The sequence below is a fragment of the Desmodus rotundus genome, chromosome 11 (genome assembly GCF_022682495.2).
Source record: "Desmodus rotundus isolate HL8 chromosome 11, HLdesRot8A.1, whole genome shotgun sequence".
In the NCBI taxonomy this organism is placed as follows: Eukaryota; Metazoa; Chordata; class Mammalia; order Chiroptera; family Phyllostomidae; genus Desmodus; species Desmodus rotundus.
In genome coordinates this window covers 62,685,312-62,818,157 of record NC_071397.1, presented here as the reverse complement: position 1 = coordinate 62,818,157, position 132,846 = coordinate 62,685,312, and the positions used below count along the sequence as shown (strand labels likewise).

Sequence of the window (132,846 nt, the reverse complement as noted above, 5' to 3'; positions counted from 1 at the left end):
GGGACTGGTCCTCAGTTGGGAGTGTGCAAGAGCAACCACACACTGATGTTTCTCTCCCTCTCTTTCTCCCTCCCTTCCCTTCTGTCTAAAAATAAATAAAATCTTTAAAAAAAACATTGTTATATGAAATGTTAACGGGACTTATTTAAGAAAAAGAAGGTCAAAACTAGGAACAATAAAATGGCAATAAATGCATATCTATCAACAATTGAATCTAAAAAACAAACAAAGCAAAGAAGAGCAGAGACAGAAATCATGGATACAGCGAATGTTTTGTGGGGGGATGGGTGAAGAGGTGAGGAGATTAAGAAGTACAATTAGGTAGGTACAGACTAGCCATGGGGATATAAAGTACAGTATAGGAAATGGAGTAGCCAAAGAACTTATACGCATGACCCATGGATGTGAACAATAGTGGGGGGATTGCCTGAGGGAGTGTGGATACTGGGTGGAGGGGGCAAAGGGGGGAAATTGGAACAACTGTAATAGCATAATCAATGAAATATAATTGTTTATTTTTTAATAAAAATAAAATTATATATATTATAGTCTTCCTTTGATTGAATAGAATCATTCAAACCAATTGATAATTGAACCAATTTTTCTTAACCCATTGAGAGCTTTTAGAGAAACAGGGGAAAAAACGATGGTGGGATCTGTGTCAGCTGGGAGCTGCAGTTCTGGGAAACCTGTTCCAGGACTCTCAAAACATGCCAGATATTTGAAGTGAATGTAACACTTCATTTTTTTTATCATAGCATAGCGATGTTTCTTGACTCCTCTCATCTTTCTTCTTGGGGCTGTGAGTGATGGAGACACATCAGAAACCTGTTTTCCCTGGGTATCATTCACTCAGGAAAAGCCGATTGAGATGTTTGAGTGGTCTCTTTCTTCTTGAAAAATCTCTGCAGTTTGCTGTGAGGCCTGGGGGCTTTATTATCCCAAGTGGCCTTGTGGCCTATAAATCACAGCCCTAAGCAGCCAAAGGAAATGAGTTAACCAGATCCCTGAAAAAATGTAACCAATGTTTCTTCAGTTATTAGCAGAACAACTGACTTCCATCTGCTCAGGGCACCTGCCGCCCTGGCCTGCAGCCACGGGTCCCCACAATTCCCCACCCAGAACCCATTTCCCTCGAATTGTAATTTTACCCTGGTGCATGTTCCATGGCAGCAGCCCATGCCAAAGATTTTCATGCATTCTAGTATTTAGACCCTAGTATTTAGACTTGGGTCTTCTGTACAGACCCAACTTGTCTGGCAATGGAACTCAGGAATTGTGGTGGACATGCCCTATGGTTTGTCTACTCTGCAGGCCCCCTTTCCTGGGAAATATGCTCTGGCCTGGAGATTTATTACCTGGTCAGTGTCTCCTTGCCCTGCCTCTCGGTCACATCTTATTGAATGATAGGAAACTATCGGTAAGGTTTTAGTTCACTTTCAAGTAACAGAAACACCCCCCAAATAGTTGCTTTAAAAAATGGGCATGGTCCTGGCTGGGTGGCTGAGTTGGTTGGAGCATCATCCCGTACACCAAAAAGTTTCAGGTTGGATCCCCAATCAAGGCACATAACTGGGTTGTGGGTTAGATCCCCAGTTGGGGTTGATGTTTCTCTCTCTCTCTCAGATCAATAAACATATCCTTGGGTGAGGTTTTTAAAAACAGGCATGTACCCTTCTCTCACACAAAAGATGTAGGCAGTTCAGGGCTGGTGGCAGGTCTTCACCAGTGACCCGGGCTGTTCCTGCTCACGTTCTGCCCTCTCAGAGATGTGGCTCTTGTGTGCATGGGTCCAAGATGGCAGTGGGAGCTCCAGCCATCACATCATCACATCCACCCCCAAGGAAACTTCCCAGAAGACACATATAGCACATTTGCTTATACCTCATTGCATAAGATTTAGTCTCAGGACTACACTGAGATTCAAGGGAAACTGGGAATGTAGTCTTTTGGCTTGTTGACAAGGCAGAGTTCAAGGTTTTAGCAGGCTCTGCTAAAAGTATCGAATTATAAATTGGGTTAAGTCAGTCAGAGTCTTAAGAGTTTGCACTAAGGGATTCTATTTATTTCCTAGTAATAGCAGGCTCTGGACACATGAAGACTTGGGCTGATGGTCCCGGTTGTTCAGGTTTATACAGAGGAAGTCAGGCAAGAAAGAGGAGGCAGAGCGAAGCAGAGAATCCTGGTCTGACCACCCCCTGAAGCTCTGATTTATTAGGTTTAAAATCCATATTTTTAAAAAGCTCCCCAGGTAATTCTGTTGCAAAAAATCAGGATCAGTGTGTCTCAATCCTGGATCTACATTAGAATTACCATGGTGAGGGTGAGGGGAGCTTTTTAAAAATATTGATGCTTGCTATCCCCATCCAAGAGATTCTAATTCTTTTGGTCTGGGGGTGGGTTTAAGTATCAAGTTTTTTTTTTGTTTTGCTCTGCAGGTGACTCCCATGCACTGTCGGGGCTGAAGACCTCCGGTCCAGACAGTCAAATAGGATTTTGTTGTAGGAAGTTAACCCATGTTTGAGCAAGTGCAATGGTGAGGCGAGCCATGGGGAACCAGACACATTGAAGGTGCTGTGGGTGGCCTGGGTGAACAGCAGGATGCAAGGGGCAGTGAGGGACGGGCTGCCCTGAGACAAGGCATCAAGCTCACCAGTAATCTTTCTCACCAGAAGGTTGCCTGACACAAGTCTGATGTTTTTATCTTTTATCTTGTTCCTCTCCTAGTGGGAGCCAAATCCCAGGCACAACATGCCTGGAAGCTGCAGAGACCATAAAGGCAGGGATGAGACACAGCTTCAAGCAGCTCCCTTACCAGAGGGCAGCCTTACACTCCTGCACGGTCCCAGCGGAGTGTTGTCAGTGAGGTGTGCGGACGTGGATGGGGGTATGGACATACTAGCTTTGCTCCTAAGAAAATTTTTTGTCCTTATTCCTTCTAGTTCTTTAGATAACTCAACTGCCTGAGAATCCAGGCCACGAATGTGTTCTTCCTGGTATATTCAAACTGTGAGATTTTATCAGTAGATAGATTTTTGCAGTTTTAGGGAAAACCAACCAGCAAGCCAAAAAGAGAGCATATTGAGTAAGACTTACTGGTTTTTTTCAAATTTAAGCCTGGGACAATCTGTTCCCAGCTTGATGTGGCATTGATAATTTACTCATTCAGTCATTCAACAATTTTTTTTTAATACCAGGCTTGGTATTTCAGGGGTGCCAGCCTCTGGGCATTAAGTGTTAAATCAGGCATGTCCTTGCCCACATGGAACTTATAATTTAATGCAAAGCAAATTACAGCCCTCAGGCCAAATTCGGCCCTCTGCCTTTTTTGTAAATAAAGTTTTATTAGAACTTTTGTCTACATGTTATCTCACTTCTCTCAGATTACCACGGCAGAGTTGAGGAGCTGTGAGACAGTGTGGCCCGAAAAGCTCAAAATATTCACTATCAGGCCCTTCACAGAAGCAGTTTGCAGACCCCTTGTCTAGTGAACAGTTGAAATGTTTCCCCATCACAAGGATCTGCTTTTCTTTTTTAAATCCTCACCTGAGGATGTGTTTATTGATTTTAGAGAGAGAGGATGGGGGAGACAGAGAGAGAGGGAGAGAGAAACATTGATTGATTGCCCCCAGTATGTCCCAACTGGGGATCAAACCAACAACCTAAGTATGTGCCTTGACTGTGGATCAGACACGCAGCCTTGTGGTGTACGGGATGATGCTGCAAGGAAATGACCCACCTGGCCGAGGCAGGGTCCCCTTGTTGTTCAGGTCGACCAGGGTTTTTGGTTGAAAGGAGAGAATCTACTTAAATGTGCTCAAGGGAAATGAAAATCACAATAAAGTATGTCACAATGGAATCCAGGGACAGGAAACTAAATACAGGTGTTGCTCTTACAGCATAAGTTTTTGCCATACGAATTGGCCGTAAGTCCATTCTATTAATTAAAGAACATAATCTGCATTGCTAAGGACACCATTGGTTACAATGCGATCTTGGCCAGGAACTCACAATATATTCAGCAGCCAGCTCCAGTAAAAGAAAAACTGTTGCCTGAGCAACACAAGAGCTTTGCTTGGGTAGTTATGACTTTGTTTGCCCTAACAATGGGTAAACAATGATAAAGGAGACAATGATATATAAAATGACTCCAGCTGGTGATAGAAAAAGAAAAAAGACAAGATGTAAATTAAAAGCCAGAAGTCACTAAATGCTGAATTTGTTCCATGGTATTTAGATTTTACTTATAGCTATAAAAAGTATCCTTATTATTGAAATTACTACAGGAAAAATAACTTTTGGGGGGAATCTGAAACTCTTCGTTTCCCACTGCCTTTCTTTTTCAAAATTACTTATTGATTTTACAGAGAAAGAAGGAAGGGGGAGAGCAAAAGGGGGAGGGGGAGAGAGAGAGAGAGAGAGAGAGAGAGAGAGAGAGAGAGAGAGAGAGAGATTTCTTGTTCCATTTATTTATGCATTTATGGGTTGCTCCTTTTATGTGCCCTGACTGGGGACTGAACCCACAACCTTGGCATATGAGGACAGTGCTCTAACCAACTGAGCTACCTGGCCAGGGCCCCCATTGCATTTCTTTCCTTGGTATAATAATTTTTATTAAAATTTTTAAAATTAATTTTTACAAAAACTTTTTTTAAAAGTGAGGACTCTGAGGAATATGGAATGATGGACTGTCTAGTCAGACCTCATGAGAAGTGGAACTGGGGGGGAAGGGAGGTGGGTTCACCTGGGGTGGGGTGGAGGGATGGGGAGAAAAGGCATACAACTGTAATTGAATAACAATAAAAAAAAAAAAAAAAGAAGTGGAACTGGAATCTATGCCATTGGCTCTCGGGCCTTTAAACTACCCCCCTGGCCTTATTTCTATTGTCTTACCTCAGGGGTATATCAGCTCCCTACCCCTGTGTTGTAATTTAGTTTGCAGGGGTTTGATCACCTTTCTCTTCCACAAGGTATCGCGCTCGTCCACTACATTGATGACACTATGATGATTGGACCTAGTGATCAAGAAGCAGGAAGTACTCGAGACTGATTAGTAAGACATTTATACATCAGAGGGTGGGATAAATCTGACAAAAATTCAGGGACTTCTATCTTAGTGAAACTTCTAGGGGTCCAGTAGTGTGGAATATCAAGATATTCCTTCTAGGTGAAGGGTGTGTTGCATCTGGCCCTCTTACAACGAAAAGGCACAATGTCCAGTGGACCTCCTTGGGTTTTGGAAGCAGTACATTCTTCATTTGGGTGTGTTACTCCAGCCCATTTGCTGAGTGACCTGAATGCTGCTAGTTTTGAGTGGGTTCTAGAACAAGAGAAGGTTCTACAACAGGTCCAGGCTGCTGTGCAGGCTGCTCTGCCACTCGGGCCGTATGACCCAGCAGATCCATTGGTACTTGAAGTGGCCGTGGCAGACAGGAAGGCTCTTTGGAGCCTTTGGCAGGCTCCTGTTGGTGAATCAGGGCCCTAGGCACAGGCCCTTAGGATTTTGGAGCAAAGCCCTGCTGTCATCTGCAGATAACTACTTTCCTTTTGAGAGGCAGCTGTTGGTTTGCTACTGGGCCTTAGCAGAGAATGACGACTTGACCATGGGCCACCAAGTCACCATGTGGCCTGAGCTGCTCAGCATGACCTGGGTGTTATCCGACCCACCGAGCAGTGATGTTGAGCGCACACAGCAGCATTCCATCATCTAACGGAAGTGGAACATGAGTGATTGGGTCCAAGCAGGTCCTGAAGGTACAAGTAAGTTACATGAAGAACGGCCTGAATGCTACACTGTCTTCTTGCTCCCAGCCCATACCTGTGGCCTCCTGGGGCATTCCCTGTGATTAGCAGACGAGAAGACCTAGCCCTGCTTTACAGATGGTTACGCACAAAATGCAGACACCAGCTGAAGGTGGACAGGCACGGCACCATAGCCCCTTCCTGGGACTTACCTGAAGGACAGTGGTGACGGGAAATCATGCCAGTGGGCAGAACTTGAAGCAATGCACCTACTCGGAAGGAGAAATGCCCAGATGTGTGACTACATACTGATTCATGGGCGGTGGCTAGTGGTTTGCCTGGATGGCCAGGAACTTGCAAGGAACGTGATTGGAAACTGGTGGCAAGGACCTCTGGGGAAGAGGCATGTGGGTAGAACTCTCTGAATGGGCACCCGGTGTGAAGACACTTGTGTGCCATGGGAATGCTTACCCAAGGATGAACTCAGCGGAGGAGGATTTTAATAATTGAGTTGGCAAGATGACCCAATCTGTGGATACAATCAGTCTCTTTCCTCAGCCACCCCGGTCATCGCCCAATGGGCTCATGAACAAAGTGGCTTTAGTGGCAGGGATGGAGGTTCTGCATGGGCTCAGCAACATGGGCTTCCACTCACCAAGGCCAGCCTGACTGTGGCCACTGTGGAAAGCCTGGTTTGCAGCAGCAGAGACCAACCCCGAGTCCCTGATGTGGCACCACTGCCTGTGGTGACCAGCCAGCCCTGGTGACAGGCTGCTTACCTTGGACCACTTCTATCATGAAAGGGGCACTTTTTGTTTTTCTTGGAATAGACACTCACTCCAGGTATGGATTTGCCTGCTCTGCACCCGGTACTTCTGCCCAAAATACCATCTCTGGGCTTACAGAATGCTTTATCCACCATCATGGTATTCCATGCAGCATTGCTCCTGATCAAGGAACTCACTTTACAGCCAAAGAAGTATGACAAGGGGCCCGTGCGCAGGGAACTCGCTGTTCTCACCACGTTGTTCACCATCCTGAAGGAGCTGGTGTGATAGAATGGTGGAATAGCCTTTTGAAAACTCAGTTATAGTGCCAGCTAGGTACCTTGCAGAGCCAGGGCAAGGTTCTCCAGAAGGCTGTCTGTGCTCTGGGCCAGTATCCAATGCATGGTGCTATCGCTCTGCCAGCCAGAACTCACGGGTCCAGGAAGCAAGGGGAAAAAATGGGAGTGGCACCACTCACTATTGCGCCTAGTGACCTACCAGCAAACTTTTGCACGCTGTTACCACAACCATATGCTTTGCTGGCCTAGAGGTCTTAGTTCCAGAAGGAGGAATGCTTCTGTGAAGAGACGCAATAATGGTTCCTTTGAACTGGAAGTAAAGACCATCACCAGCCACTTTGGGCTCCTCATGCCTCTGAATCAACAGGCAACGAAGGGAATTAGTGTGCTGGCTGGGATGATTGATTCTGGCTACCAAGGGGACATTGGACTACTGCTCCACAAGGAGGTAATGAAGAGTATATCTGGAATACAAGAGGTCCCTTAGGGTGTCTCCTAGTATTACCATCCTTCTGATTAAGGTCAATGGAAAACTACAATAACCCAAACTACAAAACTACTAATGGCCCAGACCCTTCCAGAATGGAGGTTTATGTCACCCCACCAGGTAAGAACCATGACCAGCTGCGGTGGTTGCTGAAGGTAAAGGGGACACAGCATAGGTAGTGCAAGAAGGTAGTTATTAATACCAGTTTTGACCTTGTGACCAGTTATAGAAGCAAGGACTGCATTCCCCCTTATTTTGTTATGAATGCATTGTATGTACAGATATACACATATGATATATATGTGTATATAGACTGTGCTTATGCTGCTATTTGCTGCACAGTAATTAATGTTTATTGTTATAATTTTGGGTCATTGAGAAAAAGTAAATTGCATTTAGCTTTTTTTAAAACAGAGACTAGGAAAATTGGAAAACACAAAAAAATGTTTCATAGAATAGTTACAATAAATGTATTTTACTTCCCGATTGGTCTTCAGTTTTATTGGAACTTCCCTCATTAGGAATACAACAGTAGGTTCTGTGAATTGCTCAACACATGTCTCTTTACAATGTGCCTTTCTGCCTGTGCTGCAGAATATTGAAAAGTAAAAACTATATTTCCTGGACTCTCTTACAGCTAGGGTTCCACATGTGGCTTAGGCTCCTTTGGACTGATGCATTTGCATGAAGCGTGGACTTGGAAGGAGTAAAGTGTGGAAAAAGGCAGGGCCAGAAACATCCACACCGCTGGAGTCCGTGGTGGCAACACCTTGGGGCTCCACATCTGTTGCATTTGAGAGGAGTGGCAGCTGCTTTCCCAACACTTGCTCAGTCAGCACCTACCTCTTCCTCTACTTTTCCATGATTTAGGCAGCCACGTAATACTTGGAAGTAAGTACCTTTCAGCTTACATTAACTTAAATGTAGCATCTGTTATCTGCAACTGAATGCTACATACCAACCATACCAGGTGCCGGAGAAGTGCTCACCATCATCTCCACCACCCAGTTCTCAGCGCCTGGTACCATGCAGCCTTGTAATCAGGGTTAGGGGAGCCTGTGAGTAGAATAGGCAGCACCCAAGTTGAGTGGCATCAGGGGATGCACTCTGTTCCCTGGGTTTACTGCCTTCAAATTTCATCTGAAATCCCTCTTAGGATTTCCTTTCTTTAACTCAAGGCCTCTTATTTTTCCTCCTCCAAACTGTTCCTATGTGCATCATACCTCTGTTGGGCCATCTCTTATTATATACAGATTTTTAAAATTTTATATATGTATATTTTTTAAATTTATCATTGTTCAGTTATAGTTGTCCCACCTTTTTCCCCCTTGCTCACCCCAACCCCGTCCTCCCCACTCCCACAGTCAATCCCCCCCATTTTCTATGCTCATGAGTCCTCTATTAGTGTCCCATTGCTTCTCCCTTCCCCTTCTTTCCCCTGTTGTCCCCCTCCCTGTTCCCCTCTGGTCACTGTCAGATTGTTTTTTATTTCCAAGTCTCTGGTTCTGTTTTGCTCATTTGTTTGTTTTGTTGATTAGGTTCCTCTTATAGGTCAGATTGTATGGTATTTGTCTTTCACCACCTGGCTTATCTCACTTAGTATAATGCTCTCCAGTTCCATCCATGCTGTCGTGAAGGATAGGAGTTCCTTCTTTCTCTCTGCTGTGTAGATTCCATTGTGTAAATGTACCATAGTTTTTTGATCCACTCATTTACTGAGGGTACTTAGGCTATTGGCAGCACTTGGCTATTGTAAATAATACTTCTATGAACATTGGGGTGCATAGGTTCTTTTGGATTGGTGTTTCAGGGTTCTTAGGGTATAATCCCAGCAGTGGAATTGCTGGGTCAAAAGGCAGTTCCATTTTTAGTGTTCTGAGGAGATTCCATACTGTTTTCCACAGTGGCTGCACCATCTGCATTCCCACCAACAATGCACTAGGGTTCCCTTTTCTCCACATACTCACCAGCACTTGTTTGTTGATTTATTAACGATGGCCATTCTGACAGGTGTGAGGTGATATCTCATTGTGGTTTTAATTTGCATCTCTGTAATGGCTAGTGATGTTGCACACTTTTTCATGTGTCTCTGGGCCCTCTGTGTGTCCTCCTTGGAGAAGTGTCTGTTCAAGTCCTTTGCCCATTTTTTAATTGGATAGCTTCTCTTCCTGGTGTTGAGTTGTGTGAGTTCTTTATATATTTTGGAGATCAAACCCTTGTCCAAGGTATCATTGGCAAATATGTTTTCCTATATGGTTGGTTCCCTTTCCGTTTTGTTGGTGTTTTCTTTAGACTTGCAGAAGCTTTTTAGTTTGATGTATATACAGGTTTTATTAAAAACCAGTAATGAAATTTCCCTTCTGCTTTGTTCACTGGTGGGTAAGTTGTGGGAAGAGAAGGGTGTATCGGAGTCCAAAAAGGACATGCATATGAAGTCAAAGTATTTAGGAAGGTGTATCTGCTTCAGCAGATACTAGTGACTTACGACTTCAGGTGACTGTGTGGCAGGTCTTAGCTGACAGTTGAATTTCATAATGTAGCATTGGAGATGGGCAGGGAGGTGGAGTAAAAGGTGGGAGTGTTTGGGAAACACACATATGTTGTGTCCCCGTTGGAGGTGGAAGTGCTTGTTGCTGAGGTTTGATGGGCAGACCACAGAGGTATTAAGTACAGTTTGGCTGAGGGTGGGCCATGCTTTACCCATTAAGGCTTAAGTGAAAGAACAGAACATTGTGATATGCACTGATTGTAAACAGTAGGCAGTGCATTTGCTAGTTCTTACATTTGTAAGGAGACAAAGGAAAATGTGTTTTGAGGGTAGGAAGGGAGGGGGTGATGGGAATACTTCCTCTCCTAGACAAGGCTGGGCTGCTGCAGTTTCTCTTCTGACTAATCCGGGAAGGGTTTGGATAGGCGGAGCAGTTCTCTTTTCCTTTTGTCACTCATGTATGAAATACTTTGGGGCTTCAAGTCAAATGATTTTAAAGAGCTATTCAGAGGCAAGGGAACTGACTGCTTGGTCGGCAGAATCCTGGGCTTTTAACGGGAGAAGGCTATGCGACGGGAGCATTCTCACCGTTCCAGTCTCAACGCACATGTTTATCCACAAAGCATTTCTGCAGGCTTTCCTAGGAGAATGTGAAACATTTTCACAACTGTCTAATTTTAGTCTTTCCAACGCCCTTGTAAGGTAGGTCAGAAGGAATGTTCTTACACTTTTTTTTTAACAGATCATAAAATTTCGTGACAAGTAGTTTCCAAAAAAACCACACGGGGCCAAAGTGGGCAGCCGGTCTTCTCAGAGCAGAGCTGTTGCTCCTAGTGCCGGAGCAATGTCTTCAATCGGAGCTTTTCCTTCTCCTCTGGTCTTACAGCCTTCCATGCAGTAATGTAGGGCTTAGCATTGCCCTATACTGAGTCAAAGAGCGTTAATTATGAAGGCTTTCCCACGGATCTGAGAGTAGACTGTGCATAGAATATGCTTTTTTGTGGGGGGTGGGTAAGTACTTAGGTTTCAGGGTTGCAGGAAATTTCTCTGATACACAAAGCTGTTGAACCTTAGGAACTGTCTTTTTTCAGAAACTCAAAAAACCTTTTCTGGATCATGAAATACTAATGAAAAGAATACTTTTTAAAAAGACATTGCTAATCATTATATTCCTCTCCTCTATTGTCTGAGCAGAGAAATAATTCTATTGACCTGCCCAGCCAGCTAAGCTTTACCCATTTCAGTAACAAAGACTTAATTCCTAACAATGGCAGATAAATAATAGATGAACAGCCAAATTATCCTGAGACGTTAAAGCCTGAAAAATAATGGAAATTGTCCCCTTTGCCTCACATGGGATTTGAAACAGGCTGCAGAGAAAGAGTCGCGTTTTATTGAAGCACCGTGGTCAACAAGGTGAAGACCTTGGTGTCAGAGAGGGTTTCTCCGTTTCAAAGAGATCTGATTAGGACAGATTGTGAATTTAGTTTTGATTTTTATTTCTTATCCATGAGACAATTATTTAACTTAATTGTTTTTTTTAAGGTTAGGGTTAAAGGACCCTTTGTGAAATTGACAGACAGAATGAAGAATTTCGTCCTATGTAGTGTGCCATGCTCGCCATTTTCCCCATGCTGCAATTGAATGCTGAACACTATTGTGTGCCTTGCAAACTATTTTCATTATTGTCTTCCAAACTCAGGAGGCCTCTAATCTAATATGCTATACAAAAGGAAGACTCCCTTAAAATTTCATTAAGGAGCTTTTAAAGGGTTCAAGACACTTCAGATGCCCCGAAGCAGCGCTGTGAGGCTATTCTCAGTGCCTCCTGTGAGGCTGCAGCAAAGTGAGAGAGAGGGTTTATCCTGAAACAATGATGTCACACCCTTATCTAATTTTGGGTGAAGAAAATACATAGAGGGGCGATGACCACTTTATTTCATTGGATCTCTGTGTTCAAACCTCATAAAATTGTGTCCATCTCTGGGAGAATGTTCGACAGTAAAGAAAGATAGCTATGTCCATCTTGAGTGGTGAGGAGGAGAGAAAGGCCGGGAAAAGAATCCTCTTTGCCATCAGAATTTTACATTCAGAAGCTGTAGAATCAAGCTTTTTCAATGTCAATAGAGCTGATGTTTTGTGTCTTACTGTTTGGTACTGTTTTTACTTTGAAGTATGTAAGGTAGGGGTTAGGGAGTGACATAATCTGCATTCTCCAGGTCTGTAAAGGTCTTGATCAGGCTCAACCTTGAACCCATACCAGTGTTTCCTGCTCAAAAAAACCATCAATGACTCCCCATTAGCCATTAAATAAAATCCAAACTGCTCAGCTTGCTCTTTTCAAACCTGCCCAGGATCTTCTCACCTCCAGGGCAGGGTGATATTGCTCCTTTGAGGAGGGAGGAATAGCACTAGCAAAGGTCCAGAGGCAGGAGAGTGCAGTGGTGTTTGGGGCATAGCCAGTGGAGAGGCTGGCTGGAATGTAGGGTGCCTGAAGGTTGGGTCTCTATATGCCAAGTCCAGTCTTGCAGGGTTCTTGAAATCCTCAGTTGCGCACATTTTCCCCGAGCTGCTCTCCCTGCCAGAAACTGGTTACCACATGGGAGCCAAAAATAAATGCTTCACCATCCATGTCCCTAAACCTGTATCTGCTGTGGGACTTAGGCTGGTAAACAACTGCTGCAGAGGCCGGTAAGTGCTGTGATACCTGATCGGCGGAAGTTCTGTCAATAATGGGGATTCGTTTCTTGATTTTTACATACAATTTCCCCACACTAAAGGCTGAATTAAAACCCCACAAAGACATTAAAATAAGGACCGCAGCTATTAAAAGCCTATCCCAGTGATCTCATTCTTTTCAGTCGAAGCACCTAATGACAGCCACACAATATTAGCCAGACGCCAAAACTCGGCCCCACTCTGCTGTCGTCTGGCCTAGAGCCGCTTTCCTCCCGGCCACCCTTTGTGACACGGAGCTATTTCTCCTGCTTCTCTCCTAGCAACAGCAACATTCCTTCAAGACAGCATTCGTCTCCCTCTCTGAGCAACCCCCTAAGCCATGGAGGAAGGGGGTGAGGAGGGAGAGCTCCTGGCCTCTATCCCCTCTGGGAGGAGTCTGCTCTCTGGAAATTCTCCTGCACAATGAACATTCCTGAAGGTGCTAGGGATGAGTGCTCTGTGTCTGCGTTTGTGACTAACATGGAGGGTGCAATTCACAGTCTAGTGATCAGGCTGTGGCTATTATTCTAAGGGCTGGGTTCAAAGGAGCCACAGGTGGCGGAGCCAGCACAGTGTGCAGAGCCTGCTTTAAAGACAAAGTGTAAAAGTGAGCAGAGCCTACAGGCTGACAAAGGTAACAGGGAAGAAATTGGTGTGGCTACATGGCACCCAAACCACAGAAATCAGAACTACAGGGAAGAAAAGGCATGGTTTAGAATACTGTCAATCAAAGGGACAAGGAAAAGACCCGGTGGCTAAGTGGGATCAGTGTGCTCCCCCAGAAAGAGCAGTGGAAACCGTGGTAAGATAGGCCCTGGCATGCAATGATTCTAAAGGACAGACTGTGGGCTTGGTAGCAACACCAAAGTGGAGACATGGTTTTCATTTCCCCGCTTAATGTCAGTTGAGTGAAGACCCACTAAGCCCAAGCCCCAAATGGATGATTCAGCCTGAAGGTAAGAGGAATAGAAACCAGGGCAAAACTAAAACGAATGTCTTTTCTCATGTGCACAGAAGCAATCACACTTTACTCGTGACAGCACTTACTGCTATGGGCCAGAAGAACGACACCAAGAACCACACTGAGTTCTTTGAATTCATTAAGTCTTTCACTGGCCACAAGAGCCCTGTGAGAAAGTTGTTATTACTGTCTCTATTTTATACATGAGGAAACTGAGGCACAGAGAGGCCAGGGAAGGCTACACTGCTAGTGTGCGCACGCAGAGAAGCCAAGCTGAGACTCACCTGACCTTCCGCCTTAGTTTCCTTAGTCTGCTTTCCTGAGTCGACGTCTCCTAAACTCTCAGGGGGCCCACAGTGAGTGGAAGGGTTATTGTCTCCCAGAGAGGATGTGCAGGGTCAGTGGAGGCAGTCTGGCTTCCTCACCCAGGTGTCTGGGTAACTAAGGGGAGCAGTGTTCCCATAGCCTTGGAGGGGCTTGATACCTAGTGTTCTCTTAGCCTTGAGACTGGGTCCGATAAACTGTTTCCATAACATGAAGTGGGCTCGCATGCGCGGAATTATGTTATGTCATGTAATGTTCTGGCAGTTTTCCGGCTTTGTTGTCCTCTAGTACTTAAACAGGTAGGGACTCCCTTCTGGGGCGATGATGATGGGAGACACACTCAAGGGGACACGTGCCATGATAGGTGCCATGCTGGGGGGCAAGGGCCACGACATGAGACATGCAGATTGACACACAGCTTGTAGTTTGCGGGGCTCGCCTACCCGTGAATAAAGGCATGCCAGACATCCCAATAGCTCTGTGAATATTTTTCCATCCGAACGAATTTCATGGACCTGCTCGGCCTTGAACAGTGGCGACACAGGATGTTGCAGATTTCAGGGTGCTGCTGTTGCCAAACAGCAAGTGGGGTCCCACTGCCCACCATCACCCTCTAGGCAAAATTCCAGAGGCAGAGGTTTGGTGATAAAGGAAAGGACTGTATTCAAAAGCTACACAGTTTTGGAATAACAGCTCTCCTCCTGCATTAGTCACTTAGGCCTATCAATTAAGGCTAAAACCTTTCACTCGTTAGTTATAGCTTTAATCACTTAAGCTCATCAATTGAGGCTAAACTGTTTCACTCCTGAGTTCCCCTATCACTCCTTTGTTAGTTTTTAATGGTCTTGTTTCTATAGGATTAGTTTACAAACTAAAACAACATAAAATACAAAAGCTACACAATTTTGGAAGAATGATAGGCTTCTGCCTCAGAGCCTGTTCCCTCTAAAACATCCAAAGAATAACCCTGCCACCCCCTGCCAGGCCAGCCCAATCCTAGTTCCTTCCACCATCCAATATAACATCCGCAGGCAGCTGCAGCAGGACCATCCAGGCGTCCTCAAGGAAGAGAGCGGAGAGCCACTCTCGGCCCTCCTTGTATTTCAGATCTTCTCACCCATAATTCCATGCACTCTGGAGGCATTCAGCTTCTCAGCCAATCCCGTCCTAGACTGTCATTTACTTGGGCAACCTCCTCCTGTGGCTCCTTCTTACTCCCCACCGTGATCTGATCAGATCTCTGTGTACCACTATGGCCTTACTTAGAGTAAGCATGGAATAGCTCTGGCTGCACAAAATACCTGTGGATGACCCCCGCTCCTTTCTACTTCACTCAAGAGCTCTGGGAAGTTCTGAGAGCAAATAGGGGAAGGGAGGAAGGAAGGAGGGAAGAGGGGGAGGGAGAAAGGAGTCTCTCTCTTTGTAGTCCCTTCCCCTTTCCATCAGGAGTCAGGAGGGAGAAGAGAATGGGTGTCAAGGGGGCTCCTGAACTTTTGAATATGAGCACCCCTTGTTCATGTCTAAAACTCTGTTAGGAACTATATGTAGAGGATCGAGAGAGAACATTTGCAGCCATGGATGGATACACAAACACCCTGTAATAACTGCTTCCTACATTCCTCGCCCCACAGCCATCACCATGGCTGGGGCACCTCTATGCCAAGGCTTCTACGAGTTGGAATTTATTCAGATAAAGATCTTGGGGACTCACCTCTGACTTAATCTCTGGAGGTGGGGCTTCTGAACCTACATTTACATAACTCCCCAGGTGGTTCTCACGCACACTTAAGCTTGAGAGCCCCTGGTTATGATCCGAAAATAATGTGGTTCTTATGCTTTCCCCAGGGCTAGAGCAGTGATGTGGTGAGAAAGTAAAATGGCTTTTGACCTCAGGATTTTTAATATATTCACAAGCTAAGCTGAAATGACAGCGCCTTGAGATTTCTGCCCTTGGGCATGCTGTGCTTCACTTTATCCTGTCAGTTTCCTGGTGATCTTTTCTGACCTTAAAAGGGTTTTTAAGCCCTTGACTTTGGGAAAATTTCAACCAGGAATGCCTTTGACTTCAAAGTGATCTGTAGCCGGGAGATTATTTCTGGCCTGTGTCATAATGATCAGATGAGCTGAGTGGGAGGGAGGGGAGCTCCCTAAGTGGTCCTATGGACGGGGCAGTGCTTTGCTTGTTCTTAACCTAAACTGCTTTATTGTCATAAAACCCAGGAATTTCCCATCGTTGGAGTTAATGTGAATAAACCTCTCTAACAATGCCTCAGAGGTGTTTTCAGAATCCAGGAAAGTCTGTGTGTGTGTGTGTGTGTGTGAGAGAGAGAGAGAGAGAGAGAGAGAGAGAGAGAGAGAGAGAGAGAGAGAGAAGGGGGGAGGGAGGAAGAGAGATGCATCTTCTATACACGTTCTGGAGCTACCAACTGCCACAGCTGCTCCCCTGACACCCACCCACCTCTTGCACCTTAGTTCTTTTCCCCAATGGCTTGCATGGAGCATTCCCCGACTCTTCACCAGTTCCCTGAGGGGAAAAATGGACCAGGTTGGAGATATTACTTATGAGCCATAACAGGTTTGAGTATGGTTCTTTGTTGGTTAGGACGGATGAGCAACTGGATTGCTGCAATAAAAGTGCTCTCTGGTGTCTGATCTCAGCAGGGTTGGGTGTGATATCTATTGCTTGTCCACAGCTCCAGAGATGTGAGAGAGGCCCATTTGTGTAAGGCATTGCAGGGGGTCCAGAGGTGAGTAAGACCCCATTCTTATGCTTGAAAAACAGTCTGTTTAAGGAAGGATAAAGCAAGTCCACAAATGCTAGTCACCGGATGAAGAACTCCGTGTTAGGGATTCAAAAGAGGCAGGAAAGGCTCAAGCTCTCTTTCCCAAGCAGGCCAGGGCATTAAGCCATTCCCCAGGCATTTTCCACAAGACTAGCCCAGAGGCAGCTTTATTAGGTTGTGGACTAGGCAGTGGTGTGATTTTAGGCAGGGCTCCCAGCCACAAATAGCGGGTCCAGTATCTGTCATTCTAATATAACTTTGTTCTAGGTCTTGAAAATTTTTATCTTGGTGAGTTCTTCCTTTAACATGGATATTTCTTATGGGGCCTGAAGTGATGTTGAACTAGTATCTTAGTATTTAGCTACATCCTCAGGGTGGGGAGGAGGAAACTAATTGACAGTCAAGTGAACACAAATCTCATGTGGGACACAGTTTGGGATGGGCATTTGAGGAGAGTTCAAGTGCAGTGATAGAAGGAGTAGAGGGAACTAAAAATAAACTGCTCGTTTATCAGTCTGTCAGAGGCTGGCTCAAGCTATCCTTTGAGGTTTCCCACTGATAATAAAGGAATATTTGATGGGCTTTAAATGAAAACAATACAGCCTTTGTTATGCATTAAAAAATTAATAATAGCACTTCACATCAAAAGACCTATAATTTTGCTTTAACTAAGTGATTCTACTCTTAAAATTTAACACAATGAAATAATGAATGCATGCAGATTTGATTCCATTTTTCACTCTTTAATGCAACAATTATTTATTGAGTTCAAACTGTATGCCAATACTATTCTAGGACCTGGAGTTACAGCAATAATCGACGCAGGGACTTACGTTCTAGTAGGGACAGATAATGAACAAGGCATCATGTTACCAAACCTCATGGACAATTTTCAGGCCACAATTTATGAGACCTCTCAATCCCTTCAAGAAATACTTTCTTCACTTGGTTTCTGGGACAGCAAAGGCAGTAGAGTAAGGGGAGCTACTCCTCAGCTTCCTGACTTTATATTGGGGGACCCAGAGCTAAGTCTTCAAATGTTTCTCCCCTTCCTCGCTCAATGTCAATATGCTGATGACCCGAATGCATATTTCCAGCCTTCCCCTGCTCTCCTGAATTCCAGTCTTTTCAATGCACCTGCCTATTTGACATCTCTGCTTGGATGTCTTCCCGACCTTAGATGGATTCCCAAACTTAACATGACCACCAAAATCGCTCTTAATTTTCCACCCTAAATCATTTTTAATTGAGTCCTTTCCTTCTCAGTTAATGACAACTTCATTCTTCCAATACTCTGGAAAAACCTTGGTGTCATCCTTGACTGCTTTCTTTCGCTCACAGTCCATATCTGATCTATCAGGTTGGCTAAAAGATGTCCATCCCAGCATTGTTTACAAAATGAAACTTGGAAATGATCTAACCGTTTAACAGTGGAAGATTGGTTAAATCATGGTAAATGTAATCATTAAAAATGTTATAGAAGGTACATGAAAAGGCATTAACATCATTAATTATTAAGGAAATGGACATCAAAACCATGATGGGATATCACCTCACACCTGTTAGAATGGCTGCCATAAAAAAAAAAAAGAAATAACAAGTGTTTGAAAGGATGCAGAGAAAAGGGAGCCCTCATTACTGTTGGTGGGAGTGTAAATTGGTACAGCCAGTATGGAAAACAGTATGGAGGTTTCTCAAAAAAATTAAGAACAGAACTAATAATATGATCTAGTAATTCCACTTCTGTGTATTTAGCTAAACACTAATTTGAAACGTTAGGCACAGCCCTATGTTCATTGCAGCATTGTTTACAATAGCCAAGACGTGGAAACAACCTAGGTGTTCCTTGACAGGTGAATGGATAAAGAAGATATGGAACATACTCGTATACACGATGGAATACTACTTAGCCAAAAAAGATGAAATCTTACCATTTGCAACAACATGGATGGATCTTTAGGGTATTATGCTAAGTGAAATAAGTCAGATGGAGAAAGACAAATATCCTAGGATTTCACTCATACGTGGAAAAAACCCCAAATGAAGAAGCAAAACAAAACAAAAATGAACTCATAGAGGCAGACAACAGGCTGGCAGTTACCATATGGGGAGGGGGTTGGAGGGAGGACAAATTGGGTAAAGAGGGTCAATTGCATAGTAATGGATGGAAACTCGACTTTTGGTGGTGAGCATGATATGGAATACACAGATGTCAAATTACAATGTTGTACACCTGAAACTTATATAATGTTGTAAACCAATGTTGCTTCAATAAAAAAATAATGTAGGTCAATAAGTTACTGTTTAATGACATTTTTATTGTGAAATATTTCAAACACAACAATAGAGAGCTGTGAACCCCATCACACAGCTATAACAATTATAAACTCAGCCTTTCTTGCTTCATTTATACCCCAAGTTGTCTCCTACCTCCCCACTGGATTTTTAAAAGCAAATTCTAGACATCATAATATTGAATATGACCTCATTTTTGTAAACAATATATGCATAGAAAAAAGTCTGAGAGGGTAGCTGTCTCTAAATCATGCTGTATGAACGACTGTTGATATCTTCTTTTACTTGTGTGTATTTTCCACAATGAATATGCATTACATGAAGAAAAGATGATGGGAATAGGTGGGATGAAGGCAGATATTAATGCCAGAAATTCTAGTTCTATTCCTTTCTAAATTTGATAACTTTAATTCAGGCTGAGTCCTTCACATTGTGAAACAGAAATAACTACTTAGTGGAGGTGAGGATCCTTGACTGTCAGCCTGTTTCCCCTCTGGACAGTCTGTAATTAAAAGTTGGCTCAGTGGGTTGAATGCAGTACTGCCAACCGAAAGGTCGCCAGTTTGATTCCTGGTCAGAGCAGATGCCTGGGTTGTGGGCCAGGTGCCCAGTGGGGGAGTCAAGAGGCAACTGATAGATGCTTCTCTTGAACATTAACATGGATGTTTCTTTTCTTCTCTTTCTCCCTCCCTTCCCCTCTCTTTAAAAAATAAATAAATAAAATCTTTAAAAAAAAAGTTGCCACATTGATACCTATGTTATGTGACATCAGTGTTTCTCAACTTCAGTTCTCTGGTCATTTGGGGCTGAATAATCCCTTGTGGAAAGCTATCCTCCACATTGGAGGATGTTTTTCAACCTCCCTGCTCTCTACTCATTAGATGCTAGTAGCATCCTCTCCTACCATCTCCTCTAGTAACAACCAGAAGTGTCTTCAGAAATTTGCCAGACAGCCCTGAGAGGCGAAGTTACCTCAGTGTGAGAAGCAGTGCACTCCGCATGTGTGCAGTGTGCGATGCCTGGTGTCTAGGAGATTAGCAGTAAAAACGTTCTGTTTTACTCATTTCGTTGGCTGAAACCTTGAGGAGGATGTAATTTATGATCTAATGAAGGCTGCTTTTGTGATTTACTGACCTGCAAGTTTAATTAACCAATGTACGGCTCAGTGGTTAATGATTATCTGCATTTTTGAAACATATCCAGAAACGACCAAGACAAGTTCAACTCTATGCGAAAAGAAAGGTCGTGAATGAAAGATTGCTTTTCAGCTACAACAGTGATTGGATTTTCCTCTCCAGCCTACTAACTGACCCATTTCACTATTCATTATCATCCATGACACAGGGAAATATTGTGTGGAAGTTAAAAATGGGAGATTTCTTCCTAGAAAGTAACGATGCTGTGTACATGTAAACAGTTCCTTTTTATTAGTAATAAACACATAGAGACTGTTGTGAAAGGGAAAAGGGCATTTAAATATTGCATTTTTATTTAGATTTTCCCCTCATAATGGAAACATTATTAGAGAACCAGAGACATGAGAGAAGGGAAAATATGAGGTCATTTTGCCCATTTTCTTCAAGAGCTACAGTGTTTTGTGTGTCTCCCTCTCCACTCCCCAGTCCAGAGTCTTATTAAACATCCCCATTTTAATAATATAGGATACTCCTCATTTTTCCCCTCTGGAGAGTAACTCAACAGATGAGCAGAGGGCACAAGTTGGTGGTATAATCTTCAAATGATTACTTCTTTAGTCAGTGACACTGTGTTGGTTGCATGAAAAAATAAAACGTCTACCGAAGTCTACATCAGGCAGCAGTGATCCAGGGTTATCAAGCAAATTCAAATCACGCCCCAAACACCATTACACTTAATACAGTGCACTTGTGGGATCTTGAGTCTTAAGGGTTTTTTCTTGCATCCTTGGGTCCTCCTAACTCCAGGGAAGACTGTATGAGACATTTACAAGTCTCCATATACTTTGTTAGATTTACCTCCCTTGGAACCAATGCTTAAATTTTGTCTTCCACGATACCCCACGATTTTCCTTAACAGTAAATTATAAAAATAATTGCTATTAGTTGCCATCTGTGGAGCAGGTATTACTTAGGTACTAAACATATAATACTTTATGCAATCTATGTAATCTTACCAGATGCATAGGTCTATTTATCCAGCTGAAAACTGAGAGGTTAAGTACTTTGTCCAAAATCTAACAGCTTCTGTAAGGCAGAATCTTCATTCAACACACATTTCGTAGCTGACATCGCCGCCCGTGTTGTTTAAATAGACGCAGGGTGTGAAGTTTTCTCTTAGAGCCTGTGTCAGGAGAAATGCACTTGCCTGGATTCTTTAAAACAGAGCCCATCTGCGGTAGCTGGAGGGCTGCATCTAAGGAAAAGCGAGTCAGTCTTCATGACACACTCGGGAGCCCGAGGACCTGGTGTACTCAGGGAGTGGACTGGGTTGGGTTGGGTCTTATTACACGGAGAGAGAGAGGCCAAGTGCTTTGTACAGTGACAAAGAATGAATTGGGTCTTTCTTAAGCCAGGGGGGTTTTAGAGAGGAGGGCTCCCTATGGAAAATTCCCCCAAATCAAATGGGGTGTCGCAGAGGGGGTTCCATAGTTCATCTCTGTTGTTCATTCTGTAGGCTCTTAAGTGGAGAAGGCAGGTCAGCAGGGATAGTCTACACAGATACACGAAAAATGCAATCTTAAAGCATGAAAAAAAATATGTGGCCATCGCTAAAGACGACAAACCCAAATCCAAACCTAAACCTAAAACCCAAACTGCAAAAGGGTTGTGGGAAAGAATTTTATGAACAATTGAAAATGGAACAGCCAACATTGGACTTCAGGCTGTGAGCGTTCAGCCTGATTAATTAAGGTCAAGGTGGTGATGAAAATACCAGCTGGGGAGCATTTTGCTGAAAGACAAATTTGTCCCTCTGTATCTCTGCAAGACAGCAGGGAGGTGTGTGTGCATGTGTGTGGAGCTAAATTAATTTGATTTACATCATGCCAGTATTTTCTGTTCAGTCTCCCTTCTGTCAGTTATCTTCGCAGGCTTTCTCTCTCTCTCCTCCGTCACCCCCGCACATTTCATAACACGGAGAGAAAGCACGGGTTGGCTTCAGGCAGAATTTAGAAATGGAATAACTCTAATTTGATTATCTGCACCGAGCGAGTGCTATTCTCTCCTCCCCCTTCTTTCTTGAGGGAGAGAAGTTGTAAACCTGGGCATAAGTGCAATGTATTTTTATATTGTGCTTAGTGGCACAAACTGCTCGACAATCAGAACTTGCTCCTTGTAGCAAAACCTGGCGGTTCACCTATCCTGTGTTTCTTCAACAATACTAATACTAGAAAATGAAGTTGCGGCCCAGGATCTCTCCCCTTAGGAGTGCGCTTTTTCTGGCAATGAGGCTTTCAGTTCCGCGGGCCCTGGAGGCCGGGGTGGAGGGAGGCTCCTTAGGGACCTTCGAGGTGATGCCAGGCTCAGGTTCTTGCCCAACGGACCCGCCCGCACCCCCGGGGTCCCGCTTGGCCCTCCGCGCTTCGCCTCTTCCAGCGTCCGGGAGCGCTTGGGCAGGATAAGGTTACGCCGAGGCTTCCTTGGACGGGAGGAGGGGAGGCGGGTCTGAGTCCGCGCCCCGGCTCCGGGGGTGTTCCCACAGTTGGCAGCCCAGGGCGGCGGGGCCGCATCCCTGCTGTCGGCCAGTGCCGGGCCGCTGAACGCAGCCCTGGGGTCTGCCCCGGCCATGGCCAGGGAGAAGTCGCCCGGGAGGGGCTGCAGCTCCCTGAGCCGGTGTCTGCTGGGCGCCGCGCTGCTAGTGGGCCTGCGGCTGTGCGCGGAGCTGCGGCGCGCCGGGCCCCGACCCCCAGCCCGCAGCACCCCGCAGAACCCGGCCCCTCGGCTGCCCGCGGCGCACCTGCAGCCCGCGCCCGGCCCGCGGCGCGGCGCCAGCAGGAGGCAGGTGACCTACGTGCGCAGCGGGCGCCGAGCGCCGCCGGGGGGCGGTGGGAGCCGTACGCCGGAGCCGGGCTGCTGCGCCCCGCGCGGGCTTCCCCGCTGGAAGGTCAGTTGCAAACCGTGCAGTCTTGGGCCCTAGATTCGAATCCCCTTCTCGACCGCCCTGCAGAGCCCTCCGCGCCCGGCTTCGCAGGCCGTCCCACTGGGACCTTCACAATAGTCTTAACCCTGCGCTCTCTTCGGCGGCTCCAGTGGTGGCGTCCTTCAATATAACGAAGTGGAACTGAGCGGAGTCCATTCAGTGTGCAACCACTGTTTGCTGAGCGTCCACTGCGTGCCAGCCCCGCAGCTCTGCGGGCATGCAGCGGCGAAGGACAAGGCTCTCACCGAGCTTACTTACATTTGAGTGAGGGGAGAGTATGGGTGATGGGAACTGAAAGAAAAGAAGTGATTTTGTTTATAATCTGTGTTCTCCCCAGTTCTGTCCTCGAGGCGTGGACAAAGCTGGGTGGGTATCTACTGCGAATTGCTTTAATACTACCTTCATCGCGGCGAGGAAGGTCCACTGTCCAGCCGACTCTCCCTTGAATTACACCGGGGACGGCATGGTGGCTGGCGCGGGGTGAGAAGTTGAGCCCCCAGCACCCACTTAATGGGGAGTTAATTGGCACCTGGAAGACAAATAGCAACCTGGGTTTGTCTTACAACAGTCCACAGTGTTGATCTTCCTACCTCATTAACCTCTTGGCTCACCCCTCACTAAATAGTCCAGTTTTAACCTCAGATGATTGAGCCTCTGGCCTCCCACCCTCCTTTTGGAGCTCAGAAATGTACTTGGTACTTGGGAATGAGAAGATTCAGAACTGCGGGTATGAGCTTGGAGAAAAACTCTTCCGTTGAGTCTGCTGCATTCTTTAGCTTCCTAGTTCTAACCTACTTTTCAATATCACATCCACCCCCCAGGGCCCCAGTTATTTCTTCTGCTGTCCTTTCCTCCACCTCCTCTTCAAGCCTTGCCCTCCTCCGTCTTTCCCCACCACCGGGGTCCCATCAGCGTTCTTTAGCTTCCTTTGTAAGCCCGAATGCTTTTTTCTATCTCCAAAACCTTACTTCCTATGTACAGTCCTCACTCGGTCTTGGAGAGGAATGCAGCCTCTTCCTTCTCCTTGCTCCGAATGCACCTCCCACGATCCCACGTCGTGCATCCAGTGCACTGTGGCCCAGGGTTTACCAGGCCCCAGGTGCTGCATCAGGTGCTGGGGACACACAACGAGTTCAAAGCCTAGTTGGGGAGGCACTCAGCTCAGGCCTCTGGTAATGTGACCAATGCTATAATTAAGGTCTTGAACTCTACCTGGAGGGTCAAGAAAGGCTAACAGAGAGGGAACATTTGACCTAGGACTTGATATTTCTTAACAGTTCAGATTATTTTGTCTCCCTGGATGTTCTCAGATGTCCCATCTTTGATACCCTCAACCCCACCCTGTACCCTCCCTTTCACATCCGCTCTTAGCCTCTGTTGTTTCTGTTACCACCTGTCCAAGAATCATTCTTAGTCTCCATTTCAGACACCAGTGTCTGTGACTGGAGCCAGTCCTACATGTGTAAAAGTTTGGCAACACCACGTGTAAAAGTCTGGAGTACACAGACTCAGAGGGCCGCTGGAGGGGAAGTTCATGCCACCACCTTTAGGAGGCTGCAGCGATCCAGGCTGGAGACGGTGGAGGTGGCGCAGAGAGGAGAGGCAGCAGAAGCGCAGCTGTGAGAGAGAAGTGGTCGCTGCTGGATGTATGCTGAAGGTCGATGAGGGAGGAGTAGTTTTCTGTTGTCGTTATTGTTTAGTTTTTTTGTTTTGGGGGGAATGGATGGAAATCAGGAGTTTGGTTTTAAACATGGTGAGTGTGAGATGTTCTTTAGACATCCAGGTGAAAACGTCCAACAGGCAGTTGGACATACAGATCTGGAGTTGGAGAAAGTGTGCAGGCTGAAGATAGAAATGTGGGTGTCATCAGTGCAGGGCCCCTAAAGCCACAAGACTGTAGGGATCAACTAGGGAGGGAGGGAGCCAACAAAGATGGGAGATCTGAGCCTGGGCCCTGGGGCTCAGTTTTGTTAAAATTAACTTAGAAAAAACAACAGGAAATATTTGTATGGAGTGTGGCATGTTGTAAGCACTCAATAATGGTAGCTTTAATTTTCACTAATCTGCTCCAAATCATTAGCCTCAGCCATTCCCCGTATATAATTTGTTGTTATAACCTATTTCCTTTCCATCCTTGAACATTCAGATCAAGGATATCGCCTGGAAACTTTCCCATATCGGTCCTTCTTGCATGCTGATCTTCCCCCAGTTTCAGATGGCGACAGAAATGCATTCCCAATTTGTGATTGCTTCGCATATGTTGTGACCTCCTAATTCATTTCAGATCGAATGTTTTGTCTCCAGAGTTGTTCTTGATGGAAAGGATGGTGTTTCCCTAAGTGACATCTAGTAAATGCTTACTCCTGCACACCCATGTGTGAAAGAGAGAAGAATCTATTGCAACTTGTTATCCATAACTCTAAATGTCTGCTTAAAAATATATAAGAAAGAAGTGAGTTTATCGCTATTTTTAATATATTAAATTTTTAGCCTCCTAGGGCAAAATTTTCCCTGGATTTCCTTCTCCCTAGCTCTATTTATTTATTTACTTATTTTCAGGGTATACATTCTAACTTTCCCAAATTCCTAGACAGTGAGACTCGAATTTGTTTCATTCTCCCCACCCCCCTCCCCCCTTTTTAAGCTGGATTAAAATGTTCCTCAAAACTGGAAAGACCTGTTATCTGATCTGTTCTCCCACTTCTGGGAACAGAGCTCAGTATCCCTGGGGCAGGAATCTTGTTCCTTCTTAGCCTCCCATCAAGATGTGCTGAAATGTAAGCTGAGTGCACCATTAAATAATTGGTATAGTTAAAGTTTGGAAGTTATGTGTTAAACTCCTTGGATCTTATTTTACTTAACTTTGGTCTGTTGAGAATAATGATACACAATGTTGTTTAGGTTCTTGGGTTCTCACCGTAGGCACCTACTGGACTGGTTGGTGAAGGAGAAAAAGTTCCATCTATTTTGAGCGTGGCTTTCTGGATGGATGAATACCTGCATGAAATAATTGGTTTGCTGTTTCTTGCCAATTTGCTTCCTTTGCAGGTGTTAGAAAAACAAAAATCCAGCCATTATATTGCCACATTGATCATAGCTTATGCTTTTCTGAAAGAAAATAATCACTATAAGAAAGAGAAGTGAAGTGTAGCCCTTGCCGGTAATTCTTTCCCCCTTTTCACCAAGCCATGCAAGAACTCGCTCTCCGTGTGAATCCCCTTCCACATCAGGGGTTCTAATCTCAGAGCATTGTGAATGAATGAGGTGAGGACTCAGGATGCATGATGGAGAAATACTGCCCTTTTCGACTCCATCAGAGCTCTTAGTCTCCTGGTTCTGCATACCACGCATGCATCAAAATATCTGTGATTCTTTTTCTTCCTTTTCCCTTTTCTCTGTTTTGTGTGTGTGTTTCTGATTTTTTTTCCCTTAAATAGACATTTACTATGATTACATGGGTAAAGTTCTTTTGGGGGGCATTTATAGAGGACCAAGATACGGTTCTCCATGATTTTTGCTGCATTATGTCGTCTTGGGTAGATGTTTCCCGTACAGGCTGGCAACTCACCTGAAGGGCAGCAGCAAAGTATGTGGCTCATTTGCACAGGGAAGGCACTCATACAGCAACCAAACTCCCTGAAGAAATTTCTCCTCTGTTATCGGAGATATTTTCCTTGACATTTAATATGTTGGATAGAAAAGTGACTTCTGAGTTACAGAGCCACAGAACCCAGCAATGCGCTGGCTTGGTTTGTTAGTCACAGATCCTTTGGCACAATGTGCCAGAAAGAAAAATAAAATGTTTCCTCTTCTCCTGAAAACCCATATGGCAAAAATTGGTTTTTCTTCATCACTTCTCATCTTCCTCCTAGTTTTCTAGTTCTGTGTTTATCATCAGAAAGGAAGAGGGAAGAAAATGGCACAGTATGCCCCTTGACTTATCCAATTGCCTTAAAAGTCCTTATTCTTTACCTAAAACGTGAAGTTAGATTTGAGTTGCTTGTAAAATTTGGCCCAGCTGTAGCTTCCAGTACTTCGGATTGTTCTGTGTACTTACACTTCTGCCCAACATTAATCAATCCTCTCACACTGTCCTCAGGAGGCAAAGCCTTTTCATTTTAAACAAAGTCGTTGAGGGTAATTGAATGCTCTCCAGCAATATGTGGGTGTGAAATAGCAGCTGCTTAGTTTCACAAAGAGAAAGGCAGGTTTTGATTAGAACTTTGATGGGCCTGAGATGGGGAATAGGCCTCTGCACTCCTTCCCAACCCTGCAGTTCCTCTGAGAGCGTTCTGTGGGCAGAAAGAACAGCCAATGTAGGCTCCCTTGTTTTTCAACAATTGGCAGTGGAGCTTTTAGGTTTTTGAGAGCAATTTGCCTTGTCCATTTTCCCCACGGAAAAGAAAGCCTTATCAGTTTTCTTGAACTGGGTTTCCTTTTTAGTCTGTGAAGAGAATCGGAGCCCTGTCGTTAAACTGGAGACTGTCAAGGGTGGTAGGCACTTGAGTTTTTCCATCTGTGCTGCAATACCTTTGGAGTCCTTGTGCTTATAAGTAGTTTGGCTCTTTATTCTGTGATTCGTAGAAAGCAACAAGAGCCTGCTTCATTTACCCCGAGACACACACTGAGGCTGGAATCTACCAGCCTACCCCTAAAAATAAAATCTGAAGTGAAAGGCAACAAGTGTTTGAGATCAAAGAATAGCTATTTGGGAAACACAGATTCAGGCAGAAACCCAAATAGTGTTCTGGTTACGGGGTGAAGGCAAGGGTTTTTTTGAGAAGAGGAAGGGAAATAATTACATGAATAGGAGAAAGGAATTTCTATTGGTGTCAACAAGCGAAGTTACTCTTTGGCTGTACACAGCCGGTCGCTGATGCCGAAGATGTTCATAAGCATCAGTCCTTGTGAGGGGAGGTCTGCTGGCCTGTTAGCTTTACAAACGGTTGTTTATAAAATGAAGGTGGCTTGACCCAGTCCAAAGCCCCTGTTGCCCAAGTCAAACATTCCAAAGTGTCAAGGAGTAAGACATGTGAAGCCTTTCCTCTGGGATGGTGGCTCTGACTCCATTTAAAAATAGTTCTATTTATACAAATTTTCTTTTCTACATGAAAAATGTTTATATTTAGTATTAGCCAGCTGGACTCAGTTTAGATGACCCCAATTTTGTTGGCAACATCCAAAACATCATAGTGAGGAGCCAGTCGAACCAATGCCTTCTTCTCTCCCTCAGGCCTGAGCAGGGCATTGACCTTGGCCACGTCAATGTCATAGAGCCTCTTCACAGCCTGTGTGAGCTGGTGCTTGTTGGTCTTGACATCCGCAATGAACACAACTGTATTGCTGTCTTCTGTTTTCTTCACGGCTGACTCTGGAGTCAAGGGAGCTCGGTGATGGCATGGTGGTCAAGCTCGAGAGAAGGGGGAGGACTGCTCTGGAAATCCCAGCTTTCTTTGACCTTCTCCCTGAAGTGCTACCATAACAAGCCTCATCTCCCTCGCTTGACTCCCAGCTGCATCTCTTAGATATTCACCCTAGTCCAGCCAGTTGGAGCCACAAGCCGTAAATAGCCCAAGAGCCACGTCCCTGTCCTTGAAGCCATTTTTAGGGAAAGAGGAAACCTCTAAGTTACCCCATGAAATCAAGTTCTTGACATTCCTTAACTATTCGGTATAATTATTGCACAGTTTTGCTCATAGGTTTTTGCTTTTCCCATATTAATTCTATTATTTTAACTAGTCCAGTTCAAGGATCTTGGATGGGAACACCTAGGAATAGAGTGTGGGGTTTTTGTTTTGTTTTTACTAACACCCAAGTCTAGCATCTATGCTTCGGTGTGTGTGAATTTCTTTGTTGGTTAACTATTTCTCTATCTAGATGTGTTCTTACAGATAACCTTATTTCCAAGTGGCATTTGGCACGACATTGGCACCTTGCATACACTTCTGATATTTTTATTCGGGTGGGATATGCACACGAGATCGACGCCACTGTGGTGGTTTGTTTGTCTGTCTAGGAGAAGTTATTTGTGAGGACTTATCTTTTTTTTAAGTTTCAGCCTCTTAAGGAGGTTTTATTTCAAAACAGTTGACAGGGGAAAAGCTACCCACTAAACCAATTTTTAAAAATACGTTTCACATAACTGATATTATCACTGCTCAGGGAGGTGTACCTCTGCTTACAGAAGCAGGTAAGGACTTTTAGCAGAGAACATATATAGTCAGTATGCAGCCCATGATCCCAATCAGGAATCTCAAACCAGAGTTGGGGTCTTGTGTTTTTTGTTTGATTTTTTTCCTGTAAAGTGCGGAAAGGTACTTCACACACACACACACACACACACACAGATCTAAAAAATTCTTCAGAGCATCTGAATATTTACAGCCCTGTTTGCAACTGGCTAGTTTGGGATTCTTTAAGTACGATTACCTCTGTATGGGGACTGTCTGGGTTGCAAGTGACAGAACCCAACGGAAACTAGTAAAACCAGGGATTCATCGGAAGGGTCCGGGGTAGAACTGAGGGAAGAGCTGCAGGAACCAGGACGGCTCTGGGTGCTTTGTTATGGGCTGACTCGAGCACTGAGACCTTAGTTACCCATAGTATCCATGCCCACAGACGAGGTGGGTGTTTATCGTTCTTTTTGACCACACCTTTGAATTTCTTTCCTGTGCTTGAGAAATTCTCTACCTGCCTAAGAAAAAGCCAGAAACATATTTTTCCAACTTTTCCTTGCACCCGTGCACTTTAGGCCTCACAATCCAGAAACAGGTATGTGAGAGTTTGCATTGTACCTTAGAAATTCAAGTGGCGCAAGGACCACAGCATGGCCCGGTGGCCGAGATTCTAGCAGAGGCACCCAGCGCCCGGGGGTGAGAGGAGCCGCTGTGTCTGTGCCCAGTGGTGGGCAGAGCGGTCTACACTGGCACATAGAGAGGTGTTTCTGTCCTTACAATTTTGTAGGTGAATAGATCATTAATCAATCTGTTTTCTACTTAACCAGCCAGAGTGGTTTCTGTTGTTTACAACTAAGAACTTGGACAGATCAATAAATTAGAACTGGCAGTTGGGAAGGTTACAACTGTAACTTTCCCTCTTCAATTTTGCTTGGCCTATTTAATTCAGATGTTGGACCTGATGATTGGGGTCCAAGTGAACTATGGGCTTAGGGGCCTTTCCCTGACAAGATAATAACATTTAGCATCAGATACTAAATTATACAAATCTGCTAACTTATCACGAGAGACACCAAGCCCTTTCTCCCGGCACCATTTGGGGTAAAGGGCAGGAGACGCTAGTTTATGCCGTGATCACAAGCAACCCTCGGATCTCAGGGCTCATCCCAACAAAGATTTATTTCTCGCTCATGCTCTGTATCCATTGCCAGTTGGCAGTGCAGCCACCATCTGGAACATCTCCTGTCACCTCCACAGAAGGGTGAGTGCCCTGGGGGTTTCTCATGGCTTTATTAAATGCCCTGGCTGGAAGCCACACACAGCACTCCTGCTGACAATCCAGGGCCAGAGCCGGTCGCTGGGCCCTACCCAGTGCGAGAGGACAGAAGTCAGAGAGCGGGAAGTATTTGGTGAGCAGTTCTTGCGGCCACCGTCATCTGTGCCTAAATGGACACCATCTAGGTCATATTTCAGGTTTGCCATCTTGATTGCCTCGCTGAATATGCACATTCGACAGTATTCAATAAAGCATGGGAAGCTCTTCCAGGGGCCTACAATTAAAACGAAGCAGACATGTGAATTTAGCAGAACAGTGAAATAAAACAAGACTCTATTTGCATCGTATAAACAGCGCAGTAACGCGTCGTGCAGTTTGTTAAATACAATGGTTCCTGTTGACATGATTTCTGTTAGAATCTGCACACAGAGTGGGGATGGGATGCTGGTCTGCAGGTTTCTCCCTGCCCCCCACCCCGGGGGGCAGGGAAGGAAATCCAAGTGTAAATGAGCTGAAGGCCTCTGGTGAGGTGGCTCACGCTCCGTGTTTAAGTCCGTCTGCACGGTGGCCACTTCCTTGTCTTTAGCGGGAGCAAGTGGACAGGCTTTCAAACATGGTGTCAGCGTCTGCCCACGAATCAGAGGCAGCGTCAGTGTGCAGAGTGTTTGCCGTGTGTGCACGCCACAGCACGCATTTTTAGTTTAATTTTTTCTAGCTGGGGTCGGTGGTGCCCTAGTTTTACACGTGAGGTCAGAGGTTAAAGTTCCGCCCCCCTGGGTCCTGGGTGGGGGCAAGTGGCATGCCCTGTCCGAGTGTCAGTCCCCTGCTCTGTGGAGAGCAGCAGTACCTAACTCACAGGGCCGTGGTGCGGGTCAGACGGGAGCGTGCAGGTGCCCTGGCCTGTGGGGGTGGGGCCGTGAGTGCAGGTTGTCTCTGTTCAGCCGTGGGTTGCTGGCTGGGATGCAGGCCCCTGGGCATCAGAAAGATACAGGTATGTGTGTCTGGGGCGTAAACGGCCATTGGAATTTTTAGTAGCTCTCTTTTTATTCTCTAAATTTAAAGCATACGTATATAATATGTTCAACAATCAGAGGAGCTGGAAGATACTTTTTTAAAATCTTAAATAAAAGCTGGCAGTAACTAATAAATTTTTGTTAACATTTTCACCATGAATTTATTCCATATAAAACTCATTTTTTATCAAATGGTTGAGGCTTACCTGTTCACATTGGTTTGTGATTTTTTTCCTCTCAAAACTAATTACAAATATCTTTTACGGCATGCTGTTAGATAATTTTTGTGTTAGGGTTGACTGTATAAATGTGTTTCTAAGCTTTCAAAATATAACTTTCACTCAAAAGAATGTTTACAAATCTCATTAACTGTGCCACTTACTATTATAACTGCTACTTCTTTAGTCCAAGGGAAGCCAGAAAAACAGTTTAATCTTGCTAAACTGTTTTTCTGGTCCTGTCTTCCACATTTTAGTCAATTAAGTGCATATAATTATACTTGGCACTTCATAAGCATTTTAAAAATAAACTTAATTTAACCAACACAATAAACAAAATCGAAGTATTGACTCTGCACATAGCACTATGGGGAATAAAAGGCCTTCAGGAAGAGTGCAAGAGAGGGGGCCACGGCGCTAGGGGGGGGCCGCATTTACGTGTTCTCTTAATGTGATTCTCACAACGAATCTGCCAGGGAGGAAGTGTTCTCATTTTGTAGATGAGGAAGTGGAGGCTCTGAGACATTGTGCATTTGGACAACACACAGCTGACAGGGATGGAATGAAAGTTTAACCTCAAAACCTGTGACTCTTTCAATTTGCCCATCAAGACAGGCAGCTAATGACCAGCTCTTACATAATACAGAATAATGTAGATTAGTTACCGGATATTTACAAGCTAAAATCTTCCTGTAAACAAAGACACCACAAAGTTAGAAGATTAGCCGTGGGCTGGGAGAGGATATTTGCCGTGGTATCACCAATAAAGGGTTATTAATATCTAAAGCTTTATAACTGCACCAACAAAGCAGTAAGAAAAAGTGGAAAAGAAAACAAACGGAAAATTAACCAGGAATTAACAGAAGAGGAAAACTGAAAGACTATCTATTTACCTACAAGTCTCTGCGGAAAGAGAGGGCGTGAGCATGCGGAGAGAAGATTCACCCTGCCGAGAAGCAGGGGGGCAGATAAACACGGCAGCGCTCTGTTCCATACCTCCCCCGTCATGCTGGACAAATACAGAATGTTTGCTAAAACAAGGATTGATAAGGACGTTGAGAAAAAGGAATTCTTACTGAATTACTTTATTCAGAGTAACTCCTTATCCCAGTCACTCTCCTAATACCTTCTCTTAAGGCTGTCCCATGCTGACAGTTAAAATTTTTAAAATTCTTGTTTGCTGTCTTGTCCCCTTTGGAGGAAGGAAGCTCACCTGTCCTGCTCACCACTATGTCCCTAGAGCCTGTGACCATATGATAGTATGTGCTCAGAAAATACTGGCTGAAAGAATGGTTATTTCAATCACTGGGTTCTAGACTGATGTGTTTGAGGAACATCTGAATCTTTCAAGAGCTATTCCCAAGTCCCCTCCAGGTCTCTGACTTCTGAAGGAGGGCATAATTACACGACAGACTCTCGGAACAGAGCACCCAGAGTTCACATTGCTTCACACAGTGGTAGCTATATCGCAGGGATTTGGAGCCATATCTAGCCTGTACCTATTTTTGTGTGGTCCATGAGCTAAGAATGGACTCTATAGCTGAACATTTGCAATTAATTTGATGTTAGGAAACACTCACTTTGAACCACAATGAAGCAAAATACTATCCAATTTTTTTTATTCTTCTCATTAGTAGATCTGTATCACAAAAAAATGTGTGCAGTTATTTTGAATTCATTATAAATGTGGAAACTTGTTTTCTCTCTGGTTATATAGATACCTACTTATTATCCTTGACTTTGCCTCTTGGCTCACCAAATCTAACAAATTTACTATCCGGCTCTTACAAAAAATATTTGCAAACCCCTGCTGTGGAAGTGGCCTCAGGGCCACCTACCTGTGACTGTCACAGGTGGGGGTGACTCCTGACCTGCTGTGGACCCAGTCAAATCCATGAGATTCTTGTGCTAGAGTTTTCCCGCCTGCAGCCTGAAAAGAATGGTCCTAGATTTCCAACAGGGACACTGGAAAAATGTTTTTGTACTCTAACTCTTCATGGGCAATGTCAACATGAAGTCTTCAAGTTTTTGTTACGAGGCCATTGCCCTGTAGGGAGCATTAAAGTGGTTTCAATCTTGGTGTCTGCTTACTTCTCCCTGTTGCCCACCTTTCCTAACACAAGTATGGGGCTGCTGAGTAGATTGGCCCCATCTTTTCCAGCTTCTTGAGTCACCCTTTCCCTTAACAGCTAAATTAAAATGGCTGGAGCTGGCTGATCTGAGGAGCAGAGCGAACAGCCAACAGTATTCTAGCATATACGAAGATCAGAGACCAAAGATAGAGGACACTGAAAGATCTGACGGTGAGACAACAAAACCTGGAGTGCTGAAAAGACTAGAGATAGACCCTGTTAAACACATAAACGTCAGCTCAAGACCAGTGAGCACAGGAGAGTAAGGAGACAGCACCACCGAATCCCTTTGGCATTCTACCATAGAAGTTCATATCATAAATCCAGGGAGTCAGAACAAAGCAATTTAAGACGCAGAGGCCAACAAGAAGAACCTCACAAACAATGGGAAGACAAAGAAACAATTCCCAAATGAAAGGAAAGGAGGAAGTCTCAGAAAGAATACTAACCGAAAAAGAGGCAAGTCAACTATCAGATACTGAGTTCAAAGCAATGGTCATCAGGAAACTCACTGAGCTCTCTGAGCTCAAAGAGAACTACCAGAAACTACAAGGAAACTACAATGAACTCACTGCAAACTATATCAACATGAAAAAGGAAATAGAAAATATCAACAAGAGCCAAGCGGAAATGAAGAATACAATTTCTGAATTGAAGAACACAGTAGAAGGAATTAAAAGCAGACTTGATGAAGCAGAGGATCGGATCAGCGAGCTGGAGGATAAAGTAGAAAAAAACACCCAGAAGGAGCAAGAAAAGGAAAAGAGGCTCAGAAAGAATGAAGAGGCAATAAGGGAAATGCAGGACAACATGAAACGTAACAATATCCGTATAATAGGAATACCAGAAGGAGAAGAAGAAGAGCAAGGGATAGAAAACCTGTTTGAAAAAGTAATGATGGAAAATTTCCCTAATCTGAGGAGAGAAAAAGTCACCCAAATCCAGGAATCACAGAGAGTCCCAAACAAGAGGAACCCAAAGAGACCCACTGCAAGACACATCATAATTAAAATGGCAAATTTCCAAGACAAAGAGAGGATCTTAAAGGCAGCAAGGGAGAAAAAGGAAGTAACATACAAGGGAGCCCCAATAAGGTTAGCAACTGACTTCTCAATGGAAACGCTCCAAGCCAGAAGAGAATGGCAAAAAATATTCCAAGTAATGAGAACCAGAGGCCTCCAACCAAGACTACTTTACCCAGCAAGGCTCTCAATCAAGATAGAAGACCAAATAAAGAGCTTCCCAGACAAAAGAAGTCTAAAAGAATACAGCTCCACCAAACCAGCTCTGCAAGAGATGCTAAAGGGACTGCTTTAAGGAAAGGAAGGAAAAGAGAAAGACACAGGAACACAGGTAGGAAATAATGGCAATGAATAACTACCTATCGATAATAACCTTAAATGTAAATGGATTAAATGCTCCAATCAAAAGACATAGAACAGCTGAATGGATAAGAAAACATGACCCACACATATGCTGCCTACAAGAAACCCATCTCAGGACAAAAGACTTACACAGACTGAAAGTGAAGGGCTGGAAACAAATTTTCCAAGCAAACGGACAGGAAAAAAAAGCAGGGGTAGCAATACTCATATCAGACAAAATAGACTTCCAAAGAAGGGCCATAAAGAGAGACCCAGAAGGTCACTTCATAATACTCAAAGGAAGAATCCACCAAGAAGACATAAACATTGTAAATATATATGCACCCAACACAGGAGCACCCAAATACATAAAGAAAATATTGGAGGATTTCAAGAAAGATATTGACAGCAACACAATTATAGTAGGGGATTTTAACACCCCACTATCAAAAATGGACAGGTCTTCCAAACAAAAGATCAACAAAGATATTGTGTCACTTAACAATACCTTAGAGGAAATGGACTTAACTGATATATACAGAGCTTTTCATCCCAAAGAAGCAAAATACACGTTCTTTTCAAGTGTCCATGGAACTTTTTCAAAGATAGACCACATGATAGGACACAAAGCAAGCCTCAACAAATTCAAGAAAATTGAAATCATATCAAGCATCTTCTCTGACCACAAGGGTCTGAAACTAGAAACCAACGCCAAGGGTAAAAACCCAAAACACTCAAAAGCATGGAGACTGAATAGCATGCTATTAAACAATGAATGGGTCAAGAACGAGATTAGGGAAGAAATCAAAAACTTCCTGGAAACAAATGAAAACGAACTCACAACAACCCAAAACCTATGGGACACAGCAAAGGCAGTCCTGAGAGGGAAGTTCATAGCAATACAGGCCTACCTTAAGAAGTTAGAAACAGTTCACACAAACAACCTAACCCTACGCCTACAAGAACTGGAGGAACAACAACAAAAACAGCCCAGAGCAAGCAGAAGGAAGGAAATAACCAAGATCAGAGCAGAACTAAATGACATAGAGACTAAAAGCACAATTGTAAGGATCAATGAATCCAGGAGCTGGTTCTTTGAAAAGATAAACAAAATTGACAAGCCTTTAAGTAGGCTCATCAAAAAGAAAAGAGAGAGGATCCAAATAAACAGAATTAGAAATGAAAGTGGAGAGATTACAACTGATACCACAGAAATACAAAGGATCGTAAGAAATTACTATGAAGACCTGTATGCTAAGAAATTTGAAAACCTAGATGAAATGGACACATTTCTAGAAAAATATAATCTTCCAAAACTGACTGAAGAAGAAACAGAAAACCTGAACAGACCAATATCAGCAAAGGAAATTGAAGCAGTCATCAAGAAACTCCCATCACACAAAAGCCCTGGACCAGATGGTTTCACAGGAGATTTCTACAAAGCATTTAAGGAAGAACTAACCCCTATCCTTCACAGACTATTCGAAAAAATCCAAACTGATGGAAGACTCCCAAACTCTTTTTATGAAGCCAACATCATCCTAATCCCAAAACCAGATAAAGACACAACGAAGAAAGAAAACTTCAGGCCAATATCGCTGATGAACATAGACGCTAAAATTCTCAACAAAATATTAGCAAACCGCATCCAGCAATATATTAAAAAGATCATCCACCATGACCAAGTGGGATTCATCCCAGGGATGCAAGGATGGTACAATATTCGCAAATCAATAAACATAATACATCACATCAACAACAGCAAAGACAAAAATCACATGATCATATCAATAGATGCGGAAAAAGCATTTGATAAGATACAGCACCCATTTCTGATAAAAACACTCAGCAAAGTGGGAATAAAGGGAGCAGTCCTCAACATAATTAAGGCCATATATGAGAGACCTACAGCCAACATCACACTCAATGGACAAAAACTTAGAGCTTTCCCACTAAGATCAGGAACTAGACAAGGATGCCCTCTCTCACCACTCCTATTCAACATAGTATTGGAAGTCCTAGCCACAGCAATCAGACAAGAAAAAGCAATAAAAGGCATCCAAATTGGAAAGGAGGAAATGAAACTGTCACTGTTTGCAGACGACATGATAGTGTACATGGAAAACCCTATAGACTCCACTCAAAAACTACTCGACCTAATAAATGAATTTGGCAAAACAGCTGGATACAGAGTCAATACCCAGAAATCAAAGGCATTCCTGTACACCAGCAACGAAACTGCAGAAACAGAAGTCAGGAAAAAAATCCCATTCGATATAGCAACAAGAAAAATAAAGTACCTAGGAATAAACCTAACCAAGGAGGTAAAAGACCTGTACTCAGAAAACTACACAACACTGAAGAAAGAAATTAAGGAAGATACAAACAAATGGAAGCATGTACCATGTTCATGGATTGGAAGAATCAACATTATCAAAATGGCCATACTACCCAAAGCAATTTATAGATTCAATGCAATCCCTATTAGAGTACCCATGACATATTTCACAGATATAGAACAAACATTGCAGAAATTCATATGGAACCATAAACGACCTCGAATAGCTGCAGCAATTTTGAGAAAGAAAAACAAAGCAGGAGGGATCACAATACCTGATATCAAACTGTATTACAAGGCCACTGTAATCAAAACAGCCTGGTACTGGCATAAAAACAGGCACATAGACCAATGGAACAGAATAGAGAGCCCAGAAATAAACTCAAGTCTATACGATCAATTAATATTTGACAAAGGAGGCAGGAGCATAAAATGGAGCAAAAACAGCCTCTTCAACAGATGGTGTTGGGAGATCTGGACAGCTACGTGCAAAAAAATGAAACTCGATCACCAACTTACGCCATACACGAAAATAAACTCAAGATGGATAAAAGACTTAAATATAAGCCGTAACACCATAAAAGTCCTTGAGGAAAACATTGGCAGGAAAATCTCAGACATTCCACGCAGCAACATCCTCACAGACACATCCCCTAAAGCAAGGGACATAAAGGAAAGAATAAACAAATGGGACCTCATCAAAATAAAAAGCTTCTGCATGGCTAAAGAAAACAGCACCAAATTACAAAGAGTACCAACAGTATGGGAAAACATATTTGCCAACGATACCTCAGACAAGGGCCTGATCTCCAAAATATATAAAGAACTCACTCGACTCCACTCCAGGAAGACAAACAACCCAATTAAAAAATGGGCAAAGGACTTGAACAGACACTTCTCCAAGGAAGACATACAGAGGGCCCAGAGACATATGAAAAGATGCTCAGCATCACTAGCCATCAGAGAGATGCAAATTAAAACCACAATGAGGTATCATCTCACACCAGTCAGAATGGCCAACATAAACAAATCCACAAACAAATGTTGGAGAGGATGTGGAGAAAAGGGAACCCTTGTGCACTGTTGGTGGGAATGCAGACTGGTGAGGCCACTGTGGAAAACAATATGGAATTTCCTCAGAAAACTAAAAATGGAACTGCCCTTTGACCCAGTAATTCCGCTGCTGGGATTATACCCTAAGAACACTGAAACACCAATCCAAAAGAATCTGTGCACCCCAATGTTCATAGCAGCACAATTTACAATAGCCAAGTACTGGAAGTAACCGAAGTGCCCATCAGCAAACGAGTGGATCCAAAAACTATGGTATATTTACACAATGGAATTCTACGCAGCAGAGAGAAAGAAGGAGCTTATACCCTTTGCAACAGCATGGATGAAACTGGAGAGCATTATGCTAAGTGAAATAAGCCAGGAAGTGAGGGACAAGTACCATATGATCTCACCATTAACTGGAACATAAGCAATAGAAGAAAAAAGCAAACAAAATATAACCAGAGACATTGAAGTTAAGAACAATCTAACAATAGCCAGGGCGGGGGTGGGGGTGGGGGCGGGGATAGTGGCAAGAGGGTATTACAGGAACTACTATAAAGGACACATGGACAAAACCAAGGGGGAGGGTGGAGAGGGGGGAGGGAGGTGGGTTCACCTGGGGTGGGGTAGAGGGATGGGGAGAAAAGGCATACAACTGTAATTGCATAACAATAAAAAAAATTAAAAAAAAAAAAAAATGGCTGGAGCCATGTGCTGTCAGAGATCCAGGGCCTTTCCTCCCTTCCAATGTTCTGATAGTGTCTGGGCTTACATTTTCTGGTCTCTGTCTGTGCATTCTGGATCCCAGCTCAGCGTTTCACCTCTGGTCACTGCTTTCTCCTCTCTGCTCAACACTCCTTCTATCCCCCAAAGTGACTGCCAACACAGGCCTTACTGAAGGGTAAACAGAGGGAGATATTAATGCAGTTCAAAACAGAAATCAACCAAAAATTGACTACTTGAAGTTTTCTTGGCCATTGATGATTTCTTTCTGGCTGTGTTTTCTTTTTTTTTTTAAGTATATTTTATTGATTATGCTATTACAGTTGTCCCATTTTTTTTCTCCCCTTCATCCCCCTCCTCCCTGCACTGTCATCCCCACCCTCCAGCAGTTCCCCCTCACCCCCCACATTTTATGTCCATGGGTCATACATATAAGTTTTTTAGCTTCTCCATTTCCTGTACAATTCTTAGCCTCTCCCTGTCTATTTTGTACCTACCTATTATGCTTTTTATTCCCTGTACCTTTCCCCCCATTCTCCCCTTCCCCCTCACCACTGATAACCCTCCATGTGATCTCCATTTCTGTGATTCTGTTCCTGTTCTAGTTGTTTGCTTAGCTTTTGTGTTTGTTTTATGGGTTCTGTTGTTGATAGTTGCGAGTTTGTTGTCATTTTACTGTTCATAATTTTTGATCTTCTATTTCTTAGATAATTCTTTTTAACATTTTACATAATAAGGGCTTGGTGATGAGTTCCTATAAGGCTCTCAGCTGATTTCTCAAAAGAAACCTTATAGGCAAGAAGGGGCTGGAAAGAAGTATTCTAAGTCATGAAAGGCAAGGACCTACATCCAAGATTACTCTCTCCAGCAAAGCTATCATTTAGAATGGAAGGGCAGATAAAGTGCTTCCCAGATAAGGTCAAGTTAAAGGAGTTCACCATCACCACGCCCTTATTATATGAAATGGCTGTGTTTTCATGTTAGATTCGGAACCATTGATCCTGCCTTCTCTTATCTACACATCAACCCCTTTCTGCTATTTTCAAGCCTTCAACCTCCTGTGGCCCACACTACTCTCTTGAGCTATCAAAAAACAAATTCCAAGTACGTGTCATTTTCTTACTCAGACAGTTTAGCTTCGTGTGTTCCCCTCTCCTACCGGCCTGGCTACAGATGTAGTATACCACTGTAGTAGGAAGGAACAATTGGCTGCGATCAGTGTTTGTTTTCAAAAATCCTATTTCCCCCATCCTCTTGGCTGTTAGACAATTCACATACTGTGCTCACCACAGTGCCTTGAGGTAGAAACCATTAATTACATGTAGATCTTTTCACTGGGAGTGTGCCAGCTTAGATCCAGTTGGCTCAATCCTAATGATGAGATCAGTGCCCCAGATCCTCACCCTAGCTGTGGTTACTATGGTTTTATGATACAGGAGAAACATCTTATTAGTGGCATTCTGGAAACAGCAATATGTTGTCTCATGCAGAACCCCATTTTCCTTTCATGTCTTCATTTACTCCTTTGACTTCTGGGGTTCCTGGTGAACTGTGTCCGTCTGTCACGGGAATGATTCACACCGAGTAGGCCAATGTGAACATTGGGTTCAAGACTGCCTGGAAATGACCCAGCAATAGCACCTCCACGTTTATAACCAATAGAAGTGAAAACATGACTTGTACACAAAGTGCTTATGACAGCATTCTTCATGATAGCCAGAAGTCGGAAGCAACCCAAACATCCGTCAGCTGACGAATGGATACACAAATGTGGTGTATCCGTATGATGGAATACTATGCAGCCTTAAAAAGGAATGAAGTCCTGATGCATGCTACACTGTGGATGAACCTTGAAAATATCATGCCAAGTGAAAGAAAACAAAGCCCGCATATCACATCAATCAATTTTAATGAAATATCCAGGGGCAGGGGAGAGGGAAGTGATGGGGAGTGACTGCTATTGGGAGGAGGATTTCTTTCTGAGATGATGAAAATATTCTGGAATTAGTAGTGACCTATGCATAACTTGCATATATAGTAAAAGCCATCCAATTGTTTGAGATGGTACATTTGATGGTATGTAAATTATACCTCAGTTAAACAGTTCTCAGAAGCCCATAGAATGGATGACTGTTGTGAAAGTACATGCTTTGCTCGTTCGGATATAAATAAATCAACTGCGAGAGAGCCCAGGGGCCCCAGCCTGATGAACATGTTCAGCAGAAATGTGGAGTCCACATGTTTGCTTCTCTAGGAAGCACCTGGCCTGGCCCCTCAGGAGTGGTTCATCAGGTGAACTTAAGGGTGCTCCCTCTCTCAACAGCTTCTCAGGCCTGGCTGCCGCACTGCAGAGGCAGACACAGGCAGCCCTGCACTAGGAACGCAGGAGCTTGCTCTTTAGCAGATAAGTGAGAACCCTAAGCTGCCATCACTGTGAGCTTGCTGGCCTCCTAGTGTGTCAGCTTTTTGCACAAAGCACTGGCACAGAGAACCAGGGGTTTCTCAAAAGACGTAGCCATGCCCCTGTCAGCCTGTTGTGCCTTTTATACGAGTGAGTTCTTCTGCTTAGACTTCAGTTTCCTTCGCTCTTCTTTCTTGCCTTCATTCTTACCCATGTGACCCTTGTCACCTCATCCGTAAGGATGTGTGCATTCTGTACATTTTGGAGGGCAATTGTGTTAAAGAGAACAGTCCTTACTTCAATACCTTGCTTTTATACAACTCTTCCCAGTTTACAGAGACTGGGTCTGTTGTTATCCCAGGAGGTTCTCATAATAGCCACGTGAGTGAGACTGGTGGTTTTTCCATTCTACCGAGAGGGAGTCTGTTAGATAACCGGCTCAAGGTAAATAGAGATTGTAACCCAGGTCGGCTGAGGTCAGATTTAGTATTTTTTCCTGCTCTATTCTCTGGCTACCTCCATGCTGAGATCTGGATCTCAGAAAAATATTTTGATGACCCTAGATTTTAGGTTTGATATTAAGGCATCTTAGATATTTTCCAAGTCAACTAATATATTTTAGAGCTTAGTTTAAGCTATTTTGTCAGGTTGGAATTTCAAACATGACTTACATTGCTTAAGAACAAACTTGAACTGATTATATAATTATGATAGGGAATGATCTTTTGAACAGTGAATATTCATTTTGTACAGAAATAGTAAAAAAAAAAAAGGCTTAGTTGTACACTTAGAGGACATTAACCCCAATCAGGAGCAGACAGCCACATTAGTTTGGAAACTGAAGTGCTTGAATTTGTTTGGGTGCCCTGGATACTGAGAATTGTTTTGGAAAATCTAAATGCCTGGGCCTTACTCCTGGACAAGGCCTGCTTGTATTTACAACGCCGAGCCACCAGCACAGATTGGAGCCTATTTAACACACGCCACATTGTGTCCTTGTCTTGTGATGGTGATGTGTTAAGACAGGAACAGGGGGAAAAACAAGAGTAATACATTGATGTATAATTTGCTATTTAAAAAAAGTAAGCAAGTTAGGATGCTGATAATTAAAATAAAGGCACAGATGTTTGATCAAGTCATTTACTTAATAGGAAAAGCAGATGAAAAGTGCTGTTAAGTTAAAAAAATTGTTTTTAAATAATAAAACTTTACAAGGATGGCAGAGTGGGGAAAAGGAAATTGGAAACTTAATTTTCTGTGTCTTTTATCCGAGGAGTTCTTAGATTATAGTTATTTTGAAACCAAACTTTTTCAATTTAGAAATAGAAGTGAAGAAAGAGGAATAGACTGGAGCTGAGGAGTAGAAAAAGCCAGAGTGAGAACGGGAAATGCAACGGGAGGCTCTGTGCAGGGGAAGCTCCGGTCGGCTCCTTCTCCGATCTCCCCCGGCCTGTGGAGCTGGCCGGGGCAGTGATGACTTGCACTGGTTTCAGATCAGTGATCCTTCACATTTTTTGATTTCCAAAAATTTGATAAAAACAATTTGCAGGAAGCCATGGGCAAGCACTCCAGAACACCGGGCACATATTTGCAGACACATTCATTGGCAGTTGATTTTGAGAAGTTCGTGAACCCTAAATTCTTAATCCAGGAGTGGATCGGAGTCACTCATTGGAGTTTTCAGAGTACAGATACTTCAGCCTCACCTACTCCAGGCCTCCCGTGAAGGGTCCTTCCCTCCCTCCCTCCCTCCGGGAGGCTACCTATCAGTTGCGGTTGGGAGGGTCGATGCCTAAACTTGGGGTAGATGCCACAAACACTGGTGTTCACTTTTAACTAAGAGCTGCCCAGTGTCATGGCCTTTCTCTCCTGGAATCACCTCAGTGTTGCTGGGCTGGGCCCTCAGGAAGTGGAACCCGGAGTCCTGGCAGCAGCCTGGGGAGTTGGAGTCGCCCCTGGCTGGCCTGGTGCTGGGATGTGGTACTGAAAAGGGCAGTTTGCTGACGGCCAGCTCCTCTCCCTTGGGTGTCCTTAAGCTATACCTTGAAGAAGAGTCATGTTTTATTTTCAGAGTAGTAGCTGATGGTTCCTCCCTGCTATTGATCTTTATGTTATGCCATTTGTAAATAAGTTCTTGCTCTATGCTGTAAAGATATTGAATGCTAAAAAAAACCCCTTTAAAGGTGGAAAAATTTATAGCTTCTTGTGAAAATAAACATAAAGGAAATTATGGGTTATCTCTTCTAGTCTTCCATCTTGTCCACAGTCCTGCTTTATGTTTGTATTTCTCCAGCTACGCACTGACATTGGTCTAGCATGTAAGTTGATTGATGATGTTGCCCCGTCTCTAACTATGCAGCTGTGGAATCTCTACAGCCATGTAATTAACAGGTTGAGTAGAAGCCTCCTATCCAAAGTCGTGATTGGTCAGTTCTGTAGAGATGGTTAAAAGAGCAAATCAGTAAAAGAATACACACAGTCTATTTTAACGTAGAACAAATGCATGTACATTTATTTGCTAATCTTTTGTTGTGAGTGTGGCCCCTGGCTGAAGTTCTGGCCTTTCTCCAAAAACCCACTTAAACTGTATCACCCACCACTTTCAGTTTTTGTTTCTTCAAAGTGGAGCTAGAACTTGACACTTGTGAAGTAATCCCAGTGCAGAACACCTCTAGATTTTAGCAACTTCATTTTTGTCTTTTACAGTTACTTCATGGATACCTAACACAACAGTATTTAAAAATAGCACCTAGCTTTTAATAGACTTGGTTTTTATAGAATAGAGAAACTGTTTGCTTTCTGTGCACAGATTTCATCGGTGTACCTACGTTTTAATTAAATTATATCATTTCAATAACTTGTACGACTGATATAAACAGGTTTGGGAACAAACTAAATGACTCCTGGGGAAGATATAACTAGTCTGCTAGCAGGAGAAGTGTATGGGCAGAGAAAATACTATGGGTCAGTTCATCTGACAAGTTGGTTTTGTAGAGACAGGTTAAGAGTGCTTCTATTCTAATACATATGGAAGAAAACCCAAAGTGTGCACCACGTTTTAAAGTATGGTGGAGTTACTTAATTTTACTTGTGAAGTAAGTTCCCACAAGGAGGAATGCCCTACCCACCCTTTCGGCCCCGGCACAGCATCGTGCGGGTTGAGCGAAGGACTAGAGCAGAGCAGCTGTGGTCACAAGGGCCGTGTCTGCCGGGCTTCAGGGATCAGCCTTCCGTGGAAACATGGTTTTCACCCTTCTCGGAACAATTAGTTTTTCCTTTTTACTTACTTTTATTTCTAGAGTGAGGGGAAGGGAGGGAGAAAGAGAGGGAGAGAAACATCAATGTGTGGTTGCCCCTCGCGCTCCCACCACTGGGGACCTGGCCAGCAACCCAGGCATGTGCCCTAGACCGGTAATGGAACCAGTGACCCTTTGCTTTGCAGGCGGGCACTCAATCCACTGAGCCACACCAGCCAGGGCCAATTAGTTTTTCTGCATTTAACAAATAAAATTTACATGAACAAACATTTATAGGGTTACATGGCAACAGTCTTTGGAATTATGAAAACAAACTTTCATTTTACAGAAGAGCTCTGTGTACTTCTTCACAAATAGATTTGGATAAACCTAACTTCACAATTTCAAGGTATAGAATATGCACAGATTTAGCTTAAATTTAATAACTGGTATGGAAGTATTTATTAACTTTTTCATCTATCAAAACAAATGTTAATTTTAAATGAAATGTTTGAAATTCTCAGCAGTGCCTTCCTACAGCTTCTCTCAGGGCTCCTGCTAAACTACTTGTCATCTCTGGTTTTATTTTCATTTGAACAAAGCAGAATCCAAAACGTTTAGGGCTTATAATAATTTATTTCCACCTAAATACATAAAAAGTGTTTATATTTAGCTAGATAAAAGTATCACTATAAAGCCAAGCTAGGAAATTTCCCTACTTTCTGCCAGAGTAATAAAAAAAATTGTCCTGAATCCCAAGAATTATATCATGTTCTTTCCTCCCTGGCATTTAAATCAATATAAAAATGTCTCTTGGAGTCATTTCTGTGGGGGACTTTAAAACAAGTAAAACACATGGTGTCCTCACAAGGCTTGTAGTCTGCTTAGAGAAACAAGATTGACACACTTGAACAGATTTTACCAAACATTTGCTTAAGAATAACATGAGAAGAACAAGCACTAACTGTGAGGCACCTGCTTTGCATAGTTCATTTTGCGCAGAGTAGAGGCTTGAGTGATTAGGATATTTGGGGGAAGTAGGTGGGACTAAAACTGCACTCAGAAGAAAACTGACTAGTGAATAAGGGAGAGTGCTCTGGGTGGGAGGAAAAAGCCCTGGACCAGTATGTCAGGGGCAGGAGGCACTGAGGAAGCAGACCAGAGAGTAGGGTTTGTTTTGTCATCCGAGTGTCCTCTGGTCTTTATCTGAGCACTTGCTCAATTCTCTGAGTCTCATCTTTGTCTTCAGCTATGACTCTCTTCTTTCCTTATCCGAGAATCTCCATCAGACCAGCAGTGTGTTCTAGTGTACTGTTCAGTCTCGGATGGTGTGGCACTAGAAAGGTTCTGTGGGGATGTGTTCATAATAATGATAACCATCTGTTTCCCAGTGCCTTTGAGGTACCTGTATCAGTCAGGATAGGCTGGGTTATGCTGCGGTGACAAACGTCCTCAAAATTCCAGTGGGTTAAAATAACAAACTTTTATTTCTTGCTACTTCTACATCCAGTAGGGGTTGGAAGCGGGGACAATCTCTTACTGTTATTCAGGGACTGATGCAGGCTGACCCTGTGTCAACTGAGATATACCATTGCCATTTATTCGAAAGGCCTGAATCCTTCCCCTGACATATTCTAATCCTCCTGTCTAACACATGGAGATTTCATCATCCATGACATTTTCAGAGCCACTGGTGAATTTTTTTCAATCCTCACCCAAGGATATGTTGACTGATTTTTAGAGACGAAGAGGAAGGGAGGGAAGGAGGGAGGGATGGAGAGAGAGAAAGAGACAGAGAAACATCAGTGTGAGAGAGGAACATTGTTCGGTTGCCTCCCATATGCTCCCTGACTGGGAATCGAACCCACAACCTAGGTATGTGCCCTGACAGGGAATCAAGCTGGCAAGCTTTTGGTGTATAGGACAGTGATCCAACCAACTGAGCCATCTGGCCAGGGCGCCACTGGTGAACTTTTTAGTGTTTTCTATATCTTTTACATAAAAAATTTCATACATGCATTACCTATTGCATGGATGACTGTGTGTATCGGTGCAGGGCAGCCATTGTGGCTTTTACCCGGAGTCCCTTCTGAGGTTGCTATTGGGTGTGTAATGTCTATATTAGAAGGAAAACTAGGTATGGGGAAGATGAAACTCTGAGGCCTGAGATGGAGGCATCATGGCATAGCAGAGCAAGTATGGGACTAGCAGCCGAGAAGTCTGGGTCTGAGTCACATCCCTGATCCTCCTATCTGTGTGACTTTGGTTTGTCTTTTCACCTCTCTGAGCTTCACACCCTTCAATCATAAAGGAGTTGGTAGAGATTAAACCAGCTTAAAGTATCCTTCAAGTATCTTTGAATGCAGTAATTCTCTACAGGTACAATACAAGTAGAATTTAAAGCTAGAAATAGAGTGTCTTCTGGGTACTATAACCTGTTTGCTTTTTAAGTTTTTCCATGTGGGAGAAAGGAAGTTTGTTTTTCCTTAATGCAAGGAATGTTAATTCTCCTTTCTGACATAATTAAGAAATATAGCCTAAGCAGATTTGAGTTTTTGACATCTTAGCCACAAAGTATGAGTACATATTTTAGATTTAAAATTAAGAATGTGAACAAACACAACTAAATAAAAAAAAAGAAAGACGGTCAAAATTTTGATCAGCATGGCTCCGGTGTATTTATTTGCACCACTTGTCCTCTTTGCTCTGGTCATTTCCCATCTAAAGTGTGGAAGGGGGGCTGTGCCAAGGTCAGCCACCACTTGGGCAGCTTCACTTCTAACCTTGAAGATTCACGGCAAATCCAATGATAATTGACCTCTGAAAGGTCTGCTTCTTTCAGCAGTTCTTCATGTTCCTGCACAGGAGCACTTAGTGATAAAGATGGTAGATCTTTCCTTCCATTTAGGTTTGAGGCTTAAGTGCTTTTGGGCCCCGAGTTTTCCAGCCGGCTCTCTCTGCCTTGTTTTACATGGCTGGCAGCTTCCCACAGATGAAACAGAAACATTTATTGGACTGCATCTACTTGTCAGGCACTATAATTTATGGTGCACTCAGACAGAAAAACATTCTATAAATACAGAATCATGCGAGGAATGTCCTAGAACCAGAGTCTTATCTCTAAGTGTCCGTAGGATTCACTCAGGCCACCAAATACTCTATAATAATCCAAAGGGCCAGAGAGCAGCAACGTGGACAGTAGGAGATGAAAATGGCAAAAGAGTTCGTTAATAATGAATGAATGCATGCATACTTAAAACTGAGAGTTACGTGCATGCATGCGCACACCCATAACTGTATGCAGCCATTTGTAGAACGGAAAGATTTCCCCTGTAAAACTGCTCAGCAACACCGAGCTTTACCATTGGCAAGCTTTCTGCCCGACGTTGTCCCACAGAAGCTCGTTAGAGGATCTAAGGCTGAGAGGCCCGTTAATGGCAGCTGCACAGATGTGACCAGCAGCCTGAGGATCACAGTGAGGGAACCTTTGGGGAACGTGGTTGGTATGAGGTTGGGGACTGATGTGAGCTGAGAGCCCCCAAAGAGGTCCTGGGTACCCCTATGGCCAACCTGAGTCCAGGTGAACTTGTGGGGAGCATGGAGATTGCTGTGCAGGTATTGGTGGAGCAACTCCTCTTTCCTCTCATGTCCCCCCCTCACCCCCCCTTCCTGGTTTCCCTTCTCCATTCCTCTGCCTCCCTCTTGGTGGGCTTTTTGTTTTCTGCCTGCTGCTAACGCCACTTCTCCTTTGGCTTTGGCAGCTTTCAGGATCGAAGGAGCCTTGAGACAGGTTTAAAGGGGTGCTGCAGGCCTTCTCTCTCTAGGGGCTAATGTTTTGGGAACTGGTAAATGCTTGGGAGGCTGTTAACTGGCTGAAGTGTTCTGACTGAAGTCCACGAATTCAGCTGATGGATGCTGATTCCGATGATGTAAAACTTATGGGATTCTGAGTCCCAGAAAATCTGGGTACCTTATGTTTTGAATAGGGTGTGAAATATGTCGGGGGGGGGGTGTGTGTGAGAGGGAGAGACGGACAGAGAGCAAGAGAGACAGAGAGAGAGAAATACTTCACAATGTGGTTAATGCCATTTCTAAATTCCTACTTGCTTTCTTAGGGAAGCATTCTTACATAACCTTCATTTCATAACGAAATTAAATGACTTCCTCCTTTTCCGAGTGATGTTACCCCAGTGAGATCCGTGATTTGACATGTGAGCACCTACTATGTACGCAGATGCTGTGTAGTTTCCTTGTCATGGAAACAAGTGCAAACCTCTGCATTTCACGGGATCTGCTCCAGAAATTTGGCTTTCCTTTCTACAGTCTATGATAAAACCTAAAATACTTTATGTTTTATTCCCTTAGACTATTTTGACACACACAGAAAACACAGTGAATTTAAAGATGTCAATTTAAGAACAAAACCCAACTCAAATTCATTTGGCATTTCTTTCCAACTTCCTTGGATAACTTAGAGAATAAATCTAGAGCTGAACATTTATTCCTCCCTCTCCTTTGTTTTTCTTTCATTTTTTATTCCTCTTTAAAAGTTATCGGGGTTTGCTTGAATTATAGTGCATTTTTCCTTGTCAGAGTTGATTTGATTTCTGGTCCCTTGCCTACCAGCCTACACTCTGTGATGATAAAGAGATGGCAGATTGATGGGGAAAGGATTCAGAATGCTGCTCCGGATTTGGCTTTCAGCATGGGCTCTGTCTGCTGCCAGAGACATTTAGCAGATGGACTTGAGGAGGTGGGACCCGGCCTTAACAGGGAGGGAACCGTAGGGTAAGAGGCCCCCTATGGGATGGGCTGGCTCTGTCCTTTCCTACCCAGCCATTTTGACCCTGGCCCCCTAGCAGGTCTGTCACAGATTAATAGGGACTCACCTCTTTTTTGTTACTGTCTTTAGTCTTCAGCAGTTTTATTATGACATTTATGGGCATGAATTTCTTTGAATTTTTCTGTTTGGGGTTTTCTGAGATCCTTAGATCTTGAAGTTTATATTTATTGTCAAAGTTGGGAATCTTTCAGCCATTACATGTTTATTTTTTTTTTCTTTTCTGTGTGCACTGTATTCTTCCTCTTCCTCCTCTGGAATTCCAATGGCTGCAGGCTAGACTTCTTGCTGTTGTCCCACAAGGTCATTTTTTCTCTTTGCTGTTCAGATTGGATACTTTCTATTGATCTATGTTCAAGTTCACTGATTCTTCCTTGTGTCATATCTATTCTGCTATTGAGTCCGCCCACTGCAATTTTTATTTAGGTTATTGTAGTTTTCAGATCTAAAATTTTCATTTGGCTTTTTATACCTCCTATTTCTTTGCTGAGACTTCCTATCTTTCCATTGGTTTCATGAGTGTGCGCCTTTACTTTTTGGAGTATTTTTCAGATTTGTTGCTTTTAAGTTGTTTTTTTCAAAGAATTCCAACACCTGTGTCCTGCCCGTATTGGTATGTGTTGCCTGTCTTTTCCACACACTGATTGGGATTCTCCTGAGTCTTCGTCTTGGGTTTCATGCTGAGTAGTTTTGAGTTACATCCTGGACATTTTGAATATTATATAATGGGACTCTGAGTTGTGTTTAAATGCTGTAGATAAAGTTGATATATGTGTTCTAATAGGCAGTTGACCTGGTTGGGTTCAGGCCTTAAGTTCTAGCCAGCTCTGTGGATTGTGGTTATAGTATCAGTTCTGTTTTCAAAGCCTTTGCAGTATTTTGCAGCTCCGTCCCACATCCCTGCCACCCAGTGACTGGCCTGGTGCCCAGGATGAGGTCTGTCTGTTAGCTCAGTTCTCAAAGTCTTTGAAATACTGATGAGGATTATGTTAATGAGCCCGGGATTCATAAACCACTTTGTGGGGTTGCTTTCCTTCTCTGCCATTTCCCCAGTGTTGTCCAGTTTCCTGCATTTTCTGAATCTTTGGCCAGAAAGGTTGGGCTTTAGTTTTCCCATGCTTTGCCACACGCTTCCCATGACTGTGCTCAAGTCCAGGATGAAATCATGGTGCTTCACCCCACCCCCTTGCACTTTAGATTGGAGAGGAAGCTTCCTTGTCCTCAGAGTTCTAGGTGCTTGTGGCCACTGCTGTGACTTCCATTACTACAGTGGGATTGCCTGGGAGTTGGGATGAAAGAATGAAGAAAAAGAAAGGAGGGGGGAAACGGGGAGGATTTCCCCCACTCTCTCAGCATTAGGAGACCCCTTCTCTCCTTGAGCCTGAACAAGAGAGCTTCTGCTGGGGCTCTTGGTCTGCACCAATGCCCATGCCTGGTGTAGCTCCATCTTGTGTGGGGGGCAGGGGGCAGGATACCAAAAGAAAAACACAGTGGTGACCTCACTGCCCCTTCAGTGGTACTTTGAATTCTAGTTTTTTCCTCCAATCTGTCTGCTAGTATTTACTTTCCAGTTTCCTCGAATAGTTGCTCTGTGCATTCTTTTATTGCTGCATTCAGTGGGAGACATACGGTGGAGGTGCGCTTACCCATCATTCCCAGAACTGAAGCTGAGATTCCTTTTTTATTAAATAAATTTCGTGCATGGGGTACCTGAATTTTAAACATCACCACAAAATGTGTAACTGACCCTTGCTCATTTTGAAGCAGGCTGCCTCCGAGGAAAGGCTAATTGCGTCAGAATGTCCAGGGGAAGGCATGTGAGCTGCCCCCAACAGCCTCTCAGAGCCCCTGGTCACTTTCCAACAAAGGTCTAACAGCCATGAGATCTGAGGGCTGATGCTCTCAGATTCTCAGCTGCGGCCAGATTCATGTTCTGTCCAGGCACCGTTTTGTGCCCCCTCCTCCCCTAATAACTGGCACAAATCCCCTTCTTTTTCTAAAAGGGAATAAACAATTTTCTTCAATCATTGTTTCCTACCCACTAACAGATGCTCTTAATTAGCACAAAATTGCAAAATAAATATATTTGGCCTGTTTTGGATTTGTTTCTCCCAGAATCTCAGGCCTCCCCAACATCAACTCGCCAGCACACGCTCAGCATATTGTTCAGTTTGAGTCAAGAACTCACCACCTTGTTCTTTTCCATGGACACAACCATAATGCAGGGGGTCCGTCATTAGCCATCTCGCCAACAGAAATGGCTGGTTCTCAAACTTTTCAGGAGCTTATTAGCTGTAGGAATGTGCATTTGTGAGTACAGAAACTTTATAAAAATATCCCAAACACTGTAGTAATTATCTCTCGTAATAAAGAAACTGATCATTGAAATCGCTCATCATACAGTTTCACCCCCAAAGAACTGTAGCATTGAAAACACAGAGGAATGGACGTTGGAAGCCTTCCTTTGGTTTATTTTATATTTGTTTTTTGTACACAAAAGGGGGGAGAAAGAAAAAATGGCTTGTGTAATTGATGGTGGACTGTTCTTAGTTTGACGGTTTCTGTGCAGGCCACGTGGGGCCATTCAAGGGCACGGGGACACTGCCGTGGAGAAGGAACCGTGATTCCCAACTTCAGGACAAAGCGAGCTTTTGCAGAAGGCAGCATCAATGGCTCTCTTTTCTAGGTCATGGGTGGGCCTGCTTTATCCTATAATTTTTTAATGCAATGAGTTTTGTTTGGGGTTTATGGTCTTGAATTAATATAATTCTATTATGTTGCATAAATGTAGGCTGGTAGGCAAAAGAGTATTTTTGAAGATTGCTTTATTCTTTGTATAATTTTTTAATAGTAAAATCTTGGAATCCAGTTTCTTTGGTTTGAAAGAGTCATTTTCCTTTTTTTTGAGAAACACATTTACTGATGAAATCATACAGTAAATTATAAAAATGCCCCAAAGCCTCATGGCTATGCTTTTTGCATTCTTTTTGAGGCAAGTCCGTTATCTCTCTGCACTGGCTTGGACTGACTCAGTGATCACTATTTACCCTTTGGGAAGCAGAATCTCAGATGTCTGCAAAATAGCCCCCAGATAACATGAGTTACTTGTGTATAGAATATTTTGCTATCCTTAATTTATGTAAAATTTTTCTATGTATTCAAAACATTTGCCCCTCAATAGAAGAAACCAGCTCACTTTTCAATGCACATTTCCTGGATAAAGCCTTCCCAAACAAAAGGTGGGCTGCTTCCTTTCCTCAGAAATCTGGGACCCAGCCCTCCTTGAGATGCTGGTCATGCTGGGGGAGGGACTCCTTTGTATGAGTGGTTTAGGGGTCAGGACCAACGATTGCCAACAAGTTGAGGGCCCCCACCTCCACCCTTGCAGCGGCTTAGGGGCATGTCTGATTCTCTGTGGTAACTCATTGTGTATGCTACATCTGACAATTGAGCTCAAGCCTGCTGGAGGCAGACAGACCAGCCCCAAATGACAGTACCTCTAACTTCCTTCTGTATAAGCTGCTCCTTTACCATCTGAAGAGGAAGTGGGGGCACAGACAGGACTGTGAATCCATGTTCCTACCTCCCAGCAGTGATGGGGGTAGCATCGTTCTGGCCACTTGATATTTGGAGCACATGGATAACAGTGTACCCTGGAGTTTAGAAAATTGTTTGGGGTAAAATTGTTAACCCCAGAGTTAGTGTGTTAGACCTTAGTCCTTGAGTTTGGCTAAGAAAGAATTCAGAGCCAAGAAATTAATTTAGGGAGTCACAGAGGTAGAAGAACTGAGCTATATGGGCTGCAGGGACTCAGGAAGCAAGTTACAGAGGCAAAAGAAGGGCCCTTGGAGCTTTGGAGAAAGAAACCAAAGACAACAGCCTGGGGGAAGAAGCGGGGAATGTGGGGGTGTGCTCCAGAGAGTGTACCCTGAGGAAAGAAGGTGGTGGGGGAAGGTGCTGGGGGAAGGTGCTGGCATGCTGGGGAATGGGAGGGTGGAAACAAGGGAAAGGGAAAGGGTGGAGGAGGGGGAAAGGGAGGGAGCCTTAAGAGTTTTTATATTGTTTCCAAGGCAGGGATTTTAGGGGAGGTCTCAGAGAGGATCTGGATAGAATATTCATCAGTTTTCCAGGCGTGTTGTTTCAGGTTCATGGTCTCTACTGATTGGTCAGTGCTAAGGGAGGGGGACATTAGTCATTACATCTGGTCTTGGTGTCAGCTGTCCTCACTTGTCTGGTTTTGCTGCTTTTCTGGGCCTGGAGCTAAAACACAGCTGAGGCCTAGATGTTATCCCTAATTTGACCAAAAGGTGTGGTCAGCAGACCTGAGGCTTTGTCCTAAGATTACCTGATGCCTGTCAGAACCTCACTGTCCCGAGAGCTTAATTCTCGTGGAAGTGGTCATGCAAGAGCTTGTGTGGGCATCTTATGAGGCTATTCTGCAGCCCCCCTGTTCCTCCTCTAGGGGGTCTAAACTGGATGTGAAAGGGCAGGGGTCTAAACCACACGACCAGCAACATGCTAGGGTAGGAAAGGTCACCCTGGGAGTGAGCTCTTAGCCTATAATACTTGTTCTCCCAGTTTTGCCTGTTGCTAGGCACCAGGGACGTTTTGCCCTGGTGACATTCTGGACCTGGCCATTCATTCCTGCTCTGCTCATGCCTGTCTGACTGCCTACTCTATCAAAGTCATGATACATGATTTTAAAGAAAAATAGACTTTGCCGTGTTCTGTTAAACACTGGCCATTGGTGTTCTAAGGTGCTCAGAGAATTCTGTTTGTGGGATATTCTCGAAGGACCAATATTGATGTGTGCGTTACAGAACTGCGATGAATGATCATTGAACGGGATGATAAAAGCTAGCATTTTCCTTGGAGAAATAATCACAAATTACTGTCAGACGGATTCCAATAAGAACATTAGTTTCTGTGGAATGTTTTTTAAACAGCTCAACCAAGCACTAAGCCAAAGCACTTCGGATATCTCCACCTTAGGTCTCTCAGCTTATATTATGCATTGTTCCAGCTGCTGCGTAGTGGCCAATACTCAGTTGGAAATGGGAAACAGCAGATTGCAAGAAGGATACTGTTTATGGATCCTTGAGATAGCTCTATAGTTCCACCATATTGGACGCTGCAAAGGAGAACTTCCATCGGCCCCTCAATATCCACTCCGTACCCTGATCCTCCTGCCCTGCGCCCTGGGAGACTGGCCTGTGTGGACAATCCACAGCCTCCCTCTCCTCTGCCTTCCTGCTGGGCTTGACAGTCAGGGGGCTGTGTAACAGGACAGGGTGTGATAGGTGGGCTGTATTCCTCTACTGCGTGCCTTCCAACAGTTTTCCTGTCTGGTTCCAACAGTTCCTCCCCCTTCTTGTTCCTTCAGGCTTATGGTTTATAAGGGCTCTTTGGTGCTGCCTGCCACGAATATTAATGCATTGTTCTTTCCTGGTGTCCTCAAAACCTGTCTGCACCTTTGTAATGAGTCAATTGAATTCCTCTCAAATTAGCCAGTTGGAAGGAGCCCACTGATCTGACAGCAACCCTGACTGGTATTTGCCCAAGTCACCCAGGTGACAAAGTTGGTGATAATCTAGATATCATAGTCTGTCTCTTTTGCCTTATTTTAAATAAACACTCTCTTCCAGGCTGGTCTACCTCCAAATTATAACCAAATAGAGCAGAGGTCAGCAAACTACCATCTTGCGGGCCAAGTCCAGCCTGCTGCCTATTGTAGTAAATGGAGTTTATTGGAAACAGTCGTGGCCACTTGTTTACTTTCTATCTAAGGCTGCTTTTGAGCTACGACCAGAGGTGAGGAGTTGCAACAGAAACTGTATGGCCTGATGTAGAGAAAAACCATAATGGGTGAACTTTACCATTTTCATCAAGAGTCTCTGGGGCCAGATGAGGAGGCACCTGTGAGTGGTCCCGTGACAAAGCCACAGGAAGCTTTAACCGCCAGGCCTAGACAGGCTTGCATGAGGCAACTTGGGAAGTCACTCATTGTCATCTGATGCAAAAGAATGCTCCCATGCAAAACTGGCGTTTGTATTTAAATGTGCTTATCATTGATGATTCCATAATTAAATAGTTTCCTGGAAAGAACAGCTCTCCCTAGCGCTTCAGCATTTCCCTACTGAAGTTACTTTGTGCATAGTCATCTCCCCACCGGACTGTGAGCGCCGCCTGGGGGAGTCCAGGTTATATTCACATCTGTGTTGGCCAGGCCTGGCGCAGAGCAGCTGGTGCTCTGTGAATATTGTTTGACAAAATGATAATCAACACCTAATTCAGAGAAGGAAAAAAGAAGTGTGGGGGCAGTGGAATTCCTGACCTCTCCCCTGTGTCCCCGAAAAATAAATTCACAAGAAAGGAAAAGAAACAGGGAGGGCTAGAGGCATGCACTGGGAAGGTATATGAGCTAATGTTCTCAGGCTTTCTCTGAATAGAATGTCTGCCTGTTCAACCTTCACAGAACAAGAATAGCTATTAGAAAAGGCTGTTTTTACAGAAAAGGTGCCCCTCGGGGCACTCTGAGTAGATAATTTTGTGGGGCTCAGTGCAAAAGGAAAACGCGGGGCCTCTTGTTCGAAATGAAGAATTTCAAGTCAGTGCCAGCAGAGCATGAAGCCGAGCGAGGGCCTTCCTGAGGTGGGGCAGGTTGCAAGCCCCTGAAACCCACCTGCCCGCCCGAAGGCTTCCCGAGAAAGGCGCAGCCCATGGGAAGTCAGTGAGGGTTCTTTAAGTCTGGAGGGACTGCAGGGTGCTCGGCCACTGCAAGGAGGTGCAGATCTGTCTGGACGATAATGCTGGGGTCCCTAGGGACTCTGTGCAATGAGTCAATAAGGCCTGGCCTGGAACAACCCCTCCTCACTTGCGAAGAGTTGACATTTATCTCAGACCCTCAGTCCAGAGTGTACTCCTCTCCCCCAGCCCCCACACCTGCCCTCACGCTGACTAACCTGCTGGCTCCCCCCACTTCTCCTTGCTTTCCGTTTAACCCCAGGTGACCTAGGCCGCCCCATCTAGGAGCACCAAACCACGTGTGTACTAAAGCATCTCAGGGCTAACCTGTTAAGATGTTTCTTTTTTGGATGAGAAACAGTTCCTGCCGTAACACGTGTTTTAGTCTGTCCAGGCCCCCATAACAAAGCACCACAGTCTGTGTGGTTTGACACACAACAGAAATTGATCGCTCACGGTTCTGGAGGCTGGAAGTCCCAGATCAGGGTGCCACGTGGTTCGGTTCAGGGCTGTAGACTGCCTACTTCTGTGTGTGTCCTCCGACAGTGGAAGGGGTGAGGGAACTCTGAAGGGTCTCTTTTATAAGAGCACTGATCCCATTCACGAGGGCTACCCTCATGACCTAATCACATCCCGGAGGCCCCACATGCTAATATCACACTGGGCATTAGCATTTCACGTATGAATTTGGGGAGGCGACACAGACATTCAGCCCATGGCAATACCTAAGTGAAGAACACATACATAGATGAACGGTCCCTTTATCTTGTTCCCGGAACCCACCCCTGCTCCCTTCCTCACCGTAAAAGGGAGTTTAGGGGACCATCCCACGCACTTTGCAGGAACCCCTGTGCCAAGACACTGGAAGTGTTTCCTGACACTAGACCTTTACCCTGCCAGCCGCTGAGCTTCTCCGGGCCCCCCAGCCCTTTCTTGCCCTTCCCCGTGAGTCAGACTAACCCCTTGGGCTTGCAGTGAGCCTCTGGGAAGTTTCCAGGTGGTAAGAACCATAGGTGGAGAACCTGGAGCTCTAGCTGGGACTTCATCATTATTGCTTCCTGTTGGCTGGAGGGATCCCCATTTCTGTTTCTTCTAGACCACTGCCTTCCCTCAGCCCTTCACCCACCACACCACTCCTACTACACAAGGGGTCTTAGGGTGTGTTTGTGCCACTGTGCCCATAGGTGCTCCGCAAGTCCTCTGATGAAATGTGGGCACTGCCTCACGTACTGGAAGTTCACCTTTGCCAGCCCGGCTGGTGACAGCTCTGGGCACCTTGTCCGCATGTGCAAGGTCCCAGAGGCCAGGGGGTCTGGGACACTGCGTGGCACCACCGTGCTTCCCTGCAGCACCACCTATCTCCCTGTGCTGGGGAAGATGCCCAAGTGCCCCAAGATTTCAGGCATCATGGTGCTGATAGAACAAAACTCACCCTCAGGCAGGCGCATATCTCTGAAGCACTGAGCCTTGGAAGCCATGGTGGATAAGGGAGTGCTTCTTCTGGAGGGGGAGCAGCACTGTGTACTACAAAGCTGCAGCAGAGAGCCGAATGGGGTCAAGTGGAGTTTGCCTTTGATCAGGAGAGTCAGACGTCCCCAGGGATGTCTTTGCAATCTCCCGCTCAGCCTGGTAGCTGGGCTTTCTCAGCCTCATTTATCTCCTGGTGATTGATGTGGTCTTAAGGACAGCAGCTCTGAACCAGCTCCCGGGCAGCCATTCCCCACCCCCAAGACAAGTTGGTTTTACAGGTGGCTGGGGCAGCCTTGCTACCTGTCTCATACGCTAGGTCTTTCCAATCCCACCCTCACACTCCTCACCCCTTACACACCGACCTGTGTTTTCTCTCCCGCAGGGTCCCCGGTGGCACATAGACCTCCAGCCTTGGGCAGGCCCTGCTCAGTCCCTGGATGAAGAAGCCTTGAGGTTCCTGAGATATATCAGCACCACCCAGGTTGTGTTTCATGCACAAAGGGGTTTGGAGACGATGCAAAAGATACTGATTGCCCCGTTTAAAGAAGGGGTTGTCAGTGAGGGGGTGGGGAACTATTCGGGGACTCACGATAGGGACTTGAGAGGGACGTGGTTTCTGAGGCGTTGCTGCTTAAGTTTACCCACTCACTTGGAGGCATTAGATAAGTTTGCCTTCCATTTGCTTCAGCATCCTCTCCCTTCCATCCTGAAATGTCTTAATGATTCATCCCGGTATGTTTTAAGGATCCACTTTAGAAAATTGCTTTGGAAAAACATCTGAAAAGACAGATTCGTACCCATGAGTAGGCAGTCAAGTGTGTCAAAACCTTCATCTGGACGGTCAGGCTTCATTTTGTATCTGGAGGAGTCTGCCTTTTTGCTCTCCTGCCACAGAGCCGTGGCAGACAGCGACGTGCCAGGCCAGAGAGCACAGGAGACTTTGCAGGCAGTGCAAAGAGAAGCCTATGATTCCAGAGGCTTTCTATTCTGTAGGGCACTTTAAGTCATTACCGAGTGAGGGCCTGTGTTAGTGACTTAACACATTGTGGCAGCTCCCACCCTGCTCGGCAAGCTGAGTCAGTGCCCCGAGCAGGCAGAGAGCTTGTCCATTAAGGAGAGTCTATGACTCTTGACACGTTAATCAGGAGGTTCCATTCTCAAGTAGCCTGGTCTTGGGGAGAGAGTCAGAAGAGGAAATGAAGGCCAGAGGGAAACTTCGCCCTGAACTGACAGGTGAGAGTAAATGAGCAACTCAGGCTGCCTGTGAGGCCTGGGCGGACTCAGGCAACTTCACTGCGGGGCTGGTGTGGCACTGGGGACCCCAGTTCTTCTGATGTCCCTTCAGCCCACTGGCTCTTGGCACTCCACTCTTCCTCCCAAATTGCACTGGCAGCAAAGCCCATTTTTCACCCACAGGAGAAAATATATTTCTAGATCTTTAGAAGGCTAATTTAGGGATAGGAGAAAGTCCCATTTCTGATATGATGCGGTCAATCGGGGATTTTAATATCTGTCACCTAGACATGGAAGTAAAAGCTTGCTGAATTAATTATGAGTAATGGGATGATAAATTGGTCCCTGTGCTTTCCATAAATTTTTCTCTTATTTTGCTGGTACAGATTAATTTGGTGGACTCACACAGACTTAATTAAAATACTGAAATTGTGATTTTATAGTTTGGTTTAATGTGAAGGATAAGACGCTGGACCTCTTACCTGTGACTTTAAGAAACCCTTAAAGGCCCCAGGGAAAATGAGAGATGTTAAATGTATGACTTCAATTTGACAAGGATGGGCTCCACCCCTCCAAATAGATTGACCAAGGGAAAGCCCCTGCATTCCGTTTAATATGTGTTGCGGGTTAATGTTCTGTACCTTCTAAAAGGCATGTTTACTTAGAAGAAGCTCTTGAGGCATGGAAAGTTCATCTCAAGCCCTCTTAGATCTTTCCCATGACTTATGGACTAAGAGGAGAAAATTTATATATATAAAAAAGCATGCTACAATATTGTGGCCCTGGATAATTTATTTTGCTTCTGTCTCTCACTGTTCTGATCTCGAAAAGGAAGAGCAGTAAATTATTGCTAAGGTCCCTCTCAGGTCTGGGACCTTGCACTGTGCCAAGAGTAGTGTAGGATTGTCATTTTTTGAGCACCTAGTATGTGCCAGGAACTGTGTTTGGCCCTGGGGATATAATATCAGCCTCAGGGGGCTAACAAGTTGGAAAGAGAGAGAAATGGACGTGCAATGATTATTCAGCTTGATGAGTACAATAATAGATACTTGGTTGCTGAAGCTGACTAGGCTGATTGTCCTCCAGAAAGAATGAGATAAAGTTCCAGACCTCACAATGGTTTTGTAATCAAGAGTCATTTTACCCAGTTAAGTCCTGTGCTTTTATGTACTTCCGGGTCACCCAGGGACCAGCAGGTGGGAGCTCATCAGAATGACGCTCACTTGTTATTAAATAGAATCGTTTACTACCCAGTGCTCTCCTCCCTTTCTATGTAATGCAGAGCTGTTGAGCTGCTTTGGGGGCTTATGCTTCATTTAGAACTCATTTTGAAAATGAAAATTTATAAAACTGGCAGAATATTAGAGTCACTATTAGCTAAAATTTTCAGTTAGCAAAAGTGAGTCATAGTGAGCAAGGAAAAGAAATTAAACCTCTGAAGGTACTAAAGCAAAATCCACCCCCATCCTCTTCTGCTGCATTTTAAAATAAAAAAATTACTTCCTCAAATCTGTGTTCAAAAGTGTACAGCAAGGCCCAGCGTGTGATATGTTCACCATGGATTTATTCTTTCTTCAATTCAGTAGACATTTGTTGAACTCCTGCTTCGCGGCTGGCACTGTGCTGGACAATGGCTGAAAGAGCAAACATGAATTCAATCCCCTCTCCCTCTGCTGAACAGCTGGGGTGCCAGAGATCGTGTGTGCTCTAGCAGAGTAGGCAGCTCGGGGACAGATGCACGGGGCATGGGGCCGTGTGGCGTGAGATTGCAGTGGAGATGGTGCTCCTAGGCTTGTGGGTTGTGATGATTCTGAGGGCATGATTGAGGCCCTGCAGTTTTAAAAAGGATTTTATTTATTTATTTTTAGAGAGAGGGGAAAGGAGAGAGAGAGAGAGAGAGAGAGAGAAAGAGAGAGAGAAGAAGAGCAACACTGATTGGTTGCCTCTCGAATGTCACCACCAGGGACTGGACCTGCAACCCAAGCATGTGTCCTGATGGGGAATCAAATCATTGACCCTTTGCTTTGCAGAACGTCACCCATCTCCCTGAGCCTCACCCATCAGGGCAGGGGACCCTACCTTTATTTTTATGAAACATCAGAGGACATGGTGTTTGGGTAGAGTGTACAGAACACCAAGCTCATTTAATTAGGTGTTGTTTTCTAATGTGAAAGACCATGGTTACATCTTTGAGTTTTGAAGTCACTCATATACTGCTGTTAACTAACAGTTAAATCATAAACACAGTGCTCCGTTCTAAGGGAAGGCTCCAGATCTAGCTTTTTATGGCAACCCCCAAACCATATGCCCCCAGCAAGCATGCCTTGCAGTACAAAATTAATCTAAGCAACAGTTGCTGTTTAAAAAAATAAAATATGTCATAAACTATCTATCTACCTACCTACCTACCTACCTATCTATCTATCCATCTATCTATCTAATCATCTATCCATATACCTATTTTTCAGAACAACGTAAGAACTTAGGTTCTGGAGAGGCAGACTTTAGAACTTCATAACACGAGTGTTTATTATATTTATTATCGCACACACGCACAAATTGGGATGAAAACAGCAAAAGCATAACTCTTGAGATTTTACCTTTCAAAATAATGGTATTACATAAACATACAGTTGGTCAATGAAATGATTCTTGCCAGAAGTCTCCAAATTTTAAGGGCTCCCTTCACCAGGTTCTACTGCTTCCGGAATGGCAGAACAGCTATGCAAGCTTTTGCAATACGAAGTAAAATAAAAATAAATTCAATTCCTTTAAGTTACAGAACTAAAAAGCATTTTAGAAAACATTTTTTCCCCCTGGAGTCTATTTTCCTTTGTCTAGGCCTAATTTGCTTTCATATGGCCAAAATTACACAGGGGATTAGGAGAGAGAATGAGAGAGAGAGAAGCAGAGAGAGAGAGAGACTATAATTACTGGAGTTGAACCTTAGCCTGGAGTTACTGCCTCCATTTATTTTGCTTGCAGTAGGGTTTATGGAAGCCCTAGCCATAAATCTTAATAAGGAAGTTGGGAAAAATCAATATTTAATTAATTTTAGGAGCTGAATTTTACCGACTTCTCTTAGTTATTTTCAAAAACTAATGTCTATCAATGAGATGGTTAATAAATGGTTAAAATGGGGAAACTGTTATTTTTGAACTAGGAGAGGAAAGGGGAACATTAGCAGAGAGATTGAATGGAAAAGAATGCCTCCAATAGGGATATATCTGTGCAAGATGAAGTCTGTGGAAGAAGAAATGCCTAAAGTGGTATTTTTTTAATAGAATAAAACTCTACTCCTGTTGTTGGCAAAAAAGGAGCAGCTGAACCCCAAAGCCCTGAATCTGGACCCTTAATACTTATCTGACTCTCAGAGGCCTTTGGCTAATTGTCGATACTGCTGTTCCGGCTTGGTTAGGAGTGGGGTTGGAGGCGCTGCTCTTTTTAGTTCCAATCTCTGGCCTAAGAGTAGTCTATTCCCCTAATTTGCTAAAGCACAGAGGAAGCCAGGCTGAACATTCCAGTGGGGCTTTACAGAGGGCTTCCAGTAAATTCACAGGACCACTGGCATAAGAATCACTGTGGGGAGCTTGTTAAGATGCATGTGTCATCCTCAAAGATTCTGATTTTACAGATATGTTGTGGCACCCAGGAATCTGCATTTTTAATTACCTCCCGAATGAAGGTGGACCACACCTTGAGAAACACCACGGGGGAGGCCAGCGTTTGGCTTTAATAGTGTTAAGAGGGAAGTATGAATCACAACCTATGAACATCCCTATCTGTTGCTATGGCAGTTTGTAGGGAGAGGTATACACAAAGAAGGACAGCAGATAACCGTCATTATGCCACTTTAATGAAAATACCCCAGGAAGATGCCCTAGAGCAAATGGCTCAGCTTTGAGGTCCAGGCATGCTTTGGGGACCCATAGAACTGCTGCGGGAGGGAGGGTATGAACCGAGGGCCAATGGAGGTGTTGATGTTAAGGCTCAGTAACTTGCCCACTGGCAAAAACAGGCCCAATGAAATACAGCTCTGACTAATTAGATTAGCAACTTCTCCATTGGGTGGGTGGAGACTAGGAGGCGGGCAGGCAGAAGAATAATTTCCATTTATCTGTGGGATAATAATAGGAATGAATTATACAAATGAATATGTTGACACACCCAATTAATACATGTATTCTGTACTGGTTGCTTGGGAGAAGATTCAGTTCCATTTGTTATTTTTTTTTCCCTTTAATCAGTGGTTGTAGACAGAGATACTGGGTTGAGGGAAAAGAATATAAATATATAGGGTTTCACATTTTTATTGCTTTTAGAGAGAAAGGAAAAGAGAGAGAAGAAGAGAGAGAGAGAGATCTAGCTGGGTTGCCCCCCAAGTGTTCCCCAGCTAGGGATTGAACCTGCAACCTAGGTATGTGCCCTGACCAGGGATCGAACCCGCAACCATTGGTGTACAGAACAATGCTCCAACCAACTAAGCCTCCCAGCCAGGGCTATAGGGTCTCACTTTTTAATCTTCCCTCTAAAATGTCCAAATCCTAGAAGACTCGGTCATAGTCCCTGATAAACAGTGCTAGGATGATTTTGCCAGGCCAGCCCTAGATGACAAGAGTAAGGGTGATGGTGTATTAGTTGAACAGGTGCCACATAAACTCTTTTCAGATTAAAATTTTGGAAAATCAGTTAAATAAAAGGATTGGCAAGCTTAGACTAACTTCTTAAGAAGAAACTTGTTTGCTGTTACGTTTTCCAATGAATTGAAGTGGTGAACCTCAAAACACCTTTCCATGTGGAATGGCCTGCCTGTGACGTGGCAGTGAGAGCTGCTGCGTGACTTGTGAGGACACCGAGAGTTTCAAGGGATTAGGGGGAAGTGTGCTTGCTCAGTAAGGTAAATACCTTGGCCACAGACTTGTTTTCTTTGGTTCTAGCAGCCTGGGCCGTTCACACTGCATCAGCCTCAAACACAAGTCATAAACTCCTTAAAAAGGATGTTTACTTCGTGTGCACTTGAAATTAGAGATTTGCTTCCACTTGACTTAGATGCTTGTTCTCTTTGCTTTTCTTATCTACTATTGCTGGTTGGTTAGCTCGGGGAGAGCCTCCTCAGGCTGGGATCCTTGCTCTTCTCCCCCAGGCAGACGCTCAGTAGGAGAGTGTATCACAAAGTGCACTACCCTCTTAGCAGGGACTATGGATTGATTTCACAGGCCCCTTATTAGCTGTTAACCTTGGAGGACACTTGCTGCCTATCTGGACCCTGGTGGCTCCGCCTCATCTGCCTGAGATAAGGAATCCACAGTCGTGTAGCCTTCTGAGACCCAGGCCTGGTCCTCTCACAACTTCTAGTGGGAACAGTGGGTGACAGACCTCTGTGCTTTTGGATCACTGGTCTTCATGTCTGGACTGTCCTTCATGGTCTCAGCTTCTGTTCATCCTCCAAGACTAACACACCTCTGCAGAGCCTTTCCTGACCCCTCCCTCTTCCCCGCCATCTATGTCCCTGCTTTGCTCTCCCCGTGTGCGCTCTGTGCATACGGCTATAGCAGCTCTTAATGTCCCTTCAAACCTGCCTGTAGTCTCCACGAGGTTATTTATAATCTGGCCCTTGGAATTCCTCTGAACATTTTACAGCAGTCTGTGTTTCCCTGGGGAAGGGCGTAGTTAGCAGTGCGGAAGGACATAACTCTCCCGTTACGGTTTTTAGGCACCAGGGAAGCAGTTAAGTTCCTACCTGCCATTTATCATCATCCAATGCTTTAAGTCATTCACATTGATGTCCTCTCCCTGCAGATTGCATGTGATCACATGAGCACAGACAGCCTGGCCACCGACGCCAGCCCTGCAAAGAAGCCCTGGTCGGTTTGTCTTGATGACAGGTTTGGCTTAGCTCATCAAATCCGCAACAAGCAGTGCCGTCTCTACTCTTTAGGGTGAGTATGTTTTATAGAAGAAGAAAACAAAAACACTTCTGCAGGTGGCCCAGGTCTCTCAGCAACACAGTTTTGCAACTTCAGTTTTCAGCATAATGATGATCCTTTTGGTGAAGTCAATGATATCCAGCTAGAATTAGAGCATCCTGATTTTAAAGAGAGAGAAAATTACTAAGAATGCACCTAGAAACAAGGAAGAACAGTGAGGATATTGGAAATTTCACATGCAGTTATGATGAGTGACCCAAGGCAAATGGCCACTATTGGATTTTTATGTGTTGTGACCACGGGGAATCTGTGTATATTTTTACATTAAAAAGAGAAAGAAAGAGAAGGAACTTCTTATGAAACCATGAGATTTTGTCAAAACTGTGGGAAATGTTGATATTCAGTTATTCAGGCTGAAATTACCTAAATATACAGATGGATTTAGTGAGCTTTTTGTAAAAGGGTGAATATAAGGTAATGAAACTTTTTCACCAAATACACCAGTACTCATTACACAGTTCTGAACTTACAAATGATATATGTCTCAAAAAAAGAGAGGAGAGAGGTTTTTTTTATCCTTACCCAAGGATACGTATATTGATTTTAGGAAGAAAGGAAGGGAGAGAGATAAAAAGGCAGAGAGAGAGGGAGAGAGAGAAGCACTGGTGTGAGAGAAGAACATCAACTTGTTGCCACCCACATACCCATGCGTGCCCCGACTGGGGACTGAACCCGCAACCGAGCTTAATATTTAACACCCTGGGACAATTTCACTTAAAGCGTATAACTGAGTAAAATGAAACTGGGAAAGCTGTTTTTGGAGAAATTAAAAAAATTTTTTTTTGCTTTCCTTATACTTCTGAGCTATTAGATAAAACAGTTCTGCTGTAAGATTTTAGATTATTCCATGCAAAAGGGTAGTTTCTTATTTTCACTTAAATGTTCACTATTCAAAATCAACTTTGTAACGAGCAGATGAGAACAGTTGAATTCTACTGGGAATAGAAATGCACAGATTATGAGGGCCAACATTTGATTCAAAAACTGAAAATGCTTAATTGAAAACTGGGAACTAAATATTTCTTATGCCCTAGAAAAGGACACTTGGGATTGTGGATATAACACTGATCACACTGTTACCCAGGACTTAGGGTCCAGACAAGCATCCCCCCTTTCTCAGGTGAATTGCTTGCTTGAGGGGCAGTTAAATTGCAGGCTGACAGCATCTCAATTGGTGCTGAATGAAGAAAGAAACCCAGGACGGACGTGGAAACCCAGAAATGAGGGGCATGGGTTCCCAGCACTGGGAGTGTTGGCAGAGTTGTGAGGTAGGTGTGAGGGCAGGTGGCAGGGGGGTCATACGGCCCAGCACCCAGGCAGTCCGTGCTCCAAGCCCCAGGGCTGTGGCAGCAGCACCACCTCCGTGCCCAGTCGTCTCCATCCTAACTGAGGACGCCAGGTTCGGCTGTGTGGTGGGTGAGCTCCCTGCCTTCTCATCTGTCTCCTGCCTTCCCTCCACCCCCAAGACCTGGAGCAGGTGTCACCTCCACCTTCTCTCTGATGTTTGACATGTCTCTACTAGGAGCCAAAGCTTTTACTTGTATAGTTAATGTAAAAGACTTTTTTTTTTCTGGGAAAGTGACCTGGGTGTGAAGTTCAGTTGAAAATTGAAATCAGATCATTTCAGTTACATAGACTAAGACAGGAAAGGCCCTGAAAGGAACGTTATGTTATGGAGAAGGGGAACGACAAGAGAGACGAGAGGCCGTGGGTTCCGACGGTAGCATCATCTACCTCAGAACTTCAGGTGGGTCTGCCCTGCCAGGCTTCCTGGGTGGACCGTGGAGGGCTGGCGGTGGGAGTGGGGGCAGGGCTGAGGGAGGTGCCTACAGTGAACTGGGAAAAACCCCTATTTCATCCTTCGAATGAAAGACTGCTTCAGGGGTAGGAGGGAGAGTGGAAAGGAAAACTGAAGACGGGGTAACACACAGGCAAATGTTTCTCATCTCTTCTTCGGTGCTCTGGAGGGTTGCACCACTGGGCTTCAAGACATTATTAATTCAGCATCAGACAGAAGAAGATCCGATAGGTGATGCACAGTAAGGCAACTAGAGCCAGTATTTTACACAGGGAATCCTGCACTTCCAGCTGCCATGAGGTCCAGCGACTGAACTTCGGTGAGGAGCAATGACTGAACACTGGAGCCCAAAACTTTCATCTTATAATAGTTTAATTAACACAGGCACTCATGGTGTATGTGAATGAGGAATCAGAAAATCACGGGCCCAAGGACACTTGTAGATAATTTGTTTCCTAATCAGTCCCGTGAAATTTTAGCACCATAGATATACTGTAATCTATTTATGTAACGTATGTATCTGTGCTTTATATGTAAAAAAAGGAAGATGTTTTTGCCCCCTAAAATCAATTTTTGCCCCCTTAGGGGTAAGATCATCCATGCTGAGGATATATGTAAAAAAAAGAAATCTTGGCATTCCATGCAGTTATTTAATAAAAATTAATAATTATAAAATATTTTTATCCACTATTCAATGTCATTTATGCCTCGGAAAACCTATTTCTCTCCCTCTAGTAGTTGGCTGTTTATAGATCTAATTGTAATCACTTTAATAATTAGATAATAGATAATCTAATTATCTATATCAAGATAGATAATCATTTGCCAGAGCCTCTGGTCCCTGCTGGGATGAAGAATGGACTACAGAACCTGCTAGGGAAAAACGCTAACTTCCATACTTCTTTCAGCCCTTCTGCCCTCAATGATGTGGGATAAAAGCTTTCCCTCTAGCTGCTCTGATTTTAGTTTTTAGTTTTTTTTTAACAACTTCGTTGAGATATAATCCACATACCTCACAATTCACTCATGTAAAGTGTGCAGTTCAGTGTTTTTTGGTCACTGTAGTAATTTTTACAGCATTTTCATCACTCCCCCAAGACAAGCCTGCACCAATGGCAGCTCTCTCAATTTCTCCGCAGCCCTCTTCCCCCACTCCGCCTCATAGTCCTAGGCAACCACTAACCTACTTTCTGTCTCTGTAGATTTGCGGGTTCGGGACATTTCATAAAAATGGAAGCATAGAACACATGGCCTTTTGCGATTGGCTTTTTCGTTTCGCATAATGTTTGTGAGGTCCATCCGTGTTGTACCACGTATCAATGCTTCATTCCTTTTAATTGCCCAATCCTATTCCATTGTATGGATATACTGCATTTTATTTATTCACTCATCATTCGATGGACAATTAGGTTGTTTCTACTTTTTGGCTTTTGTGAATAAGTTGCTATGAAAATGCACGTGTAAGTTTTTGTGTGGACATTTGTTTTCATTTCTCTTGGATATATACCATTTTAAATTCCTGCAAGCAATGTATGAGGGTTGTAACTTCTCCACATCATTGCCAACACAGTATGATTGGTCTTTTTGATTCTCGCCTTAAAAAAGGTAGCCACCTTATAGCCACTAGTGGATGGGAAGTGGTATCTCGTTGAGGTTTTGATTTGTTTCTCTTCACTGACTAATGATCTTGACCATCTTTTTATGTATTTATGCTCTGAGTTTTCGATTCCTGGACATAGAGGACACTTACCTTAGTGCTCTCAGGAATATTTTAAAAGGAATAGCCAAGGACCTAAAACAGTGCCACATCCATCTCTTCTGCTCTTAGGTAGTCATTCTGCCACACCAGATCAGATCAAGGAAAACTTACTGGGGTGACAATGCTGTGAGCTGTGTGGGTGCAGCAGGAGGTTGAAAGTAGGACACAGGATCTCTCGGGTAAAAGGAATGGGAGTTGTTGTGGGAGGAGTGCTGAATCTTTTCCTGGCCAAAAGGACAGAGAGACTTGTACCTGAGGGACAGTAGAGACTGACACGCAGCAGATCCAGTGACGAAGAGAGCAGCACCGTGGGAGTGAAAGGAGAGGACAAGGCAGATAAGAGGATTAAGAAAGTCTAAGAGGAGGATCGCTGTGCTGAAAACTTACTTTATAGTTAACTAGAACCAGGTAAATGATTGTTACCCGAAGAGCTAGTATATTTCTAAATTACGAAATAATCTGAAACAGTAGAGTCTAAGAGGATGAAGTACTTCCTCACTGGGTCCAGGTTCAGTCAATGTTTTATAGATACTCCGTGGGTTATTGGTAGTGTCAATCACATCTAATTATAGAATTTGGGGCAGGGAAGGCATAATCACCATTAAAAAAATAATGTTCTCTCAGTTAATTTCATCATTCAAATTGATGCTTTAATCAAAGTGAAGAACCTTATATGTATCACTAAATAAGGAATATTTTTGAACAAATTAAAAATTGGTAAGTATATGAATTTTCCACACAATGTGCCATCTATTGGGTGCTTAAATATAATTTCTTTCTCCTGTTGGTGAGAACTTTAGGCGAGATGCCTCATCTGCTTCTTGAGTACTAGATCCGGTAGGACCACGAACGTCTGTCTTTTTTGCTTTACAGAGCTGTTTTAAAATGCACTCTGTTTCTAAGAAAACAGCTGCCGTCTTTAAGTCAAACTGCACGCACAGCACTGTGGCCATTAGAATGGAGACAAATGACCTTGTTAGCAGGAGGTACCTCTGTCCCCCCACGGGAACTGATCCTAGGGCTTACGTTTTCGACATGAGGAAATCTCTGAAGACAGCTGGATAGTCTTTGTTTCACTGCTACCATGGTTTACATCTTTAAAATAAATTTGATATTCTTCTACATGTTTGAACATGTGATCCTCTGGTCTGTGTTTGTGTAGCAGTTAATTTCCCTTCTTTCTTTTATCCAGAAGCTTTTAGCTATAATGCTTTTTGTGTACAGTTAGTGTGCAATTTTTGTGAATGTGTATAGTTAGCCACATGTTAAAATAGAAGTCTTGCTACCACTAAGAAACTTGGCCTTGGAACTGTCAGTTTTATCAACCCAACACTTTTTTGCTTTATTACCTGTGGGGTTTTTTTTTTTTGTTTTTTTGTTTTTGTCTGTGTGTTGATTTCCATCCTCCTCTTTTTCTCCAGGCTGGGAAGTGACGACACCCATTTTGAGGTTAGCATGGCCAACGATGGATGTGAAGTGCATCGTTTCGACCCTAGTGTTAAATCAGCTCACGTTCTGGAGAGTCAGCACCTTTGGTATCACCGCTTGTCCATCAACTGGCGCGACCCCCACCCAGCTGTTGCTGCCCAGAAACGACACAGCAACACCAGAAAATTGGGAACCATTTTGAATGAATTTGGGCATCACAAGGTGAGATTTTTTTTCATTTGATTTCATAATTTAATAAAGTCAACAATGCAAACCAAGAATTGGATAATTGAAAGTTCAGTATTTTTAAATGTTGTTTTTCAGTTACAGTTTATATTCAATGTTGTTTTGTGTGAGTTCCAGTTCCAGGTGTACAGTACAGGGGTTAGACAACCATATATTTCACAAAGTGATCCCCCAATATTCCCAGTACCCCCCCGGCACCATCCGTAGATATCACAATATTATCGACCATATTCCCTATGCTGTACTATTTTGTAACTAGAAAGTCCAGTTTTAACCTAACCCATCACCCCTCATTATTTATAGTGCCAGCTCTGTAGACATAAGGTTTTGACAAGGATAGAGATATTAAAATTGCTTTGAAAAATTTAGTTGCAGCTGAGTAGTGCTAAGTAAGGTTTTGGCTAAGGCCAGACAGGAAGACTAAGAAACCTACTTCTGGCATAGGCTCCAGAGCACCATTTCCGATTGGCACTTGATTTAAAACTCCCAGACAGAGGAAACTACTTATGTCAGCCCCAAATACAAAAGGGAATCAGACTCAGGCTTACCTCTGATAGCAGATCGCTCATGTATCATGTTTCTCCATGTGGTAACAACTATTTTGAGCCTCCAGGCGCTTGAAAGTCAGAAAATATGTGTAGCTTTGATTAAAATGTACTTTGTAAAATTGAATGGACACGATGTGTGTTGCAACTGAGATACTTATGTTCAAAGGATGCCAAATCTCTACAAATATTGTATTGTAAGTGGATAGCAAGAAAAGAGACTCAAACTTTGAATCGTGTCCTGAAAAGCAAGCTTTAGTGTAGAGCTGAGCTAATTGCATTTTGTAGGCAGATACTAGAGAAATTCTCCTGAGTGTAGTTGACTTAGGTTTGATCACCAGCCCTTCCTGGGCTTGGCCTACCTTGGCCTATTATTCCCAGCCAGAGGTGCCCTGTAATTTAGAACATGCCAGAATGGGTATGTCTGAGAAACAGTGTACATGGAGCTCAGTTTTAAACTTTAGTTTACTGCTTGATCTTTAATCAAGGGTGTTTCCTCTGTGTTGCTCTTTTCCCTCCTCCCTCTCCTCCTCCTCCTCCTTCTTCTTCAAAAAAACTGCCTTTATTTCAACAGCAGGAGCTGCTGTAGAATTCTTCAAAGAGTTTGCTGTGCTTTTAACATGTGATTAACTATTGATTTGTATTTTGCTTTGCCACTGAAAGTACTAGCATTTAATAGTTAGGAGCCTTAATGAAAAATATATAGGATTTCGGGGGTAAAATCTGTGAACAGGACCCAAAGGAGCGAGAGCATTTTTCAGAACTTTATCTTGTTTTTGCTGCTTGTTACCTTCATAGACCTGTTTTTTACAGCTGAAAATTACAGGCTTGATTCTCTCATATGTCAACTCCAGATTATTCAAAGAGCTAACTACTGATTCTTTGTATTCATTTAAGCGTTTTCCTGCTCCTCCTTAATGCTTTTTACATCCTGGTCCTATCTACCCACCCCCAGTCTTCGAAAAAAACACTGAGTAGATGTGAAACTCAAAGCAACTTTGCCTTTTTCAATAATATGTTAGCAAAAGATTTGGTAAATGTGAGGATAAAATAAGACTTTGAAAAGCAATCTGTGGAAGTAATTTATCTAAGTCACACCGCCTATGGAAAATGCGTTTTCAGACGGCAGGTTCCCACCTGATTTGTGCCTGTTTAACGCCCTGGGAGCTGAAGTAGGCAAACCTTTATGCTGGGGATGAAGCAGGAAGTCTTGGCTGCTCCTGAAACAGCAGGAACATTTACATACCTAGAAAGGAGAAATGTTTTGGAAAATTCCTTGTATTCTTAAAACAACTTATTTATATTAAAAATATGAGTAATGCCACTTAAAATTGTTAAGATGGTAATTTTTATGTGTACTTTACCACAATAAAAACATAGGAGAAAACCCCAGTAATAATGAAAGTGATCTGGCTCAGAATTGCCAAGTATGCTTTTGCTGCTTAAAAAAAATCCCTTGTTGTAGAATTTAAAAGAGACTGATGTTCTTTTTTAGAGATGCTTTCGGGGGGAATGCTTTACAAAACCAAAACTAAACCCATCCGTGTGAGTGATGACTTCCTTGAGGACCATGTTTCTAGGAGTTATGCGATGGCAGATAAAAGGAATCTTGTTTCTGGCCTGTGGCAAGGAAGGTCTGTTTTCATTTTTCTGCATGCGTACAGGCACTGGTAAATAGGACGGGCTCTGGCAGGGAGAGCAAGTAGAACACACACGCGCACATGCACACACACACGCACAGGCGGTGCTCTCTGCCTTGCCTTCTTCACTCATTTTTCTGGAAGTGAGAATAGAAACCAAAGGGGTTTTGGTTATATTGTTGTCACTTCATGATTTTCAAACATCTCATATTGTTTGGTGATGTTTTTCATGTTAAGCTGTTATTTTTCTTCTTTTTATCAGACCTTGTGATCCCAGCCACTCAGGCAAAAATGTAGGCAAAATGAAAGGGAGTGTTTTGAGATGATGACAGAAAGATGCATATGGCTTTCTTACTGCTTTTAAAACTCTTTGGTAATTTCAACTTCGAACTATAAATCAAAAAATCTTTCTAAAGCGTCAAGTGAGAGCAGCTGCCTCAGCAAAAGCATGGGGACCAGAAGCCCAGTCTGTCAGGGAATGATATCTCCTGAACCCAGCATCATTTGAAATGATTAATGGTCTTTACTGAATTGCTTGTTGCTGTAACTACGCATTAGAATTTTCCAGAATATGAGTAGAAATATTGAATCTGAAATTTCTGCACATATTAATCATAATGTATGCTTTTTTCCTTAAAGTCTTTATTACACAGAGTATGCTAAATGATCCGAGCAGGTTAATGATAAATTTTTTTTTTCACTCTCAACCATGCTGATGACGTGAATAACAGGACCACGCTAGAGCTTACCTGCAAATGCACTGATCTAGGTTCGAGGCATGGTCCCCTTTGTGGTTTTTGGAACTGGGCAAGTTGTAAATGACTCTCTGGTGCTCAGCTAGACTGTCAGTAAAACTGGGTCAATGATACTGCCCAGATGGATTGTTTTTGAGAATTAGATCAGAAAACACACTGTGAAATGCTCCAGCAAGGTGCCTGGCATGGATGAGTCATTTGTTCATAAATGCAAAGAATTTTTATTATCAATTTCAGGAAATTTTCTACTGAATTTCATAGAAACCATTTTCTTGCTCTGTTTTCAGGGAAAATACATTGGAGATTTTTCTGGAAATTGCTAACTGCCCCTGATACCAGCCAAGAGTTCTTAATGAAAGTTTTGTGTGAAACTGAAGGGCAATTGGTCCTTCCGCGTGCTTGTTGGGAGCTGCTTTGTTTGCTGCCTCGAGGTCCTGAACAGTTTTGCTGAGATTGTATAGAAAGTAAATTCTGTGCTGTGCAGAAATGAAATAAGCTGCTGAGAATTAATACAGAGCAGATGTAGACCAAGGCGGACGACCCAGGGGGAGCTGGACTTGCTGCCAGCTCAGTGCTGAGGAGGGAGACGGTCCTTCTCTCTGGATGCTGCCCCAGTGGCTGAGCCTCCCCGTGGACCCTTATAGGAGATGCTTCACTGGGCTGAGGGCTCCTCATTCATCACAGAACATCAGTTCTGTTGTGTGGCCGCTGCTTTATTAGGGAGAAGATGGGCTTTGAAATTAAACTACAGAAAGATTCCTTTTTCTTTCTGCTTCTCAAATCAGCAAATATAAACAAGAGATTGACACTGCCCTGCAGTGGAATGCTTGCTTGGAATAGTACTCATGCTTTGCTTCTGGAAGTGGAAGATGATAGGCCCTTTCAGGAAAAAATTTCAACCCTGTGTATATATGATGTCACTTTTTAATTCCTAGAAATCTTTGCTTTACACTTGATCTTAGCCAAAAGGCCGAGAAGCGATGAAATCTTTGCTTTAAATTTGTATTGTCTGCTATTAGTTCTGTCATTCCAGCTTTTTTTTCTTTACTTTTTCTTTTTGGATAAGTATTTTCATGAAATGTCATTCTAGATTCCTTTATTTTCAGTTTTTTGATATACTTTTAGTTTAGGTAGTGTATAAGAGTGACATTTAGTATATGCCTGGATTGTGTTTTTAAATTCAATCTGATAATCCTTGTCTTTGAACAGGCGTGTTCATAGTTTTTGTAACTACTGGCATATTTGGACTCTTTTTCAACTGGGCTTTTAAATTGGGCTTTTTTGGTTTTCAGTACTTGTTTCTCTTCTTGCCAAAGCTTATTTATTTCTCTTGCCAAACCTTGTTTTTCTTCTCATCAAAGCTTAGTTCAGTAAAAGTTATGTGGACAACTGGGCAGGCTTTTGTTAAAAAAATTAGCTTTGATTTTTGTTTGATGTCTTCTACCAAAAAAAATAAAACCAAATAATAAATATTTTTAAAAGCTGATACTATAAAACTACTAGAAAAAACTATGGGGAATTAAAAAATAATCCTGGAGTAAAGAAGTCATGAGAGAAGGGATGATTAATTTGATTGTATATACATATAAAATTTCTGCATGGTAAACATACCAAAAGCAAAATTAAAAGGTAAATAACAAACTGGGAAATATTTACAACTCATTTCATAAGCACAGAGCTAATTTCACTGGTATATAAAAAGTTTCAACAAATCAGTGAAGAAAAGATTAGCACTTAATACCAAATTGGATAAGAATGGAAAAAACGATTCACAGAAAAAGAAATACAGATGGCTCATATGAAAAAATGTTCTTACTTGCTCATATTAAGAGAAATGCAAATGAGACTATACTTAGATACAATGTTTTCATCCATCAAATTATCAAAGATAGAAAGTGGCATGAATGTGAATTGGTACAATCTTTATGCAGGGCAGTTGGCAATGTCTATTACATTGCAAATGCACATGCCCTTTGATCCATCAGTTTACTTCTATGAATATGCCATATGGTCATGTGAACTGATATATGAAGGTTATTGTTTGCCTCACTGACGCAGCAAAGGATAAAAAATTATCTACATATCCACCATCGTGGAGATGTTTGAATAGGTGATTGTACATCTTTTCACAAATTATTTACAATGTCCCACGAAAAAAGGGAAAAAGCAAATCTTGATCTGAAACAATTTCTGAAATATATTTATACAAAAAGGAACTCACAATGCAAAGCAACTGCTAAACAATTTTGAAAAAGAACAAAGTTAGAGCACTACTTGATTTCAAGACTTAGTGTGAGTGACGGCCATCCAGCGAGTGTTGTATTGGTAGATACCCCTGTAGCTCCACAGAACTCAAAGAGAATTTGGACATAATCACACATATAATTGAATTTATAATAAAAAATGGGCAAAATATTTGAACAAACATTTCACCAAAGAAGATATAGAGATGGCAAAGCACACATGAAAAGATATTCAATATCCTTAATCATTATGGAAATGAAAGTTAAAGCCACGGTGGAATACCACTTCCCAAATGCCAAAATGGCTGAAATTGTCTGAAGATTGATTACACTAAGCAACAATGATGATGTGGAGAAACTGGAACTCTCAAACATTTCTGGTAGGGAGGGAACCTTTTTAGAAAAGAGTTTGGCAATTTCTTACTCAGTTAAATGTAGATTTTCTAAAGATTGACCCAGCAAACCACTCCTAGGTACTTACCCAAGAAAGTTGAAAACGTGTCTACACAGACTTGTACTTGAATGTTCATAGCAGCGTCATTCATAATAGCCCCAACGGGAAGCAACCCCAGTGTCCATCAACAGGGTAGTGGGTAGAGAAGTTAGGGTATGAATATACCATATACAACACACCATATACCATTGCATCTGTGTATGATTGCGAACCACACAGCGATAAAAAGAAACAACCTTAGTGATACATACGGCATGAACAAATCTCAGAGACTTTCTCTGGAATGAAGGAAATCAGATGCAAAAGACTACGTACTGTATGATTCTCTACTTAGGTGAAGAGGCAGAACTATTCAATAGGTTTAGAAATCAGATAGTGGTAGCCCGAAATATGTGATGGGGTGATGGAGTAGGAGGTTTATTGAAATCGTCACAGGGGAACATTTTGGGGCGTTGGTGAGTACATGGGTGTATACATATGTCAAAAGTCATTGACCTGTATACTTAAAGTGGATGAATTTTTTGCATATAAATTATACCTCAATAAAAGCAAATTGCAGAATGTGTGTATATTTCTATCGTTCTACCGTTTCATGTAATTATTTTTGTATGTATGAAATCTCTCTGAACATATACATAAGGAAATTGTGATCCCAGTTGACTCCAGGGAGAAGAATTGATTGGCTGAATAAGGGACTGTACTTTCTGTATCTTTTGAGTTTTGTGCTTTGTGAATATTTTAAAAATGAAAATATTTTCAGTAGCTTCTTCTCCACTTTGTTTATTTTCTACTTCTGGAGTTCCTTTTTGATATATTTTGGAACTGCTCGGTTTATCCTCCTTGTCTCTTACTTGCTTTTTCATATTTTAAAATGTCATTCACCATTCTACTTTTGGGTGACTTCCTCAGTACTACTTCCAATTCTTTAATTTCCTTTTTAACTATGTCCAGGCTAGAGCTTATACCATTTATTGATATTTTTAAAAATTGCAGTGACTATATTTTTTACTTCCAAGATTTTGAATTGGTATTTTTCCTGTCCATCTGTTCTTTTTTAGTTTTACATATTTTTATTTCAAAATGTATTACCACTGCTCGAATGTTTATGAAAGTAGGTATTATTCTTACTGATTGCCCTGAGCATTCTAAACATACTTATTTTAAACTTTTGTCAGATTGTTCAACAAAATTAATTTAATCTCCAAATGAAATGATGTTCCAATTATTGCTTTGGTTGGTTGTTTCTCACCAGTTGATTTCTGTGTGTATTTTGGAATTTGCCTTTGCTGGCTCATTTTCAGTGACAGACTTTTGGTTTGGTTTTGCTTTTTTTCTTTTGTTTTTGGTTCACCCTTCTCTGCCTAGTGATTTTGCAGTCACCTTCAAGACCTGGTCTTCCATAAGCATTGGAGGGCACCTGCTCCTCCCTGTCTGACTGGGAATATTCAGTCACTGAACCACCCAGGGTTTGGCTCGTTTGCTATTTGCTAGGGTATCTCTTTCCTCCCATCTCCGTAGGCTAGTGGTTGGCTTTAAGCCCCAGCCCCAGCCAGTGGCTGTCGGCAGTTTATTTCAAGCCCCTTTCTGACCCAGGAAACTCCACTAGCCCTTGGTTTTAATGAATGAATGTGGTTCAGCTGCTCTCTCATGGGAGCACTTCAAGTTCCTGGTCCCTGTAGGTCATGCGCCCCCAGGACTTCTGCCACCTGCTTTAGGGAAGGAGCCCAGCGTGTCCTGGCTTCCATCCTGCTTGCTGGTTCATGGAGTTGTCCATCTAGCCTTTAAGCCCTGCCTTGTCCTTTTCATTTGCTCTTTCTCTTTTTTTCTTCTCCCTTTTTGCTTTGTGCTGGCATGGGGCGGGGTGGGGGGGCGGGTGGTGCATCTTGCCTTCATACTTTTAAGCCAACTTGATTCATCTTTTTTACTTAGAATTATCTGGAGAAATAATATGCATGGACTCAGGAGTCAACTGTTCTAGTTATGTTTGCTAGTAAATATTAAAAATCCCTAACAAATGAAAGATTTTAAATGCTTATGTATAGTGCCCCAAATCATATTCTATACCAAGACTGCTCACATTGAATGTGTATGTTAATCTTCTGGGGAGTCTGGGGTGGGGCCCCAGATCCTGCATTTCTAGTAAGCTCCCAGACAGTGCTGCTGCTGCTGTTTGGGGGACCATACACTGAGTAGCAAGATCAGTACCACAGCCTGAGAAACACAGAGGATATTTAACAGTAACTGGCAATGCTGGGGCCTGAAGCTGGGTGGTGTTCCCCCAGAGGCCCAGCACAGGGCCACTGAGTGCTCCCCTGATGTCCTCCTGGCTCAGCCTGAGTTCCTGCCAGGGATGGTGTGTGGTGTGAGGCACAGATGCTTTGTTGTGCTCCAGACCATTCTCCCTTCCATTTCTGCACCAGCCTATTGCATCAGATTTTTGTCCTAGATGTATTTTCCCGGGACCATTCTTTCCTCAGGGAGGAAGCTGCTTTATAAAAAATGTCTTGTTTGGTTGTCTACCACACCAACTCAAGGTCCAGACATGCCTGGGTCCTGGATGATTAATGGGTTAGCTGGATCCCTGCTCTCAGATGTGTTTTCCTAACTCAGCTTTGTGAGGCTCAAGGCCAGAGACCCTTTGTTGTATGGAATCTCATCCCAACTGGCTAGGGAAAGACTCAGGAAATATGTGATACTTGCCAACCTGACTTTCTCAACAGAACCTTCCTATAAAAGATGTGCAGAGTGTAAAAATTAGAATACTTTATCTTTTATACATCCTATTTCAGAATTAATAAGCATCCAGAGGCCTTAGTTAGGGATGTTTCAGAACATTTGGGTCGAAAACTCCATGGAAAGAGGACGTGCTTCAGTAAAGGAAGAAGCTTGGGTGACTCTTTTAGCCCCCAGTGCAGTCTTCTATTTGGATTTGTTTAAATTCCCTTTCAGAGAGAGGTATCTTTCTGTGTGTTTGAAAGCAGCTTCGTCTTGCAGCATTTCAATCACCATGGTGCTGTGTTTCTGTGAAACAAGCCAGGAGCAATGGAGGAGTGATGACTCATTCACGGCCCTGAATTGCAATCTGAATGCAGAGACATCTTCCGTCTCCATCAATCTGCAGTGGGCCCTAAGGACAAGCCATCTTGAAAAAGTGAGTCAAGAACTTTTTCCCTCAACATTCAGGAAATGAGTTTTGGCTCTTTATCCTTTTCACTCTTACCTAACGGTGAGATTTGCTGTGAAGCAAGAGGCCTGGGCTCTTCTTAATGAATTTCACACCGTTCAGTATTTAGCCAGCATGTAGACACCATCAGCTACAAAGTCCATTTGAGAGTGAACTTGGTTCATCTGGAACTAGCGGTGGTTTGTGTTCACTTGGATGTGTTCTCCCCTAGGTTTTCCTTGGGCAGAAGCCGTGTCTGGTGTTTTGTGTGAACGGTGCTCTGGAATTCAGAGACCCACTCCTACCCATACAACTGAGGGGTTCTCAGATTTTACTGTTAGAATTCGGAACACCGGAAAACAGACCAAAAAATAATAGCATCAGGCCATGAGCAAAGAATCGAATCACCTAGGAAACTTGATTCAAATGTCGAGGCCTCAGGACCAACCTCAGGGATTCTGATTTAGCTGTCTGCATGGAGCCCAGGAACATGCATTTTACCCCCCCCCACTCCCCACTCAAACCCAGGGGACGCACAGATCACCCTTTGATGACCCTCAGCGTGCACAGAGGACTTCAGTGGCTCAGCCTTCCATTTGCAAACCCTCATCCCCAGCTGTGCATAAAACCCTTTAAATCAGAAGTTGGTCCAGAACCTGGCTGTCCAATTCTGCAGCCTCCCTCCCTGTCTCCTTCCCAAGTTGCTGTGTCCTCCCTGCCTCGGTTTCCACTATTGTACAGTGTATGATGTGTAACACCTGCCATTTGAGAAGATTGTCCAGTACGTAAACTCATGTCAGTGAGAGAAATGAAGGAGAAGTTTTGATGAGATAAGAACTGGGATTTTATAGAAAAGAAAGCATTGTGACAAAAATCGCTTCTTTGAGATTTTCAAAGTGGCCTGGTGTTATTACAAAAGAGGAAGATGTCGCATACGGAGGAAATTAGCCTCCAGAGAGCTGGCATTTGTTTTTCTTCTTCGCTGTGAACCAGAGGTGGGCGTATTTGTCTGAGAATCTTGCCATTTTGACAGAATTTGGGGACTAAGAGCCAAGAGAACTCCCGAGGGAGCCGAGGGGCTATAAGCTTCAGGTGCCCATGAAGGTTTCCTTTCATGTGGCTTCTTTTCCTAAAGGGGACTGTGGTCGATAGAGGGATGTTGTGTTCAGTGCTGCAGGGCTCTGATGCACTGGGCCCTGCAGCTCGGCAAGTTCCTTAATGTGTGTTAAAAAGTGCTTAATGTCTTTGGACAGGAAAAGCCCCCAGAACTCACTTTCATATTGGTGAACGCTTTGAGGGAGTGTACCCCTGAGCGAATCCTGTGAGGTCATACCAGCACACCCGGCTGCCTCGGGAGCTCTGCTCTGCATTGCCAGTTCCCCGCGGTGCCCAAGCATCACAGACCACCATGAAACAGACCGCAGGGGCTGGGGCAAAGGCGGTCATCCTTTCATTTGGAGGTAAAACCTGATTTATTTTCCATCCTATAAAATTCAGGAAAGGACAGTTTCATTTGCCACTTTTCAGTTAAAAATATAAGGACCATTTAAAAAACACAAGTTTCCTAGCATGGCTCAGCATTAAACAGTTTTGCACCTAAAATGATAATGCAACATTTCTTATAAGAACTCAATGCGATGAGTTCACAGCACACCATTAGAGGGAATTATGTAAAACAGCCTCTCTGTTCCAAGTTTTATTTTAAGATTTAATTTATTCCAGATTCTGCAGGAAAAAAACATGCATGTGACAAGCCTGCTAACAGATGTCAGTTTAGTTTTATAGCACATGCCTGCACTTCAGACCCAGAAAAGGGAGATTATTCTTTTTTGCCTGCTGTTTATTACATGACACAGCTTCCTAACGCTGTGCCCGGAGGACAGGTGATTAATAATCTATGGGCAGGCAACTTATCACCTGCTTTCATCTTCTGCAGTGCTGAGTGTAAGCTTTATTTCACATTACCCTTTTGAATTAAAAGAGGTGCCAGAGAGAGCAAAGGTGCCGGATTTTTCTGTGTTAATATCACCTAAGTCAGAAGACAGACTATATTGTAGTGAAAAGAAATAAGAAAAAAGAATATTCAACTAGATAGAACTCAATTTGTATTAAAAATTTGTGTGATATTGGGGGAACGAGCCAGCTTCATCTCAGCCTGGTCTCTACCTGTGTGCTAAGTTGGCAAAATGAGCCACAGCCACTTGGCGGGGAAGAACGACTCTGATGAGCAGTTGTGAATGCAAGAATTGTATGGAGACACCAAGGATGGAGACACCAAGGACAGAGACACCCAGAAAGATCCCAGTACAGAAACCAAGTCTTTCAGGCAGCTGCCAGATGACCCCCGCTATGAACGGGACCTGGACAAGAAGGCTTGGTTCCCCAAGATCACTGAAGATTTCATTGCTACACATCAGGCCAATTACAGCTTTTCTAATGGTGGAGCGTCAAGCTCTACTGCAAATGTACAAGATGTTAGTGCTAGGCCCGCAGAGGAACTGCCACAAAGAAAAGTCCCTGAACCCACTGATCCCAAAAAGAGGGGAGAAGAGAGAAAGACTGAATCTGGATGGTTTCCTATTGGCGAAGACAAAAGTACACATATGTATGTGTCTGGTTTGCCTCCAGACATTACAGTGGATGAATTTGTACAGCTCAGGTCCAAGTTTGGCATTATTATGAGAGATCCTCAAACAGAAGAATTTAAGGTCAAGCTTTACAAAGATAATCAAGGAAATTTTAAAGGAGGTGGGATTTGCTGTTATTTGAAGAGGGAATTTGTGGATCTTGCATTAAAACTTTTGGATGAAGATGAAATTAGAGGCTACAAATTACATGTCAAGTTAGCAAAGTTTCAACTGAAGGGGGAATATGGTGACTCTAAGAAGAAGAAGAATTGCGAGGACTACAAGAAAAAGTTGTGTCAGCAACAAAAGCATTTGGATTGGAGACCTGAGAGAAGAGACGGGCCATCCTGACATGCCGTGAGTGAGTGGTCATCATCAAAAATGTGTTTCATCCTGTGGATTTTGAGGGTGATCCATTGGTGCTGAATGAGATCAGAGAAGATCTTCGAGTAGAGTGTTCAAAGTTTGGACAAATTAGGAAGGTCCTTCTTTCTGATACACACCCAGATAGTGTGGCTTCTGAGTCCTTCAGGAATCCAGAGGAAGCTGATTATTGTATTCAAACCCTTGACGGAAGTTGATTTGGTGGCGGCCAAATCACTGCCCAAGCGTGGGGTGGAGCTAGAGATTATCAGGTGGAGGAGACCACGAGTGAAAGGGAGGAAAGGCTGGAAGGATGGGAGGCTTTCCTCAGTACTCCTGAGGCCAGTAAAGGTCTTCAGTGTTCAGATTCCATGTGTGCTTCAGAAAGGGCAGGGCCTTCTGCCAGCGGTGTCAAACTCATTTTCATCGGGGGCCACATCAACCTCGCAGTTGCCTTCAAAGGGCTGAAATAATTTTAGGGCTGTATAAATGTAAGTTCTCCTTAACTGTTAAGGAGTTGAAATTACATTTAGTCTAGAATTTAGACTAAAACATTTTGCAGAGCACCCTTAGCGCATCTAAAATGAATGCTCAAGAAGCTGCAGCTGAAGTGCAATTCGAAGAACCTATAATGCAAGTAAACTGGATACTTGTCCTTTGTCAGGTTTGTTAAATACATGCGGAATATTTTTTAAGTATTCTGATTGAATTTTGTGATATCCAAAAATAAAAATAAGTTGTTAATATGCAGAAACTGAAAAAGTATTTTGTGGTATTGGTAGATAAAACAAAGTAATTCTATATGATAAATAGTATGTCAAAATCAACTGTAAAAATAACTCTTCTTCAAATTACAGGGCCCATTTTTCTTGTTTGCATGACATAGTAATTATTGGTTTATATGTTGCACTTCTGTTCACATTCCCATCTGTATGTCCAGTTCATCCATCCATCCATCCATCTATCCAATAAATATTTACTAAGCATATTCTGTATGCAAGGACCTGTACTTAAATAATAAAGATACAGAGATAAACGAATTTCTTTTTAATTAAAAAAATTTAACTGTGGTAAAATACACATAACATAAAATTTGCCTTCTTAACCGTTTTTAAGCGTATAGTTAAGTAATGTTATGTATACTCACATTGTTGTTCATCTCATCTCTAGAACATTTCCTCCTTGCAAAACTGAAACTCTATATGCATTAAACACTAATTCCTCTCTTCCCCTAGCCCTTGGCAACCACATTCCAATTTCTGTTTTAGTGAATTTGACTACCATAGGTACTTCATATAGTTGGAATCATGTAGTATTTGTCTTTTTTGTGACATGCTTCTTCCTTTCTTTTTTTTAAAAAAGATTTTATTTATTGATTTTTAGAGAGAGGGAAAGGGAAGGAGAAAGAGAGGGGGAGAAAGATCAATGTGTAAGAGAATCATCAGTTGCCTCTCACATGCCCCTAATTGGGGAACCCAGCTGGCAACCCAGGCGTGTGCCCTGAACAGGAATTGAACCAGTGACCTTCCAGATTGCAAGCTGGTGCTCAGTCCACTGAGCCACACCGGTCAGGCTTATTTCACTTAGCATGACGTCCTAAAAGTTCATTCATGTTGTAGCATGTGATAGGATTTCCTTCCTTTTTAAGGCTGAATAATATTCCTTGTAGGTATAGACCACATTTTATCCACTCATCTGTCAATGAACAACTGGATTGCACCCACCTCTTGCCTATTGTGAGTGATGGTGCTGTGAGACGAGGGGCAAATAAATGGCTTTCCAAACTCTGCTTTTAGTGCTTTTGGGTACAGACCCAGAAATGAAATTGGTAGATCCAATGGTAACTCTATTTTTTTTTTTTTGAGAAACTCCCATGCAGTTTTTCATAGTGGCTGTACTATTCTACATTCCCATAAACAAGTCTCTTAAGATTTAACATGTTGCTAAAAACACAGAAATGGATCCTATAATGCGTGTTACAAAGAAGAAGTACCACATGCTATGGGAGTGTTTAATAGAGAAATTCAACCTAACATACCATTTATTTTTATATTCCTCACGCCTAGTCCATAGTGGGACCCTGTACGTGTTTGGTGGGTGGGTGGGTAAGCCATTCAGACCCTTGTTGGTTAGACCCCTTTCTTTGGTTTCCTTCCTGCTCTTCAGCTGCCCTCCATTCTCCAAGGATGACTGTGGAGAGCAGCGGGAGTATTTGTTAACAGGTGACTAGCTTTTCCTTGGTCGTCTGTATTGGTCTCTGGTGAGATTACAGAAAACATTTTCCCAGTAATGTTCTTTTCCTAATTCTGAATATCGTCTAGTATTCAGAGATGCTGAGATATTTCCACCAGCTATGTTTCCGTCTTTTCTTAGGGAGAGAAAAAAAGAAAGTTGCCTGGGATGTAAGATGAAAGTGTAATGATGTTAGGGAGTGGTGAGTATTCGGGGAGAAAATGTTCTTTCTATTCTCAGAACACTGCCTCTATTCCCTGAAGAATTTTGTTCTATAAAGATAGCAAAAGAGCCACTTTCTCATTTGGCTCAAACCAGTAACATTTTGCTCCATTCCATGCTATTTATAGATATTTTAAATTGAAATTTCATTCTTGAGTTTTTAAAAGGAATTTCAGATATTTAAAATGCATAAGCATTATATTTGGAGGCTTAAGTGTCTTGTTTCTGTTTGTTTTTTTTTAAGGAACCTGTTTACCTGATCCCCAAACCAATGAAAGACGTTGTTATTATTCTGCCTGGTGTTTGATTTTGCACAGCTCTTTGCTTTTATTTGGCACAGCTCTTTGCTTAGAAATTTTAAATGGTTTGGCTGTTTGCCATGGCATTATTATTCTGATGAGCTGGAGAGATGCAGTTATCTGTCTGAAATGAGTCTTGAGGGTTTCTCCCAGTTGCTCCGATTGTGGTACTGCGCAGAAAACAGTGATGATGACGCGTTCAGAGAGCTGTTTGGGGGCAGGAGGCAAAGTTAGGCTATGTTGTTCAGTGGGAGGGTCATGGTCTCTCAGCCAAAAAGACCTTAATACCAGCTTTATCTCCTGTTGGGGGTGTGAATAGCACAGGTGAATGAAGCCCTTTGAGTCACGTTTTATTTTTCTGTAAAATGGGGCACCTTCTGTGCAAGACTATTGGGATTAAAGACAGAAAGGTCTGTAAGGAAACCAGCACAGCGCCTGGCAAGTTGCTCCCCATTTGGAAGCTGTTTATTAAACAGTTGTTGGGTTGGGTTGGCTTGAATTGTTTTAGGCCAATATTTTAATACTGGCCATGGAGTATTACGGTATGGAGCATTTGACATATTTTATTGCTCTCTGCTTTCTTAGTGATAGTGGGAAATTTCCAACAGGTCAACCATTTACTCCAGAAAATGTCAGAGAGTCAGTATTCTGGAGTGGATTTTGGCAGTGTTTACAATAGCAGCAGTGTGAACCTGGTGTCCAGACCCCCCTCAGCGTCCTCGGGATCCATCTTTCTTCAGCGACAGTCATGGCTATAACTGGTGTGCATTTCAGGTAGTCTACCTGCTTCATGGAATTGGTAGACATCTTGTAATTCGGTCATCTTTCCCATGTCCACCTTTCACCTTTCTCTTGGGCATAAGTGCTTAGCATCGCACAGGCTTACTAAGTATATTGTTGCGAAATCATTTGTGTGGTGAGTAGTGATGCCTTTGAAGGTATTTTATGTAACAATGTTTCTCTAATGCTTTTCACTACATTTGCCTTATAACATTGCATTTCCTGTAGGTTGAGTATCCTCTCTCTGAAACCCCCTGCTAAGATAATTTTGACTCTTTTTTGAGACATATCAAATTTAGTACTGACTGCTAAGTGCTTAGAATATTCTGGATAACTAAATTATCTGTCAAAGTGGTGTAATTGCCCACCTCTGTTCTCACTGTTCCTCTCCTGGTCTACCTGCTGTGTTAGGTATAAACACCTCCTCTGAGGGGCAAGGTCTCAATTCAGTTGTCCAACCTCTTTCTTTTCCACCACGTTCTTATAGATATTCTATGTTCTGACCTAACTAGACAGTTTTATTTCCAACTTGCCTCAACTTTCTCATTCCTTGTAGCTTTAGTCACAATTCTTTTTATTGCTAATATTTTCTCTGTATCTGAGAAAGTCAAAAGTTCACCTATCTTTCAAGTATTGTTCCAACAGCCACAAAGCTGTTCTCAAATAGTTTATTTTAATTTTTTAATTACATAAATGATATATGTTCACTGTAGAAAATGTAGGTAGTAGAGAACACAGAAAGTAAAAGGAAGAAAATTAAAATTGCCTATAATTGTACCATTAAGGTGACTAGTAGTTATGTGTGTAGTTTCTCCTTTCAGACTCTTCTGCCCTATGGCATATACATTTTAATTAAATTAAAGGGGGGTCGCACTGGGTACGCTATTTATCATCTGCCCTTTGGTCGTTGGCTTTAGTTTTTAGAGCACTTAGGTTCTAGTTTGAGAGGAAGGTGCAGAGATTTCCCATACACCCCCTGCCCCCACACATTCATAGCCTCCCCCACTGACGACATCCCCACCAGCGTGGTACCTTGTTACAAATGATGAACCTACATGGACTCACCACAGTCGTCCGAAGTCCATGTTAACTTTGGTCTATATAGAGTACATCCATGTGTAATAGATACATAAGCATATGTATACATACACATAATCAAATACATTGTTGGTATTATCTTGAACATTTATCTGTTAGATCAATTAAGAAGAAAAAAGAATAAGAAAAATAAGTTTTTGTTTTACTTTCACTTATTTCTTCTTCAGTGCTCTTCTTTATTTATTTAAGTTTCTGACCTGTATTATTTTTATTCTCTCTAAGGAACTTCTTTTAACATTTCTTCTAAGCCAGGTGGCAACATATTCCTTCAACTTTTGTTCATCTAAAAAATTTGTATTTTTCCTTCACTTTTTTTTATCTTCATCGGAGGACAAGTTTATTGATTTTAGAGAGAGGGAAAGGGAGGGAGAGAAAGAGAGAAACATCATTCAATGTGAGAGAGAAACATCGATTGGTTGTCTTCTGTACATGCCCTGACCAGGATCAAATCTGCAACCTAGGTATGTGCCCTAACCAGGAATCGAACACACAACTTTTCAGTTTATGGAACAACACTCCACCCAACTGAGCCATACCAGCAAGGGCTCTCCTTCACTTTTGAAGGATAATTTTGCAGGGTATAGAATTCAGGTCAGTGGTCTTTATCTCTCAATAAGTTAAATGTTTCACTCCACTCTTTTTTTCCTTGTATGGTGTTTGAAGAGAGGTGAGAATATAATTTTTACCCTTCTTCCTGTTTGCTGAAGGTGTTTTTTGTCCTCTGCCTTCTTCAGGATTTTTTTCTGTATCTTTAATTTTTAATAGTTTGAAAATGATATGCCTAGGTATAGATTTGTTTGTGTGTTTTGTTTTTATGCTGCTTGATGTTTTCTATACCTCCTCTATCTGTGGCTTTCTGTCTAACATTAACTTGGGGAAAATTCTCAGTCATTATTATTTCAAATATCTCTTCTATTTCTTTCTCTCTCCTTCTGGTATTCCCAGTATGTATACATTATACCTTCTGTGGTTGCCCCGCAGTTTTTTGATATTTGATTCTGGTTCTTTTTTCCCCCCAGCCTTTGTTTTCTTCGCTTTTAAGTTGGATGTTTCTATTGAGATTTCCTGTAACTGAGAGATTTTTTCCTCTCTGTGTCCAATCTCCTAAGTCCATTAAAGGCATTCTTCATTTCAGCTTCAGTGTTTTTGATCTCCAGCATTCTTTTCGGTTCTTTCGTAGGATTTCCATCTCTCTGCTGACAGTGCCCATCTGTTCTTGCACGCTGTCTACTTTACACATTAGAGCCCTTGGCATGTTAATCAGAGTTGTTTTAAATCCCCCACCTGATAATTCCAACATCCCTGCCATGTCTAATTCTGATGCTTGCTCTGTCTCTTCAGACTGTGTTTTTGCCTTTTGGTGTGCCTTGTAGTTTTTCTCAGTGGCCAGACATGATACATCACATAAAAGGAATGGGATGTGAATAGACCTTTAGTAAGGTGGAGGCAGGCGGGGTGGGGGTTGCCCTATTCTGTAGTCCTATTGTGACAGGGTAGTAAGAAGCTGGGAAACGTCCTGGACAAATGGAATAGGGAGACTGAGACAAGGAAATTAAACAAGGCCAAACAATTTGAACAACTTACATCCAGCTGGTGAATCACAAGCCCCTATCTCCCCTAACCAAGGACTCTTAAGAGCAAATGGTTTATACCTCTCCTCCCTAACCAGAAAATACGTATCTTAAATCACCCTGGTCAGGGCAAAGAGAGAACAGAGACCCAATTAATGCCATTTGTGCCAGCGAAATCCAAGGACAGATGAAGTCAGGGGAACAAATAACAAAAACCCAATTAGAGCCAAACAGACCCAAGATAAAATTAACACAGTAAAGCAGACCGAAGAATAATCCCAAACTCCCCTGTACACTCATACTGATGCATCAGCATATTAAAAATGCACGCAGAAAGCTAATGAATACTCTGCTGAAACCCTCCCCTAAGACTTTCACCCGCAGAAAAAAGAGGAAAAGCGTGCAGGATGAAGTCTCGGGACTAGCTCTCTCTACAGCATGCCCATGCACCCTCTCGGGCCTGGACCTTTCATTTCCTCCTAAACTCTGACTGAGGGTCCCCTTGAGCCTTGCAGCCAGAGCCGTGGGCAGTGGCAGCTGGTCCCTGGCTTGCCTCCTGGTTCTGTCTCCAAGGCCCCCTTTTCCTCTGACTCCCCAGTGAGCTAACAGCAGCCCCGCCTAAGCTCAGTCCTCTCCCATCACGTTTCTGGGGAGCCAAAGCAGATCACCGTCTAGGCTCTCTCCTGTAGGTCCTTCCTTTGGTTCACCGCCCCCAGCCTTCATAAACGTACTCTTAACGTGACCTGGACTTGTGTTGGGAAATCTTTCCGCACAAAGTCAACAACCCACGCGACTGAGGCCGGCCTGAGGCAGACCTGCTCCGGGCTGGTCCCTGTCCGGGAACGCTAAGGTTAGGATTCAGTTTTTTAGTGAGCTTATGCCTCTGAAAACTTCACGAAAGTTTCATAGGTTTTTCTCCCTGCTTAGGTGGAATAGGATGGCTAGCGTGGGCTCGAGTTGGATATTTCCCTTTCCCTGGGTCAGTTAGGCCCTAGTGTACCCCAACCGATTCGGCTCAGCTAACTAGTTTCTCTGGAGCACAGGCCTTGTTAGGGAAATTGGAGTACGATGGCATATTTCCAAATGCTTCCTTTACCCTTCTCTCTGCAGGCAGCCTGAGGGGATTTTTCTGATATTTACTGTGGGAATATGGCCAAATTCCTTGAGGTAAATCTCACAATATTGCGAGGACACCCCATTACCGGGTCCCCTGGGAGTTTTTCACTCTCAGACTTGACCACATTGCGTCTCCAGCAATTCATCAAGGACGGTCCTGGTTTTCCCACCCCGGTGCCAGTCCCTGCCGGGTTTCCCCTGTCGGCCTCTGCTCTGGGCCCAGACTCGGTGTGTTCTCCCTCTGCTTCCTGTCTTTCTAGTCCTGGGGGCAGCGGTGTGACCCCTGTCCCCTCCCCTCATACAGATCCAAGATGAACTGTTGATTTTTCAGTCTGTTTAACTTTTTACTTGGAGAATGGAGTAGCAACTTCTAAGTTCTTACATGTAGAATTGGAAACCAGACATTCATCTGCCCTTTTTAAAAATTTAGAATATCTTGAACATTTTAACATATTATTAATAACATTTTATGTAGAGACATTGCAACATTGTTTGTCATGACAGAATTTTGTAAACAAGATGATTGTTCTCTAATAGGAGTCTGAATAAAAACCATACAACTGCGTACTTCCTGACTGCATAAGAAGATGCTGTCGATCTATATTTCGTTAATATGGAAAAAGTGCCCAAATAAGTTGGTAAGGGCCCCAGACAAAGTGCCCAACAGTGGATAGACACAGTACAACGTCCGCTATTTGAATAGAAATAGAGGTGTGCATACAATATGGGTGTGTGCTAAAACAGTGGTGTCTACGGGTGAAGCACTGGGGACCCTGTGGTGGGAGAAATATTTCTTTGTCCTTTTGAAGGTTTCGAATGCTGTTTTTTACTGTGTGTATTTTATACTTTTCCCATGACCTCTTGTGAAATAGCTGTCTGCAGTATACCTTTTAAGAGCTGCATATGTCCTAGTGAATGGAGGTAACCACTCCCGAACTATTAGACATGTAGATTATTTCCAGTTTTTAACTCCCATAAACGTGCAGTCTTAAGTCTTTTCATACACATTGCTAAATTACCATCAAGAGAGTTTGTATCATTTCACTTTACTGGGATTCTTCCAGTAAATGTGATTGCTGACGGTTCTGAATTTCCACACAGGCTTGTCTGCATGTCTTTATGGAATGCAGCTAGCTCCTTGTATCACAGCTACCTGGGTACTCAATGTATCTTTGTACTATACTATGTACGATCACTCTGATATACTCTGAAATTCCTGAAACAGTGAAATATGTATTTGCCCTGTCCCCACTGCAGCCCACAGCACAGTGCCTGGCCCATCTGAAATGCGTCGTAAATAAGCGCAGGTGCAGTGAAATGAGCTAGTTAGTTGGTAGCATCTTTCTCAAATGATGGTGGCGAAACTCGTTCAGCTGGCTGAGCATCTTGAGATCATACCTCTCCTTATAGACACTATACTCTTTGGAGGATATTATGAAATACCAATATCTGCAATTTAGTGATTTGATTTAGGGATAATTTTTCTAGGAGGAAACATGACTACTTATACGTATGTAATATAAAGTCACAACAAAGATCAAGTGTAAACAAGCTACAGGACTAAGCAGGGTTGACTATCCCAGTTTCCCCCTTAATAATTGGTTGCCACCTTTCATTTAGTTTTCTTCCATTGGCCCTTGGTGGCAGACAATTAGCAGATAGTGTGAAGGCCTAAGAAACACTGATGAGTTTTGTCATTTGGGAAATTACCTTGATGCAACGTAGCTTCCAAATTTAAACTACCAAGCAAGCTATTCCCAAATTAAGATGTTTGAATTACATGGTTTATCGAATCCATTTAAATCACACAGTGAGAAGCAAGGGGAGAGAGATGGAGTAGGTTTATGTACTTAGGGTTGGGTACAAGTGAGGTGGGAGGACCACACTGCCTGAGTCCTGGTCAGTCTCCACCCCCCTCCCTCCTCCTGTGCCTCCCCCCACTTCTCCCCACTTCTTTCTCCTTCCCTTTCTTCCCCCTCTTCCTGCTCTCTCATCAGCCTTCCCTCTTTGTGGTGTGTTTAAGAGGAACAGAGCTGAGGTTTGGGGCAAGGAGGCTCAGGTGGAGGGACACAGGGACAAGTGGGTCTGGCCATAGCTGTGAGTTTACCAGTCAGTCTCTGAGGAGCGATGGAATGTATCTGGCGGAGGCTCTGTGGGGCCAGCATGGGGGTAGCCAGCGGGTGGCCCATTTAAGGTCTCATAAATATTGAGTGACTTTTGTACATCATGCAAACTTAAGGTTGGGCGACAATTCTGTGCTCAATCTGCATTTCTATTCCTATGTTCAGCACATGTCTGTACATTATTTAGGCCTAATGACTCATAAGTTACTTATCACATCTCACAAGCCTCACCTATCCCATTTGACTTCTCATTTTCTATAGCAGAATTGTACATTCTTGAATAAAGTAACAAATATACATTACTAATTTAAAACTTGAAATTGATAGGAATATGTCGATTGATTTTGTTTTTATCTTTAATCTACTTCAGCACTTCAATGTTTAAACACCTCTATCCAGTGTTCCACGGGAGCCCGAAACAGTCACTGATAGTCCCTCGTTAATAAGCAGGGACAAAGTGAGAGATTGACAATCCTGTAAAGTCATTCTAAACTTCTTTCTATTGGTGCAGTTGTAGAAGATAGAACTGGGTATGACCTTATGTTAGGACTTTCCTGGAAATTTTAAAATTATTTTTAAATAAGATTTTTATATGAATCTATTGTTATCATTCAACTCTCTTAAAACTGAGCTGCAGAAAAAATTATTGGGGCATAGTTTTAAGCCCCACAGTGCCCGGGACAGGGCTTTCTGACAATAGGAATATTTCTCCTGTGATTAAATCCTGGTTAGTTGAGATCTTGCTGTTCAGCTGATAGCTATCATTTCGTAGATGGTTCTACTAGAGGACATGTGTTTGAGTTACAGAGTCTCTGATCTCAGGCACAGGATATCCAGGATCTTAAAATTTCATGGAAAACTGAACTCCCCAAATCACATGATTACACCCTCTGTAGCCATTGGTCTGGTTCTTTCTCTGATCTAGATGTAAGCACAAGCTGTTTCAAAGAGGGAAGTGAAGAGAGAAAGTTTAGCCTCATCCAGGTTCCTTGTGAAAAGTGCTAATGTGTACAGAAGCCAAAAGCATTAGCAAGGAACATAAGCAGAAGGAATATTCTACCCGCTGGAGAGTTAGTTCTCAGAATGCCCTTTATTCATCTGACAACACAAGGGAACCAAAAACGGAAGACTCAGCACATTCAGTGAAATAATCACTTTGGCCTGATAGAATTACAGGAAGTGGAAAGGACAGGGGTTTGGCCAGCAGTGTTGCTTTTCTATACAACAAACATGCTAATATCATGGATGGCACTTTCACTAAGCCTCCCTATGACAGTTACTCAGACTTTTTACCCTCGAGATTGGGCCTATAATAGACAAGAACTGGAGAAAATTTATTATGCACAGAAAACCAAAAATCATTCTTCTAAAAAAAATTCTCACCTGAGGATATGTTTATTGATTTTAGAGAGAGAGGAAGGCGGGGACAGAGAAACAGTGATGTGATAGAGAAACAGGTATGGGTTGCCTCCTGCAAGCGTCCGACTGGGGATGGAACCTGCAACCTGGGTATGTGCCCTGAGTGTCAAACCTGCAACCTTTTGGTGTAGAGGACGATGCTCTAACTAACTGGGCCACCCAGCCTGGGTCAAAACTCATGCTTTTTGCTTCTTACACCTTTGTAATCAAGCATATTCTTTTATTCATGCTTAGGGGTAAAATCAGAATAATTTTGCCTGGCTTAATTGAGACTAGAATATTCCCATTTATATTTTTTGACATACTAAGATAGTGTGTCTAATCAAGACAAATTCACTTATTTATAAGAAGACTCCACCATTCAGTAATCAAAGTGAAGCCTAAGATATTATGGATAAGAACATCTCCCGTTCAAGGAGAAGAATGTTAATGTATTGGGAAAGCAAGAGATATTAAAGGAGCTTTAGCTTTTGATAACATTTTCCTGACAACGATCCCAAAACTATAACTTAAACTGCACTTTTTTTTATTGTTGTTCATTTACAGTTGTCCCACCCTTTTCCGAGTTGCTCTCCCTTGCCCCACACCCCAGTCAACCCCCACCCTGTTGTCCATGCCCATGGGTCTTCTATCCATGTTCTTTGGCTTGCCCCTTCCCCTTCTTTCCCCCATTATCCCCCTCCCCCCTAAACTGCACCCTTTGAGGGGCTTTCCAATTTACAGCAAATTTTGGAGGTGCTTTTCAATTTGGAGAATTTAACAATCATAGATATAATGTAGAATCGCAACTTCCAAGAAATTATTGGATAGCATAGGTTAAATGAATCCTGTTCCTAGGCAACCGCATGGCGGGGTACAACATCCCTCAAGCTCCTAAATTGAAGTTTAAAGTTGCTACTATTTTTGGTTTTGGCTTCCTCTGAAAATGGTTTTTATCCCTTGGATTTTTTTTTTTTTTTACATGATGAGTTTTGAGCCCTTTCCAGCTCTTCTCTCTGTAACATTAGTGTCACATGTTAACAGCCTCTTCATCCTTTGATCTCAGCATGTGTAGCAATAAGAGGAACGGCTGGCTGGGAAATAGGATCAAATTGGGGATAGAAACAAATATCACCAGAAAAGCGAGGGAAGTGCAGAGACATTTTCAGTGATTCGGTAGGCTTTCATAATTTCAGGAAGAAAAGTGCTCTGGGGCTTTCTGACTCACTCAATCTTTTGTAATTTTTTACAAAATATAGGACACAGCTTCTTTAGGGGGAAAGCATTTTAAACAGAAAAAAATGCTGGGATGGGTGCATTTCTGACTCTTCCATTTGGCTTTTGGGACGAATGCCATTTCTGTAGGCACTGTATCCCCTCTGTGGTTCCCCCAATATCGACACAGCTTTTCTCTCCCTTTTTCTCCTCGCTCTCCTTGTCCTACTTCTACTTATGTGTGTGTGTGTGTGTTTTAATGATTTCTTTCCACTAGGCCCAAAGTGGAAAGCCTGAGAGATGGTGGTCTTCTGGGCACAGACTCTCTGACGAAGGCACGATGGGAAACTCCTGCAGCCTTTCAGAGCATGGGGGTCTGGTTGCTGACGCCACTTCTTCCATCTGGGGCTGTTGGCCTCTCCTCACTCAGGAAGTCCAAGGGACTTCTGGAAGGCCTCCCGGTAAAAAATAGCTTGTCAGTATATTCTGCTGGTTGGATTCATCTGAGTTAATTAGCTGATCTTTTAAAAAGATCTTTCTCTCTGGAAGATTGAACTTATTCTTGCCTGAGCATAGATCGTATAATCTTATTTGCTTCTCGAGCAGGTGTTACGTGATACTTGGCAGAGGGAAAGGAAGTTGGTTGAGGTGGGCAAGGAGCACATTTTTGTGTATGACCCAGTATACGCTGTGTAATAAAGAGCTTTGGCGAGCCGGAGGGCATCTGAGAGTGAATGCTGAGGGTGTGATGTCACAGGAAGTGGAAGAGGAAGGCAGAAGGCCGGTAGGAAGGAAAAAACACTGGGGTGTGGTCTACCTTCTTTGCGATTGGGATGAGGCTGTGGAGGGGCCACCCACAGAGTTTCACAGGTGCTTTCCTTCTGCAGGTCAGCCATCGGTTGTTAACGCTTGTTACGTACACCTTACTCTCAGATATTTCATATCCCATGCCACAGATGAAGAGACTGGATTTTTATTGTTTGTCGTTTACTTTTGCTGGATGCTGTGCAACACTCTTTAGGTACTCACTCGACCCTCTGAGGGCCTCCTATACATCAAGAACTCAGCCAGTGACAAGGAAGCAGTGAGGTGGCCCTTGCCCTCACAGACATCACGGTCTAGAGGGGAGACAAACATTTGTACAAAATTCTGCATAAGGTACTAAGTGCAACCATTCGAGACACAGAACAGGAGTGACTCTTTTTTTCTTGGGTGGTCAGGGAGGTGTCACAGAAAGATGACATTTCATTGGGCTCTTGAAAGTTGAATGGGAGTCTGTCAGATGGACGGGAGGGGACATAGTAAATGCAAGGGCAGAGAGGTGAGAAAGCGAATATAAGTTCCAGAACAGGTGACCATTTCGGCTGGCACTGAGGGGGGCTGGGCCCAGGTGGTGAGGGGCCTGGTGAACTCTGTAAAGGGGTTTGCATTTCACTTCACAGTTGCACCTGCAGAGGCCCTGAAACAAGGGGCTTAACTGACTAGGTTTTAAATAAGGTGGATAATTCTGGAAACATTGTGGAGAGTGGACAATTCAAGGCTAAGATCTCTTGAGAGTAGACATGAATCATGAGAAGCGCTGAGCAGGCAAGCGTTAATGAGACCAGTTGGAGCCGGTGTTGGCGAAGGTGGCATTAGTCAGCCTCGGTATTTTAGCAACAGCTATCATGGCTATAAGCCCTGCCAAAATTTTAAAAATGTGGGCAGAAATAAGGGACTTCTGTACTTTGTTTTATACATTTCTTTGTCGGTTGCATTTTTACAACCAACTTTTTAATAAAACTTATTTTTGAAAGAAAGTCAAATTCCAGTGCAATAAAATTCAAGCTTCAGTACAACACATTTTAAAGCTCTATTTAATAATTCATTTTAAAAGGAAATATTTATTACTAAAACCTTTTAAAGTTCCTCTGGGGCTTGCTATAAACAAATCTGACCTGGGATTTTTGTCTATGAAGAAAACAGAAATATGTCACATTCTCCACAAATGAGGAAAGCTGTTTTTGCACTATCAGCAATTTATCATTTTCCTCCAGGGATCTAGTTAACCCAAATTGTAGATTCTCAAAATAAATATTTGATACTTCGCTGTGAACTGTGCACTAACAACTGCTTATAAATGTAGATTTGGCAATTACCCCACAGGTAACTGAGAATTGACTTACAGAACAGACTATCCAAATGTTTTGCGTGGAAATGGACTCTTCTTTTGTTGATCCCTCCCAGTACACTTCTTTTCAAGTTCAAATGTGCGTCTGGGTGACAGCTCCCAGCATAGATCACGGCGCTCACAGTTGCAATCATCTAGTTCACCACACTCAGATCCACAGAAACAGCACACTGGACGTGTGTGCTCTTCCCTGAAGATGTACTATTAAGAGCTGTTCAAGAGGAATTCATTAGTTAAACTTCCCATTGCTGAGGAGCTCAACCCAATTTGGCAGCTCACCTCGGAAGCACCAAGATGCTTCAAATTTTCCTCCCCTCATCAGAAATAAGACGAGTAGAATACATTTTTCTCCATTTAGACATTTATGAAAAAACACTGATGTGAGGATCATTCCTTAATAAAGGAACTTAAACTTGCAACAATGATGTTTGTAAGAGGTGTGGCTTTCCAGGGAGTTCAAATGTTATTCCACTTTCAGGGAAGAAACAGGTAGGCCGTGCGATGACTATTCTCATTCCATGTCCCATGACTCAGAGCTTTCCTAGGTGCCTGGAAGATGTCTGTCTGAAACCACCCACTCCCCAAATACAGAGCACCCACTCAAGGGAAGGTGTTCCTGTGACAGGTTAACAACACCCTGTTAGGGACACTGCCTTCTACCCTTTGTTTCTACTGAAAAAAAAAAATGCCATCTGGAGAACTCCTCCAGCTCCAATAAAACTGACTGGCCCCATGGTGGAAGCCTCCCAGGCACCAGCAATTCTTTTAAAGAAGGAAGATAGAGAATCCTGGGAATCCCAGTTTAAAAATTACAAAAACAGCCAGCACTGAAATCAAGCAAGACGATGAAGTCCCTGGTTGACAACCCATAAAATTTTCATGATTACCTCCCCTCTCTCTGTTCTGGGCTAACACAGAGACTTAAAAAAAAAATCCATTATATGTATTGATCTCTCTGATTCACTTAGAAGTACGTGGATTTGAATGATTTTCAAAGATAATCATCTGTCAAGTCGCCCATGTGTCAATTCATATCAAACCAAGTAGGAAAGGTGCTTTGGGCAGCCATTTGACTGTTCTTGCTATGGGACTGAGGAGTGAGAAAGGCGTTAGGGCAGGTGAGGAAGCGATTTCTCAACCAGAAGTCCTCTACAGGCCACAGCAGTCGGGGGGCGAGCTGAGTCTGGTCTTCCCCTCCTCCTCGTCAAATGAGTGAGGCTCTTACACACTTTTATCCTGCTAAAGTTTAAATGACTCCTCCACTCCTCCGTATGTGCTGTGTTCCTTCCTTCTTCTCTTTTTTCTTTCTCCCTCCCTCCCTCCCTCCCTTCCTTCCCTCCTTTCTTTTTTGATTTGCAACCACACCTGCTTGTGTAATTCAGACATTGCCAAGTGTAAATCAGTAGATCTCGTGAAACATGAAAAAATACAAACATCACTAAATTTGTATTAGCATGAAAATACAATGAGAGTTCATATTTTTCAGGAAGGTCAGCTCCCATCTTGTCACATAGCTGTATGTAGGGTAAACTGAGTGGGCACATCCTCACCACTAGGGATTAGAGGGCTCCAGAACAGCCTACTGAATTTGCCCAAAAGAAGCTTGGGCTGTTTGCAGACTCCTCTAGAATGCTCAAGTCAAGGTGTTGCAATTATCTTTGCCTAAAAAATAAGGGAGCTGTACATGCATATTAATCAGACGGCCTTTTAAAGCGAAATAACAATGACAACAACAAACCCCTCTAGGAGCAGATTTCAGAATTATGCAGCGCCGTTTGGTCTTAGTCATTTTTAAAGGTAGATAAAATACTAAAAGAAATATAACCAAAACGTTAGTAGTCCTGTCCTCTTGGGACTGAGATTTTGAACATTTTTTCCTTCTTCTGTATATCTTTTTTGTAGTTTCCCATGTTTTAACAGATCCGCGTCTTATTTTTACAAACAGAAACAAACAAGCAACATTGCAAACTGCTGTGGTCCTCTAGGGGCACGGAGAGGCCTGGGGTGGGTGGGATGTCAGATGTTTGTTTCACGGGATGTTAGGTCTCCACTAATTTTTCTCCTTTTGACAATTTAACGTGAGATAGGGTGTTGGCTGTAGACCAGATCCCTCCCAACTGGGCCTGAATCTGGAATTAGGAATTGAAGGGAATACATACCGGTAATCCATTTTTGGTGCAGGGGGCGGGGGCAGGGGAAGGATTCGTGGGAGGAAACCCCTCTTCCGCAGGAACGGGGGATGTGTGGCAGTTATTTTAGCCTACACAGATGCAAATGATGGTTTTCTTCTTGTATGCATTCATCTAAATTTGTGTGGAACTTGATAAAACATGAAGTGACAAAGAAAATGTCCCAGCCCCAACTTATGCCTTTTGGTTATAAGGAAGCTATGAAATGAATATTCTAGAAAAAGTACATGAAATAAAGGGGAGAGGGCACTAGTTGCAATGGAAAAAATAAGCTGCCACTGCTAAAATGCGTGTGCCCCGTCTGAAGGTAGACCTGGTGCTGTCTTTCACCCCCAGGATGGCGGCAAGTGGGCCATCCACCTGCAGGGAGCTCAACAGAGGCTCACTAAATCCCTGCACTTCTCGCTCTGCCCCCCAAGCCCCCTTCCCTCTGGCAACCATCAGTCTGTTCCCTGTATCTATGACTCTAACCACCACACTGTACCCCTGAAACTAATACAAAATAATATCGAGTGTAAACTGTAATTGAAAAATACAATTACAAAAAACTTATTAAATTAATAAATACTCCACATTTGCTCTTCTCCCGTCCATCATTTTTGCAAAAGGAACTGTAAATCCAGAAACCCTTGACAATGTCGTATTTTGTGTTTTGATTCATTAGTATTGTGAGAGTTTAAGAATATGGTGTTAAAAACTTCTGTTTTGAAGTCAGACCCCGTTAGATTCCTGATTCTACCACTCAATAGCTGTGTGACCTGGGCTGGTTGGTTAACTGCTCTGAATCTCAGGTGTCTATGGAAACTGTTTGGATTTGGTTGTGGCTTCACCTCTCATAAGCTGTGTGACCTACCTAGGCCTCAGTTTCTCCATCTGAAAAATGAGGATAATAAAAAACTTATTTCCTTTGTTTGTTGGGGATTGCCTGGGGCATTGCTTGTAAAGTGCTTAGCATGCTGCTTGGCTGGGCACATAGCAAGTGCCTAATTAAAGTTGGCTATTAGTTTTTTTTAAATTACCAGTTGATACAATATATAAAAAAAGATATTGTGTTCTGAGGGATGGCACATCTAAAGCAAACGTTAGGGGCTTTTAAGTAATATATATTGAGAGCCAATGAATGCTTATTTCTATAAGTCATTGTCTTAACGCATTCCTTAAGATGAAAGTTTTAGATATAACCTTGTCTGAGTATTTAGCACATTCCTTTGAGTAGTGCATGGGTGATATCTGTTCATGGTGTCAACACTGATCTTCTTTTGTGTAAAGTTTCTTTCTCCTCTCATTTTAATGGCTACATGAACTTAAAGGCTCAGATCTGATACTGCTTATATTTTTTTCTTGTAGGTTTTTTAAAACCTCATTTTATTTATTTTTTCCTTCCTTGGTGGCTTTTAGCCATGCAGGTGTTTATAGTGTACTTTCCCTTAATCCTCTCTTTCTCTTGGGTTGGGGCCTGTGCATATGTCTTGATCACAACCAGAAGTGATTTTACTCATCCTGTATTTCATAATTTTGTACTCTTTTCCCAAAAGCAGCCCCTCAAATTTAATAAACTTCAAGCTTCACCAAGCCAGGAGCTGCCCCAATTAGAGTACATTTCTTTTTCGGGTGAAAGACTTGACACATTCAACTTAAAATTGTTATTATGGGAGCATTAGGAGACTAAAGATATCTTTATTTTCTTGTTGTACCTCAGGCCTGACTTGCTTCTTGCTTCTTCAAGAAAAAGCATCTCTGCTTTCAATAAAAATACACAGATAGGTAGAATTCATTGAGTGGTCAAAATGATGTCAGTATCTGGCTTCTTAAGTATGTACTAGAATTTCAAATATATCCAATAGATGAAGAAGACAGCCAACTTCGTGAACATGATGCCTTAAGCCTACCTTTTTCAGAATAGGAACCAAGTGATTTTGCAGCCCCACTTTGTGCATGCCGTGTAAATTTCTGGGCTCAGAGAGAAAGGGAGAGTGCAATGAGGTGGTCATGAGAATTCTGGCAGAAGAATAGCCCAGGTTCTCGAACAAAAAAAGAGGAGGAAGAAGGAAATATGTGGGGAATCCAGAGGAAGGGTAGTGATCCCAGAACTACAAAGTTGCTTATCTCAGGAAGTGGTGAATAAGAACACTAAACTTTTAAGTGGAGACTGTAATTTCCAATACATGGGTGGCTGGTCTATTGCACTGCCACTAACTACTTCTTCACAAAAGGCTAAATTCTGACTAACTTTTTCAATAGGGGTAGCACTCATTATCAGTTCATCCACCCATCCACCTCTCAACTATTTTTTAAAATTTTAAAAATTTTAATTTTTTATAAAGAGTTTTTATTAAGGATGCATAAAATCCTTATAATTTAATAGTAGGACAAATAACTCAATTTTTAAAAACAGGCAAAATGTATATTGTAAACCCTAGGTCAATCACTAAAACAGTTTCTTTTTTTGTATTTTATATTTTATTGGTTATGCTATTATAGTCGTCCCAGTTTTTCCTCCTTTGCCTCCCTCTACTCAGCACCCCCACTCCCTCAGGCAATCCCCACACCATTGTTCATGTCCATGGGTCATGCATATAGGTTCTTTGGCTTCTCCATTTACTGTTCTCTACTGTACATCCCCATGGCTATTCAGTAACTACCTATTTGTACTTCTTAATCCCCTCACCTCTTCACCCATTCCTCCACACCCCCTTCCCATCCGGCAACCATCAAAACGCTCTCTGTATCCATGATTCTGCCTCTGTTCTTCTTTGCTTAGTTTGCTTATTAGATTCAATTGTTGATAGATATGTATTTATTACCATTTTATTGTTCATAGTTTTGGTCTTCTTCTTTTTCTTAAATAAGTCCCTTTAACATTCCGTATAATAATGGTTTGGTGATGAACTCCTTTAGTTTTTTCTTGTCTGGGAATCTCTTTCTCAGCCCTTCAATTCTAAATGATAGCCTTGCTGGGTAGAGCAATCTTGGCTGTAGGTCCCTGCTTTTCATGACTCTGAATACTTCTTGCCAATCTCTTCTAGCCTGAAAAGTTTCTTTTGAGAAATCAGCTGACAGTCTTATGGGAACTCCAATGTAGGTAACTAACTTCTTTTCTCTTGCTGCTCTTAAGATTCTCTTTATTTTTAACCTTTGGCATTTTAATTATGATGTGTGTTGGTATGGGCCTCTTTGCATACATCTTGTTTGGGACTCTCTGTGCTTCCTGGACTTGCATGTCTATTTTCTTCACCAAATTAGGGATGTTTTCTTTCATTATTTTTTTCAAGTAGATTTCCAATTTCTTGTTCTTTCTCTTCTCCTTCTGGCACCCCCATGATGCAAATGTTGGACATCTTGAAATTGTCCCAGAGGCTGCTTACACTATCCTTGTTTTTCTGGATTCTTTTTTCTTCTTGTTGTTTTGACTGGTTGTTTTTTGCTTCTTATGTTCCAAATCTTTGATTTGATTCTCGGTTTCATCCACCCTACTGTTGTTTCCCTGTAAATTGTTCTTTATTTCAATTAGTGTATCCTTCCTTTCTGATTGGATCTTTTCTATGCTGCTGAGGTCCTCACTAATTTCCCTGAGCATCCTTATAACCAGTGTTTTGAACTCTGCATCTAGTAGATTGCCTATCTCCATTTTGTTTAGTTCTTTTTCTGGAGTTTTGATCTGTACTTTCATTTGGGCCATGTTTCTTTGTCTCCTCATTTTGGCAGCCTCCCTATGTTTGTTTCTATGTACTAGGTAGAGTTTCTATGACTCCCTACCTTGGTAGGTTGGCCTAATATAGTAGGTGTCCTGTAGGGTCCAGTGGCACAGTCTCCCCTGTTATCCAAGCTGGGTATTCAAGATGTGCCCTCCTTGAGGTGTGCCTTTAGTGTGTGCTGAGTACACCTACCTCTTGTAGTTGAGCCTTGATTGCTGTTGGCAGATCAATGGGAGAGGTTTACCCAGGCCAGTCAGCTACAAAGACTGGTTGTGACCATTTACCAGCAACTTCTGCCCTCTGTGGAGGATCAGCTGTGCAGGGGCAGGGTGGTGGTGCTCCGACATGGTCTGTAGCTGTCCACTGGGCGCACTGGCCCTGGGGTTTCCCAGTGGTGTAGGCCAAGGTCAGCCCCTACCTGTGTTTTGCCTGAGGCCACCCTGCCTAAGCTAGAAAGCAACCTTAAATGGCTGCTCCTTGTCCTGGACTTGGAGATTCTCAGGGGAAGCCAAGCTGTGAATCTAGGCTGGCTGATGCTAGTGCTGGGCCTGACCTCACTGAGGCCAGCTACTGCTTATTTGAGAGGATTTAGGAAGTTATGAAGCATGAGCCAAGATCAGCCATTCATATGGAAAAGCATCTTGGGTGGGCCCATAAACTGGGTGGGGTCTCCAGGGCAGGTCAAACAGTGTTAGCTAGGTTGATGGAGTCTCAGGTATGGCACAAGCTTGTCAGCTCTCTGGGAGCAGAGTTTTGAAAAGGAACAATGGCCTCTGCTCACCTTGATGCCAGACACTTAAGTTTCTCCCTGTGTACCACTGATACCTTTCAAGCTGCTAGCCCTGTGCTGGAGCTCAGAGGGAGTGAGCCTGAGTAGGTGAGTCCATGTGTGGGTTTTTTAAGAGGAACTGTTTGGAGGTCCAGAAGTTTCTTCCACTGACTCAATTCCTGCTAGTTTTTGCAGCCAGAAGTTGTGGGGACTTACCTTCCTGGCACTAGAACCCTGAGCTGGGGGTACCTGGTGTGGGGCTGGGACTCCTCGCTCCCAAGATATCTCTCCTGAATTTTTATCCACCACACATTGGTGAGGGTCTGGCCCATTTCTCATGTGCGCCTCTCCTACAAGTGTGGGTGGATGTATTTTCATTAATTCCCTAGTTGCTAGACTTCCATTCAACTCGATTTCTGATGGTTCTGAGTGATGGTTGTTTCTATACTTTAGTTGTAATTTTGATGTTGTTGTGTGAAATGGTGAGCCATGTCTGCCGATGCTGCCATCTTGATGGGATTCTCATCTATTTTTTTGTTTTTAGGGAGAGGGTAAGGGAGGGAGAAATAGAGGGAGAGAAACATCGATGTGAGAGATCAGTTGCCTCCTATATGTGCCCCAGTTGGGGACCAAACCCACAACCCAGGTATGTGTTCTGACTGGGAATCTATCTGGCGACCTTCCAGTTTGTGGGACAATGCCCAAACAACTGAGCCACACCATCCAGGGCTGTCAACTGTTTTTTGATAGTGCCTGGCAGTGTGCTAGAAGCTGAGGATTCAAAAACAAGTAACTGCTTAACATTCATGGATCTTAAGTCCAGTCTAGGACACAGGGAAGGTACCTCTCATGCCTCATGTCAGATGGAAATGCAGTTGTGGAAACTGTTTTCGATTTCACTGCCAATGTGCTGTACAGAGATGGTTCTCAGCTATCAAGTTTGAAATACCTCTATATATTTCCTGTACCAAGTTTTAATTGCTCCCTGAATCATCTCCCCAAACATAGCTGCAATGGTGCAAAGAAGGCACACTTCACTATTAGCTTAAACAAGGCGATCTTAATTGAGAGGGGCAGCTAGGAACCTCGCTGAGAATTTGTGAAAAGGGTAAGAGCTAACACGGATGGGGCGCATACAGTGTTTTAAGCACTGTGCCTGGTGCTTTCTGTGTGTTTCTCCTTTAGCCTCAAGGTAGCCCTTGGTATCTTGAGTAGTCCTGTTGTTTCCCTGAGTCACTGAGAAGCTAAACAACCTGCCGCAGGCCCATGTGACGAGGCATCAGCTTCAGAGCCAAGGTCGCAGTGACCTCAATATTCTTAGAAAAGTGCTCATAGCTACAAACATATGTTTTTGCTCACAGTTCCAGGGAGTACATGCCTCACTGATACCTTGGTGATTATTTAGGAAAGTCTGACCTAACTGTATCCTCATTAAAAATACAGCTAGTGTTGGAAAACCATCGTATACCTTCCCAAAGATTACCAGGGTGTAGATACTTTCTGCTCCCGAGAAGGGGGAGAACCTGGCCTGTGCTGAGGCCAAGACTCCTGTGCACACACACCACGAAAAGCTCACCCAGAGTGTCAGCCAAGTCCAGTGGCTCTCGAAGGGCAGTCCTTGGACCAGCAGCCTCGCCATCAGCTGGGCTTCTGGTAGAAGTGCAAACATTCAGGCCCTGCTCCAGATCTACCGGATCAGCAGCTGCGAATTCACCAGCACTCCAGGTGATGCTGATGCGTGTGACACCCTGAGCAGCACCGTCTGGTGGCACTTGTGTGATGATGGAGCGTCTGATGGCTGTACTGTCCAGCGTGGTAGCCACTAGCACAGGAGACTATTGAGCACTTGAAATGTGGCCGAGGAAGTGAGATTTTAATTTTATTTGATTTTAATGAATTTAAAACCTACATGGCCACACATGGTGAGTGGCTATCAGGTAGGACGACACAGGTCTGCCCAGAGCATTCCTAAACGTTTGTGTACATTTACATCTGGACCACTCACTGCATTATACACAACACAACACAACAAATGAATGCCACATGTAGAATTACGTATTGATGTTCTCTATTTCCTCACTCCAGGGCTGGGATTATTTAACTAGAAAATGTTTGGGGTGGGAGCCTTGAAGTTTAATGCTAGTGAGATATTCCAGAAGAGAAAGACAGTTTGTATATATTTCCAAGTCTTTTCAGAATTATGGTAAACAGCTCCTTAGATCATTGTTTCTGCTTTAGAGCTGGAGGGTAAGGATTTTTTAGATAACCCCGACAACTGAAGTTTCTTAAGGAACATGCACTTGAAGGCCAGCCCTGGAGCCCTGTGTGTTGGTGGAGGGGAGAGGTGGGGACCAGCAGAAACTATTGTTTGCTGTTCCACATGGAGAAAGTGGCCTGAACAAAGGACCAAGGGCAGGACATTTCACGGCATTTTCAGGAGCAGCAAAGAATGGACTTGGGCTAAAGTGTAGGGTCCATAACGTACTGATAACCAAGACCCTGGCACCATTTGTGCCGAATGGGATGACGGAGTCCATGGCTGCCCCCGTTCCTGACTTCCAACCTTTGATTCCTTCCTCCTCCCTTTCAATCCGTGGGGTCTTAGGTCAGGTGATCACGGTGGTGGAGGTGAGGCGTGGAAAAGAGGGGCCAGTTGTAAGATGTTGCAGAGGCTGAAGGCACAGGACTTGTTATCTGATAGGCTATTCCATGGAATGCCTGTCAGGAACTCTCAGAGAAACTTGATACTAAAGAAGAGTTAGGTCCTGCCCTGGAAGAACTTACAACCCAAGTAAGGGGAGGGAATCAGACATATCAGCAAATGAGTGGAAGCCGTGCTATGGACTTCCCTAGAAGTCAATACGGGGCCCAGAAATGGAGGACGTCAAGGAGACCCTGACATGCAGCACACAGCCATAGACCCCTTCCTGTTCCCTCATCGCCCCTCCTCTCTGTTTTCTGACCCTTGGCTTCACTCACTGATGACCCTTTCATAATTTCCCCCAATACAGTGTTATTTTTAGCTCTTATATTTCAGCATATTGAAAAACAGCTAAATAACCCAGTGGGCTCATTTTGTGTCCTACTAAGTTAGAGCTTGCTTTTTGCATTTGGACCATATTTTATGTAGCCGAAGCCATGTTATCGGCCTTGCTATGCTCCAGGATGGACTTGGTACCACTTTTAAGGCCTGCTATTGAACCTCAAGAACATTTCTGGCTGAAGAACATTTTATTTGGGTGATTACTTGGTAATTTATTTGTTTACACATTCATTTGTTTAGAAATACTTTATACATGTTTGTGTTTTATTTCTCATCTTTCTGGAAATATTTGAAAATGCTTGCCTAAATATGGCTAGGTCAGAAAAATTAATTAACCAGGGACTGTAGCTTTAAGGCACAGGATTGCGATCTAAGGTCAGAGACTAGCAATTGTTTTCAGCTGCCCCCTGAAGCAGGGTAGAAATAAAGAAACTGAAGCCACTGCCTAGCGCTGTCCTTGGTCCTGCCACTGCCTGCCTGCATGGTCCTGCCACCTCTGCCCTTGGCCACATCCCTCGCCGGGCCTCAATCCTGCCTGAATTTGCAGTACTTGGTTCCTTGCTGTTGTAGGTCATCCATAGCCTTGCTGACTTCTGGCTTCTTAACTTGTCACCACCTCACCAATTACCTGTCCCTGACCCCCCTACCCCCCGAAGAGTTTGCTCAGCAGCTTCAGGTTGGATTCTTTGGAACAGGCTGGAGATCTGGCCAAAAAAAAAAGTCTTTGGAAATATTTTCCTTATTTTTTTTTTTTAATTCATTTGCCCAGTGTTTCTTCCCTGCAGGTTATTTCTGAGAGCTGATCCCTCATAAGACTTATTTTCTTTCATTTTAAGTTCAGAATTGGTCCTATATTAGCTTAGAGTGGCCTTTAATATTTCTCGTAATATGCAGGGTGAGTCTTATCTCCCTTTGCCTGGTGGTAGCAGAAACCTTATAATGTTACAGTTCTGGCAGCCAACAGTGATAATTGAGCCCGATTGAATGTGTTTAAAGTTTAAGACTCTTAAAGAGACTTTTAATCCTCTTGTTCATTTAAGACAGATTAATTTCTTCTCTTTTTCTACAAAAACCTGATCCTCTAACATGTTCAGCTTTAGTTTCATAGAGGCAGATATACATATCTTGCTTTAAGTAGACTCGACACATAAAGATTGGGTTTACTTTAATCATTAAAAACAACTTTTCATAATCTAAAAAACAGAAAGTTTAAAATTGTGACTGAATATTGATCCAGACTGTAATGAATATGGAGAATGAATATAGCTTGATGTTTTGGGAATAACTGATTATAATAAAATTTTTAAAACTATTCATAAATGACTAGATGAGTGCTCAATAAACAATAATTTCCAAAATGTGAGCCCAAGTAGGAAACTCAATTTGCACACTCCTTTCAGGAACCTGTCTTTTACAGGATGTGGGCTGTGTCTGTAAATGCCCCGCAGCGCCCGATTCGGGCCCCTACACGGCCAGCTGCGCACACAGAGGCGAGCAGCTGTGTTTGCAGGTCAGCTGTGGCCTCCAGGGGAAGTCCGTGTCCCGCCTCAGTGGAGAGATAAGCTGGGTGGTTAATGCTGACGTTTTATTGGTGTAACTCATGTAGCTTTGGCTCTTAGCCAGGGGTTTTTATTAATATAATGGTTAATTAGCTTTATAATAGATGGTAGTAGCCAGTTTTAAGTTTTAATACACATTTCCTGAGTGGAAAAGAATCTATATCCTTTTAAAGATTTAATTTAAAACAATAGATAAAGCACTTTTTATTAAAATGTCTTAAATGAAAAGTTATAAAAAGATGATTTAACATGTAGTTAGTTAAAATTGATTTGTCTTGTTTTCTCTTAAGGGACATGTGGATTTCATCTCATCTAGTGAATTGTTCAGACAGAAAAGCACAGGCATGTTTATGAATGTTCCAGAGTGTCATGTGCCTTTGGGAACTGACTGGGCTGATGACAAGAGGAGTCTTTCTTTTTTCTTTTAAAGATTTTATTTATGTGTTTTTAGAGAGAGGGGGAGGGAGAGAGAAAGAGAGGGAGAGAAACATTGATTGGTTGCCTCTTACACACCCCCAACTGGGGACCTGGCCTGCAACCCAAACATTTCCTCTGACTGGGAATTGAACCGGCGACCTTCTGGTTCACAGTCTGGCGCTCAATCCACTGACACACACCGCCCAGGGCAGGAGTCCTTTGCTGTGCATCTGCACAGGGCTCCCCGCCTTAGCACAGCCTGTTCGTCCTGTTTCTCCAGGGCAGGGACAGGAAGGGGCTGCAGGTTAGTAAATTATTAAAAGTTGTAAACCTTGCTTGTCCTTTGAACCTGCTCCTCCACTTCTGGGGGTATTCTTATTCTCAGAAAATAATAGAACACACTTAAATATTTAGCTACAAGTTGTTGATCCAGTCAGTTTGTAATATCATCCAACTGAAAAGAGACTACATGTCTATCGGAAGGGGGATGGGTTAAGTAAGTTATAGCAACACAAAAGCTGTTGCCCTGGCCAGGTGGCTCAATTGGCTGGAACACTGCCCCATACACCAAAAGGTTGTGGGTTGGGTCCTCAGAGCTCATACTTAGCTTGTGAGTTCAGTCCTCAGTCGGGGTGCAAAAGGGTGACACTGGTTGATGTCTCTCTCTCACAATGTTTCTCCTTCTCTCTTTCTCTCTCTCACATTCCTCCATCTGTAAAATCAATAAACATATCCACAGGTAAGGATAGATAAATAAATAAATAAATAAATAAAAGTTGTTTTAAAAAACAGGTTATAGGTGGAGGCCTTCAAACTTTTTTTCTTAAGTAAGAAAGTTCCTTTTCAAGCAAAAACTTGCAAGAGATTCTAAATATGAAAAAGAGAGAAAAGTGGAGTTGGCCCTGTTGAATCGAGCTGACCCTAACTCCATGTGACCCTCACTCCTGTGGGGGTGTGGGGGCGGGCCTCAGTCACCTCCATCACAGTCTTATGAAAGCTCAGAGGGACAGTGTTTGAGAAAACACTTTATATGAAAATTTATTGTCCTGGAAAGATATTCATGGTCTGTTACTTTAAAAAGCAGATTTGGCCCTGGCTGGTGTGGCTCAGTGGATTGAGTCCTGGCCTGTGAACCAAAAGGTCTCTGGTTTGATTCCCAGTCAGGGCACATGCCTGGGTTGTGGGCCAGGTCCCCAGTTGGAGGCGTGCAAGAGGCAACCACACATTGATGTTTCTCTCCCTCTCTTTCTCCCTCCATTCCCCTCTCTCTAAAAAAAAATAAATAAAATCTTCAAAAGAAAAGCAGGTTTGGGCAAAAGGCGACAACTGTAATAGCATAAACAATAAAAAATAAGATAAAAGAATATTTAAAAAGCAGGCTTGAAAACACAGTGTAATTATGATCATATGAACAACACGTGTGTTTGAATTATGCCCGTGATGCTGTAATGTGTGTTGTGTGTGTTTATAGGAAAGAAAAACAAAGCCTCATATACCAGGTGTTCAAGAGTTAACTTTTTTTACACCCTAGATTATGGGTATTTTAATTCCTTTTCTTTTTGCCTATCTGTAGTTTTAACTTTTAAATGATGACCATATGTTTTCTTTTCAATAAGAAAACACTTTTGGTTAAATATACGGCACAAATAACACCCCTAATAAATGTGTGTAATATTTAATAATTATTTAATAAATAAAGGAAAACAAATGTGTATAATTACAAATGTATATATTTATTTATGACATGTTAGGTGAAATGTTCAAATTGCTGTCCATTTCGTGCGAGATATTCACCTGCCCTACCAACTACACTCAATGATGTTACTTCTGCCGGACCCTGTATATTAATTTCTGGAAATCACAGCTTTGAAATATATGGCCTGTGATACTATACAAGTAACTCTTAACTTTTAAAAAGAATATCTGCATAAACAGTACTGGGTGCCTGTTCTAGTTATCTATGGCTCCATAATGACTCACCCTCAAAACTTAAGTTTCTTGAAACAACGACCACTGATGATTTTATCATGTCTCAGTTTGTGGGGTCAGTGTCTGGGACAGGATGTGCTGGGCAGGCTGGCTCAGATTTTGTCATGCAGCTGCAGTCAGACAATGTCAGTGGCATCTGGGCTGTCCAGGCATCTCCCACTTCATACTGATTCTGGGCATCTTCACATGGTCTCTCTGCAATGGCCCGTTTGGACTTCCTCACAGCGTGCTGGTCTCAGGGCAGGCAGGCACCTTGCACGGCGGCCAATGTTTCCAAGAGTGAGTGTGCCAGCGAACAAAATTAAAGCTGCACCACCTTTCATGCTGAGGCTTGGATGTTACTTAGAGTCGCTTCTATCACAGTCGATTAGTCAATAGTCACAAAGTCCATCAAGACTCAAGGGAGGGTCACAGACAGGATGAATAATTAATTTGTGGGGCCCGGTGAGTAATGGCAATGCAGGGTTCCTTTTTCAAAACTTACTAAGAATTTCAAGTCAAGGACAACAGAGCATTAAATCAAGTTGCCTTCTAAATGCAGGACCTGGTGGAATCACGCAGGTTTCACCCTATGAAGCCATCTCTGGGGGTGGGGACACCAGCCCTATCTCTTGATGGGAGGAGTGTCTAGGCCATATTGTGGGATGGGAGTTAATGGTGAGACCACCCTTGGAAAAACAAAATCTGCCACAGGCTCTATGACTCACCTTCAGTGAATTAGGTGGCTCACATTTTGTTTTTACCACCCAGAACTAGAGGTAGCCGTGAAGTACAGAGGAGGAAATGCTGGCTCTCCAGAAGCCGGGCTGCCATAACAGTAACAGGCATGTATTTCAGAACTCTGTGTGGAGAGATACTGCTGGTCTCCAATTAGAGTACAGCAAGAGTACCTACCTGTTTTGTATCTGTTACAGACTGAGTTGTGTCCCCTCCAAAATTCATAGGTTGAAGCACTGACCCTCCGGTGTGACCGTGTTTGGTGACAGGGCCGTTAGCAACATAGAGTTATGAAGTCATGAGAGTGGGCACCTAGTCCAATAGGACTGGTGCTCTTGTAAGAAGGACAAGGCACACAGGAGTGCTCACATGCAGGAGAAAGGCCATGTGAGGACACAGGGAGGAAGCAGCCATCAGTGAGCCAAAGAGAGAGGCCTCAGGAAAAACCAAACCTGCTGACACCTTGATCGTGGACTTCTAGCCTCCCGAACTGAGAGAAACTAAGTTTCCATTGTTTGAGTCACCCATCTGTGGCATTTTGTCACAGCATCCCTAGTAGACTAATACACTATCTAGGACTCATACATGTTTACTTGTCCCTTTCAATATTTTTTTATTAGTCATCCTTAATCCATTGGATGTCTAGGTTCTCTGTCAACTTTCAAGGAAAGCCAGATCTAATTGTAAATGCCATGTTTTAATTAATGCCCCTTCTTTAATAATATCCTGATGAATAAAGGCTTTATTATTTATTTTTCCTGTAGTGTTGCTTATGTCCAGTAAAGGTTCATGTCTGCTGTAATAACTTTCGCTCATTCATGGATCTGTATGTAAAGTAACATTGCTTTTAACCCCTGGGGTCAATTAACTACACACATGGCTATGAACAATTCATCTCATCTTTTCTGTGTTTGCCATTCCTCCCCTCAAGGGCTGGAATCTGTTTCACCTCCCCTTGAATCTGGGCTGGCCTTGTGATTTGCTTTGACCAATAGAATGCCATGGAGGTGATGCTGGTAAGTCCTAACCTAGTCCTTTACAGGTGTTGCAGCTTCCATTTTGACCCTCCTGAGAGCCGGCATGTAACAAAATCTCCTATCCTGCGTGACAGTCCCCTTGAAGGGGAACAGGCTCAGGGGACGAGCTGTAGGCACGAGGATGCTGAGTGCCTGAAGGAGTTCCAGAAGGAGGGAGAGGGGTGCCGCTGGGAATGGGAGGGTGCCAAAGACAAACTGCACCTGCTGGGCCTGGCTTTGTGGCTTAGACGGAACCAGGGAATGGAGCACAGGGGTTTCATGATGGCGGCTTTAATTGGCCTTGGCGGCTTGCTGACCTGCTCTGGGTTTGACACTTAGCAAGGTTGGAGCTGTCAGTGTTGGCTGGTGTAGGAACTGGCAGGAAGTTGTCCATAACTGTCTCCGATGGTTGCTGGCCCTTGGCTGTCTGGCCCAGCACACTTTCCCTAGGCATTGGCCTGGGGAATTCGCTTCCAAACTCATACTGTCTTGGCAAAGCTCTGTAGTGATAGCTACCTCAAACACTGTTGTGGGTTGCATTGTGTGTCCCCCAAATTCCTATATTGAAGTGGTAACTCCTAGTACCTCAGAAGGTGGCCTCAACTGGAGGGTCATTGCAGGTGTAATGAGTTTAGTGATGTCATACTAGTGTAACACTTTACACTAGTGCAGTATACTGCACCCCTAATGCAGTATAACTGGTATCCTTATACAGAGGGTAAATTTGGACACGGACACACAGGGATAACACAGTGTGGCATGAAGACAGAGATCAGAGTCGTGCAGAAGCCAGGGAATGTCAAAGCTTGCCAGCAAACCACCAGGAGCTGGGAGGGCAGCGTGAAGCAGATCTCCCTCAGAGCCCCCAGAGGAGCCCACACCTTGGTTCCAGATGTCTAGTCTCCAGAACCCAGGTGATACATGTCTGTTGTTGAAGCCACACAGTTTGGGATACTTTGCTACACAGCAGCCCTAGCAAACTAATACATGTGTTGGCACCCCTTCTCTATATCCCCCTTTCCTCTCAGCTCTCACTTCCAGGTGGAGGAACAAAGGGGTCAACTTGTGCCCATAGTGAGGAGGCTGCCAGAAGGCCTCACAACTTAATCCAGTGAAAATTAAATTTCCCTTTTCCTCAAAAATTCTGTGAAAGGTGATTTATATGTATTTCAGGCATAAGGAAAAGGAGATAATTTTTGATAGGAGGACCCTTCTAATGCCTCTGAAATGACACTAAAAAGCCATTTCATTTAACTTCTTTGAGACCCTTCTACCCAAGAAAGTCTTCATTTCAGAGATTACAGAGAGTTAACGCTTAGTCGTTTTCTTTTTTTTAACTCGATTTAACCCAAGTGTATCAGGATCGGCGCTTCGATAGTCCGATATGATCATCTGATGACTTTTAGTGCTGTAATTGTTGAAAACTGTTATTAGAATATTAAAATTGGCATGTCTTATTCAGAGATATTTAGTGCCTATAATAACAATAATATTGAGTGCATAATGCAGTAATAATGAAAATTGCATTTGCAAAATAGCAGTAATAGAATATTGTGAAATGCAAGAAATAGAAAACCACAAGGTAGGAGAGAACCAGGCCTTACTCGCAGCACTTCCGCTGCTCGCGCCCCCCGCCCCCCCCCCCCTGGGCCGCACCATGCGGGGCAGCCTGCTGCGGTCCTGACTGCCGCGGAGGACTTTCCGTCCTGAAATCAAAAGGGGGTGGGAACGTTGTCGTGTGTGGCTATACTTTTTGCTCTTTAGAGTGGGTTAACATTTTGTGAATGAAAATTGGACTTCCAAAGAAAACATATATTTGCTGTGATTTAGCCTAATAATTTGGTAATTTTCCAGTTGCTCATAACTTCCAATTAACAGCTTATTTAAAACAAATGTTTGGAAAAATATGTAAAGTATATTCTTCTACACGTCATAGTTATAGTTTTTAGGACAATTTTAGGCTAATTAACTTTAACCTGTCCCTTTAATGCTTTTTTGATCATTCAACTATGCAAACTCACAGAAAACCACAGTAAAAAATAAATCTATAAGGAACCTAAAAAATTCTTGGCAATGGGAACTGTCCCCACAAATGCTGATTTTGGGTTTTGGATAGTTTCTATACCAATTAGAAAAATGGTGTGAAGTTTTGGTTATCTCTTTTGGCAGCTTAATTATCCTCACTCAGGAATATTTTGCTTAAGATTTCAAAAATTAAACAAAGCCAAGCAAGTGTCAGGACTGCAGAGATGAAAAAGGGGTGAATTAATTCTGTTGTGTTCAATTGACAAGAATTACTTTAGTCTTGTGTATGTTCACATGGAATCTGCCTTTGCTCTGTTCCTTTCAGAAAAGAAAGTTGTTTTGTGTTTGTTTTACATTTTTCTCTTTGATTTTGGAGCCATTGAATCAACCAGCTGGTTTATAGAGATCTAGCCTTTTCTAAGGCCTCTTTGTAATCTCAGCATTGTTATCATCATCACTCTATCCCTGATGGACCAGGAGGTGCTATCCAAGACAGGAGAATGACAGTGTGTCCCACAGGACCTCAGGATGCCAGGCAGCGACCATTTTCTTGGAGCAATTATATCTAAACTGAATGCCTCTTCTCCATCCAACTCTGAAATCCCACAAGAAATGCTACCACTGCACTGAGGGCCTGGTGACTTAGCTACATCTGAGAAACCTATCAAACAGAGATGTGCTGAGAGAGAGGAGAGGCTGGGGTGGAGCTGGTCTGAGTCCTTATCCATCCTTCCACACAGACAAAGATGTTTTCCTTGCACGGGAAGGACATCAGTGACTTTGGTCGGCTGCTTCCTGAGGAGCTGATTAGGGTTGTGTGCGCCGTCACCTCTTGGGACGCTGGCCTTTGCTCTATCGCAGTGACTCCCTCCATCCTCATTATTCCAGTTTGGTCTGAATGCTGTCACCTTCCTCAGTGTGGTCTACTTACCCACTCCCACTGCCCCTCCATTCCTTGGCAACAGAAAGTTGTCTTTACCAAATCCTTGTCTGCCGATAGGGCTATTTCACTGAGATTATAATGCTTTAAGCTGGAACGTGCTCTGAAAATGTAAAATGGTGATGTCGATAACAATACTTCTACTCACTGGCCCCCATTCTCTCTCCAGTAGCCTTATTTTCCAAACCAACAGCCTTTTAGGGACTCTGAGTTACTGTTTCTCCTTTTGTGGTTTGTGGGGAGTCAACATCGTGTAGCGGTTGAGAACCTGGGCCCTTACACAGACTCAGTTCACATTTCACTACTGCCTCGCCAGCAGTGTGATGGGACGGGGCCGGCGAGTCTGATTTTCTAAACTCTGAAGAGCGATGCTAAGAGAATCACCCTTGCAGGACTGTTAAGAGGAGTGAATGGACATTGCAAGATGAAGGGCTTAGCATAGTGCCGGGCACCTATAGGCTCTCGGTGAGTAATTAGCTTTCATTGCTTTCTGGGGGTACTTGGAGTTCTGTTATTCTAATGGATTTTGTACAAAGCCAGCAAAAAGGAGCTGATTCTCATAGCTTAATTAATTGCAAAAATCTTTCCCATCCTACTCTTTTTTCTATATTCTGTCTCACCCGGAATGTGAACTTGTATTCGTTAAATGAACAGAAAATGGTATTTTTGCCTTTTTCTTTTTAGAATGTTGTACTTGTATATACTTTTTAAAGAAATCATGGAATAATTTTTTTTCAAGTCCAATATTCACATACCTGAGAACTCTTTCTCTGACTTCCAGTCCTAGTGACGTTGGAGGGGGTACGGTTAGTGAGGTGGTCCCTGCAGGCAGTGGTCCTCTGTCAGTCCCTCCCTGCGGGACACCATTCTGTCTGGACACACTTGGGTTCCCCTGTGCAGCATGTAGGTTTCTGGGGAAGGCTGTGGACATGGAGCTTCATGATACACTCCAGCATCTCCTTCTTAGGCATCCATTCCCATTGGGCAGAAAGAAAGAGGGCCCACTATGGCTGACTAGCATTTCAGCATCTGTGTAGTAATATTTGGTGTGGAGTGAGCGTAGAAATTCGTAAGTGGCCATTTGGAAAAGACCTCTAAATCTATAATTCAAAAAATCCTGCTGGCCCTGCCCAGGTAGGTCAGTTAGCTAGAGGGTTGTCCCCATATGCCAAGGTTGTGGGTTTGATTTCCAATCAAGGCGCATACAAGAATCAATCAATGAAAGCATAAATAAGTGGAACAACAAATCGATGTTTCTCTCTTTCTCTCTCTCTCTAAAAAGTCAGTAACTTAAAAAAAAAGAAAGACAGAAAGAAAAGAAAAGAAAAATTCTGCTTTCCAGGATGGTAGTTAAACAGTGATGTTCCTGATACCAAGATGGCATTTTAAACAACGTTTATTGAATCTGCTAATCATATTCTATCACTTTTTTACAGATTGATGTTCTCAAAGCAGATCTGGAAAGTGCAGAATGGAAAGTTTTGGAAAATCTTATTCTGGAAGATGTCCTTGAGCAAATTGGACAGCTCATCTTCGAGATCCATCTCCACTGGCCCGGGTTCGAGGTCAGTGGCAGTGACAGCAGTGTAGTGCGGTTCTGGTACAGCCTCCTCAAAGAGCTGGAGCTAAAGGATTTCAGGCTTTTTCACAGTTACAAAGATTTATCTAAACCTCAGCTGTTCCTGAAGAAAGATATTTTCAATGCAAGTAGCTGTTATACTCTCAGTTGGGTAAATACAAGGTGGAAATAGGCTGCAGGACCTCATCCAGAACTCAAGGAAATATGTACAGAGTGGAGTAGTCCATGATTCTAACTACCGTTTTACATGCGCAGTCTCCCACTGGGCTGTTGTCTGCTTGAGGCAGACACATTGTCTTTGTGGTGCAGGCAGCCTGGCGCCCGCCGCGTGGCCGTGGCCGGGCACGTTAACGCGAGGGTGGGCGCGGAGTCAGCCTTCACCGGCCCGGACCCAGGCTCTTTGCCTGTTCGCCTCCGACAGAGTGGGGATGCTCGTCTTCCTTCACTTGGATTTGGGCGACGATCCCCCGCTTACCTCAGTTTTCTCTAACATTCATTGTGTATCAGTAATCCATGAATTCATCAACATAAAAAAGAAATTACACAAATTTTCCGTTTTTATGGGGCTGATGAGATTGTTAAGTTTGCAGCCCGCTGTTTAAAGTAGGGTCTTTCATTTGACTTGAACTCCCCTCTTTCATGTTCACCTCGTCCACCTGCTGATAACATTCTTTCCACCTTGTAGAGTTCAATCGCTCCTCCTCAGCCTCTGCTGAGGCCGTGCCAGGGCTTAATAAAAGCCACTGATCCTAGTGTCTGGGAACTGAGACACACCCCATTGTCTCCCCGAGTTTATGAAGAGCTGCAACTCAACGTCCTTTTCCTGGGAGCCTTAAATCCCCTTCTGCTCCTGTGAACTAAGCACAGAGCAGAATTCAAGTCCCTATTGCTGCCTCATCTGACTTCAAATCTGATTTCTCAATCACAGACTGGCCTATGTTGTCGATTCTTTTTTTCTCCCCTAAATATATTATCTCAAGGAGTAAGTGAGTGTTTCTTTACTGCCAGTTGGTATTTGGTGGCCTGAGGGCCAGAATCTCTTTCCTTGGGTGGTTACATGGTGTTTCAGTAGTACCAACTCTTTTTACTTTTTAAAAACATATTAAGCAGAAAATTCAGGTTCTCAATTGTTCAAATAATCTTTTTTCATTTCTACTTGCAGGATTAGACATTTACCCTTATGAATAACTTTCAAATAAATTAATTAAATACTATAAAGTTAACGAAATTATTACCTTATTATAAGTTACGTATGTTTTCGGACACTTTTTACATCCTGTCAGAGCAGGAAAACCATATATACGTGTTTGTTCAAGAAATTTGGGGTGGGAGTAGAATACTGATTACTACCAAACTTTATACCTTTTTCTCAGTTTTGTACCTATTTCTACCCCAGACATTCCCTGGGCTTTTTGTATCTTGCAATGGTTTGAAAATACCATTCCTCAAGTGAGAAACCAAAATATATTAGAGTTGTATGATTTCACTAACTTGGGTTCAAAAGAAACAAGACTTTCTGAATTAGTGATGATTTTTAAAAATATACATGAGGTCTTTCTTTTAAAACCCACAGTGCACTCGTAAGTCGTTGGGCGGGGAGGGCCAGTTTGAATAAGGGCGATTTGTAACAGCAGTCCAGTCACTTTTAGCATCCGCAGGAACTTCAAAAGTGCAAAGGGTCCACAAAAGCTCTGAAGTTATACCGGCGGCTTGCATGGCGTGGCCTCCAAAACTAAGTTCACTTTAGCACAGTTCTTGTTTGGATTATACCACAGACTCGCTTGTCTTTTGTTTCATAAAAATGTTATACATTGAAGCATATACAATAAACCTTTTAATACATTAAACATTTGAAACCTTCTTAAACACTAAAGTATGAATATACTGACCTTAAGTGTCTAGATATGTACACACCCATATCAAGATTTTTAATTCATGGGTTTGAAGATTCATGGCGTTACTGAAAACCCCCTTCGTGTGGGGCGAGTTACCGGTTATCCCAGATTGGTAGTGCAGAACGCTGACTTCAGCACACCACACGCATATATCTGAAGCGAGGGTGGGTGTACTGTTAAAAAAAAAAAAAGACAAGCTCAAAATAAATCACAAACACACCTACCCACACCCACCTCCTAGGCAGCCTGTTCAATAGTTATCTGTACTGATTTTATGCTTATTTCTAAGACTGTCCTTCATTCCCTTTATGGAGAGTTTAAAATTTATGATGAATTTTCTGACTGTTGCTATGGTTTCTCTGCCTCTAGAATTTATTGTGATTACTGTGTTGACCAGGGTTTCTTAACCTACTGCTGTTCTGGGCTAGGTAATACTTTGCTGGGGAAGGGAGGGCCGTTCTGTGCATTGTAGGATGTTTAGCAGCCTCTTTGACCCTCCCCACTAGATGCCAGGAGCACCCCCCTGCTCCCTGTTCAGTTGTGACAACCAGATATGCCCCCAGACGGTGCCAAGTGTCCCTCAGAGGGCAGAATCCTCCAGGGCAGAGAACTGGTGTCGGCCGTGAGAAACGGTCTAGGTTACCACAGCACTGGTGTTTGGGGAGATCCTCCTGGTGAAGAGCAGGCAAAACCATCACAAAAGAACACAAAATCAAGAGCTACTATTTACTGAGCACTTACTATGTGCCCAGCACTGTGATAGATTAGTCCTAATTCTCCCAACAACCTACAAAGAAGTGTAATTTCCCCACTGACCTATACAGGTCAGGAAGCTCTGAGAGGTTCAATAGGAATCCACCTCTCGGTCTGTCAGATCGCAAAGCCCGTGCTGGTTCCTCCACAATGCTGCCTCAATGGCTTCTAACAAATATAAGATGCCACTTTCAAAGGACATAATTTTGCCCCCCTATTAGTAAGGGTGGGGTGGGGGGGGAACCTACAAATATACTAAGACCATACCTGCAAATTTCTTAGAGTGGGGGTTATTTCTGTAGCATGCAGGTTTAATTTAAACAATCTACTTAATAAAAATATGCCTGCCAAATGGAGGCTTACTGAAAAAACACAGGGACCCAACACATTCTCTGTGAACATATTCAGATGGCCAGAAAAGCTCTTGCAAGGCCCTGGAAGGGGCTCTCGGCCCAGGCTGGTCCTAATACTTGGCACCTTTCCTCCTGGGTTTTAGAAAGGACACACCACTTGGAAGTGCGGTTCCCTTTGTCTCACACGTTCTCGGTCCTCGGTGACTGAGCTCAGGTGGGAATATCGGTGACATAATTAACTTCTACGAGAGCAATGCTCAAAAATGAATCTGAAAGTGCAAACTGAATAATGATGCTCTCATCCGATGATTGCAGAAACTGTTCTTTTTTCAGGAAGAGATTCTTGTTCTGAGGATATAAGAGACTTAGAGGTCACCTTTCAGCACAAACTCTGTTACAATTTGAGATTAAAGTCAAAGAAAAACACTCCCTTTTCTTCTCCCTTTTTCTTAGAGTGATTGTATTTGATGCAGTTATAGTAGGTTATCATGTAAATATTTGTAGGTATTTGAAATGTTCACATGAAGAGAGCCAGGGAGAAGTAAACACGCTTCCATTAGAATTGATTGATGGTCCATTAATATTTACATCAGGGTAAAACAAAAGTAATTCATGGATTCTCAGTGTTTAGTTCGAAGTGACTATTCATGTAAGCATTTCTGCCTTGGCTGTAAAAGTTTAGTATGTAGGAAATAGAGCACAAGATTTGCATTTCCTAAGTATTACATGTTTGGATTTGGCAAAGCTTGGATTTATACCAGAAAACTAGCCTCATAATATTTTTCTATATTAAAAATGGAGGCCTCATTTAAATAGATTATTATACTTGACAATACAGTGGTACCTCCAAGCTCAATTAATACAATTGTTCTCTTCTTCTGGACATACATTTATGTTTGTCTTTTAAGCAATAACATAATTTTTTTGTATTAGCCCATTGCTTTTTTTTTCTGAATTCAATAATACATTTAACCTTCTGCTAAAATGTCTTCCTTTTTCTTACATTGAAAGAGGTATTTGAACTTATCACATGAAATCATACCCTCAACATTCAGTATATTCTTAAACTACCTAAATTTAGAAATTCTTGAAATAATGTTATTCAAAAACATATCAGGCAAGCTTAATGTCACAGTTCATGTTCAGCACTCTATGGAAAAGTGTTAGTTCTCAGTACCTTAAAACTAGTGCTTTGTAAAATAAGCAACTTCATTTTATTGCATAAAATATTTTAAGTGTTTTCTTTGTGATTGGTTTTGTGCAATAAGATTATCTGAAACAATAAGGGATTTTTTTTCCTGTCAAGTTTGAATTCTAACGTAAACTCTTTCAATAGAAGGAGCCCAGTACACATAGGGCAGATAAGCAATCAGCATGGACTAGGGGGCTATAGTGGTTGGTAAATAAATGGCTGTGGTCCTCAGTCCTTCTGCTCCACTGTAGTCCCTTCCATGGGAAGCCTAGACTTCTCCAAGGTCGAGCAATTAATGCACAGCACACTAGGCAGCCTCCAGCTCCTGGCCCCAGCACAGAGGTAGCTTCTATTCTAACTGCCCTGCGTCCTATGTTACTGGTGGTTGGATATTTTAAAATCAGCTCTGGGTGAGTATACATAATGAGCAAAAGTCCAAGTGGGTTCTATAACATTAATGAAACCACAGTTATGTCAAAAATAAGCAATTATTTGTGCAGACAATATTATTTCTTAAGGATTGACGTCAGATCAAACATGGTCTCCTCAGGGGGCCTCACCCCCATTAAAGGCCCCCAGCTCTGTGTCCCTGTGCTGCCCTCTAATCTCCTTATCTTCCCCAGCCTGTAATTTAACGTATCTGCTGATATAATGGTGGTCTTTCCCAGCAGACTGTAAGCTCCTTGGGGGTAAGGGCTGACTCTGTAGCACCCGTGCCTGCTAGGTGCAAGGTGCTCAATAAATATTGGTTGAATATGAATAAAGAAAGCTATTTCACATAGGATTTTTCAGTGAATTTATTTCAGTGAATTTATATCCCCAGCATTTGTAACTGAAATTTTTTTTCTGGCATTAAAAATATATTTGCAATTTAGATGTACCACTGTCTTTCATCTTGGTTAATTTAAATTTAGACACAATTTATTCTTTTCTTGACATGGTGGTTTATTGCGCTGCCTCTGGTAGTCCTCATTTCCAAGCAGAGGGTGCTAACCTGGAGAGCTTTCTTGGGGACTTGAAAGCTATATAATAATTGAATTGAATAAATACAGTAATAATCAAAGGCTCAATTATTACTGGAAGATATCCTAGGATATTAAACCTCAATCTTCACTTCACAACCCCAACACAGTGTCCTTTCTTTGTACTAATTCCCAGAAAACAAACTTTTTAGAGTCAGTGTATAAAACCACAATTCCCAGTAGCCTGGAGAATATTTTTTGGTTTATGAGAGAAGGAAGGTGTGATGATGTGAGGCTACTTATGCCAAGGACAGGGACTGCAATTTCTACATAAGTGGTTGAAACAGATGTTCAAAGAGTAAAAACAAGGTGGGAAAACGTATTGCACTCCCAAACCATCTGAAGTATGACTAAGGAATGTCCTTATGAGTAGTTATGAGGTGATGGATGGGGGCCCAACTCAAATGGAAGAGTCTGCAATAATCTTCAGCTACTGGTTGTCTTACTGAAGGATGAAATAAATATGATTTAAATAGCTGAACGTTTCTTTTAAACCACTTAACTCAGAGAGAGCCAGCTGGAAGCCACAAGGATTATGACGCCAACTTGACAGTTTAAAAAAATACACATTTTGTAGAGGAGGCTGGAGAGTAGGATGAAAGAAGAAAGATTTTAACACTGCTGCTAACTAGCTGCACGAGTTCAAGCATCACCTTTCTTGGTCTATTTTTTTTTTTTTTTTTACTTAGGATGGAATATTTAATTGCTAAGGTTTCTTCTAGCTTGAAAATCTCATTATTCTAAGATTTTTGTGATTAGGGAAGGCTTACACAGTGGTAGGACAGTTCCTGATTTGTGTGCTATAAAGGGAAGTCTTGGGATAAATTCACAAGAATTCAAATGATGTGCTTATTCGGAAGAAAAAGCTCAGATAAAAGATGAATCCATTATGATGGCTCTACAGCCATCAAGTAAAGTACTCTCAGGAAAAGTACCTTTTTAGATAACACCAAACCCCAGTGGTTCTAAACACCAGAGTGTTTCAGACTGCACTGGTTTCTACATCTATGTTTTTAGACTATCCTCACAAAGTGGCAATATCTGAACATACTAGATCATGTATACATACTTATGGTGATCCTTCTACATGTATGTGTGTATGTGTATGTTTATGTATATATTTAAATATATAAACATATACATATACACATACACACATACATGTAGAAGGATCTTTCTCATATATATACTATGTATACACAAAATTTTGTTTGTGTATGTACATGTATATACACACACACACACACACACACAAAATCACACACACACACGGCTGAATTCTGAAAAAAATCTTCAGACACAAAGTTTTTGGACTGTTGCGAGTTCATTTTCATTTGTTTCCAGAAACTGATTTCTTCCTTGATCTCATGCTTAACCCATTCATTTCATTGTTTAATAGCATGCTATTCAATCTCCATGAATTTGAGTGTTTTTGAGTTTTTCCCTTGAGGTGGGTTTCTAGTTTCAGTCCCGTGTGGTCAGAGAAAATGCTTGACATGATTTCAATTTTCTTGAATTTGTTGAGGCTTGTAAGATGGAGGCGTAGGTAGACACAGTGTGCCTCCTTGCACAACCAAAAGAAGGACAACAACAATTTAAAAACAAAAAACAACCAGAACTGACAGAAAATTGAACTGTATGTAAGTCCGACAACCAAGGAGATAAAGAAGAAACATTCATCCAGGCTGGTAGGAGGGGCAGAGACGGGCAGCTGGGGCTGAGTGGAGAGGACTCGCAGCAAGGCAGCGGCTGGCGGACCCAGCAAGGTGGAGGATTGTGGAACAAACGGGGCAGGCAGTGCAGCAGCTAGCAGACCCCACAAGGTGGTGACTGGCGGACCCTTTGGTCCCACATTTGTGCATAGATAGACCGGGAGGAACAGAGGGGGAGCAAAGCAGACCATGCAACCCAGGGCTCCAGCGCAGGGAAATAAAGCCTCAAACTTCTGATTGAAAACACCTGTGGGGGTTGAGGCGCCAGCAGGAGAAACTCCCAGCCTCACAGGAGAGTTTGTTGGAGAGACCCACAGGGGCCTAGAGCATGCACAGGCCCACCCACTCGGGAATCAGCACTGGAGGGGCCCAGTTTGATTGTGGGTAGTGGAGGGAATGACTGAAATCTGGCAGAGAGTGGAGCAAGCACCATTACTCCCTCTCAGCCCCTCCCCCCCATACAGTGTCACAGCACAGCGACCAGTGCTCCTCTGCCCCAGTGAACACCTAAGGCCCCGCCCCTTTACCTAACAGGTGTGCCAAGACAAAAAAAAATGGCCCCAATGAAAGAACAGATCAAAGCTCCAGAAATAATTCAACTAAGCCACGAAGAGATAGCCAACCTATCAGACGCACAGTTCAAAACACTGGTAATCAGGAAGCTCACAGAATTGGTTGAATTTGGTCACAAATTAGATGAAAAAAATGAAGGAAAAAATGAAGAGAAACAAAGGAAAATGTACAGGGAACCAATAGTGATGCGAAGGAAACTGGGACTCAAAGCAATGATTTGAAGCAGAAGAAAGAAATAATCATTCAACCAGAACAGAATGAAGGAACAAGAATTCAAAAAAATGAGGAGGGGCTTAGGAAACTTGAGGACATCTTTAAACATTCCAACATCTGAATTATAGGGATGCCAGAAGGAGAAGAGGAAGAACAAAAATTGAAAACTTATTTGAACAAATAATGAAGGAGAACTTCCCTAATCTGGCAAAGGAAATAGACTTCCAGGAAGTCCAGGAAGCTCAGAGAGTCCCAAAGAAGTTGGACCCAAGGAGGAACACACCAATGCACATCCTCATTACATTACCCAAGATGAAACAGAAGGAGAGAATCTTAGAAGCAGCAAGAGAAAAGGACACAGTTACCTACAAAGGAGTTCCCATAAGACTGTCAGCTGATTTCTCAAAAGAGACCTTACAGGCAAGAAGGGGCTGGAAAGAAGTATTGCAAGTCATGAAAGGCAAGGACCTACATCCAAGATTACTGTATCCAGCAAAGCTTTCATTTAGAATGGAAGGGCAGATAAAGTGCTTCTCAGATGAGGTCAAGTTAAAGGAGTTCATCATCACCAAGCCCTTATTATATGAAATGTTAAAGGGATTTATCTAAGAAAAAGAAGATAAAAAATATGAACAGTAAAAATAACAGCAAACTCACAGTTATTAACAGCCACACCTAAAACAAAAACAAAAGCAAACTAAGCAAACGACTAGAACAGGAACAGAACCACAGAAATGGAGATCACATGGAGGGTTATCAATAGGGGACTGGGAGGGGGAGAGGGGGGGGAAAGCACAGAGAATAAATAGCATAAATGGTAGGTAGAAAATAGACAGGGGGAGGGTAAGAATAGTGTAGGAAATGTAGAAGCCAAAGAACTTATAAGTATGACCCATGGACATGAACTATAGGGGGGGAATGTGGGAGGGAGGGGATGGGCAGGTTAGAGTGGAGTGAAGGAGGGGAAAATGGGACAACTGTAATAGCATAATCAATAAATATATTTTTTTAAAAAAAGAATTTGTTGAGGCTTGTTTTGTGTCCTATCACGTGGTCTATCTTTGAAAATGTTCCATGTGCATTTGAAATGAATGTGTATTTTGCTTCTTTGGGATGAAAATTCTATGTCCGCTTTCAGCACTTCTATTCAACATAGTATTGGAAGTCCTAGCCACAACAATCAGACAAGAAAAAGAAATAAAAGGCATCCAAATTGGAAAGGAGGAAGCAAAACTGTCATTGTTTGCAGATGACATGATAGTATGCATAGAAAATTCATTAGATTCCACCAAAAACTACTCAACTTAATAAGTGAATTTGGCAAAACAGTGGGATACAAAGTCAATATTCAGAAATCAAAGGCATTTTTGTACACCATCAATGAAATATTAGAAACAGGAATCAGGAAAAAAATCCCATTTGATATAGCAACAAGAAAAATAAAGTACCTAGGAATAAACCTAACCAAGGAGGTAAAAGACCTGTACTCAGAAAATGACACAACACTGAAGAAGGTAATTAAGGAAGATACAAACAAATGGCAGCATGTACCATATCCATGGATTGGAAGAATTAACATCATCAAAATGTCCGTACCATCCAAAGCAATTTATAGATTGAACTCAATCCCTATTAAAGTACCAATGGCATATTTCACAGATATAGAATAAACATTTCAAAAATTTATACGGAACCATAAACAACCCCGGATAGCTGAGCAATTTTGAGAGAAAGAAACAAAGCAGGAGGGATCACAATACCTGATATCAAACTGTATTACAAGGCCACTGTAATCAAAAGAGCCTGGTACTGGCACGAGAACAGACAGATCAATGGAACAGAATAAATAGCCCGGAAATAAACCCAAGTGTCTGTGGTCAATTAATATTCAACAAAGGGGGCAGAAGCATAAAATGAAGTAAAAATAGCCTCTTCAACAAATGGCCTTGGGAGATCTGGACAAATACATGCAAAAAAAAATGAGTCTCAATCACCAACTTACACCATACACAAAAAGAAATTAAAGGTGGATAAACTACTTAAATATAAGTTGTGACACCATAAAAGTCCTAGAGGAGAACATAGGCAGGAAAATCTCAGATATTCCACACAGCAATATTTATACTGATGTCTGTCCCCTAGAGCAAGGGACATAAAGGAAAGAATAAACAAATGGGATCTCATCAAAATAAAAAGCTTCTGCATGGCTAAAGAAAACAGCATTAAAATGAAAAGAGAACCAACCATATGGGAAAACATATTTGCCAATGATACCTCAGGCAAGGGTTTGATCTCCAAAATATATAAAGAACTCACACAACTCTACTCCAGGAAGACAAACAACCCAATTAGAAAATTGGCAAAGGACTTGAACAGACACTTCTCCAAGGAAGACATACAGAAGGCCCAGAGACATATGAAAGGATGCTCGGCGTCACTAGCCACCAGAGAGATGGAAATTAAAACCACAGTGAGATACCACTTCATACTGGTGAGAACGGCCATCAGAAGAAACAAAGCAACAAACAACAAGTGTTGGAGAGGATGTGGAGAAAAGGGAACCCTCCTATACTGTTGGTGGGATTGCAGACAGTGCAGCCACTGTGGAAAACAGTATGGAATTTCCTCAGAAAACTAAAAATGTAACTGCCTTTTGACCCAGCAATTCCGCTGCTGGGATTATACCCTAAGAACCCTGAAACACCAATCCAAAAGGACCTATGCACCCCAATGTTCATAGCTGCACAATTTACAATAGCCAAGGATTGGAAGCAACCTAAGTGCCCATCAGCAAATGAGTGGATCAAAAAACTATGGTACATTTACACAATGGAATTCTAGGAAGCAGAGAGAAAGAAGGAGCTTCTACCCTTTGAGACAGCATGGATGGAACTGGAGAGCATTATGCTAAGTGAAATAAACCAGGCGGTGAGGGACAAATACCATATGATCTCACCTTTAAGTGGAAACTAATTAACAAAACAAACAAGCAAGCAAAATATGACCTGAGACATTGAAATTCAGAGTAAACCAACAATAACCAGATGTGGGAGGGGGGAATGGGGGGAAAGGGGGAAGGGTTTTCAGGAACATGTACAAAGGACACATGGACAAAACCGAAGTGGGGTAGGATTAAGGGTGGGAAGTGGGGATGTCTGGAGTTGGGAGGAGTGGTTTGGGGGAAATGGAGACAACAGTACTTGAACAATGACAAAAAAATGTGGAAAAAAATAAAATTTTGGATAAAAAAAGAGTATAAATTAAGTCCTCAGTAAAATTATCTTCTTGATCACTCCTGAATAGATGTGTGACATAAAACAAAAAAATAAAATTGCATTTTTTTTAAAAAGATAAATATGAATATATGACTTACAAGATATCTTACTGACATTTTTTAAACTGTCAGCTTGGTGTCACACATCACTCAGGAGGTGTTTGACTCTTAGAATGCCTTTCAGACAACGAAGCGGAAGTGGACTCTGAGCCAGCGCCGGGACAGCAGTGTGGGAACCATGAGCCAACGTTGCTGCCGAGCACTTAGACTGTGGCCAGTGTGTCCGAGAAACTGAATTTTAACTTATGCTCTTAATTACTTTACATTCAAAAACATCCTTAATTCAATCATTAGAAAACTCTTTGGTATGTCTGGAACAACTTGGGCATATAATGTACTTTGTATGAAACAGTGTCTGATTTGAGATGTGCTGTTAAATTGGAAACACACACCAGATTTTAAAGACTTAGTATGAGAAAAATAAAATAATAATTAAAAAATAATGGAATGTTGAAATATTTCGAATGTTATATAAAATATATTATTAAAATTAATATCCTCTGGATTTCTTAAAAAATGGTCTTTAGAAAATTAAAAATTACATGTACGGCCCTCACGTATTTCTATTAGACAGCACTATTCTAGAACATACACTTAAATAAAACATTTGAGATTTGAGTTAGTCCTTCAGATCTCAGGCGCTGAAGGCTGGGGAGTGGGGAGTGGGAGTTAAGTAATTCGTTTGAAGATCGCTATTGTGTCATAGGAAGTTGCACATGCAAGGAGTTCTCTCTTTCTCTGTCACTAAAAATAAAGCTACTATAAGGACTCTGATTGCAAGTTGTGACTTCTTTTCCCTTAAGTTCCAGATAATGTGGCGGTGTTTAGGATGAGAAAGTTGTGTCTGCAATTATTAAAGTGACTATGAAATGGAAGGTGCACATATAAACATATAAAATGTATATACACACATTCACATATGTACATGCATATACATACATATATACATACACACACAAACACACATGTATATATTTTTGGCTAGATGAATTTCTCTGGGTTAATGTGTACTAAACAGTGTAGTTTTTGAAATACTGAAGATAAACTCAGACTCTACTTCACTGATTCTCACCCTCAGTGTGCATCCTATCACCTGGAGACCTTGCTAGGACTGCCAACTTCGACCCAGTCAACTTTTATTTTTTAAATTGGAATCTTTTGTTAGTTCATTCTTTTTATTAACCCATTAAATAAAAATTGATAATATGAAATTTGAGCCAAGTGCTGCCGATAGAACCTTCTTTCCATTGATTGGATCTGCTCAGGTCCCTCCCTCACCACATCTCTCGTTTGTACTGTATGTAATCAATTATTTTATGACCTACTAAGAAAGGCAATTAAACTATGACACAGCACTGATTTTAAGATACAGCTCTATTTCAGAGATGTCAAAAATGTGAGAAATATGCACTCTTGATGAAATATAGCACCAGCGTTCCATAGGTCTCACTTTCGAGACCCAGATTTTATGCTACAGATGGGTATCTTGACCTGGATGGCCCTCCACACTTCCCTTCCCCAGACCTGAATTCATTATAGCTCCCCCAACTTACCTTTACGTTCTTCTGAATTCTCTCAGTAGAAGGCAGCATCTCCAGGTGATTCTGATGCAGATGGTTCTCAGTCCACACCTGAGAAATACTTTTCTTCAAAGAGAGCCTCTGTAAGTATTGCTAGTGTTGCAATCCTTAAGGCCGCCATCCAAGGGTTTGCCATTTCACTGTCAAAGTTTTCTTTTGGGTAATTTGCAAACATGCTAGGGACATCAACCAGCCTCACAATGCATCCTCAAGAAACTACTAGAGCTGATCAATGAATTCAGCAAAGTAGCAGGATACAAAATTAATATCCAGAAATCAGGTGCATTTTTATATGCCAATAACAAACTAACAGAGAGGGAAATTAAGAAAACAATCCCATTCACAATTTAAAGGAATAAGCCTAAACAACGATGTAAAACACCTGTACTCGGAAAATTATAAGACACTGAAGAAAGAAATTGAAGAAGATCCTATCAAGATTCCAATGATGTATTTCACAGAACTAGAACAAATATCACATTTTGCTGTGTATAATGCACACCTACATTTTTGGCCCAAACATTTGGGAAAAAACTTTTAATTTTCTAATTCAATTATTTATTTATTTCTATTTAGATACTTGTTTTTTATATTATAAAGGAATTTTAGCATTTATTTTTGAATATATTATGGTGCAAGAAATTTTAAATAACAAGTAATTACAAAATGCAGGAACAGATACAAGGTATTTCAGGTACTACCTATGTATAATGTGCACCCTTATTTTTCCCTAAAAAATTTGGGCAAAAAGTACGCATTATGCACAGCAAAATACGGTATTTCAAAAACTTATATGGAACCACAAAAGGCCCTGCACACCAACAGTGATCCTGAGAAAGAACAATGTTGGAAAATTCATGCTGCCTAACATCAAACTATACTATAAGGCCATAGGTATCAAAACAGCCTGGTACTGGCATAAAAACAGACACATAGATCAGTGGAACAGAAGAGAGAGCCCAGAAATAAAGCCACACCTTTATAGTCAATTAATATTTGACAGAGAAAGCCAGCACATACAATGGGTTAACAATAGTTTATTCAATAAATGGTTTTGGGAAAACTAGACAGATATGTTCAGGAAAATGAAACTACACCACCTTCTTATATCACACACAATAATAAATTCAGAATGGATCAAAGACTTAAATTTAGGCCCCAAACCACAAAAACCGTAGGAGAAAATATAGGCAGCAAAATCTTGGACATTGCTCATAGCAATATTTTATTGGCTATATCTCCACAGGCAAGGAAAACAAAAGAAAAAAACAAATGGGATTACATCAAACTAAAAAGTTTTTTCACAGCAAAGGAAAATGTCAACAAAATAAAAAGACAACCCACAGAATAGGAGAACATATTTGCTGATACATCTGGTAAGGGATTAATATCCAAAACCTATAAAGAAATTAAACCCAATTAAAAAATGGGCAAAGGACCTGGACACTTCTCCAAAGTGGACATACAGATGGCCAATAGACATATGAAAAGATGTTCAATGTCACTAATCATTAGAGAAATGTAAATTAAAACCACAATGAGATACCATCTCACACCTGTCAGAATGACTATCATTAATAAGCCAACCAACAAAAAGTGCTGGGAGAAAAGGGAACCCCTTTGCACTGTTGGTGGGAATGCAGATTGGTGTAGCCACTGTGGAAAGCCATATGGAGATACCTCAAAAAATTAAGAATGGATCTGCCTTTTGACCCAGCTATCCCATTCCCGGGAGTATACCTGAAGGAACCCAAAATACTAATTCAAAAGAACATAAGCACCGTTATGTTCATTGCAGTGTTATTTACAAATACCAAGATATGGGAGAAGCTTGAGTGACCACCAGTAGTTGAGTGGATAAAATAATCACGGGACATTTACACAATGGACTACTACTCAGCCATAAAAAAGTAAATCTTACCCTTTGCGGCAGTATGTTTGGACCTGGAGAAAATTATGCTAAGTGAAATAAGCCCAAGACAAATACCACATAACTTCACTCATACGTGGAATCTAATGAACTGAACTACCAAGGAAAATGGGGACAAATAAATGGAGAGCCAGATGACAGCTAGTGGAGGGGGGGAGGTGAGGGGTTGGAGGGATTGAGCAAAAAGGAAAAAGGCCTCATGGACATGGGCAAAAATATGGTGGTTGCTGGGGGGAGGAGGTATAAGGGGACTAAATGGTAATGGAAAATAATACAATAAGGATTTTTAAAAACCCTAGCATCTGTTATATGCCCAATGAAATTAAATCAATTTTAATTAGGATCTCATATTAAAAAAAAAAAAAAACCACTAGACTCTTCCTATTTAGAGAAGTGCCTGTTTGGTTGTTATCTTAAAACCTTCTCATTATTTAAGACAAAATATTACCAGCTTGTGCTTCAATATTTAAATATCCATGCCATCAAAGCTTTCACTAAAGCATCACTGCTATAATGACTTGCAGGAAGGAAATCTGTCTTGGGTGCGGCAGAAAGGACACTGAGGAGGAAGAGTCAGAGGGCTCCCACCTAATCCCAGTGACAGCAACGCTGAGACTTGTTGACTCGGGGAGCGGGGAAGGGCCCCACTCAGAGTGCGTGAGCTGAAATGAGTGCAGTCGTGACTGACTCAGTGTCCCCACTAAAGGAACAAGTGTGGAATGTGTTACCTTAATTTGTATGTTCTGAGGGCACTGCCCTGTGTTTTTATTACTTAATCAGAATGAACCCATTAACATACCACCCATACCTATAAAGCATCATTTTTCTCCATAAAATCAAAACAACCCATTTAAAATCTGTAAGTGGTTTAATTTGGTGTCTCAACAGAGTTAAGACTTAAAAGGAGACCAAGAATAAAAATTCTGATAACACTTTAATAAAAATCCTTTATTTAAAAATACGATATTTTAAAAAAAGAGACAACTTTTATGTACAGCTGTTTAGTTTAGAAACAGTCAAAAACACAATAAAATAAACCAAGATTTAGAAATTATGATTTGTAACATACACGATACTGGTGGTGAACAAGATAGTTTAAATATATGATTCTTTTATTATTAATGAAATGTGATGAACTCACATTGGTTAAACCCAGTGGTTGGGACTAAAGAAAAGGTCTTGTCTGAATTCTTTCCTCTTCGGAAATGGCAGCCACCCTTCCTGGCAGATACAGAAACGGGAGCAGCGAGGCAGTGTATTCTTACTTCTTTCAGTGCTTCTGTGTCCAAAAATACAGCTCTACCACTTGTATTGTTTGTCTATTTTTGTCTTCAATTTTTCTTTTTATGTGTGGCTATAGCACCTGGTCATCTATACCAGGCTTTTTATTTTTTTAATTTTTAAAATGGGTGTTCTGAAGGAAAGCAGCACGAACTGCGAGTGACAGCACAGGGCTCACACCCAGCGTGACTCTGGCCCCCCACGCAGCGCTCCGAGCCCATCTTTTTCAGCACGGTACTATGGAACTATCTCGAACCGCGTTCACACATCTGATACAGATCTGTGATACAGCTGGAAAAATGGTGTGTCAAACTAAAGTGCTATTAACTACTACATTCAAGAGGCTATCTTGATTTCACAATCTTAAGTTTTTAAACTTTTTTTCAGCCACTGCTTCTCAAACTGGGGAACCCTAACTGTTTTCCTGGATTGTCAATTTTACTCAAAGATTTAGAAAGAAGTTTAAAACTTTTCTAATCTTAAAGCCAAATCAGAATAATTTTAAAGAAGTTACAGGTTGATATTTTGTCTGTTGCGCTATCCCCACTGAGGAGTATTTCAGTAGTAACATCTGTGAAGCAATGACCAAAGAGACCCTGATTTCTGAAAGTACAGCCAGCTTCTTACTGACAGTAAGT

The 132,846-nt window shown here is 42.6% G+C and overlaps 2 protein-coding genes and 1 pseudogene across 3 annotated transcripts; all 3 read left to right on the top strand.

The window, feature by feature from the left end:
* Positions 1 to 4,828: 4,828 nt before the first annotated feature.
* LOC112297228 (uncharacterized) lies at positions 4,829 to 7,163 on the top strand. The gene is given in 11 exon segments (XM_071219664.1): positions 4,829 to 4,941; positions 4,944 to 5,148; positions 5,150 to 5,292; positions 5,295 to 5,482; positions 5,484 to 5,785; positions 5,787 to 5,845; positions 5,848 to 6,015; positions 6,018 to 6,116; positions 6,119 to 6,279; positions 6,282 to 6,438; positions 6,441 to 7,163. Coding segments are annotated over 11 exon segments (2,205 nt in total). The 5' UTR covers positions 4,829 to 4,835; the 3' UTR covers positions 7,058 to 7,163.
* A 15,406-nt stretch (positions 7,164 to 22,569) lies between these two features.
* On the top strand, positions 22,570 to 127,765 carry METTL24 (methyltransferase like 24). Of its 2 annotated transcripts, XM_053914264.1 has the most exons (6): positions 22,570 to 22,944; positions 58,350 to 58,448; positions 65,000 to 65,139; positions 70,166 to 70,394; positions 116,228 to 116,356; positions 127,490 to 127,765. In XM_053914264.1, the coding sequence occupies exons 1-6, from the start codon at positions 22,627 to 22,629 to the stop codon at positions 127,520 to 127,522; spliced, it is 948 nt and encodes a 315-aa protein (XP_053770239.1). In that variant the 5' UTR covers positions 22,570 to 22,626; the 3' UTR covers positions 127,523 to 127,765. The 2 variants fall into 2 exon arrangements, with proteins under 2 accessions (XP_053770239.1, XP_053770237.1); XM_053914262.1 differs by lacking the exon at positions 127,490 to 127,765 and having other exon boundaries at positions 116,228 to 121,405.
* On the top strand, positions 81,405 to 104,911 carry LOC139440359 (17S U2 SnRNP complex component HTATSF1 pseudogene; annotated as a pseudogene).
* Positions 127,766 to 132,846: the final 5,081 nt, after the last annotated feature.

Coding starts and splice junctions, on each gene's coding strand:
- METTL24 (XM_053914262.1), top strand. CDS start 22,627: ATGGCCAGGGAGAAGTCGCCCGGGAGGGGCTGCAGCTCCCTGAGCCGG. Junction 58,449..64,999: donor GATATATCAGCACCACCCAG/GTTGTGTTTCAT, acceptor CTCTCCCTGCAG/ATTGCATGTGATCACATGAG. Junction 65,140..70,165: donor TGCCGTCTCTACTCTTTAGG/GTGAGTATGTTT, acceptor CTTTTTCTCCAG/GCTGGGAAGTGACGACACCC.